The sequence below is a fragment of the Bufo gargarizans genome, chromosome 1 (assembly GCF_014858855.1).
Source record: "Bufo gargarizans isolate SCDJY-AF-19 chromosome 1, ASM1485885v1, whole genome shotgun sequence".
Taxonomy (NCBI): domain Eukaryota; kingdom Metazoa; phylum Chordata; class Amphibia; order Anura; family Bufonidae; genus Bufo; species Bufo gargarizans.
The window spans coordinates 14,144,314-14,288,492 of NC_058080.1; the positions used below are offsets into that span (position 1 = coordinate 14,144,314).

General features: G+C 44.2%; 1 protein-coding gene across 1 annotated transcript; it reads right to left on the minus strand.

Annotated features, from left to right (window-relative positions):
• Positions 1-13,291: 13,291 nt before the first annotated feature.
• On the minus strand, positions 13,292-90,717 carry SRD5A2 (steroid 5 alpha-reductase 2). Its single transcript, XM_044268633.1, has 5 exons — positions 90,372-90,717; positions 49,232-49,395; positions 46,780-46,884; positions 41,906-42,056; positions 13,292-13,697 (listed from the first exon to the last, which is right to left on the minus strand). The coding sequence occupies exons 1-5, from the start codon at positions 90,650-90,652 to the stop codon at positions 13,631-13,633; spliced, it is 768 nt and encodes a 255-aa protein (XP_044124568.1). The 5' UTR covers positions 90,653-90,717; the 3' UTR covers positions 13,292-13,630.
• Positions 90,718-144,179: the final 53,462 nt, after the last annotated feature.

A 144,179-nucleotide genomic window follows, 5' to 3' on the forward strand; every position in this document is an offset into this window, starting at 1 on the left:
TTTCTCATAGACCAAATCCTTCAAGACAAGGTGTGAATCTGAATATCAGTCCAAGACTTTATCATACAGGGCATAACACGTGACTAGGTTTACAGAAGATAATTGCATAGTCAATCCAAACCATAACATAACATATAGAACTTAACCAATGGGTAGTTTCAGTCTCGAGATTTAAGGCATGGGAGCAATCTTGCACCATATACATGAGGTAAATTACAGGCTCAAGTAACCAAGGCCACATTAGAGTGTATATGTTGAAGCACAAATAAGCGAAAGATGTGACACTAAACGTAATACGTTGAGGTGAAGAAAAATGTTCCATTACATATAAATTCTTGTAGGTCTAAATACTGAATCAATGAGTGGATGCAAGTTAATGTTCTCTATAAAGAAAGGGAGTGTTAGAGCTAGCTATAGTTCTTGTAGAAATCCAACCATGGTTGCCACGTTTTCAGAAAGTTTTTCCTGTTTCCCCTTTCCCAACCTACCATTTCTTCCATGAGGCAGATCTGGTGCACTTTTTCTAACCATTCTTTAATGGTAGGTGGTTCAGTATTTTTCCATTTGGTGGGGACAACAAATTTTGCTGCTCCTATCATATGCGTGGATAGGTTGTTGGAGGAAGGTTTGAAACCTTCATGTGGCAGCCACAGAAGTATGAGAGCTGGATCTAAAGAGAGACGGGAACTACAGACTCTGTTAATAATTTGTTCCACTTCTGTCCAGAAGTTGGACATAGCTTTACAGGACCACCAGATGTGTGAAATGGATCCACAATCATCTTGGCAGCGCCAACACTTATCTGAGGGTGACAAGTGGGCTCTATACAGAAAGTCTGGGGTTCTGTACCACCTAGATACAATTTTAAAGGAGTTCTCCTGGATGCGAATGCATCTCGAAAAATCCATGGGAGTGCTTTAAAATTGTATTGATGTCCTCGTCCGAGAGGGATATCTGCAGTTCCCGTTCCCAAGCTCTTAAGTAGGTGGGTTTCTCACTTGAGGAGTCTAATATAAGTTGGGAGTATAGCTTGGAGAGGGTTTTTGTGGGGGGGGGGGGAGGAAGTAGTATGTAATTTTCGAGCCAAGTGGGGTCATCATGGGGTACCGCATGTATTTTCCGATACTTTTTGCAACTGAGTTCCAGGTCTAATTCAACTAGCCTGGAACGGAGGGACTCGGGTAAGTAAGTCTGAACCTTAGTCAGAAACTCCTGGAGGTTTTTAGCTTTAACCAGGTCGGAGATTTTAAGGTCTGAAAGATATGACCAGGCTTTATGGAAGTCGCTTCCACCTTTGTTAAGATAGTACGGGAGGACAGAAAGTGGGGCTACGGGGGATAATTTGTTGGCAGACATCGATAGGGCCGCCGAGCTGTTACAAAATTGGAACATGCAGTACGTTAGGGCACTAAGAGGATACCTTTTCTTCCTGGTTGGGGAGGAAACCCAAAAGTTGTGAGTAACGTCCTCACCTAACAAAGCTTTCTCCAGAGCTACATGCAATGAACCATTAAGGGGTCTAGCCAATTCAATCCATCTCTCCAACTGGATAGCATGTAGATAAGTTTTAAGATCCGGTAAGGACAATCCTCCTCTATTTGTTTTCCTAACAAGCAGGGGGTATGCTAGTCATGGTTTTTTATTGGACCAGAGGAAATTACTGAACAGGACCCGGAAGTCAGAGAAGAACTTGTTTGCCAGCGGAATGGGTAGACATCTCATAGTATAAAGGATCTGCGGAAGGACATAGGTAGCCAATAGATTTTTCCTACCCAACCATGAAAGAAAAGGTAGCTTGATAGAGGCCAGGAAGGATTTGATTTTACTAAATAAGGGGACATAGTTAAGTCTAAACAGATGTAAGGGGTTTGCCGGAATTATGATTCCCAAATGTTTAATAGCTTCCTTGGGCCATTGGAAAGAAGTGTGTTTTTTAACTTCTATCATGTGTTTATCCGGGGCTGAGATATTAAGTATCTCAGATTTGTCATAATTGACCTTGAAATTAGAAATTTCACCAAAATCCGTAAAATTTTTTATCACCTCTGGAATTGCAACTGCTGGATTTGTAATAAAGAGAAGCAGGTCTTCCGCAAAGGCAGCCAAAGAATGGGTTTTCCCTTTAACTTGGAGTCCCTTGATGACCTCAGAAGTTCTTAATTTGCTAAGAAAGAGCTCGAGGGTCAAGATGAACAGAGCTGGAGAGAGAGGGCAGCCCTGTCTCGTTCCATTGGATATATTAAAGGGCGGAGATAGTGTGCCATTGACTAGGACTCTGGCTAAGGGTTGTGAGTAAAGCGAAAAAATGGCAGAAATAAACAGAGGTGGGAAACCGAAATGGCGCAAGGCACTATCGATGAAGGTCCAATTGACCCTGTCAAACGCTTTTTCAGCATCAGTTCCTAACAGGGTCAATGGGACCTTGTGTTTTTTCGCGTAATATATGGCGTGCAAAACTCTGCTAACATTATGTTTGCCCTCCCGCCCCTTCACAAAACCCACTTGTTCCTCGCCAATTAGTTTGGGGAGTAGCTTCGCTATTCTACAACTTAAAAGTTTGGCCCAAAGTTTAACATCTACGTTAAGTAGGGAGATCGGCCTGTAGCTGCTGCATTTAGCGGGGTCTTTCCCCTCTTTGGGAATAACTGTTATGTGGGCGATTAGCAATTGCGGAGGGAGGGAAGTTCCTTTTAATAGGGAATTGCATAAGTCCGCTAAATGTGGGGCAAGGGTTTTCTTAAACTTTTTGTAATAAATTATAGGCAACCCATCTGGACCCGGGGATTTCCCTGATGGAGTACTTGCCAGGACCTCCATTATCTCCTCTACCATGATCGGTGACAGTAACATTTCTTTTTCTATAGAGTCTAGGGTCGGAACTTTAGTTGTCTCTAAGAAGGACTTAATTTTGGCCATTGTATGTTCTGGGCTATTGGAGTCTAGGTTGTAGAGGGAGGAATAAAATTTAGCGAACTCCTCTGCTATCGCAGGGGTGTTGGTAAGCTGGTGTCCCCTTTCAGGCTTGATTCCCTGTATAAAAGTTTTCTCCCTTTGTCCTTTGATCATTTGTGAGAGTAGCTTAGAGCCTCTATCACCATGCATATAAACCTTGTATTTAGCAGCCCTGAGGGCTCTGGCTGATTTAATGTTTAATAAATCCTTCAGCTGAGTTCTTAGCTTAGTAAGTTCTTTATAATGAGCATCTGAGGCGTCTTTTTTTTAGATGTTTTCCAGAACAGAGATTTGGGTCAAGATAGAGTCCACTTGAAGCGTCCTTTGTTTGCGTACCCATGTGCCTAAGGATATAAGCTCACCTCTCATATACGCCTTATGGGCCTCCCATATCATAGCCTTATCCATAAGAGGGGTACAATTCAATTCAAAGAAGGCTTCAAGTTTTCCCTCTAGCCTAAGTCTGTCTCTGTCATTTTCCAGGAGGGTCTCATTAAGTCTCCACGACCATGCTTTAGGAGGGAGGCCTTTCAACTGGAACACCAGAGAGACAGGGGCATGGTCAGATACTGTAATCTGCCCAATGGATGAGGATTTAATCCTCTCCAGGATATGATTAGAGAGAAAAAGGTAGTCAAGGCGCTGAAAGGACCCATGAACAGCTGAGAAAAACGTGAAATCTCTGTCACTAGGGTGAGCCAACCTCCAAGTATCTGTAATTTGATGATCAGAAAGTGAGTTCCGCAATTTACGGAGCTGTTTAGCAGAGTATTTGGGGGCCCCCGAGGTAGAGTCCAAAGGGTGATCTAAAGCAAGGTTCAAATCTCCTCCGAGGATCAATATTCCCTCTCTAAAATCTTTAAGTAATTTTAATACCCTAATCAACCAGGGAATTTGCTTAGCGTTAGGAGCATATACATTGACTAAGGTCAGCTTATTACCAAAGAGCGTACCCTTCAGGAATAAAAATCTGCTCTCAGGATCCACGTACTGCGCCTGGATTTGAAATGGAATATTGGCTCCAATACCAATGGACACCCCCCTAGAGGCAGAAGAGTGGGAGCTATGAATCCATTTTGGATATTGTTTAGTGAAAAGGGTTGGGGTATGGTTATGTCTGAAGTGCGTCTCCTGTAGGAACAGAAGGTCTGCCCTCTCTCTCCTGAGCATCTGAAAGACCTGGCTTCTCTTCTGGGGAACATTAAGCCCATTTACGTTTAGTGAAGTTACCTTCAGAGAATCCATGAGGTGTGGAAGGTTGTGTGACCATGCAAGAAGTTGCAACCCAGAGGATCAAAAATTGCTGAAACCAGTACCCATCTTGGAAAACTATGAACAAAACACATGAAAACAAAATTGAGCATGTTAATACTCAGAAAGAACAAGCAATTGGTAAACTCCTGCAGGGGAGGATACACAGAGGAGAAGGTGAGCAGGGAGGGGGGGGGGGTAATTAGCAAGAGAAGAGTATTCAATGTAAGTAAAAGAAGAAGATAAAGAAAAAGGTAGGAAAGGAAGGTAGGAGGGGAGAAAACTGTGAGATACACAAAGCCTGCGTGGCCCTCTCACAGCACAGGCATATTATCAAGGCAGTGGGGTCCCACATTAACAATATCTGGGCAACCCATCCTGAACATGGGTCTCCCAGGCACTTCCATGCAATGGGGTATGAACATAGGAGAAAACAATCCTAAAACAAGTGAGGAACTGTTACATAGAGGCATGTTAATATGATATGCTGGGGCCCTGAGAGGAACAGATATATGCAGCGTACCATTGCCCCCTTACTAGGGATAAGATGGGGTTGGCGCCTCAGGTGGCACTTTACCATAAGAGGTAAATAGTGGGTAAGAGGGCAATGGTAGTGATGAGGACCACAATACAGCAGCTTAGAACAGAGACAATACTTTAAAGTCTATTTTACTGCCCTTGGGGCTAATGTAGGTACCGGATTAACCTCTGGAAGCCTCCTGAGGGAGGGTAAATATTAGAAACTGGTAATAAAGAACATTCAAGTGTCCTGAAGTTCCCCCTGCCTTTTCTTTGCTTGCGGTGACTTGAATTTCTTAGCTACTTTCCACTCTTCAATTGCAGGTAGCGATGGCACTTTTAAGTCACCTGTCATGGGCAGCCAGGAGGGGATGTCTAAAGGATCAATCTGCAAAGCGTCCCACATTTTGGTGAGATCCATTGGGTGCCGGACAGTGACCTGCTTTCCGTTTATGGTAGCGCAGAGGCCGAATGGAAAGAGCCAGCGCAGAGGGTGTCTTCTCTCCCTAAGGAGGTCGGTGAGCGGCTTGAATTGCCTCCGCTTCGCCAGGGTGCTCGCCGCAAGATCTTGGTACAGTTGTATTTTGGCGTTTTCAAATGATAGTTCGCCCTTATGTCTGGCGGCAGTTAAAATGGCGGCCGTATCGACAAAGCTTAGCAGACCGCATACAATGTCTCGTGGCGGTGCCTCTGGCGGTGGCTTGGGTCTGAGGGCCCTGTGGGCTCTCTCTATGACAATTTTCTCTGCCCTTTCCTGCCCCAGTAAGGAGGAGAAGAGTTGACTGACCGTGTCTAAAATGTCCTCTCTTTGCACGCTTTCAGGGACTCTTCTGATGCGGACGTTCTTTCTTCGGCTCCTGTTCTCCTGGTCTTCCAGATACAGGTAAGTGGTATTCATATGTTCGCGGAGCTCCTCCATTGTCGATTGCAGCGCACGGCTGTGCTTAGTTATGGCAAGCTGGGAGTCTTCTAGGGCTGCTACTCTGTGCCCCGTCTGTTTAAACTCCGTTTTGATAGCGAATAGTTCTCTCAGGACTGGCTCAAAAGCGAGGGCTAGTGACTCCTTGAGGAAGGCTCTAGTGATGGGTGTCGAGCCTCGCTCGCTGCATGTCTCAGACATAGCGCAGGAGCCCTCATCGTCGGAGTCTTCAGTGCATGTAGCAGCGGCGGCAGCTTCCTGCGCCATCTTGGCTCTGACCGCCGGAGAAGATAACTTCTTTTTAAGGAATTTATCCAGGTCGGATTGTCCTCTGGCGTGTTTTGGCGTCATCAGTGTTTCTTTAGGTTTGTCTCTATTAGGTTTCCCCATGATAAAGCAAGGTGGGAACCCGCCAAATAGCTATGAACAATGTGCTGCTGTGAGGAGCTCTCAGCTCAGGCGGCCATTTCCTGACGCGGCTAGCTCCGCCCCCTCAAACATTTCCTTTACAGACACCTGACTGTGGGCAGATGAGATGGAACTGCTGAAGGTGAGAGGCGGAGTGGCGGGTGGTTGAGAGGGGGCAAGGAGGACAGCAGTGGTTGACGTGGCTGAAGATGCTGGACCAGGAGGAGGATGGTGGCTTTGAGCTCGTGTGCTGCTTCTACTCGTCATCATGTGTTGATCCCATAGCCGTTTGTGATGTGCGATCATGTGCCTTTGCAAAGCAGTTGTACCGAGGTGGGTGTTGGATTTCCCATGACTCAGTTTCTTTTGGCACAGGTTGCAAATGGCATCGCTTTTATCAGAGGCAGACAGACAAAAGAAATGCCACACTTCTGAGCTTTGCAATGACGGCATTCTGGTGGTGGCAACAGCATGCGTTGATTGGCGTGCTGTCTGGCTGACCCCGGGTGCCGATACATGCTGTCTGACTGTGCCACTAGCTCCTTGCGACGATCTCCCCCTGCTTCCAACTCGTCTCCTCCTTCTCTCTGTCTCCCCTTCTGAACTTTCCCCCTCTTCTTCTTCTCTTCGAGCAGGCACCCACGTGGCATCCACGGACACATCGTCATCATCAACCACTTCACTTGTATCTGACACCTCAGCAAAGGAAGCAGCAGCGGGTACAACATCATCATCATCATCACACCGTACGTCCATGTGTGTAATGCTGCCTGACTGAGACATATGTTATCTACGTCCCCTGGCAATAATGGTTGCGCATCACTAATTTCATCCAACTGATGTGTAAATAACTCCTCTGAGGGATCAAGTGAAGCGGCTGTGGTGGCTGTGGTGGTAGTGGTGGTGGTGGCGGCGGGCGGGAGAGTGGTAACTTGAGAGCAGGTGACCAAAGCTGAGCTGGAGGAGGATGGTGCGTCAAGGTTCTTAGCGGAAGCTCTTGAAGATTGGGTGTCCTGTGTAAGCCAGTCAACTATTTTCTCAGAATTTTTGGGGTTCAGGGTACGTGGCCTCTAAACACTGGGCATTATTCCAGGGCCAGTGGAAATCACAGCACCACGACCACGACGGCCCCTGCGGGATGGCCTGCTTCTGCCTGACATTTTTTTTTATATAAGTGGTACTATGTGTGCAAGGTACTGTGCCACCCTATGTAAGTGGTGGGCAGTGGGCACAGTACAGTCTGTGTGGGCCTGACACACATGGACTTGCAAATGTGATTATATCACAGAAAAATTTTAAATACAATTTTCTTTATTTGCAAGGTATTTGAGTGAATGACACCCTGTAACGGTATGAGTGCAGGCCTAGCCACTAGCCAGTGGCCACAGTACAGTCTGTGTGGGCCTGACACACACGGGCTTGCGAATGTGATTATGTCACAGAAAAATATTAAATAGAATTTTTTTTTATCTGCGAGGTATTTTCTGTCACACCCTGTATGAATTGTGTGCACACAGTGCTGTCTATGATTGAGCCTGCAGCCTCTCACACACGGGCAGCCAGGAAACTGCAATATAAATATATATATATATATATATAAAAAGAAATAAATAAAAGCAGACTGATGTACCAGCCCTGAAAAGGCTTTTTGGGGTGCTGTCAGGACGCTGTCCTTACAGCAGATGAATCTGTGGACACAGAACACTGCCCTAGCTAACGCTTTCCCTATTAGATCAGCAGCAGCTGCACTGTCCCTGCTCTCACTGAGAATGCAGCTTCCGAATGAATCTAAAATGGATGCTGTCCTGGAGGTGGGAGGGTCTGGGAGGGAGGGTCTGCTGCTGATTGGCTGGAAAGTGTCTGCTGACTGTGAGGTACAGGGTCAAAGTTTACTCAATGATGATGTATAGGGGCGGAACAAACATCACATATGTTCGCCCGCCGCGGCAAACGCGAACAAGCTATGTTCGCCGGGAACTATTCGTCGGCAAATAGTTCGGGACATCACTAATCAGAATCAGAGAATTTCATGTGCCAATGCTCTTTCTTACCCTGTGCTGTATTGTGCAGGGAAAGGGATTTTTTTGTTTACATCAGCACACTGCTAGGTGGAGGCTTCCGCCCAGCAGTGTTCCTGGTCATGTCACCGCCTCTGATGGGGGGGCTTTAGTGCTGCCTTACCCGTTTTCCAGGCTAGGGCAGTGCTAATGCCCGCCCATTAGCGCCAGTGATGTCACCAGGCTTACTGCTAGGCGGAAGCCTCCACTTAGCAGTCCCTGTAGAGAGCCCGGTATGTCACAGGATCTCCAAAAAATGCTGAACCGTGCAGGGAAAGAAAGAGCATAAGAGCATGAAACTATATTCTCCAGTGCTCAGATCAGGGGGCACAGAGGGGTGAAGATGGGGATATCTCCGGGTTCAGCTCTGAACCCATACAACCCCATTAAAACTGACACCAAAACCACTGGAAAATATAAATTCCCTGGTCCATATTTATTGTATCCATTGTGTGCACTGTTTTTTACTTTTCTAGACAGTTGAACAAGAAAAAACATATGGTACTAACCGTTATTAATTTAAAGGGGTTTATCCCATGATTAATAGTGTTGATCACGAATATTTGAATTTCAAATTTTTATCGCAAATATAGGTACTTTGAAAATTCGCGAATATTTCGAATATAGTTATATGTATTCGTAATTTCGAATATTCGTTTTTTTTTTTTTTATCAGTACACATGATCCCTCCCTGCTTCTAGCTTGTGGGCCAATAAGAAGGCTGCAGTATACTTGACTTTAGGAGTAGTAGTGTTTGCGAATTTTGCTCTATATTCATTTTTTCTAATATTCGCTATATTGCTATATATTCTTGTTTTAGAATATTACGAATATTCGAAAAAATGAAGTTATAGCAATATAGCGAATATTCTAAAAAAAACGAATATAGAGCAATTTAGCTAATATAGTGCTATAATCTTCTTTGTCTAATAGTTGTAATTTTTTTCTCATCTGAAAAAAAGTACAATTATAAAAAAAGATTATAGCACTATATTAGCTAAATTGCTCTATATTCGTTTTTTTCGAATATTCGCTATATTGCTATATATTCTTGTTTTAGAATATTACGAATATTCGAAAAAACTGTTATAGCAAAATAGCGAATATTCGAAAAAAGCTAATATAGTACAATCTAATATAGTACAATATTTTTTGTCTAATAATTGTAAGTTGAAAAATTCGCAATAAAAATTTGAATCCGAAAATTCGAATTACGAAAATTCGCATATTACACAATCATTACCTTGCCGATTTTTCAAGAAAAAAAAATTGGGAATTTTCGAATTTTCGAATATTTGACGAATATTCTAAAAAATATTTGCGAAATATCGCAAATTTGAATATGACCCCTGCTGCTCATCACTAATGATTAATGTAAAACATTAAAAACGGACATCTCATAGTACATGGCAATATCTTCCTAACAAAGCTAGAACCAGTTCTGTTCCTCACATGGATACAGAGATCTCCCCATTCGTTGCTTCAATTGCTCATGTAAATTTATTACAAGCTGGCAGCTCTGGGGGCTTGTTCTTTTTGCTGCAGCTCTCTCCCTATCTCAACATAGGAGGCAGTTGATGGATGGAACTGAGCATGTGTGTCCACCTTAGCAAGGTGGACAGAGAAATAAGAATAATAACAAACAGAAGGTGGCATGACACAGATACATTTTATTGAAAATCTAAGTGGCTATACTACATTTTTAATTACATGCAAGTACAAAAAAAATTAAGATCCAGCTGATGATTTGAAAACTGCTGAATATTTTTAGGGGGACAACCCTTTTAACAATCATACTATTTGGCAACTACCAAGCAGATTACCTAACGTTAACATGAAATTCAGATAAATATCTGTAGTGGTTTTTTTTTTATGTTGTGCAATAAAGAGTGAATATGTATACATATTAATCCAAAATAGTATCTAGATCAAATCTGTTTAGAAGGCAAAAATTACATAGCATAAATTTAATATACAGCATATGAGGTCACATTACTCATCATGACCATCATTTTTTCACATCCATATATATCATTTTCCTGGAACCCATAGAGAAATCAGAAACAGTAAGGCCTCTTTCAGATGGCCACTTCCTACTTTTGACGTCAGTAGAGCATAGCTCATGAACGTAGTCACGTGTCGTGAACTGGCTTGGTTGGTATACAAGGTGTGAGAATACCTTGATGCTGTAATGTGTAAAAGGGGCAATTTATCAGAGTTGTAGAAAGGGATGATTATTGGCTTTCAGGCCAAGGATGGCAGAATTTCTGAAACTGCGCAGTTTGTGAACTGTTTGCATGCTCCTTTGGTGAGAGTGTATTGTGAATGTGAGTAAGTGACGTGAAAATGTTCCATTGATGTGAGAGGTGAACGTCGGCTATGAAGTTGCGTGAGGGTGGACCGACACCAGTGTCACGCCTGGATTTCAACAAACTGCCTGTTCTGAATGAGGCAGCTTACCCCAGCAATGCAGACAATTATTGCTGTGTGCACTGCTGGGGGGGGGGGGGGGGGGCGGCCCCAGAACTCAGAACAGGGTAGATTCGATTTCATACCGAGCTAAAGGACCTGCCTGATGTCATCCGCCCATGTGCCCAGTGGGGGAGGAGCCAGAGCAGCAGAGAGCTGTGCTTACCGAGAAGAGCCGAGCTGGAATGTGGTGAGGCCTAGCTGTGTGTGTGTGTGACTGTGTTTATGTGTGTCCCTGTCCTTGTGTATGTGACCGTCCCTGTGTGTATGTATGTGTGTCCCTGTATGTGTGTGTGTCCCTGTATGTGTGTGTGTCCCTGTATGTGTGTGTGTCCCTGTATGTGTGTCCCTGTGTGTCCTGTCCTTGTGTATGTGTCTGTCCCTGTGTATGTGACCGTCCCTGTGTGTATGTATGTGTGTCCCTGTATGTGTGTGTGTCTGTCCCTGTGTGTGTGTCTGTCCCTGTGTGTGACTGTGTTTATGTGTGTCCCTGTCCTTGTGTATGTGACCGTCCCTGTGTGTATGTATGTGTGTCCCTGTATGTGTGTGTGTCCCTGTATGTGTGTGTGTCCCTGTATGTGTGTCCCTGTGTGTCCTGTCCTTGTGTATGTGTCTGTCCCTGTGTATGTGACCGTCCCTGTGTGTATGTATGTGTGTCCCTGTATGTGTGTGTGTCTGTCCCTGTGTGTGTGTCTGTCCCTGTGTGTGACTGTGTTTATGTGTGTCCCTGTCCTTGTGTATGTGACCGTCCCTGTGTGTATGTATGTGTGTCCCTGTATGTGTGTGTGTCCCTGTATGTGTGTGTGTCCCTGTATGTGTGTCCCTGTGTGTCCTGTCCTTGTGTATGTGTCTGTCCCTGTGTATGTGACCGTCCCTGTGTGTATGTATGTGTGTCCCTGTATGTGTGTGTGTCTGTCCCTGTGTGTGTGTCTGTCCCTGTGTGTGACTGTGTTTATGTCTGTCCCTGTGTGTCCTGTCCCTGTGTATGTGACCGTCCCTGCGTGTATGTATGTGTGTCCCTGTATGTGTGTGTGTCCCTGTGTGTCCTGTCCTTGTGTATGTGTCTGTCCCTGTGTATGTGACCATCCCTGCGTGTATGTGTGTGTGTCCCTGTATGTGTGTGTGTCATGAGACCTGTATACCACCAAATTGCAGATCCGCAAAAAACGGTTGGCATCCGTGTGCGTTCCGCAATTTGCGGAACGGCATGGAAAGCCATTAAGATAACTCCCTATTCTTGTCCGCAAAACGCGGACAAGATTAGAACAGGTTATTTTTTTTTTTTTTTGCGGACCACGGAACAGAGTAACGGATGCGGACAACACACAGAGTTCTGTCCGCATCTTTTGCGGCCCCATTGAAGTGAATGGGTCCACATCCAAGCAGCAAAAACTGCGGCTCGTATGCGGTCCAAAACAACGGCCGTGTGCAGGAGGCCTAAGGGTGCATGCTGGGAGTTGTAGTTTCGCAGCAGCTGGAGTGCCGAAGGTTGCTGATCCCTGTCCTTGTGACTGTGCTGGGAGAATACAAATAGTATGGATATGTAAGGATATCATGGCTATCACATTCCAATTCATCTCTGTACAAAAGGAAACATTCTGGAATACTGAGTAGGGTACAATCAGACGACGCGGCCGTGATGCAGTCATGCTGTAGTCAGGAATAGGGATGAGCGAACTTCAAAATATGAATGAGTTCGTGTTCAGGTCAGAGTATATGCTGAATTGCGTTATGGATTCCGTTACCACGGACCATAACGCAATTCCATGATGGAATGTATAACGGAATGCCTTTAGAGGCATTCCGTTATTCATTCTGTCATAATAGAAGTCTATGAGCTGCATAACAGATCTGTCCAGTTTCCATTATGTAGGAGAGGCCTCCAGCATAACGAAAACCGGATGAATCCATGGCATCTGATTTCTCAATAGCTGGCAATGGGGAAATAGGTTTCGGAGACAGACCTGGCACTTTTCAAATTGTGGTGACTGCGCCTGTTGTATGTGCGGTCAAAAAAAACTACAACGTTCAAACATAAATAATCGCAAACAACAACAAAAATACACCCTAAAAGCATAATTAAATATGCGGCAACCGCATGTGGTTGGCTGCACGTGTTCCCTGACCGCAGCATGACCCTGTCAAGAACGTGCTGTGTGGTCATGCCAGGGATAAAAGGCGTATTCCAGTTGTGACAAGTTAGGCCTCATGCACACGACCGTTGAGTGCATCCGCGGCCGTTGTTCCGTTTTCCGTTTTTTTCCGCGGACCCCTTGACTTTCAATGGGTCCGTGGAAAAATCGGAAAATGCACCGTTTGGCATCCGCGTCCGTGATCTGTGTTTCCAGTCCGTGAAAAAAATAGGACCTGTCCTATTTTTTTCACGGCCAACGGTTCACGGACCTATTCAAGTCAATGGGTCCATGAAAAATCACAGATGCACACAAGATTGTCATCCGCGTCCGTGATCCGTGTCCGTTTTTTCCTATCATTTCAAAGGCAAACTTGACTTAGATTTTTTTTTTCATTTTTCATGTCCGTGGATCCTCCAAAAATCAAGGAAGACCCACGGAAGAAAAAACGGACACGGATCTCGGAACAACGGAAACCGTTTTTGCGGACCGCAAAAAAAAACGTCCGTGTGCATGAGGCCTTATCCTGTATCCACAGACACATCCACCAGTCAGAAGAATGGGGACACCATAGCCTTCTGACGTGAACAGAGCGGCAGGTCATGCAAGCGCACTGCCACGCCATTCAATTCAGCGGGAATCCCAGAAGTAGCCGAGTGATGTACTCAGCTGTCTCCAGAACTTCAGCAGGGATGAATGCAGTGGCAGTGCCAGTGTGCATGCCCAACCTGCCACTCCAGTCATTTTGGGGTGTCCTGAGGGGTACAGGGTCCTCATGTTCATGATCGGAAGGGGCTCCTAGTGGTAGGACCCCGCACAATATAATAGTTTGGTTGTCATTTTAGCTGTAAATCACATACACTTTTTTAATTCAGATATGGCGTAACTGTCTGTGTTGCCGCATACAGTATGTATAATCAAGATTAAAAAATGAAAGGAATCAGAACTCTCCGATGTTTGGGATAGTCTTTAAATGTTTGAAGGTAAAACCTGAAAAACAAATTAAATCCGTAATTACATTTATAAATCGATCATTACATAATACATGTAGTACAAGTGATCACACTGCTATTAAAGGAACATTTGTGTTTTTTAAAGCCCGACTCCACTAAAACATTCGCATCCCGCTCATTCCAACCCTAACCGCAGGAAGCTGAGATACGGGGAGTTATTTGACATGATGCATTCATTGGAGGATTGATGAACACTGCTGATTTTCTTTCCTCCCGACCAAATATTAACTTTGCAGAGTAAAAAAAACACGAATCCTATTTCACTAAGCCATATTTACACTGTGTGCGCGCCAAATCAATCTGCACAACCACGATAGACCTCAGTAAGTCCAAAAAATAAGAAAGGTATGATCTACTGTACCAGGGACCACGGCTCTGACATAGTTTAGAGAAAGTTTAGGCTTTGAAGTGTTCATCACTTATACAGGAATATGTAATCATACATGAAGCTACAATAAGTATAATAAAATAAAAAAACAGTAAATAAATGCAGTCAATGAGTTCTTTTTCTATCTTAGGCCTCTTTCACACGGACGAGATTTCCGCCCGGGTGCGATGCGTGAGGTGAACGCATTGCACCCGCACTGAATCCGGACCCATTCACTTCTATGAGGTTGTGCACATGAGCGGTGATTGTCCCGCATCACTTGTGCGTTGCGTGAAAATCGCAGCATGCTCTATTTTGTGTGTTTTTCACGCAAAGCAGGCCCCAGAGAAGTATATGGGGCTGCGTGAAAATCGCAAGCAAGTGCGGATGCGGTGCGATTTTCACGCATAGTTGCTAGGAGACGATTGGGATGGGGACCCGATCTTTATTATTTTCCCTTATAACATGGTTATAAGGGAAAATAATAGCATTCTTAATACAGAACTATAGTGGCCAATATGGGGGAACCGCCCAAGCCCCAAACACTGTAGCGTGTTTCTCATTGGGCGAGCAGTCCCACCACATATGGACCACAGAAATACAGTGGCAAGTATGGGGGAGCTGCTCAAACCCCAAACACTGTAGCGTGTTTCTCATTGGGGGAGCAGTCCCACCGCATGTGGACCGCAGCAAACGACCATCCCGAGCAAATAATGCATACAAAGGAGGACGCCAGCGCGGTCCACATGCACCACAGAAGCATCCTACACAGACTGGAGCGTTGTGCGGATGAAAATACAATTATATAAATCACTGAAAAAAATGCACCAAACAGATATGTCACTGACTATACTAGCTGGTCATACAAGCAGATATTAAAAGCTGAGACTTTTGCCAATATATTCCTGTCAGGAAGATATCGGAGCCCATCATGCACCACGTCACGGTCACTCAGCATGGCAATGGGTCCTACCACTGCGCTAACTCTGGTGCACTAGCTATGGTGTGAACACGGTCTGAAGGTGATGAAATCCAGCTCACAGCCAAGCTTCCACACAACCGCATAGCAGGACAACTAATGCAATGTGAGCAAAGCAAGACTGTGAGCCACACCCATATCAGACCGTGTGATGGAGGTCTCCAGGTGCAAAAGAATGCACACATTAAATACATATAAACAAAACTATAGTGGCCAAAATGGGGGAACCGCCCAAGCCCCAAACACTGTAGCGTGTTTCTCATTGGGCGAGCAGTCCCACCACATATGGACCACAGAAATACAGTGGCAAGTATGGGGGAGCAGCTCAAACCCCAAACACTGTAGCGTGTTTCTCATTGGGGGAGCAGTCCCACCGCATGTGGACCGCAGCAAACGACCATCCCGAGCAAATAATGCATACAAAGGAGGACGCCAGCGCGGTCCACATGCACAACAGAAGCATCCTACACAGACTGGAGCGTTGTGCGGATGAAAATACAAATGGTTAAGGCTGCAGCGCAGCCTGTAATTGTGGGAGGGGCATGCAGCATTTAGGCCGGCACTCACCTCCTCTCCAGCCTGGCGTTCCAGCGGCGTGCGCAGCTTGCAGTTCGGTCCGGTCCTCAGCAGTGGCCTCCTCACTTCCGGGTCCGCCCCCTCAGCTTCGATTCCTGCATTCGGCTCTCCTCCGCTCCCGGCGTCTCAAGGATACCTCGGTAGGTTAAGCGCAGGTTCTGCCGGTCACCTCACGCTGCCTGGGTGAATCAGCCTCCAGGGTCTCGGATCCCACGTCTGCCTGGTCAGGATTCCTGTCCTCTCCCCTTCATCACCTTCTTCTGTCCGCTCCCCTTGTCCACTGTTGTCTTCACGCGGTGGGTTGAGGCTTTGGTCTGCAGGTGCATTCTGCTGGTTACGGTTTCATCAATCTACAGGTGGGGGTGTGGTTCATGCGCATAATTAACACCATTTTCCGTCCCCCAGCTGTAGCACGTTCTTCCTCCAGCTACTGCGGAGTCTTGTCCAGTGCTCCGTGTATGACAGCCTCCGCAGTTGCTGGTACATGTATCACGGGCCTCACCTCAGGTTGTCCTTTCTCTTGCACTGCGGCCCTCGGTCCCTCCGAGTGTTCTGCTCGCAGCATTCTCGCCACAGTCCCTGTCGTTACTCTCTTTTCCCGGATCGCCCGGGCTCTCTCTCTCACACGGTGTTCGTCCTCTTTCAAGCCTTGGATCGCCCAGGGTCGTCTCTCTCTCCGGTTCGCCCGGTCCACGTATTTGTTTCCTGGATCGCCCAGGTCTCTTCCCTAGTTCGCCTGGGGTTCTTCTTCTTTTCCCTGGATCACCCAGGTCTCTTCCCTAGTTCGCCTGGGGTTCTTCTTTCTCCTGGATCGCCCAGGTCTCTGCCCCAGTTCGCCTGGGGTTCCTCCTTCCTCCTGGATCACCCAGGTCTGTTTTTTCAGTTTCTCGGCCACCTGGTCTCTCTGCAATTTACGGGTGTGGGTTGTTCATGCTTCTTGCTTCCAGTCGGCATGTCCCTTGTACCCCTGGGTCATGTCTCAGGCTCTTTCGTCCCCTGGGCCAGCCTGGTCGACTGTTCCTCTTTGGCGTCTTACCTGTCACCATTTCCTTTGGGGGATCGCCTCCCGTCTCTCTTCCCAGCTGTCGCTTATCTGGTCCTCATATGCGTTATCTTCAGATCACAGGTTCGGTCCGTTTTTTTCGGCTCGCGTCAGTCAAGGGTTAAATCCTTTCCAAGGTAAGTTCAGGTCATGTTCGGTCCCTCTGAGGACCGTATTTTTGTTTGTTTTTCTCTTCTCTTCTGAAGGTCTGGGTTTTTCTTTAGCTTTCCGGTACGCTATCGGGTTCAGATCTCCTGTTCCTTGGTCTCGGGCTTCTTCTGGTAAGTATTTTAAATGGTTTCGTGTCCCTCACTTTTCATCTTCGTTTTCTGCTGTTCCCTCGCGTCCGCAGCTTCGTTTTTCCTCTCATTTACATTTTTCCGCAGGTCAAGGATGTCGCACGTGTCAGAGATGGAAGACAATATTTCCCTTCCTGGAACATCGGCTTCTGGTCACTCCGTCAGCGCTTCCTTACGGAGCTGGACTGTGCGTAGGCTGATCACCGAGCTCGACCGCAGGGGGATTCGTCATCCCGCGTCAGCCCGCAAGGCGGAATTATACCGCTTGTTGATGACGGCCCCGAGTTCAGTGGAAACTCAGTCTAGCTCTCCTTCCATCCAGAAAGCCTTGTCCCAGATTCAGTCCTCTATCAGCGGGCTTGCCAGTTCCCTATGCGACATTCAGGCCAGGGTTGCAGCCCTAGAGTCCAGACCCTCGGCAATCCCACCCTCCCCAGTGGTGGCTCCCTCCCCACCTCCAGATGTGGCAGGTAGGCCAGCTTCTGGTCCTCTGATCGCCCCGTCTCACTTCATCCCCGAGCATATCAAGAAGGACATCTTGGCTGGGAAGGATGTGAATTTAGCCTCCATCCTTATCGCCTCCCAGGACATCTCGGAGAATCGGATCATTAATTGCGGGGAGGTTTCGGTGGTCTTGAAGGCCAAAGACGCCAGACTTAACCGCAAACTGTCCATTCCCGAGTTTGTCCTGGCCTTTAGCCTGTATCGGGACATTGTTTGTTCTGCCAATCCGTCCAGGAGGGAGGAGCTTGATACCTACCTGTATCGGGTGTCGGACCTGGGCCACAAGTACGGTGGCTCAGCGTTTTACGATTACCACAGGTCCTTTTCCGCTAAGGCGGCAGCAGCCCTGTCGCAGTTTCAGTTCATGACTAATTGGGCTGATCTCGACATGGAGCTGTTCTGCCGTCATTTCGCCGGTCTCAGAGCTCCCTCCTGCACCTCTTGCCAGTCCATATTCCATTCCTCTGACTGGTGTCCCGATCAGGCTCATCCTTCCCAGCCGGGAGCTGCTCCTAGTACTTCCGGGGCCACCAAGTCCTCGGAAACTCTGGACAAACTAGGCAGACCAATTGTCTATTTAGGTAGCAGCCAGGTCTGCAACAATTTCAATGCGGGGGGTTGTGCCTTTAACGCCTGTCGAGCTCTTCACATCTGCTCGGCATGTTTTCGGGCCCATCCGCGTTCGGCCTGCACCAGGAAATCTTCCAAGAGCTCCTGACTAGCCGACATTGATGTAGACCTTCTGGCTGTTCTGCTGCAGGATCACCCAGACCGTCTCTTCGTGGCCTTCCTCTTGGCCGGGTTCAAGGAGGGCTTCCATACAGGGCTCATCACCCTGCCTCACGGGTCATGGGAGGGACCCAATTTGCGTTCGGCGTTCGGTGACCCGGAGGCCGTGGATGCCCTCCTTCGATCCGAAGTGGAAAAGGGTTTCATCATTGGTCCCTTTCTCCACATTCCGTTTCAGTCCTGGCGGATCAACCCTATTGGGCTGGTTGTGAAACAATCCTCCAATAAAAAACGCCTCATCTACGACCTGTCAGCGCCTCATATGTCATCCACCCCAAGCCTGAATTCTCTTATCCCCTCTGAGGAGTATTCCATGCAATACTCGTCAGTTGAGGAAGCCATTCAGCTCATTCTCCAGTCGGGGGTTGGGTCTTGGCTTGCCAAGGTAGACATAGCCGATGCCTTCAAGCTTCTCCCGGTCCACCCGCATCTTTGGAGGTACTATGGTATCAATTGGTCGGACAGGTTTTATTTTGCCAACCGCTTAACCTTTGGGTCCAAGAGCAGCCCCTGGCTGTTCGACCAGTTTGCCAGGGCTCTCCATTGGATCCTGGTGCATCACGGAGGTCTTCCCATGGTAATTCATTACCTGGACGACTTTTTGCTCATTGAGAACCCTCATCCGGTCCCCTCAATTCCCGCTACCCTCTTGGAGTTCTTCTCCCTCCTCCAGGTGCCCGTGGCCTCCTCCAAGACCGAGGGCCCTGCCACCAGGGTGACCTTTCTGGGCATCACATTAGATTCCGTCAAGATGGAGGCCAGTCTGCCACCTGAAAAGTTGACCAGGATCCGCTCTGCCATCTCCCGGGCGGTCAGCGCTCTGTCCCTGACCAAGGCGGAGCTTCAGTCCTTGCTGGGTCTGCTGAATCACGCCACGAAGATCATGCCCCAGGGCCGGTCTTTTCTGGCCAGCCTGTTGCATCTTCTTTCCACGGTTCATGACCAGGATTTCGTTGTCCACTTGGACCGCCACGCCATCTCGGACCTTGCCATGTGGAACACTTTCCTTTCAGAATGGAACGGCATTTCCCTCTTCGTTCCCCGCTGGGACTCGGCTTCCCCGATTATTTTCTCGGACGCAGCCGGTTCCATCGGCTTTGCCGCTATCTTCAGGTCCCACTGGCTGGCGGCCAGGTGGCCTCCGGAAATCCAAGCAGACCTAGCTGCCATCGGGTCTTCTCCCCTCCTGGAATTATATCCCATCGTGGCTGCCGCCTTGGTCTGGGGCAGCTCCTGGTCCAACTTGCCAGTTCTGTTCGTCACGGACAACCAGTCCCTGGTCGATATTATCAATTCCGGCAGGTCCAGATCTCTCCGAGTCATGGCCCTGCTGCGGAAATTAGTGTGGCTATCCCTCACCCACAACTTCCATGTCCGTTGTGCTCACATTCCAGGGGATTCCAACACTGCCGCTGACGTCCTCTCCCGTTTCTGTTTTTCCACTTTCTTTCAGGAAATGCCCGAAGCGGATCATTCCGGTACTCAGGTTCCTCCACTTAGCTCATTCATCCTGGATTAGCATCTCTGGTGGTCCAGGCAGAGAGACTGGTCGAGGGTTCTCTTTCCCACAACACAGCTAGGAATTATCGGGCCGGGTTCACAGCTTTCTGCAAGTTTGCTCGAGAATTCCCAAGGGGTCAGCTGGAGGAAACCTCATATGTCATGGCGTTCATTGCATTTTGCCACACCCGCCTCTCCTTGTCGCACAACACCATCAAGCTATATTTAGCGGGGCTCCAGCATCATCGCTTGATCGCCAAGCCAGATGGGGGTTCCATCCTTGCTTCACAAGCCGTCAAAGCAACACTCAGGGGTCTGCAGAAGAAGGGGAAGGGTCCGCGCACCCGTAGACTGCCGGTGTCGGGGGAATTGTTCAGAGCCCTATCCTCTGCCTTAGATGGCAGTCCTTTTGGGCCCTCTCTCAGCACGGTTCTGAAGGCGGCTATTTACCTCGGGTTCTACGGCTTCCTCAGGCCTGGTGAATTCACGTCGGGCTCCGGGCGTCATAGCTTCCTCGTAGAAAAAGGTTTAACGGGTACCGCGCTAATTTGTAAAGCAGTATACAGGATCAAGAACCAGAAAGCAACGTGCCAAATTCGTATGATGCACAAACGAAAAATTCCAAATCCATAAACAATAATATACAGGCGGATCTCACACTTCCATATAAACCATGCGGAGATTTTCAGCAACCTAATACTCAGCTGCGCATATATGAAGACGACTGTCTTACGTCTCCCAGTTCACATGCGAAAGAATGGATGTCCGCCTTCATGTCTTACTGGGAACAGTCTAATATAGACCCGATTATTAAAGTTGAGATGGAGGGTGGTAGCCTCCAACTCTGGAGGAGATATATAGATGACTGCATCGGCATTTGGTATGGAACGGAGATAGGGTTAATGAGGTTTATTTCTCAAATTAATGCAAATAAGTGGAACATTCATTTCACCCATGATGTTAGTAAAAATACCATACATTTTTTAGATCTGGAGATCAGGGTAGATGAAAAAAGATAAAAACTGTCACTTATTTTAAACCTACTGACCGCAATGGTTATATTGAAAGAAATAGTTGCCATCATGAACCATGGATCTGTAATGTGCCGAAGGGACAATTGAAACGTATCAAAAGAAATTGTACCAGTATAGAAGATTATGAGACACAAAGTGACATCATAGTAAATAGATTTGTAGAAAAGGGATATAAAAAGGAAGTTCTGTTGAATCAAAAGGAAGAAATGAAGTTGGAAAATTTGGGTACTATTAAAAAGAAAGTGTCTGCGGAAGATAAAATACAGATTCAAGAAAAATATAAGTTTGCTTTTTCAACCACCTATTCTATTAATTGCCCCCATATTAAAAGAATAATTCAAAATAACTGGAAGGTTTTGCGAAATGATCCAGTTATAGGTGAATTTATTCCCCAAAAACCGCCCTTTATTTTTAAAAGAGCCCCCACTGTCAGAAACCGTATCGTGCACAGTTATGTGAGAGAGTCTTCTGGTGCACCGAAATTGCGCAACGGCTTCACTTGGTGCGGCTTCTGTCCATGCTGCAGAAATCGCACAAGAGAAGATAAAAAAATAATCAGAAAAGATGATATTGTGTCTACCTCCAAATCTATCTCTAAAAAAATCAGTGGTAGTATCTCATGCGAATCAATGGGAGTTATTTATGTACTGGAGTGCCCGTGTGGTCTCCAGTATATTGGAAGAACACTGAGAAAGTTAAAAGTTCGAGTTGGTGAACATATTAAAAATATTAAAAAAGGACTCGAGACTCATAGTGTCTCTGCACACTATAAGAGGTTCCATCAGAAAGACCCCATGGGTCTAAAGTTTTGTGGTGTAGAATTGGTGAAACGTCACTGGCGTGGAGGTAATCCTGCCACACAAATTAATAAAAGGGAGGCGCAATGGATTTATGATATGAACACATTGCAGCCAAATGGACATAATATTGAGTGGGACATAAAATCTGTCTGTATGGTTTAATCAAAAATTTTTTAGATGTTTTATTATTTAACGCAAGTTTTTCTACTATGTTTAATACTATTTTAGTTTTGTGTAATTTATTGTATTTTATTGCATCTTGCTAAATGTATGTGTCATTAGAACTTATGTTGGCAATTTTAGTATTTATTTTTTAAAAGATTAGTTTAAATATTTTGCCGGACAAACGGAAGTCCGTACTTGTTCCGGGGTCAATGACTGCTATATATGTGTTGACCTTTGGCGGCATTTGGATTGCAGCCCCTGACGAAGCTAAGTGCGAAACCCGGGTCGGGTATTTTATATGCTTGTGAAAACTTGCCTTTTGTAAGTAGATTAAAGTATTCCTACTTTTAAATCCCGAGGGTATTGCGCAATCTTTTTCTGTCCTTCATTAGGGTATTTCGGACTGTTTTCGGATCAGGCTTTTCGTGTGACTGTTACCACAAGGGGAGATTTCACCGTATATTGCAGGCGGACATCCATTCTTTCGCATGTGAACTGGGAGACGTAAGACAGTCGTCTTCATATATGCGCAGCTGAGTATTAGGTTGCTGAAAATCTCCGCATGGTTTATATGGAAGTGTGAGATCCGCCTGTATATTATTGTTTATGGATTTGGAATTTTTCGTTTGTGCATCATACGAATTTGGCACGTTGCTTTCTGGTTCTTGATCCTGTATACTGCTTTACAAATTAGCGCGGTACCCGTTAAACCTTTTTCTACTTTGTATTAAGGACTTTGAACCTGTCCTATTAAGGGCACCGCAGCTGACTGTCCATTGGTCCACACCTACCAATTTGTTTCTGTCTGCTACGTCATAGCTTCCTCCAGAAACGCCACCTAGTCTGGTCCGCAGACCATTTTGTCCTCCATCTCCCGTCCTCCAAAACCAACCAGTCTGGTCCTCCCACGGAGATTAAGTTTTTCCGTTCAGGTAACCGTTGGTGCCCGGTCAAGGTTCTGTGGCAATTATCGTCCTGCTTCACGGTCTCTCCACCAGACTCCCCTCTTCTGCCTTGTGTAGGTAAGCCACTCACCACATCGAAATTCGTGTCCCTCGTCCGGTCCCTGATGCAGGGGTTGGGTCACGACCCCAGTACTATTTCAGGTCATTCCTTCCGCATTGGGGCTGCGTCGGCAGCTTCTAAGCATCAGGTCCCCGCACATGTCATTCGCTGCATGGGGCGTTGGCGTTCGTCCTGTTTCGCCCGTTATATACCAGATCCCCAGGCAGAAATCTCTCATGCCTTCCGTACATTGGCTTTGTAATATTCAATAAAACTATGTTACCTATTCAGAGTCTTTGGCCCCTTTTCTTGGCGTACCCGCGATCGTGGCTCCCGGCACACCCCAGCCACTAGGTTCAGGGTTAAGGGTTTCCCCTTTCCCACTTCCAACATCCTTAGCCCTGACCACAAATGGTTAAGGCTGCAGCGCAGCCTGTAATTGTGGGAGGGGCATGCAGCATTTAGGCCGGCACTCACCTCCTCTCCAGCCTGGCGTTCCAGCGGCGTGCCCCTCCCTCCCTCCCCTTTTTTCCACTCTCACCTTGGGTATGCCCCCTTTTCTTGGCGTACCCGCGATCGTGGCTCCCGGCACACCCCAGCCACTAGGTTCAGGGTTAAGGGTTTCCCCTTTCCCACTTCCACCATCCTTAGCCCTGACCACAATTATATAAATCACTGAAAAAAATGCACCAAACAGATATGCCACTGACTATACTAGCTGGTCATACAAGCAGATATTAAAAGCTGAGACTTTTGCCAATATATTCCTGTCAGGAAGATATCGGAGCCCATCATGCACCACGTCACGGTCACTCAGCGTGGCAAGGGGTCCTACCACTGCGCTAACTCTGGTGCACTAGCTATGGTGTGAACACGGTCTGAAGGTGATGAAATCCAGCTCACAGCCAAGCTTCCACACAACCGCATAGCAGGACAACTAATGCAATGTGAGCAAAGCAAGACTGTGAGCCACACCCATATCAGACCATGTGATGGAGGTCTCCAGGTGCAAAATAATGTTCAATTGCCAGATAAAGGCACACATTAAATACATATAAAACAAAATCACAAAACTATAGTGGCCAATATGGGGGAACTGCCCAAGCCCCAAACACTGTAGCGTGTTTCTCATTGGGCGAGCAGTCCCACCACATATGGACCACAGAAATACAGTGGCAAGTATGGGGGAGCTGCTCAAACCCCAAACACTGTAGCGTGTTTCTCATTGGGGGAGCAGTCCCACCGCATGTGGACCGCAGCAAACGACCATCCCGAGCAAATAATGCATACAAAGGAGGACGCCAGCGCGGTCCACATGCACCACAGAAGCATCCTACACAGACTGGAGCGTTGTGCGGATGAAAATACAATTATATAAATCACTGAAAAAAATGCACCAAACAGATATGTCACTGACTATACTAGCTGGTCATACAAGCAGATATTAAAAGCTGAGACTTTTGCCAATATATTCCTGTCAGGAAGATATCGGAGCCCATCATGCACCACGTCACGGTCACTCAGCATGGCAAGGGGTCCTACCACTGCACTAACTCTGGTGCACTAGCTATGGTGTGAACACGGTCTGAAGGTGATGAAATCCAGCTCACGTGGTGCATGATGGGCTCCGATATCTTCCTGACAGGAATATATTGGCAAAAGTCTCAGCTTTTAATATCTGCTTGTATGACCAGCTAGTATAGTCAGTGACATATCTGTTTGGTGCATTTTTTTCAGTGATTCATTCTTAATACAGAATGCGTAGTAAAATAGGGCTGAAGGGGTTAAAAAAAATAATTGAACTCACCTCATCCACTTGTTCGCGCAGCCCGGCTTCTCTTCTGTCTTCTTCTTTGCTGTGCAGGAGGAAAAGGACCTGTGGTGACGTCACTGCGCTCATCACATGGTCCATTACATGATCCATCACCATGGTGACGGACCATGTGATGAGCACAGTGACATCACCACAGGTCCCTTTCCTCGAAGAAGAAGAAAAAAGAGAAGCCGGGCTGTGCGAACAAGTGGATTAAGGTGAGTTAAATTATTATTTTTTTAACCCCTTCAGCCCTATTTTACTTAGCACTCTGTATTAAGAATGCAATTATTTTCCATTATAACCATGTTATAAGGAAAAATAATAAAATCTACACAACACCTAACCCAAACCCAAACTTCTGTAATGCGCCGATTTTTCTCACGCGCATGCAAAACGCATTAAAATGTTTTACACTCGCGCGGAAAAATCGTGCATTTTCCCGCGACACACCCGCATCTTATCCGGCCCAAATCAATGACGCCCGTGTGAAAGAGGCCTTAGGGTTTATCTGTAGCATTTTTAAATACTTTTTTTAGTTTTTTTTACACATATTGTGTATGGCGCTTTTAATGGATTTTCTTTATGCGTGCCTAGAATATTTTTTTTTTACATGAAAGTATGTTCCTCCTGTAATGTGACTTCCTCTGTAGAGCTGTATAGATAAAAGCATTGGCAAAAAAAAACACCATGCAAGAATACCTTTGACCACCTTGCCGACTGCCCATTGACTATATATGTCTGGGCAGCCGGCATATATCTCTGCACAGAGGTTGTAAAAGGTCTATGCAGAGACCACAACAGCACGCTAATCGTAAATCTGTGGGCGCATGGGGCGCACTGTCAGTGGCTCCCCATGGAGAAGGGAGGGACAGTTTTTCACCAAGTCTTTCACTCAATACCCAGTGGTGAATGAGCACTGTGTATAGAGATCACATGACCGCTTCCTTCTCCAGTCCCAGCGGTCATGTGATCTCCGGGGGGCCAGGAATCTGCATAAGCTGTAGATCAGCTCTGCAGTGAGGCTGTACATGTCTGTGCAACCCCTCAGGGGGCTGTAATCCTCCTGTAACTGGGGCTCGCGTTACAGGAGAGATCAGCTATAAAAAAAAGTTATGTTAAAGGGTTTGTGCCGCTAATATAAATATATCATGCCAACAGAGATCGCTGTTATATCGCTTTCCTTAAATACCAGCATTTATCAAAACAATTCTAAAGATATTAGCCGACCATTGTGCCCTGTGGCTGTTGGTTATGTCCTGTAGTGGAGCCTAGTAATACAGGTCGCACATGCTCGCAGCGCTTTTTTTCCTTCCCTTCAGTAACCACTCTATGTGCAGTGTCAGTTACCTGTCAATGACAGGATCCCACCTCTCCAAAGGTTCTGCTCATTAGCTATTTAGTGGGGTTATTTATACCCGCCTCTCACTATAGCCCTTGCAGTTTATATTTGATTCTGGAGTTCTCAGCTAGTGTTTGGTGGATCTCCTGCTCCACGTTCATCTTAAGCTAAGTCCTACTCCTTCCCTTTTGTTGTGTGTTCTGGCTAGGCCTCAGGAAGATGCTGGTTCCTGCACCTTGCGCTAGAAACCGGTTGTCTTATTTCCAGCTCCATAGCTGAGGGTTTGCTTCAGTTTCAGCTAGGCTTAGGTTCCAGAACATGAGCACTTCCACCCTAAGGATTTGCTCATGTTGTCAACAGTCAAGGAAAGGCTCAAGGATTGTCAGGTGGTGGTGACCTTTCCCTGTTCTGTAGTATTGGGGCCTAGCCTGGCGTTTTGTTGCTTTTGTTGTATTTGGTTTGCTGCCCTTCCCTCACCTACTGTGACAACCACATATGTGAAGGGTTTTTTTGTGTTTAAAAATTAAAAATAATTTTTTTACATCGCCATGTTCTGACAGTATAGTTAGGTGTACTGAGATTTGTGGGGGCTCATTTATCAGGTAACATCAATGCCTGCGGCCTCAACCTGTGTACTGCAACGAATGGAAGGGGTGCTCCATCTGTCCCCTCTTTCTCTTTCCCTGTATGCTGTGCACCTTACCCCATCTAGGAGCCATTGCCCCTAGTGGTTTTTGTACCTGCTGGTGACCACTACTCCCAGCATTTGCCTGGTGGTGAATATCGTCTCCAGCAAGCGAATTATACTTTTTGGCCCACTCTATATATTCCCCTGATGAGAGGACTGTTTCTGCCTCAGAAACGTGCATGTTGGGATCTTTTCAGGGCTAACTAGGGAATGCAATTCCAGGGTTAGGTTCCAGACGGGGGCCCAATTAGTGGGACACCCCGTGGTTAGATCAACAGGACTATTGTAGGGTCCCAAGGGTCGTCTAGGGATAGAAAGGAACATCTTCCTGTGATCCCTTCATATCGTATTGACTCTCTGCTGACAAACTGGACCACCCTAACCAGAAACATCGGAACGGAGGTGTCTGGAGAACCCACCATCTGTAGGGTAGGACACTGTATTTTCAATGGTGCCTTCGTGCACCTTTTGATATGGGTGCAGGGCCGTCTTTACCAAGGGGCAAAAAGGGCAGCTGCCCTGGGCCCAGTTGCTCCTGGGTGGCCCAAGGCAGCTGCCTCTTGAGCCCTGCTAGCCACTGCCCTGGGTGTCAGGCTGTCAGCTTCACAAGGGGTAAGTCCAGGCATCGTACTGTGTTAAAGTTGTGAATGTGATCTAGGACCTTAATGATATCATCACCATGTGACCAGTAACCTAGCAATATTACTGGTCACATTGCTATGAGGTCATCACAGGTCCTAGCAGGAGTGTTGCAGGTGAAGTTTGCCTTAACTGTGGAGCTTTTTTTTGTGAAGATTATATCAGAAAAAGGTGACACTCAGGGGCTGTTATGCTAATATACTGTAAACTACTGTATAGTGGGGTGCTGTATACTGTGTGGGGGGCCTGTATACTGTGGGTGGGCTGTATACTGTGTGGTGGGCCTGTATACTGTGGGTGCTGTAAATTGTGGAGTGCTATACTGCTGTACTGTATACTGTGCGGGGCTGTATACTGTATACTGTGGGTGATGTATAGTGTGGAGTGCTATACTGCTGTACTGTATAGTGTGGGGTGCTGTATAGTGTGGGGTGCTGTATCATGTATAGTTTGGGGTGCTGTATACGGTGAGGTGCTATACTGCTCTACTGTATACTGTGGGGTGCTGTATACTGTGGGCTGCTATACTATATACTGTGGGGTACTGTATAGTGTGGGGTGCTGTATACTATAGGGTGCTATACTGTGGGTTGCTATATATTATAGGGTGCTATACTGCATACTGTGGGGTGCTGGGGTGCACTGTAACACTAGGGTGAGCCGAGCCCTGGTCTCCTTCCTGCAGAGCGGTGCCCACTTCCAGCCTGAGCCCAGCTGCCCAGAGCACTGATCCTGAGGCGCTGGAGTCTTCAGAACTGGAAGTATTTATAGTCATTCCCTGGACTCTACCAGATGTGTGGATTTTTGTGTGTGTGTGTTGTGGTGGAGGCGTGATTGCCTGCTAAGGTGTGGGAAGGCGGGATCCAGGGGGCCCAAGTACATTTTTGCCCAGGGTCCAATCAATATTAAAGACGGCCCTGTATGGGTGTAGCTGTGCATGTTTGTTGTACGGTTTTCTTTTTACACCTAATCACTGTATGTTTTCTGTTGTTTTGTTGTATGTCGTTGTGCATTATGTATACACTGCTAAATATCTTTGTCTGCATTATTGTCTGATTTATGCAGATACGGTGTCAGTATACACTGATTTGTGACTACCTTGTTTCTGTGCACTTTAGGTACCAGTGCACATCAGCTCTTGTTACCTTTAAGGCCCCTTTCACACGGGCGAGTATTCCGCGCGGATGCGATGCGTGAGGTGAACGCATTGCACCCGCACTGAATCCTGACCCATTCATTTCTATGGGGCTGTTCACATAAGCGGTGATTTTCACGCATCACTTATGCGTTGCGTGAAAATCGCAGCATGCTCTATTTTGTGCGTTTTTCACGTAACGCAGGCCCCGTAGAAAGGAATAGGGTTGCGTGAAAATCGCAAGCATCCGCAAGCAAGTGCGGATGCGGTGCGATTTTCACACACGGTTGCTAGGAGACGATCGGGATGGAGACCCGATCATTATTATTTTCCCTTATAACATGGTTATAAGGGAAAATAATAGCATTCTGAATACAGAATGCATAGTCAAATAGCGCTGGAGGGGTTAAAAAAATAAATAAAATCATTTAACTCACCTTAATTCACTTGATCGCGAAGCCTGGCATCTCTTCTGTCTGTCTTCTGTGCTGTGTGCAGCAACAGGACCTGTGGTGACGTCACTCCGGTCATCACATGATCCATCACCATGGTGAAAGATCATGTGATGGATCATGTGATGATCGGAGTGACGTCACCACAGGTCCTGTTCCTCCACACAGCTAAGATCAAGACAGAAGGAGATGCCGTCTTCGCGATCAAGTGGACTAAGGTGTGTTAAATTATTATTATTTTTTTTTTAACCCCTCCAGCGCTATTTTACTATGCATTCTGTATTCAGAATGCTGTTATTTTCCTTTTATAACCATGTTATAAGGGAAAATAATGCAATCTACAGAACACCGATCCCAAGCCCGAACTTCTGTGAAGAAGTTCAGGTTTGGGTACCAAACATGCGCGATTTTTCTCACACGAGTGCAAAACGCATTACAATGTTTTGCAATCGCGCTGATAAATCACGGGTGTTCCCGCAACGCCCGTGTGAAAGAGGCCTAAGTGTCCGACACTAATTGTATAAGTGTGGACACAGCTGTTACTGTTTCCAAAAAGAATCCCCCTGATTGTGGGGTAGTGGAAAACTGTATTGTGTATTCAGCTTTTAGGTATTTTGAGGGATATATCCCATTTATTTTATATTGTATCAAAAGTAAAAGTTAAGTCTTAAATAATCCAGATCACTATTCACTATTTCCCAGGGCTCATTTATTGCTGGACTTTTTATTAAATTTTTTGGGGCAAGTGAAGCGATGAAAAATGGCGAATCAGCTATTTTGACTTCTTTCCATTATGCCTTTCACTGAATAGGATAAATATTTTTATATTTTAATAGTACAGCCATTTATTTTTATTTATTTTTATTGTTTATACATTTATTTTTTATTCTAGGGAAAGGGGATGATTATTTTTTTTAATTTTTTTTTATTTTTTTTAAACTTTTTCCACTTTATTTTAGCCCCTCGAAGAGGCCACAATATTCAGTAGTTAGATTTATTTTAGCTTATATCGTAGTTCCATAGGACTACAGTATAATCTCAATTTGCAGTTATCTTATGTTGACCTGCCATCTGCAGGCCTCCATAGGAACTGCAGCTCTAATATCCTGGGTCTCTTCAAAGAGATTTAGCGCATTAGTACTAGTGTTGATCACGAATATTCAAATTTCAAATTTTTATCGCGAATATAGGTACTTCGAAAATTTGCGAATATTTTGAATATAGTTCTATATTCGTAATTTCGAATATTCGGGAAAAAAAATATTTTTTTATTCGATTTTTTTTTTTTTTTTTTTAAATCAGTACACATGATCCCTCCCTGCTTCTAGCTTGTGGGCCAATAAGAAGGCTGCAATATACTTGACTTTAGGAGTAGTAGTGTTTGCGAATTTAGCTCTATATTCGTTTTTTCGAATATTTGCTATATTGCTATATATTCTTGTTTTAGAATATTACGAATATTTGAAAAAACTAAGTTATAGCAATATAGCGAATATTCGAAAAAAACGAATATAGAGCAATTTAGCTAATATAGTGCTATAATCATTTTTTTTATAGTTGTAATTTTTTTCCAATCTGAACTATAAGACAAAGAAGATTATAGCACTATATTAGCTAAATTGCTCTATATTCCTTTTTTTTTTGAATATTCGCTATATTGCTATATATTCTTGTTATAGCAATATAGCGAATATTAAAAAATCGAATATAGAGCAATTTAGCTAATATAGTGCTATTATCTTCTTTGTCTAATAGTTGTAAGTTGAAAAATTCGCAATAAAAATTTGAATCCGAAAATTCGCATATTACACAATCATTACCTTGCCGAATTTTCGAATATTCAACGAATATTCTAAAAAATATTCGCAAAATATTGCTAATTCGAATATGACCCCTGCCGCTCATCACTAATAGTGATGAGCGGGAGGTGCCATATTCGATTTCGCGAATATTCGAATAAATATTCGTGTTATATTCGTCGAAATCGAATATTCGTAATTTTTCCAATTATCGCGAATAATATACGAAATTTTTTTCGCGTATTGCGATTATTTATCTTGATAGTATAAGGCAACGTTCCTATGCTAATTGACTATGGCTAGGCTAATATGTGTATTTTACGAAATTTCGTGATTTGCTCTAACTTCGTCTCTTAGAATATTACGAATATTCTAAAAGACGAAGTTAGAGCAATATTACGAAATTTCGTAAAATACACATATAGATTGTAATTTAGCTAATATAGTGCTATAATCCCTTTTTTTTTCCTGTAATTTTTTTTTGCCTCTTCTGAACTTAAGTTTTGTAAAATATGTACACTATTAAAAAATATTACTATAGCAGTATATTAGCTTAAATACAATCTATGTGTATTTTACGAAATTTCGTAATATTGCTCTAACTTCGTCTTTACGAAATTTCGTAATATTCTAAAAGACGAAGTTAGAGCAATATTAAGAACATTTGCAAAAGCCGAAATTGCGATGCGAGTAATATAATACGAAAAAAGCGCATGAAGATTTCAACTTAGCACTGCTATATTCCATATTCTAGCCTAGTATGGGATGTAGCAGTGCTAACTTAGCACTGCTACATCCCATACTAGGCTAGAATATGGAATATAGCAGTGCTAAGTTGAAATCTTCATGCGCTTATTTCATATTATATTACTCGCATCGCAATTTCAACTATTGCGAAATTTCGTAAAATACACATATAGATTAGATTGTAATTTAGCTAATATGGAATATAGCAGTAAGTTGAAAACGCCACTGACTGGAGCAGCCAGGAAGCCAGGAATCCAAAGGACAGGTAAGAACAACTTTAGAGAAGTGGGAAAGAAAAAAATATAATAATAATAAAAATAAAAAACGAATATTCGAATTCGCGAATATATAGAACGATATTCTAAATATTCGCGAAATCTCGAAATTGCGATATTCGAGAAAAAAATTCGCAATTCGAATATTCGCGCTCAACACTAATCACTAATTAGTACCTAGTGGTGGTAGTACGAATGCCCTTGGTGTCAATGGGTTTTGGCAGTGCAAGGCAGGGGTTCCGTGTAGTGCAAGGCAATGCAATATGGGGACAATGCACATGGTGTTGCAGTACAATTATGAGGCCATTTTTAGGTGAAAAAACTGTACTTTACTGACACAATGCCACAGATGGCATACACAGACACTTGCAAAATTAGGCACAGTTCTTGCAGGTTGCATAGACAGTTTTCCCAAGGCTGCATAAAGAGAGGAATAGGCAGTATTCTAGTCTTCTCTGAGTGTCATTCCAATTAAACTGTACATCCTCTCCGGCCAGAAGGGTGCAGATTATCTCTCTCTATATTCTCCTGCTCAATAAATTTTTCTACAATACCCAGTTGCCAGGTAAAGTCTCTTAACACTTGGCCAGTCTATCTCTTATGTATGGTAGATGGTCAGAGACTTCTTTCCCCAACCAAGATGCAGTGAAGTCCACAACCAACATAAATGCATCACCGTCACTGACTTTAAAGGGCTTCTGTCACCCCACTAAATCGTTTTTTTTTTTTGGGTTTACTTATAATCCCTATAGTGCGATTTCTGCATACATAAGCTAAATAATCATTTCGGTTCAGTAGAATGTTACAAACGTAATTTTAAAATATGCAAATTACCTTGCTACCAGCAAGTAGGGCGGCTACTTGCTGCTAGCAGCCGCATCCTCCGATCCTAAAGACGCCGCCTCCGCATGTTGATTGACAGGGCCAGGGAACGGGATCGTTCTCTGCTGGCCCTGTTTGAATTCAAAATATCTCGCCTGCGCCGTACCTGTCTTTAATCGGCGCAGGCGCACTGAGAGGTGGCCGCTCCATCCTCAATGCGCCTGCGCCGATGACGTCACATCTACACCCGACGCAGGCGCATTGAGGATGGAGCGGCCGCCTCTCAGTGCGCCTGCGCCGATTGAAGACAGGTACGGCGCAGGCGCGATTTTTTGCGCCCTACTTGCTGGTAGCAAGGTAATTTGCATATTTTAAAATTACGTTTTTAACAAATTCTACTGAACCGAAATGATTATTTAGCTTATGTATGCAGAAATCGCACTATGGGGATTATAAGTAAACCAAAAAATAAAAAAAACGGTTTAGTGGGGTGACAGAAGTAGAGTTGAGCGAACACCTGGATGTTCGGGTTCGAGAAGTTCGGCCGAACATCCCGGAAATGTTCGGGTTCGGGATCCGAACCCGATCCGAACTTCGTCCCGAACCCGAACCCCATTGAAGTCAATGGGGACCCGAACTTTTCGGCACTAAAAAGGCTGTAAAACAGCCCAGGAAAGAGCTAGAGGGCTGCAAAAGGCAGCAACATGTAGGTAAATCCCCTGCAAACAAATGTGGATAGGGAAATGAATTAAAATAAAAATTAAATAAATAAAAATTAACCAAAATCAATTGGAGAGAGGTTCCATAGCAGAGAATCTGGCTTCCCGTCACCCACCACTGGAACAGTCCATTCTCAGATATTTAGGCCCCGGCACCCAGGCAGAGGAGAGAGGTCCCGTAACAGACAATCTGGCTTCATGTCAGCAGAGAATTAGTCTGCATGTCATAGCAGAGAATGAGGCTTCACGTCAGCCACCACTGCAACAGTCCATTGGCATATATTTAGGCCCAGCACACACACAGGCAGAGGAGAGAGGTCCCGTAACAGAGAATCTGGCTTCATGTCAGCAGAGAATCAGTCTGCATGTCATAGCAGAGAATGAGGCTTCACGTCAGCCACCACTGCAACAGTCCATTGTCATAAATTTAGGCCCAGCACCCAGGCAGAGGAGAGAGGTCCCGTAACAGAGAATCTGGCTTCATGTCAGCAGAGAATCAGTCTTCATATCATAGCAGAGAATCAGGCTTCACGTCACCCACCACTGTAAGAGTCAATTTTCATAAATTTAGGCCCAGAACCCAGGCAGAGGAGAAAGGTCCCGTAACAGACAATCTGGCTTCATGTCAGCAGAGAATCAGTCTTCATATCATAGCAGAGAATCAGGCTTCACGTCACCCACCACTGTAAGAGTCAATTTTCATAAATTTAGGCCCAGAACCCAGGCAGAGGAGAAAGGTCCCGTAACAGACAATCTGGCTTCATGTCAGCAGAGAATCAGTCTTCATATCATAGCAGAGAATCAGGCTTCACGTCACCCACCACTGCAACAGTCCATTGGCATATATTTAGGCCTAGCACACAGGCAGAGCAGAGAGGTCCCGTAAAAGAGGATCTGGCTTCATGTCAGCAGAGAATCAGTCTGCATGTCATAGCAGAGAATGAGGCTTCACGTCACCCACCACTGCAACAGTCCATTGGCATATATTTAGGCCTAGCACACAGGCAGAGCAGAGAGGTCCCGTAACAGACAATCTGGCTTCATGTCAGCAGAGAATCAGTCTGCATGTCATAGCAGAGAATGAGGCTTCACGTCACCCACCACTGCAACAGTCCATTGGCATATATTTAGGCCTAGCACACAGGCAGAGCAGAGAGGTCCCGTAACAGACAATCTGGCTTCATGACAGCAGAGAATCAGTCTGCATGTCATAGCAGAGAATGAGGCTTCACGTCAGCCACCACTGCAACAGTCCATTGGCATATATTTAGGCCTAGCACACAGGCAGAGGAGAGGTTCATTCAACTTTGGGTAGCCTCGCAATATAATGGTAAAATGAAAATAAAAATAGGATTGAATGAGGAAGTGCCCTAGAGTCCAATAATATATGGTTATGGGGAGGTAGTTAATGTCTAATCTGGACAAGGGACGGACAGGTCCTGTGGGATCCATGCCTGGTTCATTTTTATGAACGTCAGCTTGTCCACATTGGCTGTAGACAGGCGGCTGCGTTTGTCTGTAATGACGCCCCCTGCCGTGCTGAATACACGTTCAGACAAAACGCTGGCTGCCGGGCAGGCCAGCACCTCCAAGGCATAAAAGGCTAGCTCTGGCCACGTGGACAATTTAGAGACCCAGAAGTTGAATGGGGCCGAACCATCAGTCAGTACGTGGAGGGGTGTGCACACGTACTGTTCCACCATGTTAGTGAAATGTTGCCTCCTGCTAACACGTTGCGTATCAGGTGGTGGTGCAGTTAGCTGTGGCGTGTTGACAAAAGTTTTCCACATCTCTGCCATGCTAACCCTGCCCTCAGAGGAGCTGGCCGTGACACAGCTGCCTTGGCGACCTCTTGCTCCTCCTCTGCCTTGGCCTTGGGCTTCCACTTGTTCCCCTGTGACATTTGGGAATGCTCTCAGTAGCGCGTCTACCAACGTGCGCTTGTACTCGCGCATCTCCCTATCACGCTCCAGTGCAGGAAGTAAGGTGGGCACATTGTCTTTGTAGCGTGGATCCAGCAGGGTGGCAACCCAGTAGTCCGCACAGGTTAAAATGTGGGCAACTCTGCTGTCGTTGCGCAGGCACTGCAGCATGTAGTCGCTCATGTGTGCCAGGCTGCCCAGGGATAAGGACAAGCTGTCCTCTGTGGGAGGCGTATCGTCATCGTCCTGCCTTTCCCCCCAGCCACGCACCAGTGATGGACCCGAGCTGCGTTGGGTGCCACCCCGCTGTGACCATGCTTCATCCTCATCCTCCTCCACCTCCTCCTCATCCTCGTCCTCCTCGTCCTCCAGTAGTGGGCCCTGGCTGGCCACATTTGTACCTGGCCTCTGCTGTTGCCAAAAACCTCCCTCTGAGTCACTTCGAAGAGACTGGCCTGAAAGTGCTAAAAATGACCCCTCTTCCTCCTCCTCCTCCTCCTCCTCCTGGGCCACCTCCTCTTCCATCATCGCCCTAAGTGTTTTCTCAAGGAGACATAGAAGTGGTATTGTAACGCTGATAACGGTGTCATCGCCACTGGCCATGTTGGTGGAGTACTCGAAACAGCGCAACAGGGCACACAGGTCTCGCATGGAGGCCCAGTCATTGGTGGTGAAGTGGTGCTGTTCTGTAGTGCGACTGACCCGTGCGTGCTGCAGCTGAAACTCCACTATGGCCTGCTGCTGCTCGCACAGTCTGTCCAGCATGTGCAAGGTGGAGTTCCACCTGGTGGGCACGTCGCATATGAGGCGGTGAGCGGGAAGGCCGAAGTTACGCTGTAGCGCAGACAGGCGAGCAGCAGCAGGATGTGAACGCCGGAAGCGCGAACAGACGGCCCGCACTTTATGCAGCAGCTCTGACATGTCGGGGTAGTTGTGAATGAACTTCTGCACCACCAAATTCAGCACATGCGCCAAGCAAGGGATGTGCGTCAAATTGGCTAGTCCCAGAGCTGCAACGAGATTTCGCCCATTATCACACACCACCAGGCCGGGCTTGAGGCTCACCGGCAGCAACCACTCGTCGGTCTGTTGTTCTATACCCCGCCACAACTCCTGTGCGGTGTGGGGCCTGTCCCCCAAACATATGAGTTTCAGAATGGCCTGCTGACGTTTACCCCGGGCTGTGCTGAAGTTGGTGGTGAAGGTGTGTGGCTGACTGGATGAGCAGGTGGAAGAAGAGGAGGAGGAAGCCGAGAAGGAGGAGGTGGCAACAGGAGGCAAAGAATGTTGCCCTGCGATCCTTGGCGGCGGAAGGACGTGCGCCAAACAGCTCTCCGCCTGGGGCCCAGCTGCCACTACATTTACCCAGTGTGCAGTTAGGGAGATATAGCGTCCCTGGCCGTGCTTACTGGTCCACGTATCTGTGGTTAGGTGGACCTTGCCACAGATGGCGTTGCGCAGTGCACACTTGATTTTATCGGATACTTGGTTGTGCAGGGAAGGCACGGCTCTCTTGGAGAAGTAGTGCCGGCTGGGAACAACATACTGTGGGACAGCAAGCGACATGAGCTGTTTGAAGCTGTCTGTGTCCACCAGCCTAATGACAGCATTTCATAGGCCAGTAGTTTAGAAATGCTGGCATTCAGGGCCAGGGATCGAGGGTGGCTAGGTGGGAATTTACGCTTTCTATCAAATGTTTGTGAGATGGAGAGCTGAACGCTGGCGTGTGACATGGTTGAGACGCTTGGTGACGGAGGTGGTGGTGGTGGTGTTGGTGGTACATCCCCTGTTTGCTGGGCGGCAGGTGCCAACGTTCCTCCAGAGGCGGAGGAAGAGGCCGAGGCGGCAGCAGCAGAATAGGCCGAGGCGGCAGCAGCAGAAGAGGTAGCAGGGGGAGCCTGAGTGACTTCCTTGGTTTTAAGGTGTTTACTCCACTGCAGTTCATGCTTTGCATGCAGGTGCCTGGTCATGCAGGTTGTGCTCAGGTTCAGAACGTTAATGCCTCGCTTCAGGCTCTGATGGCACAGCGTGCAAACCACTCGGGTCTTGTCGTCAGCACATTGTTTGAAGAAGTGCCATGCCAGGGAACTCCTTGAAGCTGCCTTTGGGGTGCTCGGTCCCAGATGGCGGCGGTCAGTAGCAGGCGGAGTCTCTTGGCGGCGGGTGTTCTGCTTTTGCCCACTGCTCCCTCTTTTGCTACGCTGTTGGCTCGGTCTCACCACTGCCTCTTCCTCCGAACTGTGAAAGTCAGTGGCACGACCTTCATTCCATGTGGGGTCTAGGACCTCATCGTCCCCTGCATCGTCTTCCACCCAGTCTTGATCCCTGACCTCCTGTTCAGTCTGCACACTGCAGAAAGACGCAGCAGTTGGCACCTGTGTTTCGTCATCATCAGAGACATGCTGAGGTGGTATTCCCATGTCCTCATCATCAGGAAACATAAGTGGTTGTGCGTCAGTGCATTCTATGTCTTTCACCGCTGGGGAAGGGCTAGGTGGATGCCCTTGGGAAACCCTGCCAGCGGAGTCTTCAAACAGCATAAGAGACTGCTGCATAACTTGAGGCTGAGACAGTTTCCCTGGTATGCATGGGGGTGATGTGACAGACTGATGGGGTTGGTTTTCAGGCGCCATCTGTGCGCTTTCTGCAGAAGACTGGGTGGGAGATAATGTGAACGTGCTGGATCCACTGTCGGCCACCCAATTGACTAATGCCTGTACCTGCTCAGGCCTTACCATCCTTAGAACGGCATTGGGCCCCACCATATATCGCTGTAAATTCTGGCGGCTACTGGGACCTGAGGTAGTTGGTACACTAGGACGTGTGGATGTGGCAGAACGGCCACGTCCTCTCCCAGCACCAGAGGGTCCACTAACACCACCACGACCATGTCCACGTCCGCGTCCCTTACTAGATGTTTTTCTCATTGTTATGGTTCACCACAACAACAAATATATTATTTGGCCCAATGTATTGTATTCAAATTCAGCGGGATATAAATTTGAGGCCTAGTATTTAGGCGCTGGGTGACCGGTATGGATTTAGTGACAGAATTAGACTTGGAAATACACAGTAGCGGTGTGTGTGAAGTTATTCTGAATGACCCTATGTGCACCTTCAATATTATATACCCTTTTAGGGATAGATTTCAAATAGCTCTGATATAGCAGGAACCACTAAATTATGAAATTGCTAAATTGGGAATTGTACTTCAACCCAGAACAAAAAATGTGCTTTGACGGACACTAAATATCTTGCCCAGCAACAACAGTACAGCGGTGGGTAACGAGAGATTTAGAGGGATTTAAATTTGAGGCCTAGTATTTAGGCGCTGGGTCACCGGTATGGATTTAGTGACAGAATTAGACTTGGAAATACACAGTAGCGGGTGTGTGTGAAGTTATTCTGAATGACCCTATGTGCACCTTCAATATTATATACCCTTTTAGGGATAGATTTCAAATAGCTCTGATATAGCAGGAACCACTAAATTATGAAATTGCTAAATTGGGAATTGTACTTCAACCCAGAACAAAAAATGTGCTTTGACGGGCACTAAATAACTTTCCCAGCTACAACAGTACAGCGGTAACGAGAGATTTAGCGGGATATAAATTTGAGGCCTAGTATTTAGGCGCTGGGTCACCGGTATGGATTTAGTGACAGAATTAGACTTGGAAATACACAGAAGCGTGTGTGTGAAGTTATTCTGAATGACCCTATGTGCACCTTCAATATTATATACCCTTTTAGGGATAGATTTCAAATAGCTCTGATATAGCAGAAACCACTAAATTATGAAATTGCTAAATTGGGAATTGTACTTCAACCCAGAACAAAAAATGTGCTTTGACGGACACTAAATATCTTGCCCAGCAACAACAGTACAGCGGTGGGTAACGAGAGATTTAGAGGGATTTAAATTTGAGGCCTAGTATTTAGGCGCTGGGTCACCGGTATGGATTTAGTGACAGAATTAGACTTGGAAATGCACAGAAGCGTGTGTGTGAAGTTATTCTGAATGACCCTATGTGCACCTTCAATATTATATACCCTTTTAGGGATAGATTTCAAATAGCTCTGATATAGCAGAAACCACTAAATTATGAAATTGCTAAATTGGGAATTGTACTTCAACCCAGAACAAAAAATGTGCTTTGACGGACACTAAATATCTTGCCCAGCAACAACAGTACAGCGGTGGGTAACGAGAGATTTAGAGGGATTTAAATTTGAGGCCTAGTATTTAGGCGCTGGGTCACCGGTATGGATTTAGTGACAGAATTAGACTTGGAAATGCACAGAAGCGTGTGTGTGAAGTTATTCTGAATGACCCTATGTGCACCTTCAATATTATATACCCTTTTAGGGATAGATTTCAAATAGCTCTGATATAGCAGAAACCACTAAATTATGAAATTGCTAAATTGGGAATTGTACTTCAACCCAGAACAAAAAATGTGCTTTGACGGACACTAAATATCTTGCCCAGCAACAACAGTACAGCGGTGGGTAACGAGAGATTTAGAGGGATTTAAATTTGAGGCCTAGTATTTAGGCGCTGGGTCACCGGTATGGATTTAGTGACAGAATTAGACTTGGAAATGCACAGAAGCGTGTGTGTGAAGTTATTCTGAATGACCCTATGTGCACCTTCAATATTATATACCCTTTTAGGGATAGATTTCAAATAGCTCTGATATAGCAGGAACCACTAAATTATGAAATTGCTAAATTGGGAATTGTACTTCAACCCAGAACAAAAAATGTGCTTTGACGGACACTAAATATCTTGCCCAGCAACAACAGTACAGCGGTAACGAGAGATTTAGAGGGATTTAAATTTGAGGCCTAGTATTTAGGCGCTGGGTGACAGGTATGGGTTTAGTGACAGAATTAGACTTGGAAATACACAGTAGCGGGTGTGTGTGAAGTTATTCTGAATGACCCTATGTGCACCTTCAATATTATATACCCTTTTTGGGATAGATTTCAAATAGCTCTGATATAGCAGGAACCACTAAATTATGAAATTGCTAAATTGGGAATTGTATTTCAACCCAGAACAAGAAATGTGCTTGAACGGACACTAAATAACTCGCCCAGCTACAGCACTAGGGACAGATTTAGCTGGATATAAATTTGAGGCCTAGTATTTAGGCGCTGGGTGACCGGTATGGATTTAGTGACAGAATTAGACTGGGATATGGCCAAAAAATAAACAGACTATTGCTGGTTAAATGCACTTGGTGTGACAGCTTCACCCTGATGTAGGCTTTAGCCAAAAAACAACCACACCATTGAGGGTTAAATGCACTTGGTGACAGGCGCAGCTTGCCCCTGATTTTGTATATGGCCAAAAAATGAACAGACTATTGCTGGTTAAATGCACTTGGTGTGACAGCTTCACCCTGATGTAGGCTTTAGCCAAAAAACAACCACACCATTGAGGGTTAAATGCACTTGGTGACAGGCGCAGCTTGCCCCTGATTTTGTATATGGCCAAAAAATGAACAGACTATTGCTGGTTAAATGCACTTGGTGTCACAGCTTCACCCTGATGTAGGCTTTAGCCAAAAAACAACCACACCATTGAGGGTTAAATGCACTTGGTGACAGGCGCAGCTTGCCCCTGATTTTGTATATGGCCAAAAAATGAACAGACTATTGCTGGTTAAATGCACTTGGTGTGACAGCTTCACCCTGATGTAGGCTTTAGCCAAAAAACAACCACACCATTGAGGGTTAAATGCACTTGGTCGCAGCTTGTGCTGGCGCACCACAAGACACAAAATGGCCGCCGATCACCCCAGAAAAATGTGACTGACAAACGGTCTGGGCAGCCTAAAAACAGTGAGCAATTGAGGATCAGCAGCTCAATGATCCACAGCTGCAGATCGATCAGTTAATCAAGTCCTTTGGAGGAGTTAATCTGCCTAATCTCGCCCTACTGTCGCAGCCGCAACCTCTCCCTACGCTAATCAGAGCAGAGTGACGGGCGGCGCTATGTGACTCCAGCTTAAATAGAGGCTGGGTCACATGGTGCTCTGGCCAATCACAGCCATGCCAATAGTAGGCATGGCTGTGATGGCCTCTTGGGGCAAGTAGTATGACGCTTGTTGATTGGCTGCTTTGCAGCCTTTCAAAAAGCGCCAAGAAAGCGTCACAAAAGCGCCAAGAAAGCGACGAACACCGAACCCGAACCCGGACTTTTACGAAAATGTCCGGGTTCGGGTCCGTGTCACGGACACCCCAAAATTCGGTACGAACCCGAACTATACAGTTCGAGTTCGCTCATCCCTAGACAGAAGCCCTTTAATTTTCCCAGCACTCTCCTTGCAAGGCAGCTGAACCTTCTGGTAAGTCCAACACTTCTTTCTCTCAGAGGCTGGCACTTGTTACAGTGGCTTTCTGGCTGCTCTTGGCTCATAGGGCTGGAGAATCCCTGTTTGCTGCTTCACCTTACAGACACCAAGCACACACTACACAGCAGCTCCTAGGCTGAGAGCTGGGGCCAGCCCACACCCAACAACTGTCTCTAAGGTCGACGAATTTACTTTCTATCTCCCATGTACCGTCTTTGGGATACAAAATTCATACAATGTATTTTATCCTCCATAGCAGGGAACCAGTGGGTCACTGCAATGTTATTATCGATTAGTTTTAATCACAATATATTTGGGGAAAATATTAGCAGTAGGATGGGAAAATAGGATTTGTTTTGCTGTATGTTTTGTGCATTATGTTTATAATTCAAACTGTTGTGCCTTACCTGTGATGATGATAAGCCCTTGGCCCAATGCAAAGCATTGTAAATATTGCAAAGGCAAATGCTGGCAGAGACCATGTTGCTATGGCATAACCATACCATTCCATAATTTCACCCAGGAAATTGGCGCCAGATACAAAATTAAACATTCCCCCTGTAAAGAAATGAAACATATTAACAAACCACATCCAAGCATCATGTTTATATACCTCTACAATGTTTTTCTGTACATCTACTGGACCAGAGAGCTCATTACAGTTTTTTTTATTTTTTTATATTGGCACCATGTCTGGTCCCCTGACCATGGGTTCCCGTTCTCTGAGAGCCTCAGAAGTTGTCAAATTACACTTCTCAAATTACAGCAGCAAAATCTCATTGATATACCTTTTGTTTCCTTTCTGTTTGAAAGGGCCACTGTGCTGGCATGTGAGCTGTGCCTTCTTCATAGAATCCCAAGCACAGTGCCGTACAATCTATAATGGCTGTGTTTAGTATTGCAGTTCAGTTCCATTCATTTGAATGGTACTCAGCTGCAAAAAGGCCTCACCCAAGTTCTGTGGCCCTTCCAACAGCTGATCAGAGGGGGTGTATGGAGTTGGACCCCTGCTTATTAAATGTTGATGACTAATCCTGAGGGTAGGCCATCAATATGTAACTACCGATAAAGCCCTCTAAATGTCAAGTCTACATCATTCTATTTATACAGGATATGCTTAGTGTGCATCTAGTAAATCTGATGTCCACTAGGTTCAGCACCTTAGGTACAACCATCTTTTTTAGAGTAGTGTAATTATTATGTTATGACTAGTGATGAGCGGCAGGGGTCATATTCGAATTCGCGATATTTCGTGAATATTTTGTAGAATATTCGTCGAATATTCGCAAATTCGAAAATATTCGTTATATTCTACGATTTTTTTTACTTGAAAAATCGGCAAGGTAATGATTGTGTAATATGCACATTTTCGGAATTCGAATTTTCGGATTCGAATTTTTTATTGCAAATTTTTCTACTTACAACTATTAGACAAAGAAGATTATAGCACTATATTAGCTAAATTGCTCTATATTCGATTTTTTTTCGAATATTCGCTATATTGCTATAACTTAGTTTTTTCGAATATTCGTAATATTCTAAAACAAGAATATATAGCAATATGGCGAATATTCGAAAAAACTAATATAGAGCAAAATTCACAAACACTTCTACTCCTAAAGTCAAGTATATTGCAGCCTTCTTATTGGCCCAGAGGGATCATGTGTACTGATTTAAAAAAAAAAAGGGATTTTTTTTTTCCGAATATTTGAAATTACGAATATATATGACTATATTCGAAATATTCGTGAATTTTCGAAGTACCTATATTCAAGATAAAAATTCGAATATTCGTGATTAACACTAGTTATGACCAGCTTTAGTTAATACTGGAAAAAGAAACCACACTTAAAGTGTAACCGCCATTTATTTTTTGTGGAATGTGTAGGACAAGTGATAAAGAACAAGTTTCATTTGAACTTTTCAGTGAGAAAACTGACCCTGAATTTGACTTTTGGCAGTGAGTTGCCCTTCTTCACTAGTATTCAGCACAGTACTGAACAGTGAAGACTAGTGTTGAGCAAATCGAGCTTTGGATCATACTGTAGATCCAAAGTCGATTCGTTCTAACATTTTCTTTTAATGCTGTCCGGAGACCTGGCGCCATACAGCTTAAAAATGTATTGCCCTTGTGGAGGCAAAATTCGTTTCATCGAGTGAGACTTTGGTGAATGAATTCGGTATTAATTTCTACATCTTTAAAAATATATATAATTAGCTGGTACCAAACCCGAAATCGGATTCCTAATTTGAACTGTTTTTAAAGATGTATATAAATACTAGATATATTTACATACTGCATTGTTTGACATCGATACACTATCAGCAGTGATCGCTAAGTGTCTGTGCAATCTGTATGCCCGGTGTGCTCGCTAACTGACTAGCCCCTGGAGATGCAGGAGAGCCGGTGAGTAAGGCCAGTTTGGCATTGATAGGCCCCTTTCACACGGGCGAGTATTCCGCGCGGATGCGATGTGTGAGTTGAACACATTGCACCCGCACTGAATACCGACCCATTCATTTCTATGGGGCTGTGCACATGAGCGGTGATTTTCACGCATCACTTATGCGCTGCGTGAAAATCGCAGCATGCTCTATATTGTGTGATTTTCACGTAACGCAGGCCCCATAGAAATGAATAGGGTTGCGTGAAAATCGCAACCATCCGCAAGCAAGTGCAGATGCGGTGCAATTTTCACTCACGGTTGCTAGGAGACGATCGGGATGGGGACCCGATCATTATTATTTTCCCTTATAACATGGTTATAAGGAAAAATAATAGCATTCTGAATACAGAATGCATAGTCAAATAGCGCTGGAGGGGTTAAAAAAAAATAAAAAAATATTTAACTCACCTTAGTCCACTTGCTCGCGTAGCCCGGCATCTCCTTCTGTCTCCTTTGCTGAACAGGACCTGTGGTGAGCCTTAATTACATGAACAGGACCTGTGATGACGTCACTCCGATCATCACATGTTCCATCACATGATCTTTTACCATGGTGATGGATCATGTGATGACCGGAGTGACGTCACCACAGGTCCTGTTCATGTAATTAATGCTCACCACAGGTCCTGTTCATGTAATTAATGCTCACCACAGGTCCTGTTCAGCAAAGGAGACAGAAGGAGATGCTGACTATGCGAACAAGTGGACTAAGGTGAGTTAAATATTTTTTTTATTTTTTTTTAACCCCTCCAGCGCTATTGGACTATGCATTCTGTATTCAGAATGCTATTATTTTCCCTTATAACCATGTTATAAGGGAAAATAATACAATCTACAGAACACCGATCCCAAGCCCGAGCTTCTGTGAAGAAGTTCGTGTTTGGGTACCAAACAAGCGCGATTTTTCTCACGCGAGTGCAAAACGCATTACAATGTTTTGCACTCGCGCGGAAAAATCGTGGGTGTTCCCGCAATGCACCCGCACATTTTCCCGCAACGCCCGTGTGAAAGGGGCCATACTGTTGCTGCTCCTCTGCTGCAGTAATAAGTCCACTGTGTGGTGTCAACATTTATTAGTGTAGCTGTAATAGTGATCCCACAGTGGTGTATGCATCTAATGAATAATCAGGTTGATGTGGGATATATAAGTTTTTTTTAAATACTTTAATATGTATGTTAAATGGGACATTTTTACAAATAATTTAATTATTTAGGTATCTAAGATGCTAATTTAGGTATTTGAGGTACCAGTCGGAACCGAAGCCGAGTTCGGATCCAAGTTTTAAAGTGCTTTTCCACTTTAAAAATCAAATACCAAAGTTATTCAACATAGTTTCGCTATACTTCACAAATAACTAACTCGCCTCATCGGATGCCATTGTGATGCTGTATGGAGACAGATCTCCGTAAAGCATTAATCCGAAGTTTTGCGAGATCTAGGATCCGAAGCTCGCTTCGCTCATCACTAGATAGGACTACCCACTTTACTCCTAAGCTTGGGGTAGTTATTTAGACCAATAAATTCCAAGTTATAGGAAATCTTTTCCTACTGTATTATAATCTGCTCAGTTCCTCTACGACATTCTCCCTGCCAGTGTGGCAACTAACATGGAGGCAGAGCATATGACTGCTATGGGGCCTGGCACTGAACTATCTAGCAGTCGCCAATAGGGGGAACACAGTCTATAGGGATTTTCAAAGCTTCCATTAAGGCCTCTTGAACACAAATGTTTTTTTTCTTCCGTTTCCATTCAATTTTTTTTCGTTCCGTATATGGACCCATTCATTTTTGGTCTGCAAAAAAAGGAAGGTACTCCGTATGCCTTCCGTTTCCGTATTTTCGTTCAAAGATAGAACATGTCCTATTATTGTCCGCATAACGGACAAGGATAGTACTGTTCTATCAAGGGCCAGCTGTTCCGTTCCGCCCAAAAAATTTTGCGAACCTGTTTTTTGAAGACTGGAAAATACTGAAAAAGCCATACGGTTGTGTGCAAAAAGGCCTAAAGGGTTGTTTGGGTTCAGAGCTGAACCCGGAAATATCCCCATGTTGACCCCTCCAGCCCCGCTGATATGAGCATCAGAGCATTTCATGCTCCAAAGCTTTCCTCTGTCCTGCACTGAATTGCACAGGATAAAGACATCTTTTGGAGATCGGGTGATGTACCAGGCTCTCCATGGGGACTGCTAGGCAGAGGCCTCTGCCTAGCAGTGAGCCCAGTGATGTCACCGGCACTAATGGGTCGGTTTTAGCGCTGCCCTAGCCTGTAAAACGGCTAGGGCAGTGCTTAAGAGCCGGCCTCTGCTAGGCGGAAGCCTCCTCCTAGCAGTGTAATAATGTAAACCAAAAAGTCCTTGCCCTGCACGATTGTATGAGGGATATTTGTCAGTGTACCGTATTTATGAGTCAGGTAAAATAGAGAAATATTTTTCGCACAAAGGGGCATAGGTGTCCTGCAGATAGGACTGCATGTACAATGACAAACATGCTCAAGGCGCAGAGATAGCTGTCTAGCTGGGGCGACTCCCTGGGAACAGGGACATATAGATGTTTAACCACAACACACAATTTCATAGGAAGACAATTTGCCTATTTTTGGGAGTGTGGAAGGAAAGCCATGCAAACATGGGGAGAACATACAAACACCATGCAGATGTCCGTGGTCAGAGATGAACCCAGTATCTAGCACTGCAAGGCACCAGTGCTACCAGTGCACCAGTGCTACCATGCTGCACTGCCACAATGTGACAGGTTCCCTTTAATAATAGTGCATTATAATTAAACACATGTGTTCCTTTATATATATTGGGTGTACATAAGCTAACCATGTTACCTTCTGGAATCTTGTAAGAGACTTCTTCAATTTGTTTTCTTAATGTGCGCAGAATATGGTCACTATGTATATTTATGCCCATTCCAAGGACGAATATGACAACCCCTGTAATTGAAATACAGTCAGTATAACCTATGTCATACAATTATAGTAATCAAATGTATTGCCAGTGTTTATAGCTACAACTTTTTAACTCCTTCCTGACATCCGCTGTACATGTATGGCAGATGTCGGGTCTTTAAAGATGGTGCCCGCTCCACAGCTACCAGGTGCCTACTGTTTCATACAGCAGACAGCCGCGGCTAAAATCGGCAATTGGCGATAATGCTGATTACGGACAGTTAACCCCTTGCCCCGCATTTGAGTGGTTGGAAACCCGGAAGCGGGCAGGAACGTCTCCCCTAGATGGAGATCAAGGAAAGTGATCCATGTGAGTAATGATCCTCAGCCTGTACTAGTCTTCCAGGCACATTACTTGTATATTTCAAATTCAGGCCAGCAGGTGGCAGCACTGAATTGTAATATAGCCATTTCTGTATAGGATAATAGAGAAAATTCCATACATATATATACATTCAAATCAACCTCCTTTCCCCAAAATCTAAATCTAAATCAAAATACTTAAATAATAAATAAAAAATCAACATCCTTGGCATCGCCTGTACAATGTAAATATAAAAAAAAAATATCCCATATGGTGATTGATGAATAGCATAACGGGAAAAATTAAAAATGGCCGATTCGCTATTTATTCATTTCTTTGCCTTTGATCAAAAATTCATACACACCCCAAAATGGTATTAACAAAAATAAAGATCTTCCTGCAAAAATGAGCCATCAAACATCTCCGTAGACAAAAGTATAAAAATGTTATGGGGGTCAGAATATGGAAATGAAAAGGAACATTTTTTTCCCAAAAGTTTATAAAACTCAAGAAAAACTATACATATGTAGTATCGACATATTGGTACTAACCCAGAGAATGAAGAGCATATCAGTTTTACCACATATTGAATGGTGTAAAACCGGCAGATTATTTTTATTTTTTTTCCCCAATTCCACCCTATTTGGAATTGTATTTTAGTGATGAGCGGCAGGGTCATATTCGAATTCGCAACATTTCGCGAATATTTTGTAGAATATTTGTCGAATAATCGCAAATTCGGATATTCGTTATATTCTACAATTTTTTTTTTTTACTCGAAAAATCGGCAAGGTAATGATTGTGTAATGTGCGAATTTTCGTAATTTGAATTTTCGGATTCTAATTTATATTGCTAATTTTTCAACTTACAACTATTAGACAAAGAAGAATATAGCACTATATTAGCTAAATTGCTCTATATTCGATTTTTTTTTTGAATATTCGCTATATTGCTGTAACTTAGTTTTTCTGAATATTCGTAATATTCTAAAACAAGAATATATAGCGAATATTCGAAAAAAACGAATATAGAGCAATTTAGCTAATATAGTGCTATAATCTTTTTTTTTTTTTTTATAGTTGTAATTTTTTTCCAATCCGAACTTCAGATGAGAAAAAAATTACAACTATTAGACAAAGAAGATTATAGCACTATATTAGCTAAATTTCTCTGTATTCAATTTTATTTTTTTCGAATATTCGCTATATTGCTATAACTTTGTTTTTTCGAATATTCGTAATATACTAAAACAAGAATATATAGCAATATAGCGAATATTCGAAAAAAACGAATATAGAGCAATTTAGCTAATATAGTGCTATAATCTTCTTTGTCTAATAGTTTTAATTTTTTTCTCATCTGAAGTTCAGATTGGAAAAAAATTACAACTATAAAAAAAAAAGATTATAGCACTATATTAGCTAAATTGCTCTATATTCGTTTTTTTCGATTATTCGCTATATTGCTATAACTTAGTTTTTTCGAATATTCGTAATATTCTTAAACAAGAATATATAGCAATAAAGCGAATATTCGAAAAAAGCGAATATAGAGCAAAATTCGCAAACACTACTACTCCTAAAGTCAAGTATATTGCAGCCTTCTTATTGGCCCACAAGCTTGAAGCAGGGAGGGATCATGTGTACTGATAAAAAAAAAAAAAAAAAACGAATAAAAAAATAAAAAGCCAGGAAAATTTAGAATATTCGAAATTGCGAATATATATAACTATATTCAAAATATTCATGAATTTTGGAAGTATCTATATTCGAGATAAAAATTCGAATATTCGTGATCAACACTATTGTATTCACAGCTTACCCCACTACATTCTATGCAATATTAAATCTTGCCATTAGTAAGTACAATTTGTTCTGCAAAAAACAAGTACTCATATGGCTCTGTGGACTTAAAAATAAAAAAAGCATCGAAACGCAAGGAAAGGGTTAAAACTGCATATGAACAAAATACAATAAACAAAGAGTCGATAGATCTAAAACTACTAAGAATTGACTTCATATTTTTACCTAATTGAAATCGAATATCCATGTACCAATCTTTAGGGTACTCGGCGACATATATCATGCAGTGACTTTGTAAGAAACCATTGTAACTGCAAAATATCACAGCACAAAATACTATAAATAAAGGTATAGGTCTTCCTCTTGTAAAAGCTGAATAGATAAACGTCCTGAAAAAAATAATAATTTGAAAGTTACAAAGTAAGGAAGTGACTCAAAAAGCAAATGTATATTTGACTATTAGTTAAAAAAATATATATATAAAGAAATGGTATGGATCTTTAAAAGGGTTGCCAAGGAATCAAATAACAATGTCAGAAAAGTTTAATAGGAAAGTAAATATCAATAAAAAAAATAAAAAAAAATAACAGTTTAATCCACTGCTGCCTCAGTTGTCCCCGGCGGTCTCTGTTTTGCAGTGATGACATCACGTAAATCCAGCTGACCACTGTAGCTGACCACTAGCCAGTGGTGACGTGCTGTACATATGTACTAGTATCACGGCTCTGGTCAGCAGGAAAGTAAACAAAGACCAGTGAGGACCAGCATAACTGCAGTGAAACCGAAACATAGAAAAGTTTAATTTTGCAACAAGAACTGAGACATATATAATAGACGGGTAATGTTCTACAAATGAAATAAAGGGACAGAGTATCCAATCAGCAATTCATATCTTCACATGTTAGAACTTCCAGTATACAACATTGTACTGCAGTGCAGTGTAAATGCAGTGCAATCTACAGGCAGCATGCTATGGAGCAGAAAGAGCTGACCAGATTGGAATACAGTGGTGCTTGTGGAAGTGTATAATGGCACAAACAAAGGAGATTTCGGAGTTGTTGATGTTCATCAGGCTGGAAAATGTTACAAAACCATTTCTAAAGATTTTGGATCCCATCAATCCACAGTCAGAATGTGTACAAATGGGTAAATTATTACCCTCCCTCAGGGGTGGGATTCCAATTATTAACAATAGGTTCCCTACTCAACCCCGGACGCACGGCATCACGACACATGTTTACATATACATACACTAGTGGCGTACCTGGGGGGGAGGGCGGTCTGCCTCGGGTGCCGGCTCTCAGGAGGATGCCAGAAGCAATGAGCGCTTCCATCAATACAGATGGACGCGCTCATTGCTGGGGCGCTGACGCCCACATACTGTGGCAGGCCACGGAAGCGCATAGTTCCCTGCCCCGCCGCCCATCACCGCCATAGGCTTCAGGCCTAGTGGGCCTGAGGCCTATGCAGTAGTGAAATCCCGATGCAGGCTTGCGTGATGATGTAATTGTGCGCGCCTGTGCTGGGACGCAGGAGCACAGTGAAGTTTTTTTTATTTTATGTGCCAACTTTGGGGGACGTGGGGAATGATATGGGGAACATGGGGGGGCACACAGGAGGACATGTGGGGGAAAAATATTATAGTGGTATACTGTGTGGGGGCAAATTTCTATGGGAGGGATTACTATGCAGGGGCAAATAATTATGGGAGGGATAACTACTGTGTGGGGCAAATTACTATATGGGGCAGTGTGGGGGAAATTACATATGTGGGGACAGTGTGGGGGGGCAGTGTGGGGGAAACTGTGGGGGGGCAGTTACTGTGTGGGGACAGTGTTGGGGGAAACTACTGTGTGGTGGAAACTACTGTGTGAGGGCAGTGTGGGGGAAACTACTGTGTGGGGGCAGTTACTGTGTGGGGACAGTGTTGGGGGAAACTACTGTGTGGGGGAAACTACTGTGTGGGGGAAACTACTGTGTGGGGGAAACTACTGTGTGGGGGAAACTACTGTGTGGGGGAAACTACTGTGTGGGGGAAACTACTGTGTGGGGGAAACTACTGTGTGGGGGAAACTACTGTGTGGGGGAAACCACTGTGTGGGGGAAATCACTGTGTGGGGGAAATCACTGTGTGGGGGAAATCACTGTGTGGGGGAAATCACTGTGTGGAGGAAATCACTGTGTGGGGGAAATCACTGTGTGGGGGAAACTACTGTGTGGGGAAAATTACTGTGTGGGGACAGTGTTGGGGGAAACTACTGTGTGGTGGAAACTACTGTGTGAGGGCAGTGTGGGGGAAACTACTGTGTGGGGGCAGTTACTGTGTGGGGACAGTGTTGGGGGAAATTACTGTGTGGGGGAAATCACTGTGTGGGGGAAATCACTTTGTGGGGGAAATCACTTTGTGGGGGAAATCACTGTGTGTGGGAAATCACTGTGTGGGGGAAATCACTGTGTGGGGGAAATCACTGTGTGGGGGAAACTACTGTGTGGGGACAGTGTTGGGGGAAACTACTGTGTGGTGGAAACTACTGTGTGAGGGCAGTGTGGGGGAAACTACTGTGTGGGGGCAGTTACTGTGTGGGGACAGTGTGGGGGAAATTACTGTGTGGGGGAAACTACTGCATGGGGGCAGTTACTGTGTGGGGGAAATAACTGTGTGGGGGCAGTGTGGGGGAAACTACTGTGTGGGGGAAACTACTGTGTGGGGGCAGTGTGGGGGAAACTACTGTGTGGGGGCAGTTACTGTGTGGGGACAGTGTTGGGGGGAACTACTGTGTGGGGGAAACTACTGTGTGGGGGAAATTACTGTGTCAAACTACTGTGTGGGGCAAATTACTATATGAGGGCAGTGTGGGGGTAATTACTGTGTGGGGGGCAGTATTGGGGAAATTACTGTATGGGGGCAGTGTGGGGCAAATTACTGTGTGGGGGGCAGTATTGGGGAAATTACTGTATGGGGGCAGTGTGGGGCAAATTACTGTGTGGGGGGCAGTATTGGGGAAATTACTGTATGGGGGCAGTGTGGGGGAAATTACTCTGTGGGGGCAAATTACTATGGGGGCAGTATAATGTAAATTACTATATGGGTGTCACAACCAGACAGCTGAGAAGCTCTGACAGAGGCCTTTCAGAACCTCCCCCTTGAGTTCTGTGTTGTGGTATTCAGCTCCTCCTCTCATTAGCATCTCTCAGCTGTTATGTGTTGGACTAATTGTTTCCCTTTAAATTCTTTCCCAGAATGCTTTTCTGGGCGGCTTATATTTCTTCCTGGAGTATGTGTGCTTGCCCATCTGGTTCTCCTCTCCTCCACAAAGTTAAGTGTTACACTGTTATCTGTTATTTTCTGTTTGCTGGATCCCAGGTGACCCTGACTCCCTCCGTGTCTGGTGTAGGGAGCCGGTGGTCGTGTCCCCTCACTAATGTAGGGTGCTCAGGGCTTTATAGTCAAGGTTCGTGGATATGCATACCTCCACCATTTGGATCTATGCATAGGCTGAGCAGCCAGGGAAAAAGCCAGGTCTTATACAGGGGTCTCCCTTTCGTTCCTTAGCTTTTGGATCCAGCGAGACATTTATACATGTTGTTTTGCCTTGTTACCTGTACACATTCCGTGACATTATAAGCCGCCAAAACCGTCTTAAGCATGGATCCGGTTTCACTTTTGGCTGAACGCTTCTAGGGTCTTTCATTGGAGGTAGCAGACCTCCGTAAGACTTTGTCTCAGCTTCAAGTGACCGGTTCAGCTTGCGTTCATGGAGCTTGTTCTGAGCCTAAGATCTCGCTCCCGGATACGTTCTCCGGGGGTAGTGAGAATTTTGTGCGTTTTAGAGAGGCTTGCAAACTCCATTTTCGCCTTCTTCCCCTTTCCTCTGGAGATGAGGAACGGAGGGTGGGGATCATTATATCGCTGCTCAGGGGTAACGCTCAGTCCTGGGCCTTTTCGCTGCCGGAGGGGGCACGGCCCCTCCGTTCAGTGGATGAATTCTTTTTAGCCCTGGGTCAGATATATGATGATCCGGATCGTATTGCTCTGGCGGAGTCTAGACTACGTCTCCTATGCCAGGGTAAACAATCCGCAGAAATATACTGCTCAGAATTTCGGAGTTGGGCAGCTGATACTGGTTGGAATGATGCTGCACTCCGAAGTCAATTTTGCCATGGTCTTTCAGAGGGATTGAAAGATGCATTTGCCTTTCATGAAAGGCCTATTTCTTTGGACTCTGCTATGTCTCAGGCCGTTCGTATTGACAGGCGTCTTAGAGAGAGAGGAGAGATCTCTCCTTCCTGTCATACTCGGTCCCAGGACTGTGCAGCGGTCCCATTCTGTGCGCAGGGGTCTCAGTCGCTGTCAGCCCCTTCTGAGCAGGAGCCCATGCAGTTGGGGTTGATTGCTTCTGACAATAGAAGATTCAGCCCGCATGGGAGGGTTTGTTTTTGTTGTGGAGGTATTAATAATTTGGCAAATATTTGTCCCTCTAGGAGATTCAGGCAGTTCTCTGGGTATAATAAAGAAACAAAGAGGAAAAAATCTTTGAAAAATGTTCCGTCTGTTACTATTGGCAGGATTGAGGCGGAGATTGAAGATTTTCCGTTTGCTTGTAGTTCCCGTTTTGTCCTGCCGGCTAGGGTGGCGCTAGAGAGCAAGAACATTTTTTGTGAGATTTTTGTGGATAGTGGAGCAGCGGTCAATCTCATTGATAATCACTTTGCGATAACTCATGGTTTCCAGGTGTGCGCTTTGAGAAAGGATATTCCTGTATTTGCTATCGATTCCGCTCCACTTTCTCAGAAATCATTAAAGGGCATAGTTCACAATATCCGTTTAATTGTGAGTGATGCTCATGTTGAGGATGTGTCATGTTTCGTCCTTAGCGGTTTGCCCACCCCGCTGGTGTTGGGGCTGCCCTGGCTCACTAAGCATAACCCCACCATTGATTGGCAAGCGAAGCAAATAAATGGTTGGAGTGACTTTTGCAGAGAGAATTGCCTCATGACATCTGTTTCTAAGGTTGCTACTAAGACTATACCATCTTTTCTCTCTGAATTTTCGGATGTCTTCTCTGAGAGTGGAGTTCAGGATTTGCCCCCGCACAGGGAGTACGATTGCCCTATTAATCTCATCCCAGACGCCAAGCTGCCTAAATCTCGTTTATACAATCTTTCCCAACCTGAGAGGATCGCTATGCGTGCTTATATCTCTGAGAGTCTGAGAAAGGGACACATACGACCCTCGAAGTCACCTGTTGCCGCTGGTTTTTTCTTTGTTAAGAAAAAAGATGGTTCTTTAAGACCTTGTCTGGATTTCAGGGAGCTGAACAATATCACAATTCGTGACCCTTATCCGCTTCCTCTGATCCCGGACCTATTTAACCAGGTTGTTGGGGCTAAACTCTTTTCCAAATTAGATTTAAGAGGGGCATACAACCTGGTCAGGGTCAGAGAAGGGGACGAATGGAAGACGGCCTTCAATACCCCTGAGGGCCATTTTGAAAACTTGGTTATGCCTTTTGGTTTGATGAATGCCCCAGCCGTTTTCCAGCATTTCGTGAACAGCATTTTTTATCATTTGATGGGAAAATTTGTATTGGTGTATTTGGATGACATTTTGATTTTTTCTCCCGATTTCAAAACTCATAAGGAACATTTACGTCAGGTCTTGCTCATCCTGCGGGAGAATAAATTATATGCGAAACTGGAAAAATGTGTGTTTGCGGTTCCAGAAATTCAATTTCTGGGGTTTCTTCTCTCCGCTTCTGGTTTTCGCATGGACCCAGAGAAGGTCCGCGCTGTGCTTGAGTGGGAGCTTCCTGAGAATCAAAAGGCGCTGATGCGTTTTTTGGGCTTTGCCAATTATTACAGGAAGTTCATCTTGAATTATTCTTCTATTGTTAAACCACTCACTGATATGACCAGAAAGGGGGTAGATTTTTCTTCTTGGTCAGTAGAGGCGCGTAAGGCTTTTTCTGATATCAAGGAGAGTTTTGCTTCCGCTCCCATCTTGGTGCAACCTGATGTTTCGTTACCCTTCATAGTTGAGGTTGATGCTTCTGAGGTGGGTGTGGGGGCGGTCTTGTCTCAGGGTTCCTCTCCTGCCAATTGGCGACCGTGTGCCTTTTTCTCAAGAAAACTCTCCTCCGCAGAGAGAAATTACGATGTGGGAGATAGGGAATTGTTGGCCATCAAGTTGGCTTTTGAGGAATGGCGCCATTGGCTAGAGGGAGCCAGACACCCTATTACCGTATTTACTGACCATAAAAATCTGGCCTACTTGGAGTCAGCCAAGCGTCTGAACCCGAGACAGGCCAGATGGTCGTTGTTCTTTTCTAGGTTTAATTTTGTTGTCACGTTCCGCCCTGGAGTTAAGAATGTGAAGGCAGATGCCCTGTCACGTTGTTTTCCGGGAGGCGGGAATTTTGAAGACCCGGGTCCCATTTTGGCTGAAGGTGTGGTGGTCTCTGCTCTTTTTCCTGAATTGGAGGCAGAGGTGCAGGCAGCCCAGTCAGAGGCTCCTGATCTTTGTCCTCCTGGGAGGTTGTTTGTGCCTCTCGCTTTAAGACACAAGATTTTTAAAGAACACCACGATACGGTCCTTGCTGGGCACCCGGGGGTAAGAGCCACACTGGATCTCATCGCTCGGAGATTCTGGTGGCCTGCGCTTCGTAAGTCGGTTGAGGGTTTTGTGGCAGCCTGCGAGACTTGCGCTCGTGCCAAAGTCCCTCATTCACGGCCATCAGGTCCTCTCCTTCCCTTACCCATTCCTTCCCGTCCTTGGACACATCTGTCCATGGACTTTATCACGGACCTGCCTCGTTCCTCGGGGAAGACTGTGATTCTGGTGGTGGTGGACCGTTTTAGCAAAATGGTGCATTTCATCCCTTTTCCTGGTTTGCCCAATGCTAAGACGCTGGCGCAGGCATTTGTTGATCACATTGTCAAATTGCACGGTATTCCTTCAGACATAGTCTCTGATAGGGGCACGCAGTTTGTTTCCAGATTCTGGAAGGCTTTCTGTTCTCGCTTGGGGGTTCGGTTGTCATTCTCTTCTGCTTTCCACCCGCAGTCGAATGGCCAGACAGAGCGCGTCAATCAGAATCTGGAGACATATCTGCGCTGTTTTGTGGCGGAGAATCAAGAGGATTGGTGTTCTTTTTTGTCCCTTGCTGAGTTTGCTTTAAATAACCGTCGTCAGGAGTCCTCTGATAAGTCACCATTTTTTGGTGCATATGGGTTTCATCCACAGTTTGGGACTTTCTCGGGAGAGGGGTCTTCTGGTTTACCTGATGAGGACAGATTCTCCTCGTCTTTGTCATCTATTTGGCAAAAGATTCAAGATAATCTAAAGAGCATGACGTGAGAGATATAAGCGTGTGGCTGATAAGAGACGTGTGCTTGGTCCGGACCTGAATGTTGGTGATCTGGTGTGGTTGTCTACCAAGAATATCAAATTGAAGGTTCCCTCCTGGAAGTTGGGTCCTAGGTTTATTGGGCCTTACAAAATCCTGTCTGTCATCAATCCTGTTGCATACCGTCTTGATCTTCCTCAGACTTGGAAGATCCATAATGTTTTTCATAAGTCCTTATTGAAACCTTATGTTCAACCCATTGTACCCTCGCCTTTGCCTCCTCCTCCGATTATGGTTGATGGGAATCTTGAATTTCAGGTCTCTAGGATTGTGGATTCTCGTCTTGTCCGCGGTTCTCTTCAGTACCTTGTTCACTGGGAGGGGTATGGTCCTGAGGAGAGGATGTGGGTCTCAGTGACGGACATTAAAGCCTCTCGTCTCATCAAGGCTTTCCATAGGTCCCATCCTGAGAAGGTGGGTTCTGAGTGTCCGGAGTCCACTCGTAGAGGGAGGGGTACTGTCACAACCAGACAGCTGAGAAGCTCTGACAGAGGCCTTTCAGAACCTCCCCCTTGAGTTCTGTGTTGTGGTATTCAGCTCCTCCTCTCATTAGCATCTCTCAGCTGTTATGTGTTGGACTAATTGTTTCCCTTTAAATTCTTTCCCAGAATGCTTTTCTGGGCGGCTTATATTTCTTCCTGGAGTATGTGTGCTTGCCCATCTGGTTCTCCTCTCCTCCACAAAGTTAAGTGTTACACTGTTATCTGTTATTTTCTGTTTGCTGGATCCCAGGTGACCCTGACTCCCTCCGTGTCTGGTGTAGGGAGCCGGTGGTCGTGTCCCCTCACTAATGTAGGGTGCTCAGGGCTTTATAGTCAAGGTTCGTGGATATGCATACCTCCACCATTTGGATCTATGCATAGGCTGAGCAGCCAGGGAAAGTGCCAGGTCTTATACAGGGGTCTCCCTTTCGTTCCTTAGCTTTTGGATCCAGCGAGACATTTATGCATGTTGTTTTGCCTTGTTACCTGTACACATTCTGTGACAATGGGGCAGCGTGGGGGCATTGTCATTGTGGAGGCACTGTAGGGGCAATTCTATTATTTCTAGGGATACTATACAGAAATGATTACCTGGAGCACAATATGGGGTGTTATTATTACTGGGGAAACTCTAAGGGGGCATTATAGCTGCTGTAGACACTATAGGGACATTTGGGGTAATTTATCAAACTGATGTAAAGTAGAACTGGCTTAGTTGCCCATAGCAGCCAATCAGATTCCACCTTTCATTTTTGACAGCTCTTTTGGAAATCCAGTTCTACTTTACACCAGTTTGATAAACGACCCCAATTATGTCTACTGGGGTCACTATTTTTTCAGCAGTATAGTACCTGTGGCATTGGGGGCACAGCGGGCACAGTTTTGGGCATGGCAGCAAGATGACACTGTGGGGACACCAGGATGGGGAGGTTGATAGAAAAACTGAGAAATCTAACATGTTTATATTACAGACTCTGTAGAGACGGGATGCGGCTGAAAGAATTTGTCATGGTGGAGGAGAAGAGGAAAGAGAAGGTCTACATGACAGGAGATGTCCCTGGATGTAAGAGGTATGTGGTCAAGTATTGGGGGGTGGGAGGGGGCTGCCAGAGAAAGGACCCGCCCCGGGTGCCAAACACCCTAGGCACGCCACTGACATACACCATATATATGCAACACACATATACATAAATACACTATATACATGGTACACATACATAAATAGACCATGTATACACTGCACACACATACCACCCAACTTTTAAAAAGCCTAAGGAGCTAAACTCCTACTGCCCTGCTGCCGGATCTGGCTGAATCCCATGCCTGCCCTCCCCAGTAGTGATAAACCAAGAAAGATCATTCCAAGAGCAAGATGTCTAAATAATAATAATAGTCTGCAAGGTCGCAAAGAAACCCAAGGTAACCTCTAAACAACTAAAGGCCTTTCTCATACAACCTAAAGATGTTCATGGGTCCACCGTTAGAAGGACACTTAACAATTGTTGTTCTGAACTAAAATGGCAGGATTCTGAGGCGAAAGTTGCCGCTCTCCAAAAAACCATTATTGCCAATCTATAGTTTGCTAAAGATCACCTGGACAAACCAGAATGCTATTTGAACAATGTTTTGTTCACAGATGACACCAAAACAGAACTTTTTGGTTTAACCCCTTAGTGACTAATGACATACTGTGCACATCATGATGTGGTGTTAGTTACTGCATCATGACGTGCACAGTACATCATGAGATTAAAGTGTCGGCTTGCGGTGACACTGGCATCTAAATGGGTGCTATGACCCGGCAGAGGACACAATCACAGCAGTCCCTGCCTTTGGATCGCTGCGATTGGTCAGTCAGATTTGACCCAATCGCAGCGTTCAGCAGCGGACCTCTGATCTCCTGGGTGAGTGTTGAGGAGATTGCGGCTGCGCTGCTGTGTATATTGTGCTCCAATCACCCTCCTTTCAGGATGGCCGAGCGGGACCAGGTAACAATGAGGGGGCCAACCCCCACCCCACCTCTCCCCGACAATTTTCCAAGATGGCCAAGCAGTAGTAGATTGTCTGCTGTGACATCCATAGGGACCGCTGTATGGAAGGGGTTAACAGGGAGGAAGTTCCCTCCCTCCCCATCGGGCGCTGCACTGTTGTGGCAGCGTCCCGATTGATCATAATAGTAGGAGGAAGGTCCCTCCTTCCCCCCTCCCATCGGGCGCCCGATGGTTACCATGGCAACTGGACACCTTACATAGGCACCCAGGCTTCCCATGGTATGTAAGCCTGACAGGGTCCTGTCAGAGGCAGGAGCCTGAACAGGCTTACTGTGAATGAAAATACACTGCAGTACACTATACAGTGTACTGCAGTGTATTGTAGAGCCATCAGACCCACTGGATTTTCAAGAACCAAGAGGGTCTGAGTCATGAAAGTGTAAAAAAAAAAGTATAAAAAATAGAAAAATGTAAAAAAAAAAATATCTTCAAGTGCGATCTCAGGGGCTCCCAGTAGTCAGAAGTCCAATGACCTGACATTTAAAAAAACTTTTGTGTATAGGTGATAGATTTTTTTTTTATTAATATCTTAGATACATATAGCTTAGATATAGCTTTGATAGATGTAAGTCTCATATAGCTTAGATACATATAGCTGTCATATAGCTTAGATACATATAGCTGTCATATAGCTTAGATACATATAGCTGTCATATAGCTTAGATAGATGTAGGTGTCATATAGCTTAGATACATATAGCTGTCACATAGCTTAGATACATATGGCTGTCATATAGCTTAGATAGATTTAGGTGTCATATAGCTTAGATACATATAGCTGTCATATAGCTTAGATACATATAGGTGTCATATAGCTTAGATACATATAGGTGTCATAGAGCTTAGATACATATAGCTGTCATATAGCTTAGATAGATGTAGGTGTCATATAGCTTAGATACATATGGCTGTCATATAGCTTAGATACATATAGCTGTCATATACAAACCGGATTCCCAAAAAGTTGGGACACTATACAAATCGTGAATAAAAACTGAATGCAATGATGTGGAGGTGCCAACTTCTAATATTTTATTCAGAATAGAACATAAATCACGGAACAAAAGTTTAAACTGAGAAAATGTACCATTTTAAGGGAAAAATATGTTGAATCAGAATTTCATGGTGTCAACAAATCCCCAAAAAGTTGGGACAAGGCCATTTTCACCACTGTGTGGCATCTCCCCTTCTTCTTACAACACTCAACAGACGTCTGGGGACCGAGGAGACCAGTTTCTCAGGTTTAGAAATAGGAATGCTCTCCCATTCTTGTCTAATACAGGCCTCTAACTGTTCCATCGTCTTGGGCCTTCTTTGTTGCACCTTCCTCTTTATGATGCGCCAAATGTTCTCTATAGGTGAAAGATCTGGACTGCAGACTGGCCATTTCAGTGCCCGGATCCTTCTCCTACGCAGCCATGATGTTGTGATTGATGCAGAATGTGGTCTGGCATTATCTTGTTGAAAAATGCAGGGTCTTCCCTGAAAGAGATGACGTCTGGATGGGAGCAGATGTTGTTCTAGAACTTGAATATATTGTTCTGCATTGATGGTGCCTTTCCAGACATGCAAGCTGCCCATGCCACACGCACTCATGCCACCCCATACCATCAGAGATGCAGGCTTCTGAACTGAGCATTGATAACAACTTGGGTTGTCCTTGTCCTCTTTGGTCCGGATGACATTGCGTCCCAGATTTCTAAAAAGAACTTCGAATCGTGACTCGTCTTACCACAGAACAGTCTTCCATTTTGCCACACTCCATTGTAAATGACCCCTGGCCCAGTGAAAACGCCTGAGCTTGTGGATCTTGCTTAGAAATGGCTTCTTCTTTGCACTGTAGAGTTTCAGCTGGCAACAGCGGATGGCACGGTGGATTGTGGTCACTGACAATGGTTTCTGGAAGTATTCCTGAGCCCATTCTGGGATTTACAGTAGCATTCCTGTTTGTGGTGCAGTGTCGTTTAAGGGCCCGGAGATCACGGGCATCCAGTATGGTTTCACGGCCTTGGCCCTTACGCACAGACATTGTTCCAGATTCTCTGAATCTTCGGATGATGTTATGCACAGTTGATGATGATAGATGGAAAGTCTTTGCAATTTTTCGCTGGGTAACATCTTTCTGATATTGCTCCACTATCTTTCTGCGCAACATTGTGGGAATTGGTGATCCTCTACCCATCTTGGCTTCTGAGAGACACTGCCACTCTGAGAAGCTCTTTTTATACCCAATCATGTTGCCAATGGACCTAATTAGTGTTAATTGGTCTTCCAGCTCTTCGTTATGCTCAAATTTACTTTTTCCAGCCTCTTGTTGCTACTTGTCCCAACTTTTTTGGGATTTGTTGACACCGTGAAAATTTGAATCAACGTATTTTTCCTTTAAAATTATAAATGTACTCAGATTAAACGTTTGATCTGTCATCTACGTTCTATTACAAATAACATATTGACATTTGCCATCTCCACATCATTGCATTCAGTTTATATTCACAATTTGTTTAGTGTCCCAACTTTTTGGGAATCTGGTTTGTAGCTTAGATACATATGGCCGTCATATAGCTTAGATACATATGGCCGTCATATAGCTTAGATACATATGGCCGTCATATAGCTTAGATACATATGGCCGTCATATAGCTTAGATATATGTAGGTGTCATATAGCTTAGATACATATAGCTGTCATATAGCTTAGATACACATGGCTGTCATATAGATAAGAAAGATATAGCTCTCCTATAGCTTAGATAGATGTAGGTGTCACATAGCTTAGATACACATGGCTGTCATAGAGCTTAGATACATATAGCTGTCATATAGCTTAGATACACATGGCTGTCATAGAGCTTAGATACATATAGCTGTCATATAGCTTACAATAATTAGATACATATATATCTGTGTATCTGCAATGTGACAGAAAGATCTTCTGCCTGTGTGAGTTAGGAGATGATCATGTGACTGTGTTTTTTATGCAAAATTAGGATGTGCAGCGCAGGGTGAGGGGAAGGTCAGATTATTCGTGCCCACAAATATTCATGAGGGAAAGCTCAGTCATTGTTGTTACACGCCCCACAGCCAGGGCCGGGTCCAGGTTCATAAGGGCCCTTGGGCGATAAATCCCAGTGGGCCCCCTTGAGGCATTTTTTTACATTTACATGTCCCCACATTTACATGTACTGACAGAGCGCAAACTGGTCCTGGTGGTCAGGGATGAGGACTGTGTCACCCAAGGATAATTTTCTACTGGGAAATACAGGGCGCAGTATAATACACTAGAATCTATATAATATAAACACATTAGCCCTACCCCCGAATAATAATACAATTAGGTGGTCATTTATTATATAGGAATACGTCTATATTAGGCGTATTTCTGACACAGATTGTGGCGCAAAGGTCCTTAACACCGCAATCTGTATCTTTTCCCGCTCATGCCAGGTCTAAAAAAAGTGGTGTGGGCAGGGAAGGGGATACAGTTATGGCCATACAGTTATGGATACCACCGCCATATAGTGATAACACCTCCATACAATGATAAAACCACCATACAGTGACTGGATAAAAGGGTATAAGGGGGCACAGTACAGGGAATGACTAGGGGCACTGCACAGGGTGTGGTAAGAGGGCACAATGCAGGTTATAAAGGGGCACAGTACTGGGTGGGGGGCACAGTCACATGACCCTGTGACGTTAGAAGGTCCTTGTGGTGAATGCGAATCAGATGCCACCATAATGAGAGGCAAAGGAGTGAGACAGGGGCCCGGGGCCCTGGATGGACAGGAGGGGTGGACACAGCAAGTAGATGGAAGGGGCTCTGAGGGGGAGGAGGTCTGTGCAGGGCAGCAATAGTAGATAGGAGGGTGGAACAGGAGCTCTGGATACATGAGGGAGGAAAGGAGACAGCAGGGGCTCCATAAAGATGAGATAGGACAGGATGGGGGGGTGGGTGTCATGGAGACAAACTGCTTAATGAAACAGTAAAATAACTAAATAGAATAAAGCAGCATCCAGCAGCCGCACGAACAGTTCCCTCCCTCCTGTCCCACAGAGAAGAGACAGTCACAGTGCAGACTTACTCACAGACTGTCTTCACACTTCTCTGCTCCAGCCCTGCCGGTCTCTTTCCTCAGTCAGCATGTCCTGTGTAGAAGGGGCGTGTTCTGAGTCTCTGCAGCAGCCAGCCTCATGTGACTCAGAGGGCCCACCAAAAGGGGTACTGCGTAAGTGAAATGACAGCAGTGAGAGCTTCCATCTGTATTGATGGAAGTGCTCATAGCATCTCAGTGGGCCCCCCCAGGAGCATTGGGCCCCGGCACTTGCCCGGGGATGCCGGGTTATAACGCTGGCCCTGCCCACAGCTTTTCTGCAGCATGTAAACAAAGCATGGATAACAGAACTATACAAAGGTGTAAGTATGGTTTTTCTCTTAAGAAATCAAGCTTAACCAATGTATATGTGTGTCATGATGAGCAGTGATGGTCAGTACGCAGTGTTCGCCAGCGAACACATGCAGGCTGCCATCTTGACTCACCCGTCCGGTGAGGTAAACCCTTGCCTGTGCCAGGAGCCGGTCTGAAATCAAATGCGGTCACCGGGAGCAGGCATTTCCGAGAACAGCCCGATGAAGGCCCCCTGTTCTCGGAACTGCCTGCTCCCGGTGACTGCATTTGATTTCAGACCGGCTCCCGGCACAGGCACAGATAAGGGCTTATCTGTGCATCGCCGGACGGGTGAGTCAAGATGGCAGCCTGCATGTGTTCGTTGGCGAACACTGCGAACTGACCATCACTGCTGATGAGTTTTAATGCGTTTTTTTTTTTATATAACTCGGATCCCCTTTAACGCCAGTGTGAAACTGGCCATATGCAGAAATATGGAAAACTTTTAGGCACCATTGTACCTCAAGTCACTGATGCTCTTTAATGACACTAGGCAGTAATGTCCCTAAACTTAAAGCTACTATTATAAATTTACAACACAGCCTCAATATGCAGAACTGAAAACACTGCATTCGGAAAGTCCTCAGACCCTTTTACTTTTTTCACAGTTTAAATGTTGCGGCCTTGTGCTAAATACCCCAATCTGGACTCAGTATCCCATAATGACAAAGTGAAAAAAGAATATTCAAAATCTTTGCTAGTTTATTGAACAAGAAAAAATAAAATATTGCATTGACATAAGTAACATAGTAAAACAGTTTGTAAGGCTGACAAAATGCATTCTTCCATCCAGTTCAGCCTGTTACCCTGCAAGTATTCAAATCCTATACTTAGTTGAAGCACCTTGGGCAGCGATTACAGCCTCCAGTCTTCTTGGGTATGATGCCACAAGGTTTGCACACCTGAATTTGGATATATTTGCCATTATTCTCTGCAGATCCTCTTAAGCTCTGTCAGGTTGGATGGGGACTGTTGTCAGACAGGCATTTTCAGGTCTCTCCAGAGATGTTCAATTGGGCTGCCGAAACATCAGCCGTGCCATTTGCTCCGCTGACTAGTTTCAGACTTGACAAAGGGGTCAGTAGTACCCCGAAACGCGGTGTCTACAAATAAACAGAAAATTGCAAAACAACTGGTTGTGAAAGTGCGCCTCCTGCTGTCCATGTGTTCGACTGAAAAGGTCCAGCGTCCCTACATTTCTACTGTCTTACCAGAGTGGTGGGGTGGCTCCCGCCCAAGATGATCGGACAAATCCAGGCTGCACCAACTGTGAACCATCTCCAAACTGGTGCAACCTGAATAGGTGAGTAAACCATTTTAAGTTGTGGATATCCCACTTATCGGACATACTCACCCTATGAGCGACTTTCTGCAGATAAGGGAGGGGCTATCATAATCCAAAATGTCTCTGACTATAACAATGAGTGCATGAGACAATTGGCAGACACTAGCACATATAAAAAACTAAAAAATAACCCAACAGAACAATACTATTCTGAACTATTACAATACTGTGAAAAAGGAAAAGAAGAAGGCATCATATCAGAAACAGAATATACGTTCATAGTAAACACGCTCCAAAGATTACCCGCACTGTACTGCCTCCCGAAAATACACAAAAATAGAGACAATCCACCGGGCCGCCCCATCATTTCGGGAATACAATCATTAACTAGTAACTTATCACAATACATAGATACACTCCTACAACCAAGAGTAAAAAAGATTAAATCATACATCAAAGACACTACACAAATTATTAAGACAGTAGAAAACCTAAAATTCAAATCCCACTGGTACATAGGAACACTAGACGTCCAATCACTCTACACCAGCATCAACCACCAACAGGGAATACAAGCAGTCAACAAACAACTAACAAAAGAAGCCACCCTATTACCGGAACAAATTGAATACATAATGAGAGGCATAGAATTTATACTTAACCACAATTACTTTTACTGGAATACAGATTTCTATTTACAAACCCAAGGGACGGCCATGGGCACCAGATTCGCCCCCAGCTATGCAAACCTATTCATGGCGCAATGGGAAGATGAGTACATAACGCCTAGACTGGGGTCGGATCTGGTGCTCTGGCAACGTTATATTGATGATATCATATTCATATGGCAAGACAGTAGAGAAAATTTGGATACCTTTCTAACCACCATCAACACAAACCCATATGGCCTAAAATTTACCTCATCTATCAGTAACTCCAAAATAGAATTTTTGGACCTACAAATCACAATAGAAGAAGATATACTAATATGCACCACCTACCATAAACCAACATCCAAAAACAGTTTCATTCAATATGACAGTTGGCATTTACCATCATGGCTTATCAATATCCCACAAGGACAGTTCCGTAGAGTCAAGAGAAACTGCACAACAGAATCTGATTTCAAGGAGGAAGCAAAAAAGATGAAAGAGCAATTTATGGATAAAAAATACCCCATAGAATTGCTTGAAACATCACTAAGCAAAATTAACAAGATGGAAAGGAAGTCATTTTTTGGAAATTCAATTAAAAAATCAGGGGAAGGAGAGACAACACCTAGAATCATACTACCATACAATCCACAATATAAAAAAATCAAAAAGATCATAAATGAACACTGGTACCACATCAAACAAGATAAAATAATAGGGACCACCATCTCAGACACTCCACTAATCACATTTACCAAAGCTCCAAATTTAGGTCTGAAAATTGCCCCCACCATTAAACACAATAGAGAACATCCAACAACAATTCAAGAATGGGCAGACATCAAAGGCTTTTTTAGATGCGGAAAATGCAACAACTGCCGGACAACATCATTTCCAAAGAAAACCACCTGTGTTACATCTAAAATAAATTCCCACAAACAAGAAATCAAAGAATTCCTGACATGCAGTTCAACAGAAGTGATATATGCCCTAGAATGTCCATGTCAAAAACTGTACATCGGCCGCACAAAACGAACACTTCAAAAACGTATATCAGAACATATTGCAAACATACAAAAGGGATATGACAAACACACAGTATCAAACCATTTCAGAATCATACACAATAAGGACCCAACCGGATTAAAATACACAGCATTAGAGAAAGTAAAAAAAGACTGGAGAGGAGGCAATTTTATACATAAAATGTCCAGAATAGAATCTAGGAGGATTTTTGAGTTCAATTCTGTTCTGCCGAACGGATTGAACGCAGAAATGGAGATCTTCGGTTTTCTTTAGGGGGGGCTGCCGCCCCCCGATGCGCAACCAGTGGGGCTTTATGAATCCTCCTGGTTGCCCCTTGGGGAGCGGCCGCTCCCTCAGTTACCAACACACATGAAACAAGAAAAAGAAAAACTAGAAGATTAAATTAATACTCATTGGTACCCTAAGCTTTAATACACTCAATTAGCCACTAAGCAAACCAAATAAAAGACTTCCCCATTATACTGACCCTATTAGATCTACAGATCAGAATATCTTTCAATCCAAATCAAACATTCTCCTTCATGTTACCATACCCGTGAAAGCATATTCTTTCCCCCCTATCACGCCTTTTGAAATACACAGGGAGTTAAATCCTAGAAGGCCCACTTTAACTATCAGGAAACATGGAGTACATGATACCGCACTTTGAAATTTACACCTTTCTATCCTTGAAATATACAGGGAGACAATCCAAGCAATCTCTGGGTCTAGCATATTACGGACCAGCGATGCAATGAGTGCCTCCAACTATATTTCCATAGATTTCCACTTTTAATAATATACAACACCATGACGATTAATATCCATAAATACAAATAATTGGATATCTCAAGACCATTTGAGATGAAAAGAACCAATAAATACCAATCATGCATACTATCCTTCAATATTAAATTGAACTCTGCACTTTGCTAGACCTTTGTTCCGCTGTGTTTGGGATGATAAACCATAATACAAAAAAATATGCAGGATCCTCTATTCAATGGACTAATAATATATGTATCCAAAACATAGAAGCATCAAGATCACTAATTGTGTCACCAGTATGATAGATTAAGGACCACCATATATACAGGACTGGCCCTGCATTACAAATCATTTCTGATTCACTTAGCAAATAGACTAACTACTACATTGGAAGAGTAACTGATATCAATCACCCTTAATTATGATTTTATCTTATCTTTCACCCTTACATACACATATACATATATATATGTCTATATAGGAGACTATATAGATTAACATCTCTCACACCGTTCTAATTTTAACCAAATAAGCTGATAAAGATGGGCATGAAAGCTAGTAATGAACAAATGAACCCTATTCAGTGAACTAGCCAATAAAGGAGTTAATCACTGCCGCCCTATAAATACCACAACATGGACTATGATCCTCCACTTACTGATGAAGGGACTAAGTCCCGAAACGCGTTTAAGCAGCCGGGGATCATCACACTAATTGAGACTCTGAACCAGAGTAGGAGGAGCAGAAAATTCAAGCGCTGAAACAGGATCGCTACTACGGGCCGCTGACGTCATTCACCAAGACGCGCGAACAACGCCCCCAGCATCCAAGGCAACACGAGGGACGCTACTGAATAGAGAGCCTCCTAGGAAGTTCCGACCAGGAGCAGAAGAAAACAGTACCAGCGCCAGGAAGGGTAAGTGATCTCTGTGGCCAGAGACAGTGCGGGACGCCGCACCCAGGCACAGAGCTCCGCTTCCTTCTACAGCCTGTACCGCAACTATACATACATGCTAATGATATAGAAAAATATTGATACAAGCGCAGTACTTATCCTGGATTAAGCGGCATCATTATTGATGAACTGTCTCTACAAAGGAATAATACAGTACTCGGGATATCCCTACCAACTGTACTTGATTTGTTTTTACCCTTTGAACAGCAGCCACTGTGATAAAGAAAACAGCACTTGAAAGACCTAACAGACTTATCGCTCATTCCAACTTTTTTTATTGCAGCTGTCTTTTTTATTGCATCATTTTTATTTTAGACCATTTTTTATCTGTATTTTTATACTGCTACTTTGTTTCCAGGATACTCACCATAGAGTGATATTACCCATACAGTACTCTTATAACCACATATACCCAAACATTAAATCACCTAACATTTGATTATTAATGCAAAATAAATATTTATTAGAACCCAAATAGAGTGTGCCTGCTTAATTTCCTTTTTTCTATGATTCACAGGATTGTCGCTAAGCCACTCCTTTGTTCTCTTGGCTGTGTGATTATGTTTATTATTGTCCTTTTGGAAGGTGGAACCTTCAGCCCATCTCACCCTGGATCAGGTTTTCATTAAGAATATCTGTGTGCTCAGCCCCTTTCAGCTTTCTATCAACCCTGACCAGTATCCCTGTCCCAGCCAGTGGACAACACCCCCAAAGCATGACACCACCATGCTTCACTGTAGGCATTTTATTGAGTAGCTTATGAACTGTGCCTGGTTTCCTCCAGACATGACACTTAAAACTGAGGCCAATAAGTTCCTGATTTCATCAGACTAGAAAATTATGTTTCTCACAGTCTGAGAATCCTTTATGTGCTTTCTTGCAAACTTTCATGTGTCTTTTCTAAAAATACTTTTTTCTGGACATGCCATAAAGCCCAGATTGGTGTAGTGCCCCGGTGATAGGTGACCTTCTGAAAGTTTCTTCCATCAGCACACAGGATATTTGGAGCTCAGCTAGAATGACCATTTTCACTCCCCTGATTACTTAGTTTGGTGTGGCGGCCAGCTCTAAGATGAGTCCTGTTGTTCCAAACTTCTTCCATTTAAGAATAAGGATGGCTACTGTGATCTTGGGAACTTTCAGTACAGCTAAAAATGTGTTGTACCCTTCTCCTGATCTGTGCCTCCACACAGTCTTGTTGTTTCTGAGCTATGCAGGTCGCTCTTTCCTCTACATGGCTTGATTTGGGCTCTGATATGCATTGTCAGCTGTGAGACCTTATATATACAGGGTTGTGTCTTTCCAAATCATGTCGATTCAACTGAATTTACCACAGAAAGACTCCAATCAATGTGTAGAAACATCTCAAAGATGATGAAGAAAAATGTGAAGCCCTAGAGCTAAATTTCAAGTGTTATAACAAAGGCACTGAACACTTATGTCCATGCAAGATTTTAGTTTTTCATTTTAAAAAATTCTGTTCACTTTTTCATTATGGGGTTTTGACTGCAGATTCATTGGGGAAAACTTTATTATTTTTTTATTTTTATTTTAGCAGAAGGTCGCATCATAAAAAATGTTTTGAAGCCTTTCCGAGTGCATTTTATTGGATTCATGGATTTAACATGCAGAGAGAGCTAATTCATTACAGATTAGACATCCACTGCACCTTACTCCTTTTAAGATTGTTATGAATTGTCATATTTCCTGTATGAGTTATTTGATTTACGTAACCGCACAAATTATCTTATTAACCAATGAATGAGCATTTCACTTGTTCATCAGGTAATCAGTGGCACCTTCACTACGAATGCTTGTTAGTGATTCTCCGCCCAATGCTCGACTTTACACTGGCCAAGAAACGGCAGATAATTGCTAACAACCGCTGTCGAGCGGTCTCCGTCAACGCCTGGAAGGAATGCTCCATTCCCAACAATCACCTGCTGATTTGTCCAGTGTAATGGAACCCTTAGGCCCCTTTCACACGGGCGAGTATTCCGCGCGGATGCGATGTGTGAGTTGAACGCATTGCACCCGCACTGAATACTGAACCATTCATTTCTATGGGGCTGTGCACATGAGCGGTGATTTTCACGCATCACTTATGCGTTGCGTGAAAATCGCAGCATGCTCTATTTTGTGCGTTTTTCACGTAATGCAGGCCCCATAGAAATGAATAGGGTTGCGTGAAAATCGCAAGCATCCGCAAGCAAGTGCGGATGCGGTGCGATTTTCACGTACGGTTGCTAGGAGACGATCGGGATGGAGACCCGATCATTATTATTTTCCCTTATAACATGGTTATAAGGGAAAATAATAGCATTCTGAATACAGAATGGATAGTAAAATAGCGCTGGAGGGGTTAAAAAAAAAATATATATTTATTTAACTCACCTTAGCCCACTTGTTCACGTAGCCGGCATCTCCTTCTGTCTCCTTTGCTGAACAGGACCTGGGGTGAGCATTAATTACATGAACAGGACCTGTGATGACGTCACTCCGGTCATCACATGTTCCATCATATGATGCATCAACATGGTAAAAGATCATGTGATGGAACACATGACACTTTTCCGTTGCAGGTGTTAGTTGGGGAAGAAAAAGTTTCCCCATCTGAGGAAAATGTCTTGGGGTAATTTTGGTATGGAGCAATTGAGAGACCCCACTCTCATGAGTGCTCACGGAAATGTTACCGTGATAGATGGTGTACCACAGGAACCAGAAGCTGACTATAAATTTCCGCATTTCGCCATGAATGGAAACCTTCTGTATCGAGTTACCAAATGCAACAATGAAATTGTGGAGCAGCTTCTGGTGCCTAAACCCTATCGACGAATGGTACTAGACCAGGGCCGTTTCTAGGGGCGGGCGGGACGGGCGGCCGCCCGGGGCGCTGTCAGAAGCAGGGGGCGCCCGTTGAGGCAAAAAAAATAATAATAATTTGGTTATGTAGGACGGTAAAGGTTCGGGCGGCCGGCGGCGCCCCTCATGCTGCGCCTCCTGAGCGGCCGGCTCAGTGCTGCGCAGCCTGCCTGCGCTGCAGACTGCTGAGTTGTTAATGTAGCGTGGCCGAGCTCTGTTCGGTCCGGCCCGGGGTACAGGAGCATTTGTTTCCTGTACCCGGCCGGACTGAAAGGAAGTGCACACTAAGTGAGCACTTCCTGTCAGCCGGGTACAGGAAACAAGAGCTCCTGTACCGCGGAGCGAACAGAGCTCGGCCACGCTACATTAGAGGTGACATTGACAAGGGGGAGGAAATGAGAGTGACAAGGGGGTAGGGGAGTAGAATGAGAGTGACAAGGGGGTAGGGGGTGTAGAATGAGAGTGACAAGGGGGTAGGGGGTGTAGAATGAGAGTGCAAGGGGGGGTAGGGGGTGTAGAATGAGAGTGACAAGGGGGTAGGGGTGTAGAATGAGTGACAAGGGGGTGGGGGGAGTAGAATGAGGTGACAAGGGGTGGGGGGGGAGTAGATGAGAGTGACAAGGGGGGTGGGGGAGTAGAATGAGGGACAAGGGGGGTGGGGGAGTAGAATGAGAGTGACAAGGGGGTGGGGGGGTAGAATGAGAGTGCAAGAGGGGGGAGGGGGGAGAAGAGAGTGACAAGGGAGGGGGGATAAGAGAGTGACAAGGAGGGGGGGGAGAAGAGAGTGACAAGGGAGGGGGGGGAAGAGAGTGACAAGGGAGGGGGGGAAGAGAGTGACAAGGGAGGGGGGGAAGAGAGTGACAAGGGAGGGGGGGAGAAGAGAGTGACAAGGGAGGGGGGAGAAGAGAGCGACAGGGAGGGGGGGAGAAGAGAGCGACAAGGGAGGGGGGAGAAGAGAGTGACAAGGGAGGGGGGGAGAAGAGAGTGACAAGGGAGGGGGGGGGAGAAGAGAGTGACAAGGGAGGGGGGGGAGAAGAGAGTGACAAGGGAGGGGGGAGAAGAGAGTGACAAGGGAGGGGGGCGAAGCGAGGTGACAAGGGAGGGGGGGAGAAGAGAGTGACAAGGGAGGGGGGGAGAAGAGAGTGACAAGGGAGGGGGGGGAGAAGAGAGTGACAAGGGAGGGGGGGAGAAGAGAGTGGACAAGGGAGGGGGGAAGAGTGACAAGGGAGGGGGGGAGAAGAGAGTGACAAGGGATGGGGAATCAGAGTGACCAAGGGAGGGGGGGGGAGAAGAGAGTGACAAGGGAGGGGGGAGAAGAGAGTGACAAGGGAGGGGGGGAGAAGAGAGTGACAAGGGAGGGGGGGGAGAAGAGAGTGACAAGGGAGGGGGAGAAGAGAGTGACAAGGGAGGGGGGAGAAGAGAGTGACAAGGGAGGGGGGGAGAAGAGAGTGACAAGGGAGGGGGGGAGAAGAGGTGACAAGGGAGTCCGCAGAGCCAGACCAAGAGCCAGACTGCAGCCAGAGACCAGATCATCTAATTGTCCTGGTGGTAAGTTGACAATGCAATATGTGTATTATTTAATTGTTTAGTTATTAGTACTACATTTTGCGGACCGCACATTGCCGGCACTAAGAGAATATGCCTATTCTTGTCCGCTATTGGGGACAAGAATAGGACATGTACTATTTTTTTTTCAGGATCGGAATTGCGGATCCGGGTCCGCCATTCCGGATCTGATAAGGGGGGGGGGGGGGGGGCGTCAATTTTTATCTTGCCTAGGGCGGCAAAAATCCTTGCACCGGCCCTGGTCAGACTTACTGACGTCACGCGCCTGATCCTCCCACTAGCCGGCGCAGGCGCGTGACATACAGTGAGTGATGTGAGCGTTACCGCCTGTTACCGCCCGCCCTGAGCCCCTGAGCAGTGCTGATGCCTGCTGTGAGGCGAGTGATGGTCTGGGGGGGCATTAATTACAATGGGGGGGGGGGCATTAATTACAATGGGGGGGAATTAATTACAATGGGGGAAATTAATTACAATGGGGGGGGGGGGGCCACTGTGGGAGACATGAAAATGGGGGCCACTGTCACTGTGGGGGACATTAAGTTTAATAAGGATCACTATGGACATTATTTAGAATGGAGGCTGTTGTTGGTGTCATTACTCATTATAACTGTATAGTGTCTGATAGGCCTAGTCCTGAGCTGAGTTATATTACCCTGCCCATACCCTGTATAATAATGTACCCATCCCTGATACCCCTTAGTTATATTACCCCGCTGGAGTAATATAACTAAGGGGTATTAGGATACATTATTATACAGGGCAGGGTAATATAACTCAGGACTAGGCCTATCAGACATTATACAGTTATAATGACATCCACAGCAGCCTCCATTCTAAATAATGTCCATAGTGATCCTTATTAAAAATAATGTCCCCCCACAGGCAGGCAGTGCGGGCGGCGGCGCTCACTCACTGTACCTCACGCACTGCGTGACGTACAGTGAGTGAGGTGAGCACCGCCGCCCGCACTACCTGCCTGTCTGTTACCGCCCGCCCGGAGCAGTGCTGAGAAAGAAGCCTGAGTGAGAGCCTGAGTCTATGGGACAGTGGGTCACTGTGACCGTCCGTGCAATGTGGTTCCACATTTTTTACAATAGGGAGACACTTATTTCATCGAGCAGTTGTGAGGGGGGGGAGGGAGGGGGAGTTTTTTTGACACTCGTCCTGAGAGAAATTTTACCTAGAAACTGCACTGTACTAGACCTCGCACATAACCACTTACTTGGGGGTCATTTGGGTAGTAGCAAATCACATTTTCGGAGTCCCTTGGTGCCACTTCCCATCATTGAGTTACCTTTTGAAAGAATCGCCATGGATTTGGTGGGTCCCATTGTTAAGTCGGCTAGGGGACACCAATATATCTTGGTTGTGTTGGACTATGCCACACAGTACCCAGAAGCGGTGCCCCTACGAAACATGGCATCTAAAAATATTGACCGGGAATTATTTTTCATGTTCTCCCGCACGGGAATCCCTAAATAAATTCTTATTGACCAGGGTACACCTTTTATGTCAAAGGTCATGAACGAATTATGCTAAATATTTAAAATCACCCAAATGCGTACGTACATCTGTGTACCACCCTCAGACTGACGGGTTAGTCGAGAGATTTAACAAGACCATGAAACAAATGTTAAAGAAAGTGGTAGAAAAGGATGGTCGGGACTGGGGCTGCCTCCTACCCTACCTTATGTTTTCCATCAGAGAGTTGCCCCAGGCTTCTACAGGGTTTTTGCCGTTTGAGTTACTGTATGGCCATCACCCAAGGGGTTTACTAGATATGGCAAAAGAAACCTGGGAGACCAAGGCTACTCCCTATAAAAAGATCATTAAACATGTGGCTCAAATGCAAGATCGGATAGCGACCGTGATGCCAATAGTTAAAGAACATCTGCAAAAAGCTCAGGCGGCCCAAAGCAGAATCTATAACAGGTCAGCCAGGGTTTAGATCCGGGGACAGGGTCCTGATTTTAGTTCCCACTGTGGAAAGTAAATTTCTGGCAAAGTGGCAGGTTCCCTACGAGATTGTGGAAAAAGTAGGCGAGGTGAATTATAAGGTGCACCAACCAGGAAAGAGAAAACCCTTCCAGATTTACCATGTAAATCTGATCAAGCTGTGGAAAGATCGGGAAACACTGGTGGCCACACAGACCATGATTTAAGGTACTTTCACACTTGCGTTGTGAGGATCCGGCAAGCAGTTCCGTTGCCGGAACTGCCTGCCAGATCCGGAAATCCGTATGCAGACGGATATCATTTGTAGATGGATCCAGATGCGGATCCTTTTTTTTTTTTTTGCATTTTTAAAGGTCTGCACAAACCGGGAAACCGGATCTGGTTTTCCGGAACACTCAGTACCGGATCCGGCATTAATACATTTCAATGGGAATTAATGCCGGCATTCCGGCTGCAGTATTTTCTCTGGCCTAATACCGTAAAGGGACTGAACTGAAGACATCCTGATGCATACAGAACGGAATGCTTTCCATTCAGAATGCATTAGGATAAAACTGAAGCGTTTTTTTTCCAGTATTGAGCCCCTAGTGTGAAAGTACCCTAAGGAGGTGTCGCAACCAATTCCCCCAGAATTGGGGGAGGCACAGTGAGGCGCTGTCAGTGCACCAGAAACAGGACGTAAAAGAGTTATGCAGAAAAATACCCAGCTAATAAAACATTACGTAAGAACTGAGCCCCACAGTAGGGTGAATCTGAAGCCCTACAGGATACCAGAAGCATGCAGAAAAGCGGTATGCTCTGAGGTTAAGCGCATGCTTGAACTGGGCGTCATTGAGGAATCTATGAGTGAGTGGTCGAGCCCTATTGTATTAATCCCGAAGCCCAATGGGACTTGGAGGTTCTGCAATGATTTTCGGAAGCTAAATGAAGTATCAAAATTTAATGCGTACCCTATGCCCAGAGTAGAGGAACTAATTGAGAGGCTTGGGAAAGCAAGGTACATCACAACCCTTGAACTTACAAAGGGTTATTGGCAAATGCCATTGTCAGATGAGGCTAAAAAAAAGACGGCATTCTCCACTCCAGAGGGGCTGTTCCAGTACACAGTGATGCCGTTCGGGTTACATGGAGCCCCTGCTACGTTTCAGAGGTTGATGGACCTAATCTTGAGGCCACATAGTGACTACGCTGCCGCTTACCTGGATGATGTGGTAATTTTTTCACCTGATTGGAAAACTCACCTCTGGAAAGTACAGACTGTGATAAGACTCCATTAGTGATGCGGGCCTAACTATAAACCCTGAAAAGTGTGCGGTAGGTCTAGAGGAAGCTAAATACCTGGGCTACATTATTGGTAAAGTGCTGGTTAAACCCCAAGTCAATAAAGTAGAGGCAATACAGTACTGGTCTAAGACCTTAACGAAAAAACAAGTCAGGGCCTTCCTTGGCATCACTGGGTACTACTGTCGGTTCGTACTGAATTTTGCCTCCATCGCAGCACCATTGACTGACTTAATGAAAGGTTCCTGGCCAGCCAGAGTTTGGACCAAGGTGCCATCCTCTTCACCCCAATTGAGAACATGTGGATGGTGACCGACTCTTTCTTCACTTGGAACTGAACTAATGTTCAGGACGCAAGTACCACCTCTCTTTTTGTAGCTACTTGAGGACCCCTCAATCCCAGTTATTGTTCATTTGTCCTATATTGTACTACAGGGATTCGGCGTAACAGATTTTCATGTTGCCCACTCCTTTTGGGTTGATTGGAATGGAGTTGTCTGCCCCTTTTGGGCATCGTCTTACTTCCACTAACCTGCTACTACTTGTTGGCCTCGTTAGGCTCAGCCATACTGTTTGTTCTGTAGTGCTTGCAAGCACTTTATTAAGGTTTCTTGATTCAACGGTTATTCATGGGGACATTCACTATTGCCTTTATCGTTCTCAGCATTGTCAGTGCAAAAGTAACAGACCATATGGGATTTTATTATGTGTAAACTACTAACCCATAATGTAAGGGGATTTAATTCCCCCAGAAAATGCAAGACAGCCTTCACTACATATCTAAAACACCTACTAGATTTTATATGCCGACAGGAATCACATTTTACTCCGTCGTCACACCCAAAATCTTTCCACCGACATTACACTAGATATTTCTCATCCACATATCGTACCAAAAGCAGGGGGGTGATTACTTTGCTTAAAAACTCCTTCCCATATGTGACGACCCAGACCATCATTGATCCAGATGGGAGATATGTTATATTAGTGGGCACATACAAGGAGGAAACCCTATGCATTGTCAATGTGTATGCTCCAACAACAGACCCCATTGCATTCTTTCAGGATGTGGGGCACATTATTGAATCTCTCTCCCACCATAAACGTCTATTGTGCGGAGACTTCAATTTTGTTCTTATCCCTATACTGGACCGCTCGTCCCCTTTGAACCAGCCTCGCTCATGCACCAACTCAACCAGGATACGTTGGGTTCTGGAATCTTTGTCCGTGGCAGATTCTTGGAGAGAGCATAATGGCTCACAGAGAAGCTACACTTACTATTCTCCTGCTCATAAAGTGTATACTCGCATTGACATGATATTGGTGTCTACTAATTGCCTTCCGCATATTTCCTACTCCAGGCACATTGTTTCCCCTTGGTCTGATCATGACATGGTCTTGGCGGAGATTATGTCCTTAAACAAATTTAGCATTCCATACTCTTGGAGACTGAACAAATCCTTACTGACACGACCGGCCGTGTATGATCAGCTCCAAGATGATTTGAGACACTTCTTTACCGAAAATACTACAGCCGATATTCACCCTATGATGTTGTGGCTCACACATAAGGCTTACATGCGAGGGAGACTAATAGGGATGGCCTCTAGGTTAAAAAAAGAGAGGAACTCAACACTACTTGCTTTAGATGCTAAATTGACGAGGTTGGTACGAGCTCATCAACAAACCCCCTCACTTTACCTTCTGAAAGCGATTAAAGATGTTAAGGCTCATTTAAATATGTTACTCTCCAACGGAGAAGGGCCTCTGCTGGACAGCTTCTTACTATTACAGGTAAGCTAATAAACCAAATAAGATGTTAGCTCGCCAACTTAAAGCCAAACAGAAAATCAATCAGGTATTCCAAATCCGTACTAGCTCAGGTCGGATCACTTCAAACCCGGACCTTATATACGACTCATTTCACTCCTTTTACAAAAAACTTTATTCCAACTCTAGGGAAACTCCCGGACCCACAGGGGAAGATCTTTTCTCTTCTACCCCACTCCCCAAACTCACTCCAGAAGCATCAGCAGAGCTGGGGGTGGATGTCTCAGGAGAGGAGGTTGAATTCACGATAAAAAATCTGAAACTGGGTAAGGCCCCAGGTCCTGACGGATTCTCTTCTCTCTACTACAAGAAATTTGCTGCCTCACTAACCCCACACATTACCCAGTATTGTAACAGTCTACTAAAGGGCTCTAAGCCTCCATCAGAGTTTCTATCGGCTAAAATTACAGTATTGCCAAAACCAAACAAAGATCCCATGTCACCTTCCAATTATAGACCCATCTCCCTCCTAAATCTAGACAACAAAATATTCACCTCCATTCTAGCTCGTCGACTTAATAGGCTACTCCCTGATCTTATACATAAGGACCAAACAGGGTTTATCCCCGGGAGAGAAGCCCCAGATAATATTAGAAAAGTTCAAAACTTAATACAGAGGGCCAACAAATCCAATACTCCCCTGGCGGTGCTGGCACTGGATATAGAAAAGGCCTTTGACACTGTAACATGGCAATACCTGCATAGGGTGCTCTCCTATATGGGTTTTGGAGGCCCTTTCATAGCAGCTATACAGTCCTTGTACTCTACACCTGAAGCTAGCCTTAAACTACCTGCCACTAGTTACTCGCCTATTCAAATCCACAGAGGTACACGACAGGGCTGTCCCCTATCCCCGGCTCTATTCGCGCTTGCTATGGAGCCGTTAGCCTCACACATAAGTGCCCATCCTGATATTTCTGGCATTTTGGTCGGAGGGAAAGAGTATAAGTTGAGCCTTTTTGCAGATGATATTTTGTTGTCTATCGCCAACCCGGTCATATCCTTTCCCTCACTAATGAAGGTACTGGATTCCTTTTCATTAGTCTCTGGACTGAAAATGAACCATACTAAATCGGAGCTGCTATTATGTAATGTTAAACCCCATACAAAATCCCTTATTCTACAAAACTTCCCATTTCAACACAGACCTCACCATATCCCATACCTAGGGATACAATTGCCCACCTCAATCGACTCGGTCTATAAAACCAACTTTGTCCCATTATATCGCAAGATTAAAGATGACCTTATGTCTTGGAATACACTACCTGTGTCCTGGGTCGGTAGGATCAATATTATAATAATGGTGGTCCTTCCTAGACTCCTCTATCTATTTAGGTCCTTGCCTGTTCCAATTGTTAGCAAGGATTTAAGAGCTCTTCAGGCTGTCATTATGAAATTTATTTGGGCTAACAAATGTTCCCAATTGCTAGGGCAACGATGTGCCGCCACAAATCCCACGGGGGTCTTTCAGTACCAGATCTTTTAAAATATTACAAGGCAGCCAGATTGGCTCAACTGTTCTTAACTCATTTAGACCCTAAAACACATCCACTCTGGATTCCACTAGAACAGTCTTTGATAGACCCTTATACCTGGAGAGCTCTGACTTGGTCTAACCTCCCACTCCCAGAAGTCATTCGCACCAATTCCATATTATCACACTTTTCCCTTCTTTTATGGAGGTCAGTTAGATTTAAGTTCTCATTGCAGTCGAAAATCTCTCCGCTGACATACCTAATAGGTAACCCTGCTTTCCTCCCAGGCTGCCAAACACTCTCCATGGATTGGTGGATCTCTAACAGGCTGTGCACCCTCTATAGGTTTCAGGCTAGGGGTAAATTGCTTTCTATGTCAGAATTTGAAGACAAATACTCACCCCCTATTCGGGAACGGTTTACAACTAGACAGATTTTTTTCACTTTGTACTGATAATCAGTCTATTGAATTTACTCAGTTTGAACGATTTGTCACCTATTTAATATGCAAGCAGGGCCTTTTATCTCAGATTTATGGAATACTTAATGCTCCCCTGGAGGGAGCTAAGCTTCCTTACATGAGGGCGTGGGAGGAGGATTTGCACGAGAGTTATTCCGCATCCAGATGGCATCAATGTTCACAGACACTCACTAAAGGGTCATGGCAAACTACACTAGCAGAAACTTCTGTAAAAATTTTGCACAGAACCTATCTAGTACCATCCAGATTACATCATATCTATCCTGAAGTTTCTCCTAGATGCTTTAGGGGATGTGAAGAAAATGGTACAATGCTCCACATTTGGTGGACTTGTCCAGTAGTTAGGAGATTTTGGAGCCGGATTAGCAACCTTTTATCATCCATTTTAGGTTGTGCCTATCCGACATCTCTCCAGCTATGTTTATTAGGTGATAAACGAACCTGGTTTCGATACTCCAAATTTAAGCTATCACAATTTATACCATTGGCGGCTAGAATACATATTGCTTATAAATGGAGGTCACTTGCACTTAGTTATCAAGCGGTATTGGACAGGGTCAATAGAATCTTATAGGTGTCTCGCAAAAGATAATAAGACGATGTACAAAAGGCATTTTTGTGGGGAAAAAAACATTTCTCAGCTTTTATTTACATTTGAGCAAAAAATACAAGATGTTCCGCACTGTGAAAATCTCAGAGGACGTGGTCGGAAGCCAAAAGTGACACCTGTGTGGCCAGGAGGATAGTTAGAGAGGTGAAAAAGAATCCAAGAAACACCACCAAGGCCATCCTGGTGAATCTGGGCTCTACTGGTGGCAATGTCTCAAGGCAGACAATCCAACGGACACTGCACACTGCTGGGTTCCACTGATGCAGACCAGGCACACAAAAGCTCGCTTGGCCTTTGCAAAAGCTCATCTGGACAAAGAAGAAGACTTCTGGACTTCTGTGTTTTGGTCAGATGAAACAAAAATTGAATTGTTTGGTCACAATGATGTTTCCTTCATTTGGAGTAAAAAAGGAGAAGCCTTCAACCCAAAGAACACCATCCCCACTGTCAAACATGGTGGAGGGAACCTAATTCTTTGGGTGTGTTTTTCAGCCAATGGACCAGGGAACCTAATGACAGTAAACGACACCATGAAAATAGAGCAATACATGAGGATTCTCAACGACAACATCAGGCAGTCTGCAGAGAAACTTGGCCTTGGGCACCAGTGGACATTTCAGCATGACAATGACCCAAAACACACAGCAAAAGTGGTGAAGAAATGGTTAGCAGACAACAACATTAACGTTTTGGAGTGGCCCAGCCAGACTTCAGACTTGAATCTAATTGAGAATCTGTGGAGGGAGCTAAAGATCAGGGTGATGGCAGGAAGACCCTCCGACCTGAAAGATTTGGAGCTCATTGCTAAAGATGAATGGGCAAAAATACCTGTGGAGACCTGCAAAAAGCTGGTCTGCAATTATAGGAAGTGTTTGATTGCTGTAATAGCCAATAAAGGCTTTTCTATTGATTATTGAGAAGGGTATGAATAATTTGGGACTGGACACTTTTTGCTCAAGTGTAAATAAAAGCTGAGAAATGTTTTTTTTCCCACAATAATGCCTCTTGTACATCGTCTTATTATCTTTTGGGAGACACCTATGTAATTTCCCGTAAAAAAATTACTTGCTGGTTGAATAAAAGTAACTTTAAGTCAAAATTTGCCAGGGGTATGAATAATTATGGGCAGCACTGTGTGTGTATGTATGTATATATATATATATATATATATATATATATATATATATATATATAAATATTCTGTTATTTTTCTCTCTCATTTAACCCATAATAAAAGGTTATAGCTTTATAGCTTTACTGTATTAAGAATAGTGTTTATGCTTACAAACCTAAAACATATTGCTGGTTCATTTACATGCACAATATATGATTACAACAAAACTTTATAAGCATTAAATACATTTTTCTCCAGAGTTTACACGTCAGACCCAAGACTTGGGGCAACGGGTCTCAGATCTGGAGTCCCGCACTGATGATATTGCGGACTCACTGGGCTCCGACAGAGCAGACATTGACTTGCACACTGCGCAATTGGAGGCGCTCGAGTCCAAGATAGAGGACCTTGAAAATCGGTTCCGCAGAGGAAACCTCCGTGTAAGAGGTCTGCCCGAATTATATCTGGACTTACAATCCACCATGACAGCACTATTCACAGCCCTCCTACCACAAGAGGAGCAAAGCCGCCGGAAAATGGACAGGGTCCACAGGGCTTTGGGGAAACCCCGCTCAAGTGATCTACCAAGGGACGTCGTCCTAAAATTTCATCGCCCTGAGGTCAGGGACCTGATCCTGGCTGCAGCCAGAAACATCTCAGAACTATCGGGCCTACCATCGTCTGTGCACTTGTATGCGGATCTTGCGCCATCGACCCTTCGTCGATGACGAGAGCTGAGACCGGTAACTTAAGCGTTGCAGAAGGCATAAGTGAAATACAGATGGGGCTTTCCCTTCGCAATTTCTTTCCAGCTCAACTCTCGGATCCATACAGTCCGATCATTATCAGAGGGTTTAGAGACTTTGCAGCGTGCAGGAATACCGCATGAACACTGGGACAGGACGGAGGCTGCCCCCAAGCCTCAAAGACCAGCTAGGATCTGGACCACGGTGGTACCCACATCGGGTTCTGCGAGCCGCTCACCCAGAACCTGAGCTACCGTGACCAGAGTGACGTCGCCCTCTTGCTAGACCGATGATAAAGTGTCATCATCATACCGAGACACAAGTGTTACCCATTTTTTGCAAAGCCTTGATTTTGCTAACTGTTTTTGTTTTTGTTCTCTTAGTGGCCTTACTCCACTTTTTTTTTCTATTTTTTTTTTTTGGAAGTCCTATACTAGGGATTTGGCTTAGTGGACTTTCTTGCTGCCTCATCTAAGAGGGTTGATGGAGACGGAGATTCGCGCCATTTCTGGGCGAGACTTCCTCTCACCCAACCCGTCATTGTATGCTGACTCGAATCAGCTCTTGCTATACTATGCAATTTGTGCACCTGTTGTATTGTTAACTGTTTTGTTCCTTGACTTCTGTTTTAGAGATCACCCATTTCACAACATGGATAAGGTCCTGCATATAAATGTGGGGGCTCCTGGGATAGAGGACGTCCCTTACACCAGCACACATTTGATCTTTTCATATTATATAGGTTATGTATAAAATTTTGTCCCATAATGTGTGGGGTTTGAAATCGCCTAGAAAACGGAAAACGGCATTTGCTGTGTATCTAAAACATAAACCTGACGTCCTTTGTCTCCAGGAGTCGCACTATACACCCGGGTCCCATCCGAAGTTCTTCCACCCACAGTACTCTAGGTTTTTTTTCATCTACCTTTCAATCAAAAAGCAGGGGTGTGATAACGTTGCTAAAAAAAATATTCCCGATGTCAGTGACGCAATCGATCCTCGACCCAAATGGGAGATTTGTTATTCTGTTGGGAACTTACCGGGAGGAAACATTATGTCTTGTCAATGTGTATGCACCTAATGAGGATCCAGTATCATTTCTGGGTGAGATGGGATCCATTATTAAATCCCTCACTTATCATAAGATCATTTGATGTGGGGACTTTAACCTTACTATTAATTCCATTTTGGACCATTCACCCCCCCCCCCCCGCCCAACCACGTCCTCGTTCACACGATATCAAGATCCGAAAGGTCTTAGAGTCTTTAAACCTAGCTGACACGTGTAGGAAACATAATGGGCCACAAAGGAGTTACACTTATTACTCACCCATATACCAGTTATATACGCGCATCGACATGATATTCACCTCCACGACTCTTCTCCCTTATGTCTTATACGCTAGACACATCCTCTCTTCCTGGTCAGACCACGACATAGTGCTGACCGAGATTGCTAGTGCTGAGAGTACCTCTTCGGCTTATACGTGGAGACTTAATGAGTCCTTACTAACACGCCCTGGACTGGTTGACCAGCTTCAAAACGGACATTCAGAATTTTTTTAGGGATAATGTTACAGCCGACTCTGACCCTATGATAGTGTGGCTAACCCACAAAGCTTTTATGAGGGGGAAATTTATTAGTGTAGCCTCACGTATGAAACGAGATCGACTGAAACTCAGAGAGCTTTAGAAGCTAAACTTGAAAGATTAGTATGGGCACATCAGAGATCCCCTTCTCTATATCTACTAAAAGCCATTAAAGACACTAAATTGCAACTAAACGCTATCCTTTCTAACAATACAGAGAAGGCCTTACGTTGAACAGCTTCATACTATTATAGATATGCAAACAAGCCTGATAAGATGTTAGCTTCCCAGCTTAAAGCAAAACAGAAAATTAACCAGGTTTTTCAGCTACGTACATGTTCAAGTCAACTTACCTCTAATTCGGATACTATACATCAAATGTTTTTCTCCTTTTATCAGAAATTATACTCCACCCCCAGACCCCCCCCCCCCCCCCCCCGCTCCCGATTCCTTTATACAGAACTTTTTAACAACAGTCCCTATTCCCCGGATAACGTCAGAGACTTCGTCAGAACTAGGCAGACCGATATCCAATAATGAAGTTGAACACACTATAAGTGATCTAAAGTTAGGTAAAGCTCCCAGTCCTGATGGCTTCTCGGCACTATATTATGAAAAATTTGCCCCATTACTTTCTACACATATTGCGAAATATTGCAACCTCCTCCTGCAAGGACATACCCCCCAGCAGAATTTCTACAGGCCAATAGCACAGTTATTCTTAAGCCCAACAAGGACCCTTTGAATCCTTCCAACTACAGACCCATATCCCTCCTTAATCTAGACAACAAAATATTTACATCCATCTTAGCTCGTCGGTTAAACACCATCTTACCAGATCTCATACATAAGGACCAGGTGGGGTTTATACCTGGGAGAGAAGCCCCTGACAATATTAGAAAGGTCTTGAATCTCATTCAAGGAGCTAACCGGAACAATATTACTCTAGCACTGTTAGCTTTAGACATTGAAAAAGCCTTTGACTCGGTTACTTGGGATTATCTATACAAAGTCCTATCTAGAATGGGTGTGGACGGCCCATTCCTCGCGGCAGTAGGTTCTTTATATTCTTGCCCTGAGGCACACCTTAAACTCCCCACCTCTTGCCCATCCCCTATACGGATACACAGAGGTACGCGACAAGGGTGCCCCTTATCCCCAGCTCTTTTTGCCATGGCAATGGAACCCTTGGCCATTCACATTAGAAGCAACCCTGATATCAGGGGATTAACTGTAGAAGGGGCAGAATATAAATTTAGCTTACGACCTACTACTGTCCGTTACCAATCCCATCATGTCCCTCCCAAATTTACTACATAAACTGCAAGCCTTTTCAGAGGTATCTGGTCTTAAAATTAATTACAATAAGTCGGAATTACTTCTCTGTAATGTTTCCCCACAAATGAAAGAGCTACTTCTAGGAAATTTCCCCTTTCAGTACAAGCCACACTATATCTCTTATCTAGGGACGCTGTTACCAACCAAAATTGATCTGGTATATAGAACTAACTTTCGCCTGATGTACCGTAAAATCAGACGGGACCTGAAATCTTGAAGCTCTTTACAGGTTTCATGGGTCGGCAGGATTCACATAATTAAAATGGTAGTCCTTCCGAGACTTCTATACCTGTTTAGGACCCTCCCAGTCCCTGTTCCCTCAGCCGACTTAAAGACCCTACAGAGGGACATTATGAAGTTCATTTGGGCTAATAAGAGACCACGCATACCTAAATCAACTATGTGTAGGCGCAAAGCACAGGGGGGATTGTCAGTTCCAGATTTATTCAAATACTACAGATCCGCAAAATTGGCCCAACTATTTTTAACACATTTAGAAAGGAAGAAACAACCACTCTGGGTCACGCTAGAGATGTCTAACATGACTCCCTATACTTTGACGGCCTTGATATTAATAGTTCCTTCGCTACCACCGATCATCCGCACTACCTCTCTTTTATCACATTATTCATTGATCCTCTGGAGATCAGTACGTTTTAAGTACAAATTGCAATCTGCACCATTGCCACTGACTCCGATTTTTGGTAACCCACTGTTCCGCCCAGGTTTGCATTACTCCACCTTCATATGGTGGATTAATGAGAATCTATGTTCCCTGCATAAATTCCTGCGAAGGGGAAAATTGGAACCAAAGGGCGACTTTGTAGAAAAACACTCCCCACCCACAGGGGAACACTTCAATGTTAATAGGATATTCTCATTCCTGCACTCATTGATTGGATCCACCCAGAAACTAGATTTTACCCCTTTTGAAAGAACGATGGCCTACTTCCTATGTAAACAGGGACTACTGTCCAGAATATATGGGCTCATTGACGTTCATCCTGAAGGGGTAAAACTCCCATATATGTTAGCATGGGAAAGCGACTTGGGTTCAGAATCTTCTATATCTAAGTGGCATCAACGCTCCCAAACGCTTACGAAGGGCTCCTGGCAGGTCACGCTGGCGGAGACTTCTATCAAAATCTTGCATAGAACATACATGGTGCCGTCCAGGCTACATCATATGTACCCAGAAGTATCCCCGAAATGCTTTGGAGGGTGTGACATGGACGGCACGATGCTACACATATGGTGGAACTGTGCAGTGATCATGCGTTTTTGGGTTCAAATCTGTTCCTTGGTCGCAATGACCCTAGGGTGTAATTATCCTGCTACAATCTCACACTGCTTATTGGGCGACAAGCCTTCATTATTATTATTATTATTATTTATTATTTAAGCGCCATTCATTCCATAGCGCTGTACATATGATAAGGGGTGCACATACATAATACAGACAATTGCACTAATCATAAACAAAATGAGTTACAAACTGGTACAGAAGGAGAGGTTATCGTTCCCCAGATTTATACTATCACAATGTATATTACTAGCAGCAAGAATTCATGTAGCCTTCAAATTGCGCTCATCCTCACTTAGCTTTCAGGCTGTCATAGATAGGGTTAATAAATTACTCTTATGTGAATGATTGACAGCAATAAGATCTGACTCAATAGTCAATTTTGAAAAAGTATGGGAACCTTGGCTGTCATCAGCAAATTTGGTGGACCTTAGATACACCTTGACATTATAAATTGATAAATGTGTACTATGCAGGCCTATTGTCTACTCATATTGTCATTACTGGATTAATCTCAATTGTACTTGTTATTCTGTTCTTTATGGCAATATCTATTGACTTTGTCTATATTTTCAATATTGACACAAAATGTAATAACATGATCTCAAATAAATGATCTTTGAAACAAAATCATTTTTTCTCAACGTGATAAGGCTCCAGACTTGTATTATGGGTTCAATGAGGGAGAAAATAAATCTGAAGAAAAAAAAATCTGAAACCTTGGATCTCTACATGCAGGGCTGTTACTTACCTCCAGGCTACAGTTTTATCATATTGAGGACTGTGCTTTTTCTATACTTAGAATGCTAACATATATTACTTGTTTTATTATAATCATATGTTGTGCCTGTGAATAAAACAGCAATATGTATATTCGTTTTCTAAGCATAGGACACCGCTCTTCCCTCAGCATGCTGATGTCTAGTCCTGTCAATCAAGAATAAGGAGAATATGCAGAGCACAGGGAGTGTTACAAAGGCAGTGCTCCAATGATTCAGTCCTGTCCTCTGGTTCTTTGTTCTATGGGGGGGGGGGGGGGGGTCATTTAACTTATTTGAAATATGCCTAAATTAGGCGTATTTGAGGCACAGACGGCAGCGCAACGGTTAGCTGCACCACTCTCTGAGACTTTTGCCCTGTCACGCCAGGTCTAAAATTGTGGGCGGGGATGGGGGGGACGGGTCTCATTCATCATTTATAGTGCCTGTTTTAGGTGTATAAAATGGTCTAAATGTAAGAGAGTTTGGAAGCCATCATACATTTAGAATTGATGCTGAATGTGCTGAAGTTATGGAGCGCTGCACCTCTTCATAACTCCACCGCCAGCTATTATTAAGCCTTTATTAAGACCGGTATCTAAAAAGACAGTCTAAATTAGTGTGCACATACACTACTCACCTAAATAATTATTAGGAATACCATACTAATACGGTGTTGGACCCCCTTTTGCCTTCAGAACTGCGTTAATTCTACGTGGCATTGATTCCACAAGGTGCCGATAGCATTCTTTAGAAATGTTGGCCCATATTGATAGGATAGCATCTTACAGTTGATGGAGATTTGAGGGATGCACATCCAGGGCACGAAGCTCCTGTTCCACCACATCCCAAAGATGTTCTATTGGGTTGAGATCTGGTGACTGTGGGGCCATTTTAGTACAGTGAACTCATTGTCATGTTCAAGAAACCAATTTGAAATGATTCGAGCTTTGTGACATGGTGCATTATCCTGCTGGAAGTAGCCATCAGAGGATGGGTACATGGTGGTCATGAAGGGATGGACATGGTCAGAAACAATGCTCAGGTAGCCTGTGGCATTTAAACGATGGCCAATTGGCACTAAGGGGCCTAAAGTGTGCCCAGAAAACACCCCCCACACCATTACACCACCACCACCAGCCTGCACAGTGGTAACAAGGCATGATGGTACATGTTCTCATTCTGTTTACGCCAAATTCGGACTCTACCATTTGAATGTCTCAACAGAAATCAAGACTCATCAGACCAGGCAACATTTTTCCAGTCTTCAACAGTCCAATTTTGGTGAGCTCGTGCAAATTGTAGCCTCTTTTTCCTATTTGTAGTGGAGATGAGTGGTACCCCGTGGGGTCTTCTGCTGTTGTAGCCCACCTTTCTTTCCCATTCTGACATTCAGTTTGGAGTTCAGGAGATTGTCTCGACCAGGACCACAACCCTACATGCATTGAAGCAACTGCCATGTGATTGGTTGACTAGATAATCGCATTAATGAGAAATAGAACAGGTGTTCCTAATAATTCTTTAGGTGAGTGTATATATATATATATAGGTTGATATGCATATTTTTTCTGTCCTTTGTGCACATATATAGTTTGTTATCAGGACTCTTTCTTGCTTAAAGTTCTCGTATCCCATTTTCAATTACTCTGCTGTCAATTCTAACATAAGGGTTTTCCAGGATCATGATCTTTATGACCTATCCTCAGGATTGGTCATTAATATCTGATTGGTTAGTGTCCAAAACTGAGTAACCCCCACTTATCTTCTGTTCCCTGCAGCCTCCAGGGCTGGAACTAGCAATGTGAATGGAACAGTAGGCACAGGTCTGTTGAAAGTGAAAGGGCCATGTTAGGTTGCTTGTCATGGACGGTGTACAGGAAACAAGACAAAGCAACATGCATATATGACTCACTGGATCCAAAGCTAAGGAACCAAAAGGGAGACCCCTGCACAAGACCTGAGACTTTCCCTGGCTGCTCAGCCTATGCAAAGATCCCAGAGGTGGATGGTTGCATATCCACGTACCTCGACTATATAACCCCTGAACACCCTACAATAGTGAGGGGACACGACCACCGGCTCCCTACACCAGACACGGAGGGAGTCAGGGTCACCTGGGATCCAGCAAACAGAAAACAACAGATAAATGTTCAGCACTTAACTTTGTAGTAGACTGGAAAACAAGATCAGCATGCACACACACTCCAGGAAGTAGTATAAGCCGCCCAGTAATGCATTATGGGGAGGAATTTAAAGGGAAGCAATCAGTCCAACTACATGACAGCTGAGAGAGGCTAACGAGATGAGGAACTGAACATCACAACAAACAAACTCAAGGAGGAGGTTCTGAAAGGCTTCTGTCAGAGCTTCTCAGCTGTCTGGTTGTGACATTGCTGCAGCCTAGCTCCCACTGAAGTGGATGAATGCTGAGCTGCAGTAACCTGGCAAGGCCACTACACTTTGAATGGAGCTGTTTCTCCTATTGCATTCAGAGTGCTAGTTCCAGCACCAGAAGCTGCAGGGAACAGCTAATCAATGGGAGTGGTGGTTGTCGGACCCTCACTGATTATATATTAGTGATCTATTCTGAGGATAGATCATCAATATCAGGAGACTGGAAAAAAACGTTTAATAGAGAAAGTCTCCCATTCAAGATCCTCGATATTTAGCTAGGGGCTAAAAAGAGCACCAAACATACGTGAGGACCCAGCATATCCATTTATTTTACGAGGACAACCTACAATTTTAAGTAGAAACTGTGTAATACTTGATATCCTCTGGGTGGCACTGTAGGAACACTTGCCTATCCTGTACAAGCAGTGGGACACATTGTGATTAGCTTCTCTAACAAAATGTTTAAAGCAGAAAATGTTCATCATTAGAATAAGACAAAGTAGTAGATGTCTTTAGTCGATTGGATTTGGAAGTCAATAGTATTTGAAATTATATTTAACTATTAAAATGTAGCCCTAATGATGTGTATGTCTTTATTGCTTACTTGTCTTTTCAATGTGAGAATTAGTTGTTCCACTCCTACACAAACCTTACTAGCAAAGTGGATGAACTCAGATGTGCTGTCCTTGAAAGCGCTACTGCTTGATACAATGCAATAACTCAAAACCTTTTTCTTACACAAACCCCAATGTAGTGTCTTAAAGTCTTTGTTCTGGATTTAAATACATGATTATTTATTGGCTATTCTGTGCAAATTGCTGTAAATCTATAATAACCTAGACTTTGCCCTCTTGGATATGTGTGTCAATTCTCTGCAGGTAAAATCTTTGAGATCAGCACTCAAGAGATAGCACAAAGAGGTGGAAAGCTTACACTAGAAAACTATGAAATGTTAAAAAATGGCATACAAATACAAAGATACTTCTTACCTTTGGAAATAGTGTCCACAAAACATGAAGAGGAGCATCTTACATCCCATAGTATCACATGCTTGGTTATACAATATGACCACAAACGGAATTAGGAATGAAGGTAGCTCCTGGATAAACCAGCCAAGCTTTGCTGGAAGCAGAATATGAGTTTGTTTAGATGTTTGTAGAATATACTTCCCATATCGAGCAGGCTTGTGTCCTTGCCTTAAAAAAAATAAGAATCCTAAGGTTACTATAAATATACTCATATAAAAATCCAAGTCTTGGTTACAGTACATTCTTCAGTTTGGCGTTGACTCAGGATCACAGGCTGTATTGCACGTCTCAGGAACTCTGCAATGTTGTCATATCCACCTCTCCTTTCACTGTAATACTACCAGTAGAAACTCATCACTCTTGAGCTGCTTGAAGAATGTTTTGAGATATTATCCGTCCTGGGTAAAAGAAGTACAATGAGAATAAGCAAAAAAATAAAAATAGAAACTTATTGAATAAAAGTAAGCATTTTTCTTATTAAATCAAGGTATATTTACATAGCACAATATATAATTAGTACTAAATATTTAATTTCTTCTATGAACTTAGGAAATAAATTTTTTGGAGCTAGGTTCATTCACTTTTTAGTCAAATATTTGTTTATTGAATTAGGCTACTTTCACACTATCGTTTTGGCTTTCCGTTTGTGAGATCCGTTCAGGGCTCTCGGAAGCGGTTCAAAACAGATCAGTTTTGCCCTAATGCATTCTGAATGGAAAAGGATCCGCATCAGTTTGCCTCCGTCCAGTCACCATTCCACTCTGGAGGCGGACACCAAAATGCTGCTTGCAGCGTTTTGCTGTCCGTCTGATGAAGCGGAGCTGTCATGGTCCCTCAGGTGACTGTCAGGAAATCAAGGAGATTGGCTGAGCATGGAGGAATCTAACAGCCTCCTTGATTTATCTTGATTCAGTGTTGATAGTGTTAATGACCACTTCCCTTTTCTCAGCTGTTGCTCGGTGGTCTTCACTTCTACCCTTTATAGTCTCACCACACCCTTCTGACTGTGCGGTTGATAGCTTCATTTGGGTTTGGCTGAGCTGGTGTGAGATCCTCTGTGGTGTTCCTGTTCTTCCATCTCTACAGAAGTTAGGTGTCACGTTGTTGTATCTGGGCCTGAGACAGAGACTTCCATTCATCCATCTGGGGAGGAATGGGTTGTCTCTGGTCCTATACTTATTCCAGGGCCTTATAGAGAAATCAGGGCCTAGGTATACTGCTTATGAATATTCCTACCTTCAAGGTCTATTCATATTGATAGGTAGTCACGGCCAGGATTAGGGTTGTCTAGGAGGTGACCTGTTTCTTCCCTAGTTTCCTGGCCCAGTTACTATTCGCTTCCCTCCTGTGTTCAGTGTGGAGTTTCCCCCCCACACTGATCGTGACAGGAGCCAAATGGATCCGTCCCCATTGACTTTCAATGGTGTTCAAGACGGATCCTTCATGCCTATAGAAGACATAATACACCCAGATACGTTCATGACGGAAGCATGCGGTTGTATTATTGTAACTGAAGCGTTTTTGCAGATCCATGATGGATCCACAAAAAACTCTAGTGTGAAAGTAGCCTTAGAAACATTTACAAATAACACGAAAATGGTAAATGTGTACAGAGATAGTCATGGCAATCAATCAGATAATAGCCTGATACAGATTAATCAGTATATAGATGGAGAGGTATACATAATGAGTATTAAAGATCACATTGGTTGATTGAGCAGCCCAATCCCATGGAGGTGGAGATCGCACACCATTTCTAGACCTAATCGGAGGAGAGTGTTATTGTTAAGTGTGTGGGAGGTGGGGGGGAGAGTCACTGCAGGGATCTTTTGAAGTGTAGCCAGGGGTGCCGCATACGCTCAAAGCGATCATGGGTTCCAATCGGAATATCTCGTCTACTTTGTCAATCCATCGACGCTTTTTAGGTGGCTCAGAACTCAGCCATTTAGTTGGAATTAGTAATTTAGCTGCTGTAATGAGATGAGTCGTGAGGGATCTCCTGTGAAGCTTAAGCCATAATAGAATTGTCTCCTTACATAAAGTGATCGGCTCATCACAAACCTGGCGTATAACGTCTCCAACCTCCTTCCAGAAGGTTGGGATCCCAGCACACCCCCACCAAATGTGAGAAATGGTCCCAGAGGCCTTTCCACATCTCCAGCATTTATTAGTGGATCTGTATCCTCTGGAGTATAGAAAAGCATGGGTCTTATACCAGCGGGTGAGTATTTTATAGGAATTCTCTGTACAAACGCAGCGAGAGAATCCGTGTGATCGGAGTAGTACTTGTTTAGCTTCTGCTGGTGAGAAAGCTCTGCCTAGTTCTTTTTCCCATTCTCGCATGAAAGGTAGGTGATCTGACTGTACTGGCATAGCTAGGGCTTTATAGGTCCTGGATATTCATTTTGAAGTGGCTTATCAGCTATAGCTTGCTCGAACCAGGTGAGGAGCCGAGGGTGGGAATAAGTCAGCAGAAATTTGTGACATATCGATTGGAATTGGTAGTAATGCAACCTCTGTGACCCAGAAACTCCCAAGATCTCTTCTAAGGCTGGGAGAGAAGGGAAACATAACATTACTGAGCAGCGAGGAGATAGGTAGATCCATCTTATGCCAAAACTCCGCCAAGTTTTCCAATTTTAGATTAGGGAGCAGATATGGTAAGTACTTGGCCGAGGTAAGAGGCTTATGGGGAGGGAGCAAGCACTAGGGATCTGTGCTGCTTCTGCCAAACACTAAGCATTCCTCTAGTGAAAGGGTTAGAGATAGTTTGTAGGCAATGAAGATGTGTAGTAACCCACAGCAAATGATGCCATCCAGATGGTATCTAGAAGGGATTTCTCCAGTTCTGTTGAGAGTAAGTGGGTTTTTGGTTGAACAAACTCTGACCTTCTACACATCTCGATGGCTGTATAGTACATGTGAACATCTGGAAGGCCGGATGTCACATGGCGCCAAAGGCGCACTCGGTCTTCCATAAGCCACAGACCTGCTGCTTAGCTTCTGGAGCGAGGATCTGTGTTTGGCCTCGTTCCCAGGGCGGCTTTGCTAGCTGGGAGGCTCCCTGCTCCTAGGTCTGCCTTGAGCGCCGAGCTGACCACTCGGTGCTCGACTTGTCCATGTGGCGCTGGCCACGTCACATGACCCTCACTCCCCACTATAAATACAGGCAGCATGCTGGCCACAGGTTGCCTGTTACTTCTAGGTTCCTGGCTATTTGTTGGACTACTGAATACTACCTGATCCTGTTCCCTGACGATCCTTTGCCTGCTCCTCCTGTACTGCGCATCTCTCCTGGTATCCTGACCCCGGCTTCCACCTGACGATTCTTTCCGGACTCCTGTTGTACTTCGTTTCTCTCCTGGTATTTGACCTTGGCTTTTCCTGACTATTCTCTGCTCATTCCTTAGTACTGCGTAGCTCTCTAGGTATTGACCCAGTCCGTTCACGTTCCGTTATTTGTCTTGTCTGTCTTCCCAGCACGTATCCTAAGTTAGGGACTGCCGTCTAGTTGTCCCCTGTCATTATAAACATAGAAACATAGAATGTGTCGGCAGATAAGAACCATTTGGCCCATCTAGTCTGCCCAATATACTAAATACTATGGATAGCCCCTGGCCCTATCTTACATGAAGGATGGCCTTATGCCTATCCCATGCATGCTTAAACTCCTCCACTGTATTTGCAGCTGCCACTTCTGCAGGAATGCTATTCCATGCATCCACTACTCTCTCAGTAAAGTAATACTTCCTGATATTACTGTTAAACCTTTGCCCCTCTAATTTAAAACTATGTCCTCTTGTAGCAGTTGTTCTTCTTTTAAATCTTCTCTCGTCTTTTACCTTGTTGATTCCCTTTATGTATTTAGCAGTTTCTCTCATCTCCCCTCTGTCTCGTCTTTCTTCCAAGCTATACATGTTAAGGTCCTTTAATCTTTCCTGGTAAGTTTTATCCTGCAATCCATGTACCAGTTTAGTAGCTCTTCTCTGAACTCTCTCCAAGTATCAATATCCTTCTGGAGACATGGTCTCCAGCAGGGGCGGGCTGGGCAGGGGGGCAGACAGGAAATTTCCCCCCAGGCCGCCCTAAAAAAACGCCCATCTTTAACAAAAATTATTTATATTTTTTATTCTTCAGGGATGCACCGCCGATCACCACAGGCGGCGCGGCCCTGGATATAATTGCAGCGGCGCGGGGGGGTTGTGTGCTGTGGGGCAGGGGAGGGACTCAGGGAGAGGCGTGTCCCTCCCCTGTTCTTCTGATAGGCCCCAGGCACTAATGCCTGCAGCCTATCAGACGCCGGCTCAGGCAGCGCGATGACGTCATTATCATCGCGCCGCCTGAGTCGGGCGGCACACAGCAGGGACACAGGCCGGAAGAGGCCTGCATCGCTGCGGATGGAGGTAAGTATTAGTGTTTTTTTTTTTTTTTTTCTTTGCGGGGGGAGCTGGAACTATGCGGGGGGGCTGGCACTATGGGGGGGATCTGGCACTATTGGGGGGGGGGATCTGGCACTATTGGGGGGGATCTGGCACTATTGGGGGGGATCTGGCACTATAGGGGGGGCTGGCACTATAGGGGGATCTGGAACTATTGGGGGGGATCTGGCACTATTGGGGGGGATCTGGCACTATAGGGGGGCTGGCACTATAAGGGATCTGGCACTATTGGGGGGGATCTGGCACTATGGGGGGCTTGCACTATAGGGGGGCTGGCACTATGGGGGAGCTAGCACTATGGGGGGAGCTGGCACTATGGGGGGAGCTGGCACTATGGGGGGGAGCTGGCACTATGGGGGGAGCTGGCACTATGGGGGGAGCTGGCACTATGGGGGGGAGCTGGCACTATGGGGGGGGGAGCTGGCACTATGGGGGGCCTTACACTATGAGGGGAGCTGGCACTATTGGAGGAGCTGGCACTATGGGGGCATTTCTTACTGGCAAATTATGGGGGGGCACCATGGGGGAGAGGAGCACTATGGGGGTATCTTGGGGCTCTAAAGTGGCTTTTTTAATTATTGGCACATTCTGGGGGGGGCACTATAGGGGAGAGCAGCACTATGGGGCATCTGGTGTTACTATAGGGGCATTATTTGGGGGCACTATGGGGAAGTGGGGGCTCTAAAGGGGCCTTTTGTATTGGATCATTATGGGGGCACTATGGCATTTGGTGGCACTAAGGGGGCATTTTTTACTGGCACATTATGGGAGGCACTATAGGGGAGAGCGGCACTATGGGGCATTATTTGGGGCACTATGGGGGAGTGGAGCACTATTGGGGCATATGGTGGCACTAAGAAGGGGCATTTTTTTACTGGCACATTGTGGGGGAGAGGAGCACTATAGGGGCATCTGCTGGGGCACTAAGAAGGGGCATTTTTTTTACTGGCATATTATGGGGGACACTATGGGGAAGGGGGAGAGGAGCACTATGAGGGCATTTACTGGGGCACTATATAGGGGTATTTTATACTGGCATACATTATGGAGACATTAGCTCAACTGCGGGCACTAAGCGGGGGTGTTTCATGTACTGTCATATTATAGGGAGAATTAGTACTACTAGGGGGTATTATGGGGAGCTTTACTACTACTGGGGGGCTATGAGGAACATGATTACTATGGCACTAAAGGGGCATTATTACTACTAAGTGTGCTCTGGCAGATAATTATTTCTATTGGTGGGATTTTGGGGAGCACTGTTACTTTGGGGGCACCCTGGCATAGTATCAGCTTAGCACAATTATTTTTGGGGGACATTATCTTTATACTATTAGTGTCTGGGCGCAGTTATTTTTTAGAGCACTGTGTGCCAATAATTGTTTAAGGGGGCACTATCTGTGCTGTAGTAGTATTCCCAGGGGTACTGTTTCTGCAGTATAGTATTGGGGGCACAGCGGGCACAGTATTGGGGGCACTATCTGTGTGGTAGCAGTATTTCCAGGGGGACTGTTTCTGCAGTATAGTATTGGGGGTGGCAGGAAAGGGTGTTCAGAAGATGTGAAGATGATGGAAATGTGGGAAACTAATGTCTGTTTGTCAATCTCTGCAGAGACGGGAGATGGCAGAAAAATCCGAATGGCGGTCTGGGCTGAATGGAGAAGATAAAGAAAGAGAACATCTACAACAAAGGTGACATCACTGGATGTAAGAGGTATGGGGCGCTATGTAGGAGAGAAGATACTCCGGCTCCTCCCCCTGCCATTTGCAGAAGGAGAATTCAGAGCTGGGTGAGGACAACGAAAGGGGGCAGCAGGCCACGGGCGGTTGACAGATGGTGGGGGGAACCACAGGCTTTGAGCAGGATGTGGGGAGGGAGGAGAGCGGAGGAGCTTCCTGGCTGCAGCCTGCTGTTTATTGTATAATGTGAAGCAGGAAGTGCAGCCAGGACAGGCCTCCCCTCTCCGTATGATGTGTAGAGACAGGCAGCAACTATAGAATGTCAGCTGTACAGTGTTTGTTGGGAGGGGCCAATTATATGTAGGAGGGGCTTTTAATAATGGGCGTGGCTGAAATGGGCCACTTGACTGGATTTGCCCCCCAGGACTAAGGCTGCCAGCCCTCCCCTGGACTCTCCAGTACTGAGCTCCAAATGAGGTCTCACTAGTGCTCTGTAGAGCGGCAGGAGCACCTCCCTCTTTCTACTGGTAATTCCTCTCCCTATACACCCAAGCATTCTGCTAGCATTTCCTGCTGCTCTCTGACATTGTCTGCCTACCTTTTAAGTCTTCTGAAATAATGATCCCTAAATCCCTTTCCTCAGATACTGATTTTATATTCTGCTCTTGGGTTTTTACATCCCAGGTGCATTATCTTGCACTTATCAACATTAAATTTTAGTTGCCAGATTTTTGACCATTCCTCTAGTTTTCATAAGTCCTTTTCCATTTGGTGTATCCCTCCAGGAACATCAACCCTGTTACAAATCTTTGTATCATCAGCAAAAAGACCCACCTTACCATTGAGGCCTTCTGCAATTTCGCTGATAAAGATATTAAACAATATGGGTCCCAGAACAGATCCCTGAGGTACCCCACTGGTAACAAGACGATGGTCTGAATATACTCCATTGACTACAACCCTCTGTTGCCTGTCCCTCAGCCACTTCCTAATCCATTCAACAATATGGGAGTCCAAGCCCAAAGACTGCACTTTATTGATAAGCCTTCTATGTGGGACAGTATCAAACGCCTTACTAAAGTCTAGATAAGCGATGTCTACTGCACCTCCTCCATCTATTATTTTAGTCACCCAATCACAAAAATCAATAAGATTAGTTTGACATGATCTTCCTGAAGTAAACCCATGCTGTTTTTTTATCTTTCAATCCATGGGTGTCACGGACGGTGTACAGAAAACAAGACAAAGCAACATGCATATATGACTCACTGGATCCAAAGCTAATTAACCAAAAGGGAGACCCCTGCAACAAGACCTGTCACTTTCCCTGGCTGCTCAGCCTATGCAAAGATCCCAAAGGTGGATGGTTGCATATCCACGTACCTCGACTATATAACCCCTGAACACCCTACAATAGTGAGGGGACACGACCACCGGCTCCCTACACCAGACACGGAGGGAGTCAGGGTCACCTGGGATCCAGCAAACAGAAAATAACAGATAAATGTACAGCACTTAACTTTGTAGCAGACTAGGAAACAAGATCAGCATGCACACACACTCCAGGAAGAAGTATAAGCCACCCAGTAATGCATTATGGGGCGGAATTTAAAGGGATGCAATCAGTCCAACTACATGACAGCTGAGAGAGGCTAACGAGATGAGGAACTGAACATCACAAAAAAGAAAACTCAAGGAGGAGGTTCTGAAAGGCTTCTGTCAGAGCTTCTCAGCTGTCTGGTTGTGACAGTACCCCTCCCTCTACGAGTGGACTCCGGACACTCAGAGCCCACCTTCTCAGGATGGGACCTATGGAAAGCCCTGATGAGACAAGAGGCCTTAATGTCCGTCACTGGGACCCACATCCTCTCCTCAGGACCATAACCCTCCCAATGAACAAGGTAGTGGAGAGAACCGCGGACAAGCCGAGAATCCACAATCCTAGAGACCTGAAATTCAAGATTCCCATCAACCATATTCGGAGGAGGAGGCAAAGGCGAGGGTACAATGGGTTGAACATAAGGTTTCAATAAGGACTTATGAAAAACATTATGGATCTTCCAAGTCTGAGGAAGATCAAGACGGTAGGCAACAGGATTGATGACAGACAGGATTTTGTAAGGCCCAATAAACCTAGGACCCAACTTCCAGGAGGGAACCTTCAATTTGATATTCTTGGTAGACAACCACACCAGATCACCAACATTCAGGTTCGGACCAAGCACACGTCTCTTATCTGCCACACGCTTATATCTCTCACTCATGCTCTTTAGATTATCCTGAATCTTTTGCCAAATAGATGACAAAGACGAGGAGAATCTGTCCTCATCAGGTAAACCAGAAGACCCCTCTCCCGAGAAAGTCCCAAACTGCGGATGAAACCCATATGCACCAAAAAATGGTGACTTATCAGAGGACTCCTGACGACGGTTATTTAAAGCAAACTCAGCAAGGGACAAAAAAGAACACCAATCCTCCTGATTCTCCGCCACAAAACAGCGCAGATATGTCTCCAGATTCTGATTGGCGCGCTCCGTCTGGCCATTCGACTGCGGGTGGAAAGCAGAAGAGAATGACAACCGAACCCCCAAGTGAGAACAGAAAGCCTTCCAGAATCTGGAAACAAACTGCGTGCCCCTATCAGAGACTATGTCTGAAGGAATACCGTGCAATTTGACAATGTGATCAATAAATGCCTGCGCCAGCGTCTTAGCATTGGGCAAACCAGGAAAAGGGATGAAATGCACCATTTTGCTAAAACGGTCCACCACCACCAGAATCACAGTCTTCCCCGAGGAACGAGGCAGGTCCGTTATGAAGTCCATGGACTGATGTGTCCAAGGACGGGAAGGAATGGGTAAGGGAAGGAGTGGACCTGACGGCCGTGAATGAGGGACTTTGGCACGAGCGCAAGTCTCGCAGGCTGCCACAAAACCCTCAAACGACTTACGAAGCGCAGGCCACCAGAATCTCCGAGCGATGAGATCCAGTGTGGCTCTTGCCCCCGGGTGCCCAGCAAGGACCGTATCGTGGTGTTCCTTAAAAATCTTGTGTCTTAAAGCGAGAGGCACAAACAACCTCCCGGGAGGACAAAGATCAGGAGCCTCTGACTGGGCTGCCTGCACCTCTGCCTCCAATTCAGAAAAAAGAGCAGAGACCACCACACCTTCGGCCAAAATGGGACGCGGGTCTTCAAAATTCCCGCCTCCCGGAAAACAACGTGACAGGGCATCTGCCTTCACATTCTTAACCCCAGGGCGGAATGTGACAACAAAATTAAATCTTGAAAAGAACAAAGACCATCTGGCCTGTCTCGGGTTCAGACGCTTGGCTGACTCCAAGTAGGCCAGATTTTTATGGTCAGTAAACACGGTAATAGGGTGTCTGGCTCCCTCTAGCCAATGGCGCCATTCCTCAAAAGCCAACTTGATGGCCAACAATTCCCTATCTCCCACATTGTAATTTCTCTCTGCGGAGGAGAGTTTTTTCGAGAAAAAGGCACACGGTCGCCATTTGGCAGGAGAGGAACCCTGAGACAAGACCGCACCCACACCCACCTCAGAAGCATCAACCTCAACTATGAAGGGTAAAGAAATATCAGGTTGCACCAAGATGGGAGCGGAAGCAAAACTCTCCTTGATATTAGAAAAAGCCTTACGAGCCTCTACCGACCAAGAAGAAAAATCTACCCCCTTTCTGGTCATATCAGTGAGTGGTTTAACAATAGAGGAATAATTCAAAATAAACTTCCTGTAATAATTGGCAAAGCCCAAAAAACGCATCAGCGCCTTCTGATTCTCAGGAAGCTCCCACTCAAGCACAGCGCAGACCTTCTCGGGGTCCATGCGAAAACCAGAAGCGGAGAGAAGAAACCCCAGAAATTGAATTTCTGGAACCGCAAACACACATTTTTCCAGTTTAGCGTACAATTTATTCTCCCGCAGGATGAGCAAGACCTGACGTAAGTGTTCCTTATGAGTTTTGAAATCAGGAGAAAAAATCTAAATGTCATCAAGATACACTCATACAAATTTCCCCTTTAAATGATAAAAAATGCTGTTCACAAAATGCTGAAAGACGGCTGGAGCATTCATCAAACCAAAAGGCATAACCAAATTCTCAAAATGGCCCTCAGGGGTATTGAAGGCCGTCTTCCATTCGTCCCCTTCTCTGACCCTGACCAGGTTGTATGCCCCTCTTAGATCCAACTTGGAAAAAACTTTAGCCCCAACAATCTGGTTAAACAGGTCCGGGATCAGAGGAAGCGGATAAGGGTCACGAATTGTGATACTGTTCAGCTCCCTGAAATCCAGACATGGTCTTAAAGAACCATCTTTTTTCTTAACAAAGAAAAAACCAGCGGCAACAGGTGACTTCGAGGGTCGTATGTGTCCCTTTCTCAGACTCTCAGAGATATAAGCACGCATAGCGACCCTTTCAGGTTGGGAGAGATTGTATAAACGAGATTTAGGCAGCTTGGCGCCTGGGGTGAGATTAATATGTCAATCATACTCCCTGTGCGGGGCAAGTCCTGAACACCACTCTCAGAGAAGACATCCGAAAATTCAGAGAGAAAAGATGGTACAGTCTTAGTAGAAACCTCAGAAACAGATGTCGTGAGGCAATTCTCTCTGCAAAAGTCACTCCAACCATTTATTTGCCTCGCTTGCCAATCAATGGTGGGGTTATGTTTGGTGAGCCAGGGTAACCCCAACACTAGAGGAGTAGGCAACCCGCTAAGGACGAAACATGACACATCCTCAACATGAGCATCACTCACAATCAAACGGATATTGTGAACTATGCCCTTTAACGATTTCTGAGAAAGTGGAACAGAATCAATAGCAAAAACAGGTATATCCTTTCCCAAAGTGCATACCTGGAAACCATGAGTTATAGCAAATTGACTATCAATGAGATTGACCGCTGCTCCACTATCTACAAAAAATTTCACAAAAAATGCTCTTGCTCTCTAGCGCCACCCTGGCAGGAAGGACAAAACGGGAACTACAAGCAAACGGAAAACCTTCAATTTCCGCATCAACCTTGCCAATAGGAACAGATGGAACATTTTTAGAGGGTTTTTCCTTTTTGTTACTTTATTACTCTCAAAAAACTGCCTGAATCTCCTAGAGGGACAAACATTTGCCAAATGATTTATTATGTAGTATGAGACTGGCACTCCCTCGCATGGGAATAGAGCAATAGTAATAGTGTTGTTACACAATATTTAATTGGCAAAATATATTAAAATACAACATCACAATACAATATTAAAATAACAATCGCTGCAGCGGAGACAAAAATCAGTCCCTAAAAATACCTAGAATCTAAAACTTCAATAAAAACTCAAAAAAAGTCCAAAAAAGAAGGGGACCATACGTCCTGAATGTGCAAAAAATATCGCAAGCCAAAAGTATCAGTCTATTCCTTATAATAGTATTGGCATTCCTTTCTTGTATGCAATATAACAAGCAAAATCCATGCAAGGCACCTTTTCAAATATTCGGAATTGTCCGATATAAATATTCAATAAAGTATCCAATCGGACACCAAGTTGTTACTCACAGGTGAATGTCGATTATCCTGCAGTCCCAATATTCAATCCTTTTAATTTTTACTCACGGTATTTATTCACGTGGTATTCAGTGTTAGGCGTCCCACCTGGTTCGTTCGTCTCTGGTCTCTCTCGAACGTTATCCACAAATCTCAGATCCGGTTATAAGATCAGGGTGTAATATCGCGAGAGGTGAACTTAAACTTGTACTGACCAGTTTGAATGGCTGAAAATCCGGGTCTTTATCTTTGGAGCGCTCCAATTTCTTTATATATCTCCGGATATTAGTAGCCGAACTTCCAGTGGGGGTCACTTGTTGGGAATGTCTTTGAAAAGCACCAAAATGCCAAATGAACCACCATTTGCCAAATGATTTATACCCCCACAACAAAAACAAACCTTCCCATGAGGGCTGAATCTTTTATTGTCAGAGGTAATCAAACCCAGCTGCATGGGCTCCTGCTCAGAAGGGATTGAGAGCGACTGAGACCCCTGTGCACTGAATGAGACCGCCGCACTGTCCTGGGACTGAGTATGACAGGGAGGAGTGATCTCTCCTCTCTCTCTAAGATGCCTGTCAATACAAACGGCCCGAGACATGGCAGAGTCCAAGGAGGTAGGTCTCTCATGAAAGGCAAATGCATCTTTCAATCCCTCTGAAAGACCATGGCAAAATTGACTTCGGAGTGCAGCATCATTCCAACCAGTATCAGCTGCCCATCTCCGAAATTCTGAGCAGTATATCTCTGCGGATTGTTTACCCTGGCATAACAGACGTAGTCTAGACTCAGCCAAAGCAATACGATCCGGATCATCATATATCTGACCCAGGACTAAAAATAATTCATCCACTGAACGGAGGAGGCCCAGGACTGAGCGTTATCCCTGAGCAGCGATATGATGATCCCCACCCTCCGCTCCTCATCACCAGAGGAATGGGGAAGTAGCCGAAAATTGAGTTTGCAAGCCTCTCTAAAACGAACAAAATTCTCACTACCCCCGGAGAACGTATCCGGAAGCGAGATTTTAGGCTCAGAACAAACTCCATGAACGTAAGCAGAAACGGTCACCTCAAACTGAGAGACAGTTTTCCGGAGATCTTCTACCTCCAGTGAAAGACCCTGCATGCGGTCAATCAAGGTTGAAACCGGATTCATGCTTAAGACGGTTTTGGTGGTTTATAATGTCGCGGAAGGTGTACAGGAAACTAGAAGACACAAAATGAATATCCGACTGACTGGATCCAAAACTAAGGAACAAAAGGGAGAGCCCTGCATCAGACCTGGCACTCTCCCTGACTGCTCAGCCTATGCGAAAATCCCAATGGTAGATGATCGCATATCCTCGTACCTCGACTGTATAACACCTGAACACCCTATAATAGTGAGGGGACACGACCACCGGCTCCCTACACTTGATACAGAGGGAGTCAGGGTCACCTGGGATCCAGCAAACAGAAAAACACAAATGAATGAACAAAACTTATCTGTAGAAGACTCAGAAGTAGGATCAGCATGCACACACTCCAGGAAGGAATATAAACCGCAAAGTGAAGCAGTCTGGGAAGGGATTTAAAGGGATGCAATCAGTGCAACTACATGACAGCTGAGAGAGGCTAACGAGATGAGAAAATTAAAGCAAAACACAAGGAAGCTCAAGGAGGAGGTTCTGAAAGGCATCTGTCAGAGCTTCTCAGATGTCTGGTGGTGACAAAAAAGCATAGCTGCAGACACCTTCTGAAGCAAAAATGGCAGCTTCTCCTTATTCTGTGTCAACTGGATGAGTATAACGATTTTAACTTTCCTCCTTCTACACTATCCTCTTCACTCCCTTTATATGTGCTAATGAGGTTACCTAGTTCATCCTGACTGTGACAGGGTTCCCACCTATTATTAAAATGCTGGATAACCTACCTGGACTCTTAACGTCACCATTGATATGCTGCGATGCGATGCCTAGCAGCTACGAGTGTTGCGTTTTCTTCCCTGAGTCCTGTCGTCTATGGTGTCTGAAGCGGTGGTGCCCTGCGATATCCTTATGAACTCGCCAGACTAGAAGATATGATCTTTTTATTTTGAGATGAGATACCTGTAGATATACTATCATACGACAGATGTTGTACAGCATAAATATGTATATTAGGGTTTATCTTGCCTCTGACACAGATTATAGGGTACTGCACTGCATGATTTATATGTCGTTCGGAGGTCGTATGCCCTATATAGCTATCACTTAATATAGCGACAATCTTTAACGGATAATCAGGCTGAGGGATAGCCCATAAGTTTTTAGCCTAAGCCATCACAGCAGTTATTCTGAATCGTATGATCTGACACACCTCCTGTAGCCTTTAGAAAGTTTCCGGATACACATTGCCTCAGCGATTTTTCTTTGCGGTGATCCACTGTGAATCCTATGACATCTCCAGCCTATGGATAAGCTTCTGTACTCAGCGGCCTCGGGCTTATGTAATTGTATGATTATATAATTATATAATTAACAACCTTGGACCTGTGGGCTTAGCGGCCTCTGGCTTATCTACTTAATGACCTTTGGCTCACGTATTAAGCGGCCCATGACTTATATACTCAGTGGTTTACAGCTTAGGTACTTAGCGACCCCTGGCGTATAAGCAGTAGATTTTAGACTTATGTTCTCAGCGGCATCTAGCTCATATATTCAGTAACCTCTCACATCTTTCCCACATTGATGTTATTTCCCTAGTAAAACAAAGATGTCAATGTTTGCTTTTCAATCCTATTGACCATCTTCTACCCTCATACCGCCCCACCCACCATCCTCATCTCACCTCAGACACCCCCGCTACTTATACTTATATAGTGGCTTTCCTCCCTCTCTCTTAACAGCATAGGATTAGTCAATCTCTCTAGGGAGTTCGAGACACAAATTGCCCACTCATATGTTTTGACCCTGCGGCTTCTAAGACAGGTATAATAGAGGGCCAGGTCCATAATTGGCTAATGCCTTTATCCCCCTTTCAACAGGTCCTTCAGGACCCATATGTTTTGATAATTTTAGTTTTTACTTTGTTCACTTTGTGCTTGTTTTATTGTTCTTTTCCCAGGTCATTACGTAATCACTGGGGTGTCCATCCGAGACGGGTCAAATCTTCACTGAGGCTGAGATCTTCATTAACGCTTCGACCAGATGTTAAGTACCCTGACCCAGTCACTATTATAACAAAATTTCACACTTATATGTCTCAGCATCTTGTCTCTCCTTCTTGTCTCTATGATGGCTATTAATATTGCCTCTTACAACGTCAAGGGATGCAATTCACCTTCTAAACGTAGCCAGATTTTTGGGATCTTGAGGAGAGATAAAGCAAGCATAGTTTTCCTACAAGAAACTCATTTTAAGAATCAGCATTTTCCTAACCTTTCCTTTTCATTCTACCCCAATTGGTACCATTGTGGTTCCCCGTCATCAAATTCTAGAGGAGTTAGCATAGGCTTTCAAGGAAAAGTACCTTTTATCCTAGACGATCAATTATGTGACCCTGATGGCCGGTTTATAATGATTAAGGGGAAAATAGGTCAACACCTTTACACCTTTGTAAACATCTACGCCCCAAATAAGCACCAAATTACTTGGCTGAAATCAACCTTACTAAAACTAGAGTCTTTTAGGGGTGGCGTTACGGTAGTAGGGGGAGACTTAAATCTAGTCCTAAATCCTCTTATTGATTCCTCTTCCCAAAAATCTGCCCAGTCCCAAAAGGGCTTACGCTCGCTGCTGAGCACTATGGCTAAAGCCCATCTGATTGATGTCTGGCGTACCATGTATCCCGACTCTAGAGACTACACCTTCTACTCCTCACTACATAAGTCCTATCAACGCTTAGACTACCTTTTTGTTTCAAAGGAACATCGGCAACTATGTTCCAGGACGGATATAGGTTCCATAATCCTTTCCGACCATGCCCCGATTTACCTTCATATGAACCCCCCCGCTAACCATAAACCTACTTGCCATTGGAGGTTTAATGAACAACTCATTGGTTCTCCAGATATCAATCAAAACTTGATCACTTGTTAAGAGACTACTTTTCTATTAACTGTACACCGGAGGTCACATATCAAACGATATGGGATGCACATAAAGCATACATAAGGGGTCATTGTATCAGTCTAGTGGCCCACATGAAGAAAGAAAGGCAAAAGCAAATAGATTCCCTTCATGAAAAGATAACGTTCCTAGAAAGGGCTCATAAAAGGTCTCTGTTGGAAACACATCTACAAGAACTTTCATCCTGTAGGGCTTCCCTCAAAAACCTTTTAAACATAGCATCTGCCAAACTTTATCTACACTCCCAATACAAAATATTTGCACACGGGAATAAGGCCTCTCGCTACATGATGTCCAGGCTCAAACGTAGAAAACTTAACAACTATGTACATAAATTAAAAACCCCTGAAGGAGCATTTACTTTTGAATCTAATAAGATTGCATCTTTATTTAGAGAATACTATGAGTCCCTTTACAACCTCAAACCAGCCCAACCTCCTGGGGGCGACACGGAACCAACAGCGCTTATTAAAGCGTACTTAGACAAATTAGCCCTACCAACGCTCTTGGAACAAGACAGAGCACACTTAACCTCCCCTTTCTCCTCTGAGGAACTTCTGGGGGCCATTAAAAATTCCCAGAGAGGGAAATGCCCAGGACCCGATGGACTCCCTATCCCCTACTATTTGGCTTTTCATGAAATATTGATCCCACACCTTCTTCCGCTATACAACAACACTTTACAAGGAATACCCCTATCAACCGATATGACCAGAGCTCATATAACTCTAATCCCCAAGGAAAGTAAGGACCATTCACTAGGCCCCAATTATAGACCATCTCCCTCCTTAATATAGATTTAAAACTTTTAGCCAAAATGCTTGCAAACAGATTGGCAAAACTTCTCCCTTCGCTAATCCACAGGGATCAAGTAGCGTTCGTAAAACATAGAGAAGGAAAAGACAATACTGCCCGGATTCTCAATATTATCCATTTTGTCAAGAGGAAAAACATCCCCCTGGTCCTTCTCAGCACTGAGGCTGAGAAGGCTTTTGATAGGGTCAACTGGTCCTTTATGTATGCAGCGTTGAGATCCCGTAATTTCCTATCTCCTTTTATACATGCAATCGAAGCCATGTATCAATATGCCTCAGCTTCAGTCCGGGTAAATGATACCTTGTCTGATCCATTTCAGATACGCAACGGCACGTGTCAAGGGTGCCCCCTTTCCCCCCTTTTATTCGTTCTGGCACTGGAACCTCTTCTACAGACCATCAGATTAGACGGGGACATCCAGGGAATTACTCTTGGTGATCAACAACATAAAGTCGCCGCTTTCGCGGATGACTTACTTTTAATAGTGAGCAATCCTAAATCGCTCTTCCTAGGATTTATGGTCATCTTGAAACATATGGGAACACTCTCCAATTTTAAGGTGAATCACAACAAATCACTTATAATTTCCACTGGCCTTAAGAAGTCACTAAGGATTCAGCTTGAATCTAGTTCTCCCTTTAATTGGTCAGTCTCCTTTCCTTACCTTCCTAGGGGTCAAGATGAACACTGACCTGAGCCAACTCTTTCACTTAAATTATATTCCACTCCAAAATAAACTGGAAGAAGAATTAAATTCCCTGGATGTCCCTACTCTCTCATGGTTCGGGAGGAAGAATATTCTGCTATCTCTTATCATTCCCAAACTTACTTATCTCCAACAGACCTTACCAATCCCAGTCCCCCCTGTGTTCTACAACAAACTTAGATCCATGTTCAGAGCCTTCATTTGGAGTAAGAAAAAAGCAAGAACGTCTTATAAAGCCCTGACATATCCAAGAGAGAGAGGAGGTATCTCACTGCCAGATCCAGAACTATATGGCAAAGCTGTACTACTCACTGGAATGGTGGGCTGGGTGACAGCCCCTAAACAGAAATCGTGGGTCTCAATGGAGGAGTCCATACTTGGGCTACCCTTTAGATCCGCACTATTAGGACGAATGTCTCCATTACCCCCCCAACCAAACATCACTCCAGTTATGAAAGCCACCCTGCATGCTTCGAAGATGGTACAAAACTCGCCCTTATGCTCCCCCCTCCCATCGCCTACCGTTAGGGTTAAGGACATACTTCACTTAGCTCCCATGGCCTTAAAAATCAGTCTTCCCACAGAGTTACGTCAGTCCCAAATAAAAGTGATTGATCTATATGACGACGGCCAATTGATGTCTGTCAAAACACTGAGTGATCTGTTAAAAATACCTCTCTCTAGCTTTAATGGACTTCACTTTTTACAGGCATACATGACTCAAAATGCCCAACTACAGAACCTGTTGCGCCCTATAACATGGTTTGAGGAGCATACTATTTCCCAAGATCCTACCCCTCACAAATTGATCTCACAATGGTATAATAAACTAAGGACTCCCACTGCTGCCCTAACGCCAGCTTTCATTTGACTATGGGAAAAGGACCTAGATAAATGCTTCTCCCAGGAAGAAACTCTCATTATATACAATTCCTCACATAAGGCCTCGAGATGTGTGAAGATTCAAGAGAACAACTATAAAATTATAACAAGATGGTACAAAACCCCTCACAAGACGTGTTTTTACTCAGCCTCAGCATCTGACGTATGTTGGAGATGCTTAAAACAAAAAGGTACCTTTTTCCACATATGGTGGACTTGCCCGATCTTGTTAAAATGGTGGGTTAGCATCTTTTAAACGTGTAATAAGATATGTAAATCAAATATCTCTCCAACACCGGAGGTCGCCCTCTTGAATCTCTATCCTCGAGACCCTCCCCCATCTAACTTGACACTCTTTAAACATCTAGTAAACGCGGCCAAATTGTTAGTCCCTGTATTATGGTTATCCATTGAGGTGCCTACTATGGAGCAATGGTTCCTGAAAATTGACCAGATTAACCGCCTGGAGGAGCTATCGTCATGGGAATTAAGATCCCACCATAAATTCCTGAAAATCTGGGGTCATTGGTCCTCCTTCAGAGGCTACTAATAGATTGACTAGTAGAGTTTAAGCTATCAGGGTCTATGATCGTCTTTTATAAATTGATCGCCTTTTATAATTTGGTAGCACTGATACACCTCTTATGCTTCCATTATCTCCTCATTTACCAATCCAACAGTAGGAATAATTCTCCCCCCCCAAGATCCACCTCGGATAGGACCCCTGGATGCAACCTTTACATTGTATCCTGCATATATTCCTGGGATTGGACCTGGGCTTTAATATATGTTTCTGAGTTTCAGTTACGCTATTCGGTTACACTTTGAAGATAAAAGCGAAGACCTTTATTTATTTTTCTAAATTGCTGTTTTCCAAATGTTCGACCTCTTGGACAAGACTATGATATATGTGATGTACCTAATTGACCTGTATTATGTTTTGACACGTTTAGGAGTAGTGGAGACTTGTCATTCCTCCACTATTCATTTATTGTATCACTTTGATTTGCTCAATAAAAGTTATTGAAAAAAAAAAAAGTTTTGTCTCACTCTCATTTCTTCTTGTTGCATGTTGAAGCTCTACTTGGAACCTGTCACGGACGGTGTACAGGAAACAAGACAAAGCAACATGCATATATGACTCACTGGATCCAAAGCTAAGGAACCAAAAGGGAGACCCCTGCACAAGACCTGAGACTTTCCCTGGCTGCTGAGCCTATGCAAAGATCCCAAAGGTGGATGGTTGCATATCCACGTACCTCGACTATATAACCCCTGAACACCCTACAATAGTGAGGGGACACGACCACCGGCTCCCTAAACCACACAGGGAGGGAGTCAGGGTCACCTGGGATCCAGCAAACAGAAAATAACAGATAAATATACAGCACTTAACTTTGTAGCAGACTGGGAAACAGGATCAGCATGCACACACACTTCAGGAAGAAGTATAAGCCGCCCAGTAATGCATTATGGGGCGGAATTTAAAGGGATGCAATCAGTCCAACTACATGACAGCTGAAAGAGGCTAACGAGATGAGGAACTGAACACTACAACAAAGAAAACTCAAGGAGGAGGTTCTGAAAGGCTTCTGTCAGAGCTTCTCAGCTGTCTGGTTGTGACAGTACCCCTCCCTCTACGAGTGGACTCCGGACACTCAGAGCCCACCTTCTCAGGATGGGACCTATGGAAAGCCCTGATGAGACGAGAGGCCTTAATGTCCGTCACTGGGACCCACATCCTCTCCTCAGGACCATAACCCTCCCAATGAACAAGGTACTGGAGAGAACCGCGGACAAGACGAGAATCCACAATCCTAGAGACCTGAAATTCAAGATTCCCATCAACCATAATCGGATGAGGAGGCAAAGGCGAAGGGTACAATGGGTTGAACATAAGGTTTCAATAAGGACTTATGAAAAACATTATGGATCTTCCAAGTCTGAGGAAGATCAAGACGGTAGGCAACAGGATTGATGACAGACAGGATTTTGTAAGGCCCAATAAACCTAGGACCCAACTTCCAGGAGGGAACCTTCAATTTGATATTCTTGGTAGACAACCACACCAGATCACCAACATTCAGGTCCGGACCAAGCACACGTCTCTTATCTGCCACACGCTTATATCTCTCACTCATGCTCTTTAGATTATCCTGAATCTTTTGCCAAATAGATGACAAAGACGAGGAGAATCTGTCCTCATCAGGTAAACCAGAAGACCCCTCTCCCGAGAAAGTCCCAAACTGCGGATGAAACCCATATGCACCAAAAAATGGTGACTTATCAGAGGACTCCTGACGACGGTTATTTAAAGCAAACTCAGCAAGGGACAAAAAAGAACACCAATCCTCCTGATTCTCCGCCACAAAACAGCGCAGATATGTCTCCAGATTCTGATTGACGCGCTCCTGTCTGGCCATTCGACTGCGGGTGGAAAGCAGAAGAGAATGACAACCGAACCCCCAAGCGAGAACAGAAAGCCTTCCAGAATCTGGAAACAAACTGCGTGCCCCTATCAGAGACTATGTCTGAAGGAATACCGTGCAATTTGACAATGTGATCAATAAATGCCTGCGCCAGCGTCTTAGCATTGGGCAAACCAGGAAAAGGGATGAAATGCACCATTTTGCTAAAACGGTCCACCACCACCAGAATCACAGTCTTCCCTGAGGAACGAGGCAGGTCAGTTATGAAGTCCATGGACAGATGTGTCCAAGGACGAGAAGGAATGGGTAAGGGAAGGAGAGGACCTGACTGGCCGTGAATGAGGGACTTTGGCACGAGCGCAAGTCTCGCAGGCTGCCACAAAACCCTCAACCGACTTACGAAGCGCAGGCCACCAGAATCTCCGAGCGATGAGATCCAGTGTGGCTCTTGCCCCCGGGTGCCCAGCAAGGACCGTATCGTGGTGTTCCTTAAAAATCTTGTGTCTTAAAGCGAGAGGCACAAACAACCTCCCAGGAGGACAAAGATCAGGAGCCTCTGACTGGGCTGCCTGCACCTCTGCCTCCAATTCAGAAAAAAGAGCAGAGACCACCACACCTTCGGCCAAAATGGGACGCGGGTCTTCAAAATTCCCGCCTCCCGGAAAACAACGTGACAGGGCATCTGCCTTCACGTTCTTAACCCCAGGGCGGAACGTGACAACAAGATTAAATCTTGAAAAGAACAAAGACCATCTGGCCTGTCTCGGGTTCAGACGCTTGGCTGACTCCAAGTAGGCCAGATTTTTATGGTCAGTAAACATGGTAATAGGGTGTCTGGCTCCCTCTAGCCAATGGCGCCATTCCTCAAAAGCCAACTTGATGGCCAACAATTCCCTATCTCCCACATTGTAATTTCTCTCTTCGGAGGAGAGTTTTTTCGAGAAAAAGGCACACGGTCGCCATTTGGCAGGAGAGGAACCCTGAGACAAGACCGCCCCCACACCCACCTCAGAAGCATCAACCTCAACTATGAAGGGTAAAGAAATATCAGGTTGCACCAAGATGGGAGCGGAAGCAAAACTCTCCTTGATATTAGAAAAAGCCTTACGCGCCTCTACCGACCAAGAAGAAAAATCTACCCCCTTTCTGGTCATATCAGTGAGTGGTTTAACAATAGAGGAATAATTCAAAATAAACTTCCTGTAATAATTGGCAAAGCCCAAAAAACGCATCAGCGCCTTCTGATTCTCAGGAAGCTCCCACTCAAGCGCAGCGCGGACCTTCTCGGGGTCCATGCGAAAACCAGCAGCGGAGAGAAGAAACCCCAGAAATTGAATTTCTGGAACCGCAAACACACATTTTTCCAGTTTCGCATATAATTTATTCTCCCGCAGGATGAGCAAGACCTGACGTAAATGTTCCTTATGAGTTTTGAAATCAGGAGAAAAAATCAAAATGTCATCCAAATACACTAATACAAATTTTCCCATCAAATGATAAAAAATGCTGTTCACGAAATGCTGAAAACCGGCTGGGGCATTCATCAAACCAAAAGGCATAACCAAATTTTCAAAATGGCCCTCAGGGGTATTGAAGGCCATCTTCCATTCGTCTCCTTCTCTGACCCTGACCAGGTTGTATGCCCCTCTTAGATCTAATTTGGAAAAGACTTTAGCCCCAACAACCTGGTTAAACAGGTCCGGGATCAGAGGAATCGGATAAGGGTCACGAATAGTGATACTGTTCAGCTCCCTGAAATCCAGACAAGGTCTTAAAGAACCATCTTTTTTCTTAACAAAGAAAAAAACAGCGGCAACAGGTGACTTCGAGGGTCGTATGTGTCCTTTTCTCAGACTCTCAGAGATATAAGCACGCATAGCGATCCATTCAGGTTGGGAAAGATTGTATGAATGAGATTTAGGCAGCTTGGCGCCTGGGATGAGATTAATAGGGCAATCGTACTCTCTGTGCGGGGGCAAATCCTGAACTCCACTCTCAGAGAAGACATCCGAAAATTCAGAGAGAAAAGATGGTACAGTCTTAGTAGCAACCTCAGAAACAGATGTCGTGAGGCAATTCTCTCTGCAAAAGTCACTCCAACCATTTATTTGCCTCGCTTGCCAATCAATGGTGGGATTATGTTTAGTGAGCCTGGGTAGCCCCAACACTAGAGGAGTAGGCAAACCGCTAAGGACGAAACATGACACATCCTCAACATGAGCATCACTTACAATTAAACGGATATTGTGAACTATGCCCTTTAATGATTTCTGAGAAAGTGGAGCGGAATCAATAGCAAAAACAGGAATATCCTTTCCCAAAGTGCACACCTGGAAACCATGAGTTATTGCAAATTGATTATCAATGAGATTGACCGCTGCTCCACTATCCACAAAAATCTCACAAAAAATGTTCTTGCTCTCTAGCGCCACCCTAGCCGGCAGGACAAAACGGGTACTACAAGCAAACAGAAAACCTTCAATTTCCGACTCAACCCTGCCAATAGTAACAGACGGAACATTTTTAAAAGATTTTGTCCTCTTTGTTTCTTTATTACTTCCAGAAAACTGCCTGAATCTTCTAGAGGGACAAACATTTGCCAAATGATTTATACCTCCACAACAAAAACAAACCTTCCCATGCGGGCTGAATCTTCTATTGTCAGAAGCAATCAACCCCATTCTGACAGCGACTGAGACCCCTGCGCACAGAATGGGACCGCTGCACTGTCCTGGGACTGAGTATGACAGGAAGGAGTGATCTCTCCTCTCTCTCTAAGACTCCTGTCAATACGAACGGCCTGAGACATAGCAGAGTCCAAGGAAATAGGCCTTTCATGAAAGGCAAATGCATCTTTCAATCCCTCTGAAAGACCATGGCAAAATTGACTTCGGAGTGCAGCATCATTCCAACCAGTATCAGCTGCCCATCTCCGAAATTCTGAGCAGTATATCTCTGCGGATTGTTTACCCTGGCATAATAGACGTAGTCTAGACTCAGCCAGAGCAATACGATCCGGATCATCATATATCTGACCATGGGCTAAAAAGAATTCATCCGCTGAACGGAGGGGCCGTGCCCCCTCTGGCAGCGAAAAGGCCCAGGACTGAGCGTTACCCCTGAGCAGCGATATAATGATCCCCACCCTCCGTTCCTCATCACCAGAGGAATGGGGACGAAGGCGAAAATGGAGTTTGCAAGCCTCTCTAAAACGCACAAAATTCTCACTACCCCCGGAAAATGTATCCGGGAGCGAGATCTTGGGCTCAGAACAAACTCCATGAACGCAAGCTGAACCGGTCACTTGAAGCTGAGAAAAAGTCTTACGGAGATCAGCTACCTCCAATGAAAGACCCTGGAAGCGTTCAGCCAAAAGTGAAACCGGATCCATGCTTGATACGGTTTTGGCGGCTTATAATGTCACGGACGAAAGCAACATGCATATATGACTTACTGGATCCAAAGCTAAGGAACCAAAAGGGAGACCCCTGCACAAGACCTGAGACTTTCCCTGGCTGCTGAGCCTATGCAAAGATCCCAAAGGTGGATGGTTGCATATCCACGTACCTCGACTATATAACCCCTGAACACCCTACAATAGTGAGGGGACATGACCACCGGCTCCCTACACCAGACACGGAGGGAGTCAGGGTCACCTGGGATCCAGCAAACAGAAAATAACAGACAAATGTACAGCACTTAACTTTGTAGCAGACTGGGAAACAGGATCAGCATGCACACACACTCCAGGAAGAAGTATAAGCCGCCCAGTAATGCATTATGGGGCGGAATTTAAAGGGATGCAATCAGTCCAACTACATGACAGCTGAGAGAGGCTAACGAGATGAGGAACTGAATACCACAACAAAGAAAACTCAAGGAGGAGGTTCTGAAAGGCTTCGGTCAGAGCTTCTCAGCTGTCTGGTTGTGACAGAACCTTGTTAAGATCCAACAATGTAAAGTATGAGTTTTTGCCATTTTTCAAGTGGTCTTAAAGTTTTGATCAGGACTGTATATGCTCAAAACCACTAATTGCGGGCCGCTCACGGCCACGTGACGCACACATTTGTGTGCAGGAGGCCTTATACAGGCCTGCCAGCTACAGAGGCCTATGAGGCCCAGCCCCCATCATGGGTCTCATAGGAGAACTGTCAGTGTAAGGCCTCCTGCAGTGTAAGGCCTGCAAATTGCGCGCCACAATGCCCGAATACTGACCGTGGGGCAGCCGCAGGGTATTGCGGACCCATTCACTCTAATGGGTCTGTGATCCGCCCGTTCTGCAAAAAGATAGGACACGTTCTATCTTTTTGCGGAACGGAAGTACAGGATGAAACCCCACAGAAGCACTCTGTAGTGCTTCCGTAGGATTCCGTTCCGTACTTCCGTTCCGCACCATTCTGCATCTCCGGATTTGCGGACTCATTGAAGTGAATGGGTCCGCATCCGTGATGCAGAATGCTCATGGAACGGAGCCTGTGTATTGCAGATCTGCATATGCGATCCGCAGCACGAGCACGGGACACCTACGGTTGTGTGCAATAGGCCTAATACGGACAGTTCAAAGCATAACAAAACACAATGTATTGTAATGCATTGTAGAAATCTCATACTGGAACAAAAAAAAAAAAGTAAAAAAAAGTGTTTAAATAAATTTAAAAAAGTTTCAAGTAAACAGAAAAACATCCCTTTCCCATAGTCAAGTAATTTGAAATGGTAAAAAAGAAAAATAGATATATTAGGCATTGCCACATCCATAACGATTGACTCTATCGATATCACATGATCTACCCCCCTTAGGTGAATGACATAAAAAAAATAACTGTGCCAAAATAGTAAGTTTGTTTCTCTTAGATAAAAACACAAAAACATTTTTTTTGTTTTCTACAATGATTTCATTGTGTAAAACTAATAAAAAAAATAAAAATTGTCATATTAGGTGTTGCCACGTTGGTAACATGCGCTGCCCTATCAGGTGAACACCATGAAAAGAAACTGTGGCTAAACTATAATATCGAGTGAAAAAAACTTCATGTGTAGTCAAAAATGATACCAAGGATCCCACACACAGCAAAGGTTTCCCAAGAATATCTCCATCAGACTGAAACACTTTCTTGGCCTGTCTGCTTGCCAGATTTATCACCAATCAAGCATTTATGGGACCAGCTTGGATGCCAGTTCTGGAGGATCTTCTGGCCCAGCTACCTCTTGAAGCTCATCAAGAGAATGCCAAGAGTGTGCAAAGCAGTAATCAAAGCAAAAGGTGGCTACTTTGAAGAACCTAGAATATGACATATTTTCAGTTGTTTCACACTTTTTTGTTATGTATATAATTCCACATGTGTTAGTTCATAGTTTTGATGCCTTCAGTGTGAATCTACAATTTTCATAGTCATGAAAATAAAGAAAACTCTTTGAATGAGAAGGTGTGTCCAAACTTTTGGTCTGTACTGTATACAGAGAGAGAGAGAGGGGGCAGTTAAAGATAGCTGCCTTTTCATCTTGTTTTATATATAATATGGGAAATCTGCCAATACAAAGATTGTAGTATCACTAAATAATAGGAAGGCAACTTGTCAAACTACTGAATCACTAGAGCAAGGAAATAACGCAAGATTGTATTGAAAGAGACCATTTAACTTACCAGCTAATGTTTCTCTCTTGCCAATGTCACCAATGCCAGCTATGCTGCATTATGCAATGATGACCTATTTATTGCCTTCTGCATAGGTCCAGTGGTTATTTATTAACTGGTAGTTACTCCCTGTGCATTGATGTTACATCACTGGTTTGGCATAATCTGACAGAAGCAATATATTAGTTTTCTGTAAAAGAAAAGACAGAAATAAACAGAAAAGATTTGACGCATTTTTTCAGTGAAAATTCTGTGCAATCTGTAGGCAGCATGTTATAGAGCAGGATACGCAGATTGATACATAGTTTTGAGGGAAAAGATTCAGTAAGACCTGTAATTTATGCATTTAAATCTCAGCGTTTTATGTATTCAGTCGTAAAACTGGGCCTGCCTTATCAGGGATTGATGGCATTCCTTCCTGGAAATCGCCTGTTCACTAGCAGAGGAGACCTTTGCTGTTACAAGCAGTGATCTCCTCCCATGCTGATTAGTTGCTCTCTGGCAGCAGATCGTAATTGCACAGCACGACCTGCCGCTGGCAAATCGTGATCTTTAAGCATGCTCAAAGGTCACGAATCACGATTGCCCAATGTTCATTTGGTAACTGGAAGCAGTATTAGACTGCCAGATGATCACTAAAGATCAATACGCTCTTAGCGATCATCTGGTAGACAATCGGTCAGTGTAATACAGAGATACATAAGAAGATAGCTGTCAGTCATTGATAGCTGTATGCCGGGGTGGTCTTAACCCCTTGCTGCATTTTCACGTACATGTACATGAGGGAATGCAGTCTTGCCGCATTCCCACATGCATATACGTGATATGATCGGGCAGGTGCAAGAGCTGCGTCCAGCTGATCAGTATCCTGTGGATTAACCCTTTATATGCCATGGTCATGGTCTGACTCCATAGGCCCCCCAAGCTCCAGTGTCAGGGGGACGATGGTTGCTATGGCGGCCCTGATGCCTTACACAGACATCGGAACCTGCCATCTATGGAGTCCTAGGAGATCCAGCCCCCAGGCTGGGTCTCCAAGGCAACTGTCAGTGTACTACACTTATAGTTCAATGCTGTACAATACAGCATGTGTAACACCCCAGAATGTTGTTACCGCTTCTGCACCTTGCTACTGTCATTTATGGTCTAACCTGTATGTCACCTTGTGTATTTATTTCCAGGTCCCTCAACAATGTGCATTTATATTAATGTCATGTTACTGTTCATGTAATGTGCCAGGTTCACCAGCAGGTGGCAGAAAACACGGCAGAGTTATACTTAGGTAGAATTCTAACCCCCCTATGTAGGGAAGTGGGCTACCAGTTAGAGTAGTTAATGTAGTTTACCTCCTGCAAGGGGAAGGGTGTGCAGGGGCACGTCTCTGCTGGACGTGCCCATGCCAGCCAGAGCACCTTAAGCTCTGCTGGCCAGGAAGGCTGAAGGATAGAAGCCTCAGGAGCCAGAAGATTAGTTCCTTGGCTGAAGCTAAGTCCGATTAAAGAAAAAAGTGCAGCTAAAGAAGAATCATAGTTACCAAGTCAGAGTGAGAGAAAGTCAGAGCAGAGTTGAGTTTGCCTGCCAGTTTAATGCTAAAGCCTGCTGGAACCAAGACAAAGCCTGTAAACTGTTTGAAGAAACATTTATTCAAAGTAAAGCTGCAATTGAACTTCATCTCAAGGTCTGGACTCAAGTTATATTAAAATAAAACACAGACATATTATTTATCGCCACAACTGTAACGACCAGCATATAAACATTTCACATGATCTACCCCATTACGTGAACGCCATTAAAAGAAAAAAAAAACTGTGCCAAAATAGCCATATTTCACCTTGCCTCACAACAAAAAGCATAATAGCAAGCGATCAAAAAGTCGTATGGACCCCAAAATGGTACTGAGGAAACATAGTAACATAGTAACCTGCAAGTTGATCCAGAGAAAGGCAAAAAAAAAATTGAGGTAGCCAATATTCCTGAATTTTCCCCACATCATCACATCCCTCAAAAAACAAGGCCCCACATAATATAATCACCATAAAAATAAAAAATAATATATGGCTTTCCGAAAATTGTAACTCGAAAACAGGATTTTTTCTTTTCAAAAATGCTTTTACTGTGTAAATTTTTTTTTTTTAAATGCACATATTAGGCATATGTACCTAAAAATGGTACCAATAAAAATGTCAGCTCTTCTTGCAAAAAACAAGCCTCTACACATGACGATCAGCAGAAAAATAAAAGAAATGTAGCTTTAAGAAAATGGAGACACAAAAATGTTTTCTTTTCAAAAATGCTTGTATTACAGTATATAAAACTGAAATAAATAAAAAACAATAAACATATAAGGTATTGCTGTGTCCGTTTTTTTTTTTATAAATATTTTTATTATGAGACAAACAATAATGCAAATAAATATCCAAAACATTATTACTTTATTGCTTTTTATCCCAACCTCATAATACACTCCCTAACCACCCTCCCATTGCGGTGCGTCTCCCCAAGAAAGGGGGAAGTCAAAGGAAGAGAGTTAATATTTCCAATCCCCCCCCTATCTTAATCAATTTTTCCTCTATGTTCATTTGTTTGTAAAGAGCTTTTTCATATTTAATTTGTTGACCAAGTTGAGCCATTTGGTCAAATTTGGAATATCTCGTAAAAACCAGACCCGTGTAATCAGAAGTCTTCCAAAAACATTACCTTTATCAAAAGAGTCTTTTTTTTATATTTACAGTGACACTCTGCCCAAATCCCCTGAGGACGCCAGGTTAGCTGGCAAAACATGTTGGGGGGCAGTGTTTGAATTATTTTAGGGTATTTTCACACTTGCGGCAGAGGATTCCGGCAGGCAGTTCTGTTTGGCAATCCGGTCGCAAACGGATGCATTTGTAAGGCGGATCCGGATGCAGATCCGTCTCACAAATGCATTGCAATACCGGATCCGTCTCTCCGGTGTCATCCGGAAAAAACGCATCCGGTATAATTTTTTTTTGCATTTTTAAAGGTCTGCGCATGCGCAGACTGGAAAGCCGGATCCGTTTTGACGGAACACTTAATACACTTCAATGTAAATTAATGCCGGCATTCCGGCAAGTGTTCAGTATTTTTGGCCGGAGAAAAAAATGCAGGGTCTGAACTGATGCATCTTGAACGGATGGATTTCCTGAGACTGTTGCGTCACAGTCGCAGAATGTTGCATGTCGCAGTGTGACACCATAGACTATCATTGTAAAAATTGTCGTACGACAAAATGTCACACCTCAGCAGATACTGAGCCTAAGCACATGTCAAGGCACAATTACTACTTAAATTATTTACAAATGGTCCTTATGACCAATAAAGCCTATTTATTCCATCTGCTATTTGATACATGTTAAAATGTAACCTTTATTAATTCCATATTGTTCAATATTATTAATTCCATATTCCATAGTATGCGAGCAAGGCCATTGCTGCTGGATTGTAGGATGGTCATAACCCATGGAAACAAGCAATGTGTAATGTGATGGAAAAATTAATCAAGCCAGCAAAGGAAGCAATATGGACAATCAGAATACATTAGTAAGTGCCTTGTATTAACTTTGTCTACATGATAAAGTTCACATTTCCATGAGTCCTGAAGCAGCACACTTAAGGGGTTAATCCTCATTTTCCCTACTAGGACAGAAGAAGAAAAAATTAAGTCAATATAAACCAGCCCATGGGGCAGAACACTATAATAAACCCGCAGAGACAATAATGAGATATGTAAGTATGCAGCAAAAACACAATTTAACCCCTTAAGGACTCGGCCCTATTTCAACTTACGGACTTGGCCATTTTTTGCAAATCTGACAAGTGTCACTTTAAGTGGTGATAACTTTAAAACGCTTTGACTTATCCAGGCCATTCTGAGATTGTTTTTTCGTCACATATTGTACTTCATGACACTAGTAAAATGAAGTTAAAAAAAAAACATTTTTATTTATAAAAAAATACCAGATTTACAAAAAATTTGTAAAAAATAGCTAATTTCCAAGTTTCAATTTCTCTACTATTATAATACATAGTAATACCTCCAAAAATAGTTATTACTTTACATTCCCCATGTGTCTACTTCATGTTTGGATCATTTTGGGAACAAGGCTTAGAAGTTTAGAAGCAAATCTTAATTTTTTTAAAAAAATTTCAAAAACCCAATTTTTAGGGACCAGTTCAGGTCTGAAGTCACTTTGCGAGGCTTACATAATAGAAACCACCCAAAAATGACACCATTCTATAAACTACACCCCTCAAGGTATTCAAAACTGATTTTACAAACTTTGTTAACCCTTTAGGTGTTCCACAAGAATTAATGGGAAATAGAGATACAATTTCAAAATTTTACTTTTTTGGCAGATTTTTCCATTTTAATAATTTTTTTCCAGTTACAAAGCAGGATTAACAGCCAAACCAAACTCAATATTTATGGCCCTGATTCTGTAGTTTACAGAAACACCCCATATGTGGTTGTAAACTACTGTACGGGCACACGGCAGGGCTCAGAAGGGAAGGAATTCCATACGGTTTTTGGAAGGCAGATTTTGCTGGACTGTTTTTCTTGACACCATGTCACATTTAAAGCCCCCCTGATGCACCCCTAGAGTAGAAACACAAAAAAAGGCCCCATTTCAGAAACTACGGGATAGGGTGGCAGTATTGTTGGTCCTAGTTTAGGGTACATATGATTTTTGGTTGCTTTATAGTACACTTTTTGTGAGGCAAGATAACAAGAAATAGCTGTTTTGGCACCGTTTTTATTTTTTGTTATTTACAACATTTATTTGACAGGTTAGATCATGTGATATTTTTATAGACCAGGTTGTCACGGACGCTGAGATACCTAATGTATACTTTTTTTTATTTATGTAAGTTTTACACAATGATTTCTTTTTTGAAGCAAAAGTTTTAGTGTCTCCATATTCTTTATTTTTATTTTTTGTGCGATTGTCTCAGGTAGGGGCTCATTTTTTGCGGGATGAGGTGACGATTAGATTGGTACTATTTTGGTGGGCAAACGCCTTTTTGATCGCTTGCTGTTGTACTTTTTGTGATGTAGGGTGACAAAATATGGTTTATTTAGCAGTTTTTATTTAACATTTTTTACTGTGTTCCTCTGAGGGGTTAGATCATGTGATATTTTTATAGATCTGGTCGATACGGACGCGACGATACCTAAAATGTATACTTTTTTTATTTATGTAAGTTTTACACAATGATTTAATTTTTGAAGCAAAAAAAATCATGTTTTAGTGTTTCCATAGTTTGAGAGCCATAATTTTTTCAGTTTATGGCCGATTACCTTGGGTAGGGTATAATTTTTGCGGGATGAGATGACGGTTTTATTGGCACTATTTTGGGGTGCGTGTGACTTTTTGATCGCTTGCTATTACACTTTTTGTGATGTAAGGTGACAAAAAATGGTTTATTTAGCACAGATTTTATTTTTATTTTATTACAGTGTTCATCTGAGGGGTCAGGTCATGTAATATTTTTATAGAGTCGGTCAATACGAATGCGGCGATACCAAATATGTATACTTTTTTTATTTATGTAAGTTTTACACAATAACAGCTTTTTTAAAACAAAAAAATGATGTTTTAGTGTCTCCATATTCTGAGCCATAGTTTTATTTTTATTTTTTTGAGCGATTGTCTCAGGTAGGGGCTCATTTTTTGCGGGATGAGGTGACGGTCAGATTTGTACTATTTTGGTGTGCAAACGCCTTTTTGATCGCTTGCTGTTGTACTTTTTGTGATGTAGGGTGACAAAATATGGTTTATTTAGCAGAGTTTTTATTTTTTATTTTTTACGGCGTTCATCTGAGGGCTTAGGTCATGTTATATGTTTATAGAGCCAGTCGATATGGACGCGGCAATACCTAATATGTATTTGGGGAAAATGACGTTTTTGTTTATTTTTACTTGAAACTTTATTTTATTTTTACAACTTTATTTTTCACTTGTACCACATAAAAGGTTAGTATATAAAATGAGAATGCTCGGACTGGGAGAAAACGTCTGTATGTGGGTAAGTAACTGGCTGAGGGATAGAAAACAGAGGGTGGTTATTAACGGTACATACTCAGATTGGGTCACTGTCACTAGTGGGGTACCTCAGGGGTCAGTACTGGAGGGGTCACTGTCACTAGTGGTGTACCTCAGGGGTCAGTATTGGGCCCTATTCTCTTCAATATATTTATTAATGATCTTGTAGAAGGCTTGCACAGTAAAATATCTATTTTCGCAGATGACACTAAACTGTGTAAAGTAATTAACACTAAAGAGGACAGTATACTGTATATATACTACAGAGGGCAGTATACTGTATATATACTACAGAGGACAGTATACTGTATATATACTACAGAGGACAGTATACTGTATATATATACTACAGAGGATAATATACTACTACAGAGGGATCTGGATAGATTGGAGGCTTGGGCAGATAAGTGGCAGATGAGGTTTAACACTGACAAATGTAAAGTTATGCACATGGGAAGGAATAATGCAAGTCACCCGTACATACTAAATGGTAAAACACTCGGTAACACTGACATGGAAAAGGATCTAGGAATTTTAATAAACAGCAAACTAAGCTGCAAAAACCAGTGTCAGGCAGCTGCTGCCAAGGCCAATAAGATAATGGGTTGCATCAAAAGGGGCATAGATGCCCGTGATGAGAACATAGTCCTGCCACTTTACACATCACTGGTCAGACCACACATGGAGTACTGTGTACAGTTCTGGGCTCCTGTGAACAAGGCAGACATAGTAGAGCTGGATAGGGTCCAGAGGAGGGCATCTAAAGTAATAACTGGAATGGGGCAACTACAGTAACATAGTAACATAGTAACATAGTACATAAGGCCGAAAAAAGACATTTGTCCATCCAGTTCGGCCTGTTATCCCGCAAGTTGATCCAGAGGAAGACACCTCTCTAGTAGCTATAGCCTGTAATATTATTAAGCTCCAGAAATACATCCAGGCCCCTCTTGAATTCATGTATTGTACTCACCATCACCATCTCCTCAGGCAGAGAGATCCATAGTCTCACTGCTCTTACCGTAAAGAATCCTCTTCTATGTTTGTGTACAAACCTTCTTTCCTCCAGACGCAGAGGATTTCCCCTCGTCACAGTCACAGTCCTGGGGATAAATAACTGATGGAATAGATCTCTGTACTGACCCCTGATATATTTAGACATATTAATTAGATCTCCCCTCAGTCGTCTTTTTTCTAAAGTGAATAACCCTAATTTTGATAATCTTTCAGGGTACTGTAGTTGCCCCATTCCAGTTATTACTTTAGATGCCCTCCTCTGGACCTTCTCCAGCTCTGCTATGTCTGCCTTGTGTACAGGAGCCCAGAACTGTACACAGTACTCCATGTGTGGTCTGACTACCGATGTGTAAAGTGGTAGGACGATGTTCTCATCACGGGCATCTATGCCCCTTCTGATGCAACCCATTATCTTGTTGGCCTTGGCAGCAGCTGCCTGACACTGGTTTTTGCAGCTTAGTTTGCTGTTTATTAAAATTCCTAGATCCTTTTCCATGTCAGTGTTACCGAGTGTTTTACCATTTAGTATGTACGGTTGACTTGCATTTTTCCTTCCCATGTGCATAACTTTACATTTATCAGTGTTAAACCCCATCTGCCACTTATCTGCCCAAGCCTCCAGTCTATCCAGATCCCTCTGTAGTAGTATACTGTCCTCATCAGTGTAAATTACTTTACACAGTTTAGTGTCATCTGCGAAAATTGATACTTTACTATGCAATCCTTCTACAAGATCATTAATAAATATATTGAAGAGAATAGGGCCCAATACTGACCCCTGAGGTACCCCACTAGTGACAGTGACCCCTCCAGTACTGACCCCTGAGGTACCCACTAGTGACAGTGACCCAATCTGAGTGTGTACCGTTAATAACCACCCTCTGTTTTCTATCACTGAGCCAGTTCCTTACCCACATACAGACGTTTTCTCCCAGTCCGAGCATTAGCATTTTATATACTAACCTTTTATGTGGTACAGTGTCAAATGCTTTGGAGAAGTCCAGATACACGACATCCATTGATTTGCCGCTGTCAAGTCTAGAACTTACCTCCTCATAGAAACTGATTAAATTAGTCTGACATGACCGATCCCTCACGAAGCCATGCTGATATGGCGTTATTTGCTTATTTCCGTTGAGATGCTCTAAGATAGCATCTCTCAGAAAACCTTCAAACAGTTTACCCACAACAGATGTTAAACTTACCGGCCTATAGATTCCAGGCTCTGTTTTTGGCCCCTTTTTGAATATTGGCACCACATATGCCATGCGCCAATCCTGTGGGACATTCCCTGTCAGTATAGAGTCCGCAAATATCAGAAATAAGGGTCTGGCTATGACATTACTTAATTCCTTTAGGATACGGGGGTGTATGTCATCCAGTCCTAGCGATTTGTCTATTTTAATCTTTTTAAGTCGCTGTTGTACTTCTTCCTGGGTCAGGCAGGACACTTTTAATGGGGAATTTATTTTTGCATTCTGCATGTCATCTGACAATTTATTTTCCTCAGTGAATACATTGGAGAAAAAAATATTTAACAGCTTTGCTTTCTCCTCGTCGCTCTCTGCGACTTCCCCCTCATTACTCTTTAAAGGGCCGACACCTTCAGATTTATACTTTTTAACATTTATATAATTGAAGAACATTTTAGGGTTAGTTTTACTCTCTTTGGCAATTAATCTCTCGGTCTCTAGTTTGGCCGCTTTTATTTGTTTTTTACATGTTCTATTTTTTTCCTTATAGTTTTTCAGTGCTTCCGTGCTCCCCTCCTGTTTCAGTGAATGATATGCTTTCTTTTTGTCATTTATTGCTTTCGTTACAGTTCTATTTATCCACATTGGTTTCTTTTTGTTCCTTAACCTTTTATTACCATACGGTAAGTTAGTTTGGCCTATGGCCTCTCTTAGTTGGCTAAATTTAGCTTTTTGGAAGTTTGGTATTTTTGTTCCTCCCTGTAGAAACGCTCTTTTGAATGATAATTGGAAGGTTATTACTTTGTGGTCACTATTTCCCAGGTGTCCCCCGACCTGCACGTCTGTTGTTCTGTCAGGCCTATTGGTTAATACTAAGTCCAGTATGGCCGTCCCTCTAGTCGGGTCCTGAACCAGTTGGGAGAGGTAATTGTCTTTGGTTATTGCCAAGATCCTGTTTCCTTTATGAGATATACAAGTTTCAGTTTCCCAGTCTATATCTGGGTAGTTGAAGTCCCCCATAATAACCACCTCATTATGATTTGCCGCCTCATCTATCTCGTTTAGTAATAGATTTTCTGTGGACTCTGGTATATTAGGTGGTTTATAGTAAACTCCTATTAGTAATTTATTGTTGTTTTTAGCTCCATGTATCTCTACCCACACTGACTCCACATGTTCATGTCCCTCACTTATATCTTCGCGGAGTGTGGGCTTTAGACCGGACTTTACATAAAGGCAGACCCCTCCCCCTCTCTGGTTTTGACGATCCTTTCTAAACAGACTGTAACCTTGTACATTAACCGCCCAGTCATAGCTATCATCCAGCCGTGTCTCAGTTATTCCCACTGTCATAGCCATCATCCAGCCATGTCTCAGTTATTCCCACTGTCATAGCTATCATCCAGCCATGTCTCAGTTATTCCCACTATGTCATAGTCCTCCTCACACATCACTAATTCCAGTTCACCAGTTTTATTAGTCAGACTTCTGGCATTAGTATACATACATTTGAGAGGTTTATGTATATTTTTTTACCCTACACCTTTCCTTCTGAACTGTTCTAGTCCCTCCTTCCATTCCTCCCCCAGTCCCATTACCTTGCCCCCGGTCTCTATCTGCGCTATCTTCCCGTCCTATAACGTAATTACCCTCCCCCCCAGTCCCTAGTTTAAACACTCCTCCAACCTTCTAGCCATCTTTCTCCCCAGCACAGCTGCCCCTTCCCCATTGAGGTGCAGCCCGTCCCTACGATAGAGCCTGTAGCCGATAGAAAAATCGGCCCAGTTCTCCAGGAACCCAAACCCCTCCTTCCTACACCAGTTCTTGAGCCACTTGTTAACCCCCTAATCTCCCACTGCCTCTCTTGTGTGGCTCGTGGTACAGGCAGTATTTCGGAAAATACTACCTTTGAGGTCCTTGCCCTCAGCTTTTGACCTAAATCCCTGAAATCATTTTTAAGGACTCTCCACCTACCTCTAACTTTGTCATTGGTTCCGATATGGACCATGACCGCTGGATCTTCTCCAGCCCCTCCCAGTAATCTGTCAACCCGATCCGCGATGTGTCGAACTCTAGCGCCAGGAAGACAGCACACTGTTCGGCGATCACGGTCTTTGTGACAGATTTTCCTATCTGTTCCCCTAATAATGGAGTCGCCCACTACCAGCACCTGTCTGGCCTGCCCTGCTCTCCTGGTTCCCTGCTTACCGGTGCTGACATTCCCCTGACTGGCGGAGGAAGTGTCCGGCTGCAGCAGTGCCGTCCCCGGACTGACATCCCCCTCATCTGCCAAACGTGCAAACTTGTTGGGGTGTGTCAGATCAGGGCTAGCCTCCCTGGCACTCTTCCCTCTACCCCGCTTTCTAACTGTTACCCAGCTAGCTACCTCACTTTCCTCAGCCTCTTCTCTGTCACCCTCCCCCTCATCTACCCCAAAGAGTGCTTGCTCGGTGAGAAGCAAACTCTTTTGAAAATTATCAATGCCTCTCAGTGTTGCAACTTGCCCGTTTAGAGACTCGATTTGCGATTCCAAACGGGTTATTTGCTCACATCTAGAACAAAGATATGCACCCTTGAACTCCTGTTCCAGGACTGCATACATCATGCAAGATGTGCACTGGACTGCATTGTAAATTGTGCAACACATACTAAATGGGGATTATAACAGTAAAAAAGTAAAACAGTATATATGATTCAGACCCAGACCCTGTCTGCTGTAGCCGAAGGGCGACGCAAAACCAAGCCAACAACACACAAGGAAATTATATCCAACCTTAGTTTCCAAACTCCTTTTCTTAAACTCCTTGTTTTTTTAACTCCACTTAATAAGAAGCCCACTTAGTAGAGCAAGCCCCAGGAAGAGCAGGCTCTAGAGAGTTTTAGTGGGTCAATTTATAGCACCTGGTTGCCCAGGGCACTCCCCTTAATTAAGCAGAGAAAAAAAGAAAAAGAAAAAAAAGGTTTAAATGGCAGTACTAGAATACAAACACTTAACTTTCAATGATCTCTGCTGCAATCCACACTCAGCCACCTGCAATCACTCCCACAAAACCACACACAGCACTAGAACTCCTTGTTTTTTTAACTCCACTTAATAAGAAGCCCACTTAGTAGAGCAAGCCCCAGGAAGAGCAGGCTCTAGAGAGTTTTAGTGGGTCAATTTATAGCACCTGGTTGCCCAGGGCACTCCCCTTAATTAAGCAGAGAAAAAGAGAAAAAGAAAAAAAAGGTTTAAATGGCAGTACTAGAATACAAACACTTAACTTTCAATGATCTCTGCTGCAATCCACACTCAGCCACCTGCAATCACTCCCACAAAACCACACACAGCACTAGAACTCCTTGTTTTTTTAACTCCACTTAATAAGAAGCCCACTTAGTAGAGCAAGCCCCAGGAAGAGCAGGCTCTAGAGAGTTTTAGTGGGTCAATTTATAGCACCTGGTTGCCCAGGGCACTCCCCTTAATTAAGCAGAGAAAAAAAGAAAAAGAAAAAAAAGGTTTAAATGGCAGTACTAGAATACAAACACTTAACTTTCAATGATCTCTGCTGCAATCCACACTCAGCCACCTGCAATCACTCCCACAAAACCACACACAGCACTAGAACTCCTCGTTTTTTTAACTCCACTTAATAAGAAGCCCACTTAGTAGAGCAAGCCCCAGGAAGATTATCAAAATTAGGGTTATTCACTTTTGAAAAAAGACGACTGAGGGGAGATCTAATAAACATGTATAAATATATCAAGGGTCAGTACAGAGATCACTCCCATCATCTATTTATCCCCAGGACTGTGACTGTGACGAGGGGACATCCTCTGCGTCTGGAGGAAAGAAGGTTTGTACACAAACATAGAAGAGGATTCTTTACGGTAAGAGCAGTGAGACTATGGAGCTCTCTGCCTGAGGAGGTGGTGATGATGAGTTCAAAAAAGGAATTCAAGAGGGGCCTGGATGTATTTCTGGAGCGTAATAATATTACAGGCTATAGCTACTAGAGAGGGGTCGCTGATCCAGGGAGTTATTCTGATTGCCTGATTGGAGTCGGGAAGGAATTTTTTATTCCCCTAAAGTGAGGAAAATTGGCTTCTACCTCACAGTTTTTTTTTTTTGCCTTCCTCTGGATCAACTTGCAGGATGACAGGCTGAACTGGATGGACAAATGTCTTTTTTCGGCCTTATGTACTAAGTTACTATGTTACTTTATTTTTTGTCCCAATTTGGGACTTGAACTTTTGGGGGTCTAATTCTTTACAATGCATTCCAATACTTCTGTATTGGAATGCATTGGCTGTATGAATAATATTGTGTGTATTACTCATACAGTTTCCGGCCTGTGAGATCCAGGGGTCCGGCCTGTGAGATCCAGGGGGCTGGATCTCACAGGCTCGTCACCGGAAGGCAGCACAATGCCTTCCTTAGGCTTCGCGCTGCCTTCCATGCCATCGGGTCCCCCCCACAGCCCCATGAGGACCTGATGGCACCGCCAACTACCGCCGCCCGCACAATAAAAAGCCTCAAACCGCAGGTCTGAATTGACCTGCGGTTTGCGGCGATCGCTGACACGGGGGGGGGGGGGGTCACGGGACCCCCCCCCCCCGCGCATTTAGCCGTGGTGCCTGCTCAATGATTTGAGTAGGCACCGTGTTCCGATCATACGGGGATGCAAAAGCTTTGGACATATACAAACAGGATGCAAAGAGGAGGTGATATTCTGTGGAAAATGTCAAAAAACAGGTCATAAGAGTGTGGACTGTCCAGATGTGATTGTTTGCAATCTATGCAGAACAGAAGGTCATGCCTACAAAGAGTGCCCTAGGTGGTCAAATAGATCGTATGCGGAGGCTGCTGCGGGTCCTGCAAGGAAGCTGGAGGGACCAAAGAAACCGGATGAAATTGGGACTCCAGCGGATTCTGCTTCGGGAGTGTCTGCTGTGGGTGAACCTAGTTCAGGGAAGCCTGGAGGCAAAGAACCTGTGACCATAAGCCTACCTGCAATCGTATCTGAAGCTTGTACATCCAGAAGACTGAAAGAGGTGGACCCTGGGAAGATTCCTCCTAGAACAATTCCCCTGCAAAAGTGGTAGAGAAAACTATCACTGTAGCAGGGGTGAAGGAGAAGTCTGCGGGGGAAGAAGCCATGGACCTGGAAGCAAAAGCTACAAAGAGGAAAGTGGACAAACAGGAAGAAAAGACCCTCAGAGTAAAAAGACCTTCTTCCATAAGTATAGATGAGAGCGATAGCGGGCTGAGTCCTAGTGTCTCTTTGACAAATCCAGCCCGGATTTAACAGTTCGAGAGTCCTATTACTCCGGTTTTATGTCAAGTGGATCCAGTGATGAAATTACCTAAATCAGAATGTCACCTCTAAAGAGAAAATATGTAAAGAGCTCTTGGAGAGAGCTGCTTTTTCTGTTTTTTCTTAGATAAATAAATAAATAAATGATGTCGGGAATATTAAAGGTCTCCTCTTAAAATGTCAGGAGCATTAAGGGAGCAACTAGAAGTGCAGCCCTGTTTTCATATTTAGAGACATTTGACAGTGACATTATTTTCTTACAAGAATGTGGCATAGAATATTCTCTGAATTATGCAGAATTAAGAAGAGATTGAACGCAAGGACCCTCACTGTGGTCCGGTGACAACAGCAATAAAGCCTCTGGAGTCGGGATATTATTTAAAGGAAACAATTGCCAGAAAGGGCCTTGTTGGCTAATATAAAATATAACAACAAAGAAATAAAGTTGTTGAGTGCATACATTTCACCGGAGATCCATGAGAGAGCAGAAATGCTGGAGGATGTGCAACCCTTCTTAATAGGTCAGACACCTATCATCAGAGACGGAGATTTCAATTGTGCACTGAAAGAGAAAGATGAATTGATAAAACTGTACAGAAGTTGAATAATCTGATTATGGACTTGAGCCTAATAGATGTCTGGCCAAATACCAATAACAAAGACCCAGGGTATACATGGAGCAATCCCCAATCCCCATTTTTTTTTTATTTCTAAAGTCTTCAAGCCAAGAAATATGCATTTGGAGGAAAAACATATTTTCTGATCATAAGATGATCCAAGCACAAATTAAAGTGACAGGTGGCCAAAAAGGCAAAGGCACATGGAGATTAAATGTGGACTTGCTGGAAGACAAAAAAATAAAGGATCATTTTGTTTACAATTATAAAAAGTGGGTCAGCTACAAAAAGTTTTGCAACAGCATTAAAATGGGGGTACGTGAAAACAAAAATGAAAGATTTCATCATTAAAGATGGAATAAAAAACTAAGGAAATGAAGAAATGGTTTAAGGATTTAAACACAAAGTTGCAGTCTTACCTGTAGCTGGAAAAAGCCAGTGTTGATATATCTGAACTAATTAAAAAAACTAAAGAAAACATCAAAAATGCGATCTATAATAAAGGAAAAGAGATAATTTTTAACATCAAAGTCAAATAATTAGAAGAGGATGAATAATATTCACATTTTATCTTTAACTCCTTAAGGACTCAGCCTTATTTCACCTTAAGGACCAGGCAATTTTTTGCAAATCTGACCAGTGTCACTTTAAGTGGTGATAACTTTAAAACACTTTGACTTATCCAGGCCATTCTAAGATTGTTTTTTCGTCACATATTATACTTCATGACGCTGGTAAAATGAAGTAAAAAAAAATCTTTTTTATTTATTAAAAAATATCAAATTTACCAAAAAATTGAAAAAAATGGCTATTTTCCAAGTTTCAATTTCTCTGCTTCTATAATACATAGTAATACCTACAAAAATAGTTATTACTTTACATTCCCAATATGTCTACTGCATGTATCATTTTGGGAATTATATTTTTTATTTTGAGGATGTTACAAGGCTTATAAGTTTGGAAGCTAATCTTGAAATTTTTCAGAAATTTTCAAAAACCAATTTTTAGGGACAAGTTCAGGTCTGAAGTACCTTTGTGAGGCTTATATAATAGAAAACACCCAAGAATGACCCCATTCTAGAAAAAAAAAAACCTCAAGGTATTCAAAACTGATTTTACAAACTTTGTTAACCCTTTAGGTGTTGCACAAGAGTTATTGGCAAATGGGGATGAAATTTGAAAATTTCATTTTTTTGCCACATTTTCCATTGTAACCCATTTTTTCCACTAACAAAGCAAGGGTTAACAGCCAAACAAGACTGTATCTTTATTTCCTTGACTCTGCCGTTTACAGCAACACCCCATATGTGGCCATACACTACTGTACGGCCACACAGCGGGGCGTAGAGGGAAAGGAGCTCGTTTGGTTTTTGGAGGGCTGATTTTTATTGACCGGTTTATTTACACTGTGTCCTATTTCAACTTCCATGATGCACCCCTGGAGGAGAAACTCTCTAAAAGTGACCCTATCTAAGAAGCTACACCCCTCGAGGTATTCAAAACTGATTTTACAAACTTTGTTAACCCTTCAGGTGTTGCACAAGAGTTATTGGCAAATGGAGACGAAATTTGAAAATTTCATTTTTTTGCCAGAATTTTCAATTTTAACCAATTTTTTTCACTAACAAAGCAAGGGTTAACAGCCAAACAAGACTGCATCTTTATTGCCCTGACTCTGCCGTTTACAGAAACACCCCATATGTGGCCGTACATTACTGTACAGCCATACAACGGGGCGTAGAGCGAAAGGAGCGCCGTTTGGTTTTTGGAGGGCTGATTTTTATGGATCGGTTTATTTACATCGCTGGAGTAGAAAGTCCCTAAAAGTGACCCCATTTTGGAAACTATGGGATAAGATGTTTTTTTTTTTTACCGTCTTAATCTGGGGGGGGTTAGGTCATGGGGTATTTTTATAGAGGAGAATCTTACGGACGTGGCGATACCTTATAAGTCAACTTTTTTACAATTATTTAGATTTTAGACTATATTATCATTTTAGATCTCTAAAATCTAAGAGTAATTTTTTTTTGTTTTTTAGCTGATTATCTTATGTAGGGGCTAATTTTTTGCGGGATGAGAGGACGGTTTTATTGGCACTATTTTGGGGGCTATATGACTTTTTGATCACTTATAACAATTTCTGTTATGTAAGGTGACAAAAAAAGATATTTTTTTGGACCATGTTAATCTGGGGGGTTAGGTCATGTGGTATTTTTATAGAGGAGATTATTTCTGACGCAGCGATACCTAATTTGTATACTTTTTTTATATTATTTTATTTTTTGTGTGTCTCAAGTCTGAGAACCAGTTTTATATCCGATAGTCAGTGGCTAAATTGGGATATAAATTTAGTACTCCATGGAAGTGTGATACTCTCTGAAGCAACCGTCAATGCAGAGGCCCGGATGATCGGGGCACGTGTCGCACTGAGTGGTGGTGTCCTTCCGTATCCCCCTCCTGCGACACACTCTGCACTTTTTTGGGTTTGTCCCTTCTTTCCAGTATCGGGGACCACACCTGGAAAGTGTTGGCCAGGGACGATCCGGGCGCCTCCAGTTCCCGAGGTACTCCGGCCTGCTCTTTCCCGGTCCGAAAAGATCAGGGCCTTGAGCACTGCCTCACAGAACTGAAGGAATGTCCCTGTGTTGCCAGCGCTCCGGGACAGCACAAAAGAGTTGTACATGGCAACCAAGTAGACCGCTACTTTTTTGTACCGTGCCCGGGTTTTGCACATGGCGTTATATGGCTTGAGGATTTGATCAGAGAGATCAACTCCTCCCATATACCAATTGTAGTCGACGATACAATCGGGCTTGAGGACCGTTGCCGCGGTACCTCGCACAGGGACAGGGGTGATGCCGTTACCATGAATTGTGGACAGTACAAGGACATCCCTCTTGTCCTTATATCTGACCAGCAACAGGTTTTCACTGGTAAGGGCACGGGTCGCATCCCTGGGGATAGGTACCTGGAAGGGGTGGGCAGGGAGGCCGCGTTGATTTTTCTGCACGGTCGCACAAGCAGACGTGGATCTGGCGGCGAGAAACTGGAACAAGGGGATACTAGTATAAAAGTTATCCACGTAAAGGTGGTAACCCTTATCTAGCAGTGGGTACATAAGGTCCCACACAAGTTTCCCGCTAACACCCAGAGTGGGGGGACACTCTGGGAGTTGAATACGGTAATCTCGCCCCTAGTACACACAAAACTTGTAAGTGTAAGTGTAAGTTTGTACAGCTTCACACCATACCTCACCCGCTTTGAGGGAACATACTGGCGGAAAATGAGTCTCCCCTTGAACGCAATGAGAGACTCATCAACCGCGACCTCCCTTCCAGGTACATAGGCCTCTACAAATTTGGCCCCAAAGTGATCGATGACCGGCCGTATCTTATACAGACGGTCATAGGCAGGATCACCTTGGGGGGAACATGCTGCATTATCTGAATAATGCAGACATTTCCTGATGGCCTCAAACCGGGAACGTGTCATGGCCGTACTGTAAAGTGGGGTCTGGTATAGGACGTCCCCACTCCAGTACAACCTGACACTGGGTTTCTTGACCAGGCCCATACGCAGCACGAGGTCCCAAAATGTCCTCATTTCGGCTGCACTGACCGGCGTCCAGCCACCGGACCTGGCCAAAAAGTAGCCCGGGTGTTGAGCAACGAACTGTTGGGCGTACAGGTTTGTCTGCTCCACCATCAGATTTACCAGTGGGTCACTGAAAAAATGACAAAAAAAAGTCATATTCAGTGTAGCCCACTGTGGAAATCTGGATTCCTGATTGGCCTACAAAATCAGGAATCACGGGCTCGTATCGCTCTGGGCTACACCAGACTAGTTCACCGACAGGGCGCTCCAGTGGATTTAACTGGTGGGCCGGGAAACCAGTACGAGCCCCAGAGCTGCTCGTACTAGTGTGGGCCACAGGGTCCCTAACATGCCGCTCCCCTTGCTCCGCCTGGCGGCGTCTCCGCCTCCTTGGGGGCTCATCATCACTAGATGATGATGAGGACGCAGATGACAACAGGAATGTGGGGTTATCCTCGTCCTCACTGGGACTCTCGGAGTCGGAGGCAAGCTGGGCGTATGCCTCCTCGGCCGAGAACGTCCGGCGGGCCATAGGGGAGTGTGTGTCTTTGTGTGTATGTGTGTGTAAATCTTTATTTGGTGTGAGTGTGTGTGGGGGCATGGCGGGCCGGCGGGAGATTCAAATGATAGCAGCGCTCCTCTCCTCCTCCTTTTGTGTCCGGAGCCCGAGGAGAGAGGAGCGTTGCTATCATTTGAATATCCCGCCGGCCCGCCATCCTACCAATCAGAAGCGATCCTGAGAGGTGATGTCACCATCACCACTCAGGATCGCAGGATGGTGATTGGTGGGGTAAAATCACACCACGATCACCATCCTGTTCCGGGTTATCGGGTCCTCAGAGACCCGAATACCCCCAGAAATGCAGCAAACCGCAGGTCTGAATTGACCTGCGGTTTGTTGCGATCGCCTACATGGGGGGGGGGGGGGGTCACAGGACCCCCCGGCGCATTTGTCCCAGGTGCCTGCTCAATGATTTGAGCAGGCACCAAATTCTGATCACCGCCCGCCACGCAGCGGTGATCGAAAATACACAGGGCGTACAGGTACGCCCGGTGTCGTTAAGTACCAGGACATAAGGGCGTACCTGTACGCCCTGTGTCCGGAAGAGGTTAAAAAAGTCAGGAAACAGAAAAGTGTCATCTCAAAAATAGCGGACAAAACTGAAAAAGAAGAGATACTCAAAGAGACCCAAATGTTCTATGAAAGACTCTTTGGCAAGAAAAAATTTATAATTACTTTGTAATGGATGCTTTAAAGACCCTGGAATGTTAATTTGGACAAAAAGACTAAGAGCACCTCAACAGGATCAGTAGAGGAACTACAAGAAACAATTTAAAGTTTTGTCGAAAGCAAAGCACCAGGTTTGGATGGCTTACCCATTGAGCACTACAGTATTTTCTGGAACACCATGAAAGAAAATTTATTACAAGTGTTTAAAGAAGCGCTACTCTGTGATACCTTACCTGAATTTTGGAGAAAAAGAATAGTCATTTTGCTATATAAAAAGGGAGACAGAGAAAATCTAGAAAATTGGAGACCCATAACTTTGCTAAATGTTGACTATAAAATCTTAGCCAAAATCGTGGTTAATAGAATCAAGAAAGTCATCGGAAAAGTAATCCACAAAGACTAAACATGTGGGATTCCAGAAAGGAGTTTAAGTGAAAATCTCAACATTATTAAAGACTGTATATGGTATCAGAGTGAAAGAAACTGGCGATCTTATCACTGGATTTCCTTAAAGCATACCATCGGATATCTCATGAGTTCCTGTGGATAGTTTTGGAACATATGAACTTTCCGAAAATTATGATAAAACAGATTTCAGCACTGTACAATGAGGCGTACAGTCAAGTATCTATTAATGGGTTTCTGTCAGAAAAAGTACCTTAAATCTGGAGTGAAACAGGGTTGCCCCCTATCACCAATACTGTTCATCTGTGTACTAGAGCTACTATTAGTGTCACTAAGAAGAGACAGTCATCAGAGGGGTACCAATCCCTGGAGGTAGTGGTCTATCTGTTAAACCAATGCATATTTGGTTGACGTAGCAATATTCTGTACTAATGCACCATCACTCAGAAGAGCCCTCCAAGTTACAGATTATTTTTGTCAAGCCTCAGGTTTCAAATTAAATAGACAAAAGTGTGACTGTTTTGTGATCGGAGATTGGTCCGGATCTGGAGATCAAAGAGAGTCCTGTACAAGCTAAAAAAAATATGGAGGCAAAAAAATACCGAATTTTAAACGGCTTCTGTGCTTACAGTTTTTCTCTTTATGCGCAAAAGTGATACACTCACTTTTGCGCACCTGTTTCGAAAAAGGTAATGGATACAGTTACCCTTGACAGCTCCAGTGTTATTAGTGCCACCAAACAATATGCAATAATAGAAAAGGTAATAAGACTATAGTCCCTTGAAAAACATGAAAGTAATATCCACAACAACCCAAAGAAAGTAAGAGCTATACTCGATAATGAACAGCAAGTTGAAATGGTGGTAAATTATCCTATAAATCTCTTGAGTGCTGGAGAACGTGTAACATGCCTTATATGTCCAACAGTTTGAAAGACCTTGCATGGATGATAATGCACGAGTGTGTGCCAACTAAAGATTTTCAGCATCGAAGGGGATTAAGTGTAACATCTAAGTGCCCCAAAAGGAACTGTGCAAGTGGTAAAACAACGATGCATGTTTTCTGGAATTGCTCCTTTGCCCAAAATGTATGGAGAAGAGTCGGGGTATTCTTAAAACATACATCTGACCTCCAGAGACTAGATTATGAGATTGTGTTATGTGGCTTATGAAATACAGTAAAGCAAGAAAAGAAGAGAGTAAGGCCTAGTTCACACGAACGTATGGCTTTTATAGTTTTTTCAAAGTAAAGAAGTGGAATAGACGGCTCTACTGCTCAGGTAAATGGTAGAGGTGCAAGGCTGCTTGATCTGACTCACCCAGTCAGAGGCATAAAATTACAAAAGGATAAAGGATAAGCAGGCACACTCTTATTTGGGTACAAGGTAATGATTTATTTATATTCTAGTGTTCGTGGGGTCTGGTGGATGGATGTAAAAAGTGTATAAAAGTCGTAGTCCCTTTTAATAAATGAAAAATGAAAGAGTATTGGAGTGATAAATAATCACCACTGGATGAGAGGTGATGGATGTCCTGGAAAAATTGTCCTAGGAAAACTGGTGGATAATAAAATATATAAGAAAATGTATAGGATACCTAGATAAAAGTAAAATATCTAGATAAAAAACCTTGGAAAAAGGATGTTCATAGAGTCTTTCAAAAGCAGATAAAAATACCTAGAAAAAATATATATTCATAAAGTCTTACATATAGTGGTCACTGATCAGAAGTAAAATCAAGTAGAAGATGTATGGGATAGTCATTCATAGTCGCTGTAAAGAGGATTTTTGTCCAATAATGCCCCTTTGTGCAATTGTATCTCCGTTTATGGGATATAGTGTAGATAACAAATTGCCGCTCAGCAGAGGATCAATGGTGCGCCTTTTCAAAGTGTAGTTTACAAATGTAACAATTTATGGCTGTTGGTAGTTATGTTCCATATATTGCGCTGTGGAGGAAAGGGGTGCTCTGTGCCTAAGGTGCGGCGTCCCGCACTGTCTCTGGCTACAGAGATCACTTACCCTTCCCGACGTTTGTTCTCTTGGGTCCTCTGATGGTAGTCTACTGTTCCTGGGAGGCTGTTGCGATCCAGTCCGGTTCTTAGGAGTCGGCGGCGTGCCTCGTGTTGCCAAGGACACCGGGGGCGTGGTTCGCGCGTCTAGAGAGTGACGTAGGTGGTCACGTGATCACGGACTTTCTTTCAAGCGCCTTCACAGTGTTTCTCCTACTCTGTTGTGAGTAGTGAATAGTCCGGTAATCCTCAGCTTTCTTAAACGCGTTTCGGGAGTCTATCCCTTCATCAGTAAGTGGAGGTATATAGCGGATGCTGTGGTATTTATAGGGCAGTGATTAACTTGTTTATCAACCAATTATCATTGCCAATAAGGTTGATGTATTTGATTGGTTGCTTTATTTCAGTTTTGTTTGGCACATAGGTTTGTGGCCTGAATAAAAATTGTACAGGTTATCAGAGAATAAAAGTTGGTTGCTTTATTTCAATTTTATTTGGTACATTAAGTTTGTGGTCTGTATAAAAATGTACAGTTTATCGAAAAGTAAATCGGTGAATAAAAAAATATGTGTATATATATATATATAAGAAAAATATATATAAGGAAATGGAAACATATAAGGATAGGAGTGGTATGAAGATATATAAATAGTGTCAATTACTCCTATAGTAAGGTGATTGTTTTTTTGCAAGTTGATTGATTTGATGAATATTGTAGTTTTTGTCTATATTTTAAAAGAGGAACTCTTATGTATTCCATGTGTAGAATACCCATCTGGTGGTGTAGGAGAATACACCGCCCAATATCGTTCGGCATGGGAATACACCACTGAATGTAATATAGCATCATGGGTTAGTTGCTGTATAAGTCTTTTTTACTGATAGTATTAGTAGTGTATAGAGCTTGTTTTTGTTGTAGATGTAGCCATGTTCTAATTTCTGTGTTTTTCTAGTTGTGAGTGATGTTTCTTGATGGGAGGTTTGCAGTGGTCCTGATGTTTTCTGGTTGTAAACACACACTAGGGATGGGCCCATTGTATCACTGGTCCGTAGCATAAAAGACCCAGTGATTTTTGGGGTTAACATTCCTGTCTGTGCTAAAAAGCAGAAGGACTAGTTGAAACTGCAACTTAAAAGCAAGATTTAGTATTGTAAATCTAGAAGTCTTTGTGCACCTTGGTTGTCAGCACAGGCCTTTTCAGCACACAGTGAGAGATGTCCTTTGTATCGCTGGTCCGTAGTGAAGACCCAGTGAGTACCCGGGTTTGTTCTCCCTGTGTGTTTCCAAAAAAGGAGGGACAAGGGAAATAGTGCATGAGAGGGTTCATAATATGAGGTACCTTGGATGCGGTAGTAGTGTCAATATGATAGGGGCCCGTAATTTGGGGCATATGTGTTTACTGAATTCTTGTTGATGGAGTAGTAGATATCTGTATGTGTGAGTAGTATAGTTGTTAGTGAGGGGCAGCCGCTCGCCAAGGGGCAACCGGAAGGGATATAATGACCTTCCCGGTTACTCATCGAGGAGCGGCAACCCCCCAATCAGAGGAACCCAAAGATCTCCATCTCTGCGTTCAATCCATTAGGCAGTCTAATGGACTGCCTATTCTACCTAATGGATTGAACGCAGAGATGGAGAACAGTAGACTACCATCAGAGGACCCAAGAGAACAAACGTCGGGAAGGGTAAGTGATCTCTGTAGCCAGAGACAGTGCGGGACGCCGCACCTTAGGCACAGAGCACCCCTTTCCTCCACAGCGCAATATATGGAACATAACTACCAACAGCCATAAATTGTTACATTTGTAAACTATTTTACTTTTATCTAGGTATCCTATACATTTTCTTATATATTTTATTATCCACCAGTTTTCCTAGGACAATTTTTCCAGGACATCCATCACCTCTCATCCAGTGGTGATTATTTATCACTCCAATACTCTTTCATTTTTCATTTATTAAAAGGGACTACTACTTTTATACACTTTTTACATCCATCCACCAGACCCCACGAACACTAGAATATAAATAAATCATTACCTTGTACCCAAATAAGAGAGTGCCTGCTTATCCTTTATCCTTTTGTAATTTTATAGTTTTTTGTGGTCCGTTTTTCACGGATCCGTTGTTCAGTTTTTGAGTTCCATTGTGTTTCCATTTCTGTTCCGTTTTTCCGTTCTGTTTTTCCGTATGGCATATACAGTATACAGTAATTACATAGAAAAAATTGGGCTGGGCATAACATTTTCAATAGATGGTTCAGAAAAAACGGAACGGAAACGGAAGACATACGGATGCATTTCCGTATGTGTTCTGTTTTTTTTGCAGACCCATTGACTTGAATGGAGCCAGGACCCGTAATTTACGGCCAAATATAGGACAAGCTCTATCTTTCAATGGAACGGAAATACAGAAACGGAATGCATACGGAACACATTCCGTTTTTTTGCGGAACCATTGAAATGAATGGTTCCGTATACGGACCGCATACGGAACACAAAAAAACGGCCCGTACACTTGCAAAAAAAACGTTCGTGTGAACTAGGCCTAATGTGGATCATGCTAAACTGTATAAAAAATGCAATTTGGAAGGTGCGCAACATTTTGCTCTTCAAAAGAGATAGCATTGAAGAAAAAGACTGGGAATTTGTATACTATCTACAAGATCAGAAGAAAATGGTAAAAAACTGCTGCCATGATATGGAATATTTATGTGGAATTTTTTTTAGTTTAGTTCATAGTATAAGAGTTTTTTAGATAAGATAGATTATAGTTTTTTTCTATTTTCAGTTTGTGTTGTAAGCTTTTTAATTTTATAATAAAAATGTAAGATGGTCTTGCATGTCTCATAGAGCACAAGGCTGCCATTGTAAAGTATGCTGACTGTACCTGTCTCATGGATAGGTTGTTGGCTTCCACATACTAAGAGATAGCATTGAAGAAAAAGCCTGTGTGAATTTGGCTCTGAGCGTAATGTACAGTGGATATAAAAAGTCTACACACCCCTGTTAAAATGTCAGGTTTCTATGATGTAAAAAAATTAGACAAAGATAAATCATTACAGAACTTTACTGTGACCTATTGTCACGACCATGTTTATGGCCGTGACTCCTTGGGAGCCGCATACAGTTGCCCGCGGTTTGGGTTGTTGTTTCAACCGCAGCTGGAGGCATAATGTTGTTAGCCTCAAGTGCGGTTGCCGCGGACAACAGCTATGTGTGCGGTTCCCTTGGAGTTGTGTGCGTGTTTGTATGCACTTTGGTATGTCTGTGTGCACTCTGTGTTATGTGTGGTGTGCACTCACATCTTCCCCTCACTGTGGTTGCCCGTAGCAACGTTTGGTCGTTGTGTGTACATGTGGTGGCAGTGTCCCGGCCTTCGGGCTGACTCCCAGGACATGAGTGCCACCCATGTCGTTGCCGGCGGCCACAGCCACAGTGTGTGCTGGTTTTGGACACTTCCCCTTTAAGATGTGTGTTTCCCTTCTCTGGTGCTGGAAGGGTTAACTCCCTTCCCAGTGTGTGTGTGTGTGTCACTGGGTGTGTCCGACTGTGGGGTGTGGCTTCTTGGCCTATAAAACCTCACTGTTTTCCCAGGTCTGGAGGTTGCTTCAGCCATGCTTAGCTGAAGCAGCCGTCTGTATTTTCTACCTGTCAGTGAGAGCCACCCCTGTGGTCATAACCATTATGTCACATTTAAGTTTATGTCCAGTTATCTGTGATGTCTACTTGATGTTTACTTGTGTGATTTTGTGCAGCTATGGATCTGGGTCCCTGTGTGTGGATGCGTTGTGATCTTCCCCTTGCCAGCACAGGGATCCAGTCAGCAAGGCGGTGGCAGGTAGGTGGAACTCCTTGTTCACCTGCCATATCCATTTGGCTGTTTATGTTCCCCCTTTTCCAGCAGCTTGGCCATTGAGACTTCTGCTCCTCCGTGCCTAGGAGGAGTAGGTTGTCTTACCCTGACTCCTAGCTAGGGACCGGACGGAGGGTAAGTCAGGGCTTTTAGGTTCCTGCGCATGGGTCCTCCTACCTTTAAGGTCGGCCCATGCAGATAGGAGTTAGGGTCAGGTTAGGGACGCTGTAGGAGGTGACCTGCTCCCTATCCTGTTGTTCTGGCCGAGCAGCCATAACATCATCTGGCAACACACGGCTGAGGGTTTCCCCCATCCTCAGCCGTGACACCTATAAACTGTACCACTCAATAGTGATGTCCCGAACTATTCGCCGGCGAATAGTTCCCGGCGAACATAGCTTGTTCGCGTTCGCCGCTGCGGGCGAACATATTCGATGTTCGGTCCGCCCCCAATACATCATCATTGAGTAAACTTTGACCCTGTACCTCACAGTCAGCAGACACATTCCAGCCAATCAGCAGCTGACCCTCCCTCCCAGACCCTCCCACCTCCAGGACAGCATCCATTTTAGATTCATTCGGAAGCTGCATTCACAGTGAGAGGAGGGACAGTGCTGCTGCTGCTGATTCAATAGGGAAAGCGTTAGCTAGGGCAGTGTTCTGTGTCCACAGACTCATCTGCTGTAAGGACAGCGTCCAGACACCACCCCAAAGAGCCCTTTTTAGGGCTGGTACATCAGTCTGTTTTTTTTTTGTTTATTTTTATATATATATATATATATATATATATATATATATATTGCAGTTGCCTGGCTGCCCGTGTGTGAGAGGCTGCAGGCTCAGTCACAGACAGCACTGTGTGCACACCATTCATACAGGGTGTCACAGAAAATACCTCGCAGATAAAAAAAAATATATTTAATATTTTTCTGTGACATAATCAGATTTGCAAGCCCGTGTGTGTCAGGCGCACACAGACTGTATTGTGGCCACTGGCTAGTGGCTGGTTCGGCCTCCACTCATACCGTTACAGGGTATCATTCACTCAAATACCTTGCAGATAAAAAAAATTATATTTAAAATTTTTCTGTGATATAATCACATTTGCAAGCCTGTGTGTGTCAGGCCCACACGGACTGTACTGTGGCCACTGCCCACCACTTATATAGGTTGGCACAGTACCTTGCACGCATAGTACCACTTCACATTAAAAAAAAAAGACAGGCAGAGGCAGGCCACCCCGCAGGGTCCGTCGTGATCATGGTGCTGTGATTTCCACTGGCCCTGGAATAATGCCCAGTGTTCAGAGGCCACGTACCCTGAACCCAAAAAATTCTGAGAAAATAGTTGACTGGCTTACACAGGACACCCAATCTTCAACAGCTTCCACTAAGAACCTTGACGCACCATCCTCCTCCAACTCAGCTTTGGTCACCTGCTCTCAAGTTACCACTCTCCCACCCGCCGCCGCCACCACCACCACTACCACCACAGCCACCACAGCCGCTTCACTTGATCCCTCAGAGGAGTTATTTACACATCAGTTGGATGACATTAGTGATGTGCAACCATTATTGCCAGGGGATGTAGATAACAGGGATATGTCTCAGTCAGGCAGCATTACACACATGGACGTACAGTGTGATGATGATGATAATGTTGTACCCGCTGCTGCTTCCTTTGCTGAGGTGTCAGATACAAGTGAAGTGGTTGATGATGACGATGTGTCCGTGGATGCCACGTGGGTGCCTGCTCGAAGAGAAGAAGAAGAGGGGGAAAGTTCAGAAGGGGAGACAGAGAGAAGGAGGAGACGAGTTGGAAGCAGGGGAGGTCGTCTCAAGGAGCTAGTGGCACAGTCAGACAGCATGTATCGGCACCCGGGGTCAGCCAGACAGCACGCCAATCAACGCATGCTGTTGCCACCACTAGAATGCCGTCATTGCAAAGTTCAGCAGTGTGGCATTTTTTTTGTGTGTCTGCCTCTGACAACAGCGATGCCATTTGCAACCTGTGCCAAAAGAAACTGAGTCGTGGGAAATCCAACACCCACCTAGGTACAACTGCTTTGCAAAGGCACATGATCGCACATCACAAACACCTATGGGATCAACACATGATGACGAGTAGAAGCAGCACACAAGCTCAAAGCCACCATCCTCCTCCTGGTCCAGCATCTTCAGCCACGTCAACCACTGCTGTCCTCCTTGCCCCCTCTCAACCACCCGCCACTCCGCCTATCACCTTCAGCAGTTCCATC

Bases quoted from the DNA above. Each gene is read 5' to 3' on its own strand.
- SRD5A2 (XM_044268633.1), bottom strand. From the start codon at position 90,652: ATGTACTGTAACCAAGACTTGGATTTTTATATGAGTATATTTATAGTA. The intron at 49,396-90,371 runs GTAAGAAGTATC...TATTTTTTTCAG, and splicing joins TGTGGACACTATTTCCAAAG to GACGTTTATCTATTCAGCTT. The intron at 46,885-49,231 runs GTAAAAATATGA...TTTCAATTACAG, and splicing joins GGATATTCGATTTCAATTAG to GGGTTGTCATATTCGTCCTT.